This window comes from Tribolium castaneum, chromosome 10, assembly GCF_031307605.1.
Source record: "Tribolium castaneum strain GA2 chromosome 10, icTriCast1.1, whole genome shotgun sequence".
In the NCBI taxonomy this organism is placed as follows: Eukaryota; Metazoa; Arthropoda; class Insecta; order Coleoptera; family Tenebrionidae; genus Tribolium; species Tribolium castaneum.
Genome location: NC_087403.1, coordinates 3,552,887 through 3,665,858, shown reverse-complemented (window position 1 = coordinate 3,665,858; position 112,972 = coordinate 3,552,887). Strand labels below are relative to the sequence as shown.

The window sequence follows — 112,972 nt, the reverse complement described above, 5'->3', positions numbered from 1 at the left end:
TTAGACTATTCTACATAAGTTGCAAATAAATAGTTCTACATTTTCAAATAGTTTTGCTGTAATCGACGTTTGAAAGATGTGTGTAAATATTTCATCATTATTTTGACATTCATCAATAACTGATAGACAAGTATTATTGTTGGAGTTTTTTTAATAATGTGTTTTTCTAAAAAAAATCATAGTTTTTGCGAACATTCCAAACAAATGCAAAATTTAAAAAAATAACTTCTTTACGGAAATTGGTTTCCCAAATTATTTTACATAAGTTTACATCAAACAATAATAATAATAATAATAATAATAATAATAATAATAATAATAATAATAATAATAATAATAATAATAATAATAATAATAATAATAATAATAATAAATAATAGCGTAATAATTTTTTTAATGTGTGTGCCTAAATATTTCAACATGTTTTTGACATACGGACAATAACTATTAAACTGAAACTATTAAAAGTAACTCTATTATGTTTATTATTATTAAAAAGCTCTTTTAATAACCTATTTTTCTCAAAGAAATTCATTGTTCTCCAATTATTAATTTTCTATTTATTTACGTGTTAAATCGGTCAGGTAATTCGGTATGTCTAATTTTTTCCGAAAAATTTCTCGCATAAGACAGTTTCTGCTGCAACAGTTGTCCAAATAACGTAATAATAGTTAAAAAAAAATACATAGTTGGATGTAAAAATGTTTATTTGTATATTGTATTTCCTTTCATTTGTTCATAAAAAAACTAAATTGTTAAGAATTGACTTGTTTCCACCAAAGTATGTTAATTACTAGTTTACAAAAAAATCTAAATATCTGAAAAAATACAAATTAATTTAATAATCGCCATTTGCTAAGTAAAATTATCTAAATGCAAAGTGATATTCAAATAAATTAAAAAAAAATAAACGACGTTTAAATTAAAAACAAAATTATAACTATTACGAATTTGGCGATTTCCTCGACGGTAGTCAATTTTTCGGATCATTTTACATAAGTTTACGTCAAAATAGTTTTACTTTTGCTAATAGTTTTTCCGTAATCGACTTTTGAAAAGTGAGTGTGAGAATATTTTAATAAATTTTTGGTATTCATTGGGTAATAGTAATAAAAACTTTTGAACTATTAGACGTAACTCTATCAGGCTTATTACTGATAAATAGTCTTTTTTTCAAAAAAGATCCATGTTTTCCAATTAATAGTTTGCTAAAATAAAAATAAAATTCATAACTTAAAAACTATTGAAAATTTAGCACTTTCTTCGACGCCATTCGATTTCTTAGACTATTCTACATAAGTCTGCAAATAAATAGTTCTACATTTTCAAATAGTTTTGCTGTAATCGACGTTTGAAAGATGTGTGTAAATATTTCATCATTATTTTGACATTCATCAATAACTGATAGACAAGTATTATTGTTGGAGTTTTTTTAATAATGTGTTTTTCTAAAAAAAATCATAGTTTTTGCGAACATTGCAAACAAATGCAAAATTTAAAAAAATAACTTCTTTACGGAAATTGGTTTCCCAAATTATTTTACATAAGTTTACATCAAACAATAATAATAATAATAATAATAATAATAATAATAATAATAATAATAATAATAATAAATAATAGCGTAATAATTTTTTTAATGTGAGTGCCTAAATATTTCAACATGTTTTTGACATACGGACAATAACTATTAAACTGGAACTATTAAAAGTAACTCTATTATGTTTATTATTATTAAAAAGCTCTTTTAATAACCTATTTTTCTCAAGGAAATTCATTGTTCTCCAATTATTAATTTTCTATTTATTTACGTGTTAAATCGGTCAGGTAATTCGGCATGTCTAATTTTTTCCGAAAAATTTCTCGCATAAGACAGTTTCTGCTGCAACAGTTGTCCAAATAACGTAATAATAGTTAAAAAAATACATAGTTGGATGTAAAAATGTTTATTTGTATATTGTATTTCTTTTCATTTGTTCATAAAAAAACTAAATTGTTAAGAATTGACTTGTTTCCACCAAAGTATGTTAATTACTAGTTTACAAAAAAATCTAAATATCCGAAAAAATACAAATTAATTTAATAATCGCCATTTGCTAAGTAAAATTATCTAAATGCAAAGTGATATTCAAATAAATTAAAAAAAAATGAACGACGTTTAAATTAAAAACAAAATTATAACTATTACGAATTTGGCGATTTCCTCGACGGTAGTCAATTTTTCGGATCATTTTACATAAGTTTACGTCAAAATAGTTTTACTTTTTCTAATAGTTTTTCCGTAATCGACTTTTAAAAAGTGAGTGTGAGAATATTTTAATATATTTTTGGTATTCATTGGGTAATAGTAATAAAAACTTTTGAACTATTAGACGTAACTCTATCAGGCTTATTACTGATAAATAGTCTTTTTTTCAAAAAAGATCCATGTTTTCCAATTAATAGTTTGCTAAAATAAAAATAAAATTCATAACTTAAAATTTAGCACTTTCTTCGACGCCATTCGATTTCTTAGACTATTCTACATAAGTCTGCAAATAAATAGTTCTACATTTTCAAATAGTTTTGCTGTAATCGACGTTTGAAAGATGTGTGTAAATATTTCATCATTATTTTGACATTCATCAATAACTGATAGACAAGTATTATTGTTGGAGTTTTTTAATAATGTGTTTTTCTAAAAAAAAATCATAGTTTTTGCGAACATTGCAAACAAATGCAAAATTTAAAAAAATAACTTCTTTACGGAAATTGGTTTCCCAAATTAGTTTACATAAGTTTACATCAAACAATAATAACAATAATAATAATAATAATAATAATAATAATAATAATAATAATAATAATATAAATAATAATAATAATAATAATAATAATAATAATAATAATAATAATAATAATAATAATAATAATAATAATAATAATAATAATAATAATAATAATAAATAATAGCGTAATAATTTTTTTAATGTGTGTGCCTAAATATTTCAACATGTTTTTGACATACGGACAATAACTATTAAACTGAAACTATTAAAAGTAACTCTATTATGTTTATTATTATTAAAAAGCTCTTTTAATAACCTATTTTTCTCAAAGAAATTCATTGTTCTCCAATTATTAATTTTCTATTTATTTACGTGTTAAATCGGTCAGGTAATTCGGTATGTCTAATTTTTTCCGAAAAATTTCTCGCATAAGACAGTTTCTGCTGCAACAGTTGTCCAAATAACGTAATAATAGTTAAAAAAAAATACATAGTTGGATGTAAAAATGTTTATTTGTATATTGTATTTCCTTTCATTTGTTCATAAAAAAACTAAATTGTTAAGAATTGACTTGTTTCCACCAAAGTATGTTAATTACTAGTTTACAAAAAAATCTAAATATCTGAAAAAATACAAATTAATTTAATAATCGCCATTTGCTAAGTAAAATTATCTAAATGCAAAGTGATATTCAAATAAATTAAAAAAAAATAAACGACGTTTAAATTAAAAACAAAATTATAACTATTACGAATTTGGCGATTTCCTCGACGGTAGTCAATTTTTCGGATCATTTTACATAAGTTTACGTCAAAATAGTTTTACTTTTGCTAATAGTTTTTCCGTAATCGACTTTTGAAAAGTGAGTGTGAGAATATTTTAATAAATTTTTGGTATTCATTGGGTAATAGTAATAAAAACTTTTGAACTATTAGACGTAACTCTATCAGGCTTATTACTGATAAATAGTCTTTTTTTCAAAAAAGATCCATGTTTTCCAATTAATAGTTTGCTAAAATAAAAATAAAATTCATAACTTAAAAACTATTGAAAATTTAGCACTTTCTTCGACGCCATTCGATTTCTTAGACTATTCTACATAAGTCTGCAAATAAATAGTTCTACATTTTCAAATAGTTTTGCTGTAATCGACGTTTGAAAGATGTGTGTAAATATTTCATCATTATTTTGACATTCATCAATAACTGATAGACAAGTATTATTGTTGGAGTTTTTTTAATAATGTGTTTTTCTAAAAAAAATCATAGTTTTTGCGAACATTGCAAACAAATGCAAAATTTAAAAAAATAACTTCTTTACGGAAATTGGTTTCCCAAATTATTTTACATAAGTTTACATCAAACAATAATAATAATAATAATAATAATAATAATAATAATAATAATAATAATAATAAATAATAGCGTAATAATTTTTTTAATGTGAGTGCCTAAATATTTCAACATGTTTTTGACATACGGACAATAACTATTAAACTGGAACTATTAAAAGTAACTCTATTATGTTTATTATTATTAAAAAGCTCTTTTAATAACCTATTTTTCTCAAGGAAATTCATTGTTCTCCAATTATTAATTTTCTATTTATTTACGTGTTAAATCGGTCAGGTAATTCGGCATGTCTAATTTTTTCCGAAAAATTTCTCGCATAAGACAGTTTCTGCTGCAACAGTTGTCCAAATAACGTAATAATAGTTAAAAATAATACATAGTTGGATGTAAAAATGTTTATTTGTATATTGTATTTCCTTTCATTTGTTCATAAAAAACTAAATTGTTAAGAATTGACTTGTTGTTTCCACCAAAGTATGTTAATTACTAGTTTACAAAAAAATCTAAATATCTGAAAAAATACAAATTAATTTAATAATCGCCATTTGCTAAGTAAAATTATCTAAATGCAAAGTGATATTCAAATAAATTAAAAAAAAATGAACGACGTTTAAATTAAAAACAAAATTATAACTATTACGAATTTGGCGATTTCCTCGACGGTAGTCAATTTTTCGGATCATTTTACATAAGTTTACGTCAAAATAGTTTTACTTTTTCTAATAGTTTTTCCGTAATCGACTTTTAAAAAGTGAATGTGAGAATATTTTAATATATTTTTGGTATTCATTGGGTAATAGTAATAAAAACTTTTGAACTATTAGACGTAACTCTATCAGGCTTATTACTGATAAATAGTCTTTTTTTCAAAAAAGATCCATGTTTTCCAATTAATAGTTTGCTAAAATAAAAATAAAATTCATAACTTAAAATTTTAGCACTTTCTTCGACGCCATTCGATTTCTTAGACTATTCTACATAAGTCTGCAAATAAATAGTTCTACATTTTCAAATAGTTTTGCTGTAATCGACGTTTGAAAGATGTGTGTAAATATTTCATCATTATTTTGACATTCATCAATAACTGATAGACAAGTATTATTGTTGGAGTTTTTTAATAATGTGTTTTTCTAAAAAAAAATCATAGTTTTTGCGAACATTGCAAACAAATGCAAAATTTAAAAAAATAACTTCTTTACGGAAATTGGTTTCCCAAATTAGTTTACATAAGTTTACATCAAACAATAATAACAATAATAATAATAATAATAATAATAATAATAATAATAATAATAATAATATAATAATAATAATAATAATAATAATAATAATAATAATAATAATAATAATAATAATAATAATAATAATAATAATAATAATAATAATAATAATAATAATAATAATAAATAATAGCGTAATAATTTTTTAATGTGTGTGCCTAAATATTTCAACATGTTTTTGACATACGGACAATAACTATTAAACTGAAACTATTAAAAGTAACTCTATTATGTTTATTATTATTAAAAAGCTCTTTTAATAACCTATTTTTCTCAAGGAAATTTATTGTTCTCCAATTATTAATTTTCTATTTATTTACGTGTTAAATCGGTCAGGTAATTCGGCATGTCTAATTTTTTTCGAAAAAATTTCTCGCATAAGACAGTTTCTGCTGCAACAGTTGTCCAAATAACGTAATAATAGTTAAAAAAATACATAGTTGGATGTAAAAATGTTTATTTGTATATTGTATTTCCTTTCATTTGTTCATAAAAAAAACTAAATTGTTAAGAATTGACTTGTTGTTTCCACCAAAGTACGTTAATTACTAGTTTACAAAAAAATCTAAATATCTGAAAAAATGCAAATTAATTTAATAATCGCCATTTGCTAAGTAAAATTATCTAAATGCAAAGTGATATTCAAATAAATTAAAAAAATTGAACGACGTTTAAATTAAAAACAAAACTATAACTATTACGAATTTGGCGATTTCCTCGACGGTAGTCAATTTTTCGGATCATTTTACATAAGTTTACGTCAAAATAGTTTTACTTTTGCTAATAGTTTTTCCGTAATCAACTTTTGAAAAGTGAGTGTGAGAATATTTTAATATATTTTTGGTATTCATTGGGTAATAGTAATAAAAACTTTTGAACTATTAGACGTAACTCTATCAGGCTTATTACTGATAAATAGTCTTTTTTTCAAAAAAGATCCATGTTTTCCAATTAATAGTTTGCTAAAATAAAAATAAAATTCATAACTTAAAAACTATTGAAAATTTAGCACTTTCTTCGACGCCATTCGATTTCTTAGACTATTCTACATAAGTCTGCAAATAAATTGTTCTACATTTTCAAATGTTTTGCTGTAATCGACGTTTGAAAGATGTGTGTAAATATTTCATCATTATTTTGACATTCATCAATAACTGATAGACAAGTATTATTGTTGGAGTTTTTTTAATAATGTGTTTTTCTAAAAAAAATCATAGTTTTTGCGAACATTGCAAACAAATGCAAAATTTAAAAAAATAACTTCTTTACGGAAATTGGTTTCCCAAATTATTTTACATAAGTTTACATCAAACAATAATAATAATAATAATAATAATAATAATAATAATAATAATAATAATAAATAATAAATAATAGCGTAATAATTTTTTTAATGTGAGTGCCTAAATATTTCAACATGTTTTTGACATACGGACAATAACTATTAAACTGGAACTATTAAAAGTAACTCTATTATGTTTATTATTATTAAAAAGCTCTTTTAATAACCTATTTTTCTCAAGGAAATTCATTGTTCTACAATTATTAATTTTCTATTTATTTACGTGTTAAATCGGTCAGGTAATTCGGCATGTCTAATTTTTTCCGAAAAATTTCTCGCATAAGACAGTTTCTGCTGCAACAGTTGTCCAAATAACGTAATAATAGTTAAAAATAATACATAGTTGGATGTAAAAATGTTTATTTGTATATTGTATTTCCTTTCATTTGTTCATAAAAAACTAAATTGTTAAGAATTGACTTGTTGTTTCCACCAAAGTATGTTAATTACTAGTTTACAAAAAAATCTAAATATCTGAAAAAATACAAATTAATTTAATAATCGCCATTTGCTAAGTAAAATTATCTAAATGCAAAGTGATATTCAAATAAATTAAAAAAAAATGAACGACGTTTAAATTAAAAACAAAATTATAACTATTACGAATTTGGCGATTTCCTCGACGGTAGTCAATTTTTCGGATCATTTTACATAAGTTTACGTCAAAATAGTTTTACTTTTTCTAATAGTTTTTCCGTAATCGACTTTTAAAAAGTGAATGTGAGAATATTTTAATATATTTTTGGTATTCATTGGGTAATAGTAATAAAAACTTTTGAACTATTAGACGTAACTCTATCAGGCTTATTACTGATAAATAGTCTTTTTTTCAAAAAAGATCCATGTTTTCCAATTAATAGTTTGCTAAAATAAAAATAAAATTCATAACTTAAAATTTAGCACTTTCTTCGACGCCATTCGATTTCTTAGACTATTCTACATAAGTCTGCAAATAAATAGTTCTACATTTTCAAATAGTTTTGCTGTAATCGACGTTTGAAAGATGTGTGTAAATATTTCATCATTATTTTGACATTCATCAATAACTGATAGACAAGTATTATTGTTGGAGTTTTTTAATAATGTGTTTTTCTAAAAAAAAATCATAGTTTTTGCGAACATTGCAAACAAATGCAAAATTTAAAAAAATAACTTCTTTACGGAAATTGGTTTCCCAAATTAGTTTACATAAGTTTACATCAAACAATAATAACAATAATAATAATAATAATAATAATAATAATAATAATAATAATAATAATATATAATAATAATAATAATAATAATAATAATAATAATAATAATAATAATAATAATAATAATAATAATAATAATAATAATAATAATAATAATAATAATAATAATAAATAATAGCGTAATAATTTTTTTAATGTGTGTGCCTAAATATTTCAACATGTTTTTGACATACGGACAATAACTATTAAACTGAAACTATTAAAAGTAACTCTATTATGTTTATTATTATTAAAAAGCTCTTTTAATAACCTATTTTTCTCAAGGAAATTTATTGTTCTCCAATTATTAATTTTCTATTTATTTACGTGTTAAATCGGTCAGGTAATTCGGCATGTCTAATTTTTTTCGAAAAATTTCTCGCATAAGACAGTTTCTGCTGCAACAGTTGTCCAAATAACGTAATAATAGTTAAAAAAATACATAGTTGGATGTAAAAATGTTTATTTGTATATTGTATTTCCTTTCATTTGTTCATAAAAAAACTAAATTGTTAAGAATTGACTTGTTGTTTCCACCAAAGTACGTTAATTACTAGTTTACAAAAAAATCTAAATATCTGAAAAAATGCAAATTAATTTAATAATCGCCATTTGCTAAGTAAAATTATCTAAATGCAAAGTGATATTCAAATAAATTAAAAAAATTGAACGACGTTTAAATTAAAAACAAAACTATAACTATTACGAATTTGGCGATTTCCTCGACGGTAGTCAATTTTTCGGATCATTTTACATAAGTTTACGTCAAAATAGTTTTACTTTTGCTAATAGTTTTTCCGTAATCAACTTTTGAAAAGTGAGTGTGAGAATATTTTAATATATTTTTGGTATTCATTGGGTAATAGTAATAAAAACTTTTGAACTATTAGACGTAACTCTATCAGGCTTATTACTGATAAATAGTCTTTTTTTCAAAAAAGATCCATGTTTTCCAATTAATAGTTTGCTAAAATAAAAATAAAATTCATAACTTAAAAACTATTGAAAATTTAGCACTTTCTTCGACGCCATTCGATTTCTTAGACTATTCTACATAAGTCTGCAAATAAATTGTTCTACATTTTCAAATGTTTTGCTGTAATCGACGTTTGAAAGATGTGTGTAAATATTTCATCATTATTTTGACATTCATCAATAACTGATAGACAAGTATTATTGTTGGAGTTTTTTTAATAATGTGTTTTTCTAAAAAAAATCATAGTTTTTGCGAACATTGCAAACAAATGCAAAATTTAAAAAAATAACTTCTTTACGGAAATTGGTTTCCCAAATTATTTTACATAAGTTGACATCAAACAATAATAATAATAATAATAATAATAATAATAATAATAATAAATAATAGCGTAATAATTTTTTAATGTGAGTGCCTAAATATTTCAACATGTTTTTGACATACGGACAATAACTATTAAACTGAAACTATTAAAAGTAACTCTATTATGTTTATTATTATTAAAAAGCTCTTTTAATAACCTATTTTTCTCAAAGAAATTCATTGTTCTCCAATTATTAATTTTCTATTTATTTACGTGTTAAATCGGTCAGGTAATTCGGCATGTCTAATTTTTTCCGAAAAATTTCTCGCATAAGACAGTTTCTGCTGCAACAGTTGTCCAAATAACGTAATAATAGTTAAAAATAATACATAGTTGGATGTAAAAATGTTTATTTGTATATTGTATTTCCTTTCATTTGTTCATAAAAAACTAAATTGTTAAGAATTGACTTGTTGTTTCCACCAAAGTATGTTAATTACTAGTTTACAAAAAAATCTAAATATCTGAAAAAATACAAATTAATTTAATAATCGCCATTTGCTAAGTAAAATTATCTAAATGCAAAGTGATATTCAAATAAATTAAAAAAAAATGAACGACGTTTAAATTAAAAACAAAATTATAACTACTACGAATTTGGCGATTTCCTCGACGGTAGTCAATTTTTCGGATCATTTTACATAAGTTTACGTCAAAATAGTTTTACTTTTGCTAATAGTTTTTCCGTAATCGACTTTTGAAAAGTGAGTGTGAGAATATTTTAATATATTTTTGGTATTCATTGGGTAATAGTAATAAAAACTTTTGAACTATTAGACGTAACTCTATCAGGCTTATTACTGATAAATAGTCTTTTTTTCAAAAAAGATCCATGTTTTCCAATTAATAGTTTGCTAAAATAAAAATAAAATTCATAACTTAAAAACTATTGAAAATTTAGCACTTTCTTCGAGGCCATTCGATTTCTTAGACTATTCTACATAAGTCTGCAAATAAATAGTTCTACATTTTCAAATAGTTTTGCTGTAATCGACGTTTGAAAGATGTGTGTAAATATTTCATCATTATTTTGACATTCATCAATAACTGATAGACAAGTATTATTGTTGGAGTTTATTTAATAATGTGTTTTTTAAAAAAAAATCATAGTTTTTGCGAACATTGCAAACAAATGCAAAATTTAAAAAAATAACTTCTTTACGGAAATTGGTTTCCCAAATTATTTTACATAAGTTTACATCAAACAATAATAATAATAATAATAATAATAATAATAATAATAATAATAATAATAATAATAATAATAATAATAATAATAATAATAATAATAATAATAATAATAATAATAATAATAATAATAATAATAATAATAATAATAATAATAATAATAATAATAATAATAATAATAATAATAATAATAATAATAATAATAATAATAATAATAATAATAATAATAATAATAATAATAATAATAATAATAATAATAATAATAATAATAATAATAATAATAATAATAATAATAATAATAATAATAATAATAATAATAATAATAATAATAAATAATAGCGTAATAATTTTTTTAATGTGAGTGCCTAAATATTTCAACATGTTTTTGACATACGGACAATAACTATTAAACTGAAACTATTAAAAGTAACTCTATTATGTTTATTATTATTAAAAAGCTCTTTTAATAACCTATTTTTCTCAAGGAAATTCATTGTTCTCCAATTATTAATTTTCAAGGAAATTGCAAACAAATGCAAAACAAAAAATATATAACTCAAAAATTATTAAGAATTTGGCAATTTTCTTTACCCCAGTCGATTTTCCAAATTATTTTGCATAGGTTTTTATAAAAATAGTTTAACTTTTTCAAATAGTTTCGCCGTAATCGACGTTTGAAAAGTGGGTGTGTGAATATTTCAACATGCTTTTTGTAATTTGCCGCAAGTGCTATATCATAATAGTAATTATTTGACGAAATAAATTCAAAACCGTGTTTTTTCCAATTTCACAAATTTCAGAAAACGTTCACGCAAGATTACCTTTATTATTATCCATTTTAAATCAATTTAATAATTTTTTAAGTTTTAATTTCTTTAATTTTGTGTTAAAATGTTTGCGTGTAGATAAAATGGCGAGCTTAAGCCGGTGTGAATATCGATGTTGTGTTGAAAACGTCGTCGGGGGTGATATTTCAGGCAAATTGCGATCAATGTCTACTTATCCGCAGTATCAGAAGCAATAAATTGATGTGCGGACTTTTATTTTATGAAAATACAGATATGTGGACACATTTCGTGGAGCCATATATTAGAGGCGTTTTTTGAGTTATAATAGGCGCGTCAGCTGGTCTTCCACCACAAGGGACAGCTCCTAGAAAGAAGGGAAAATCGCAGAAGGGACGGTGCGAATGTACTCCATCATAACCGCGTCCAATTTATTAAACAATTCGGCAGTTGGGCAAAAATGGAGACATAGTATCACCCTCGTGGCGGATCCGCGCCCTTAAACCACACTATCACGTTCGAAAATTGTAAAATATAAAACGGCGATTTTGCTAAGATATGCGGCCGGGGATCGTCGCGTGGGGCGAACGCGTGCCGGTCGCGTGTGGATAATGCCAAATCGCAGTGTAATGCGAATCTAATGACTAGTGCATGTAAAGCACATGTGTTGACACGTATCGCACAATTGGCCGCACTGCTAAACGCAAACACTCAAACCCTCCCACTAGCCTTCCTGCCTGCTTCCTGCTACTGCACGTTGGGCCGCGATAAAGCGGAAACTAAGAATAGGAAACATGTTGTCAACATGCTGTTACGATTACCCTTTAGCTACTGCTTTGTCTTTATTAACTCTTGCTTTCCCATCTCCGATCTCACTATACAACGAACAGGCACCGCTGCAACACACCGCAATCAAACCTTCCGCCGAATTTAAATTTATTCCAATTATCAGCACATCCCGAGACATTTCTTATGCGCCACTACCACCCAACCAGAACAACTGTCAATAAACTATTTTTTAAACTATTTCAAAAAAAATTTTTTTGATCTACAAATCAATAGTAATAATATTAAATAAAAAAATTGTCAAAAAACGACGATTTCAATTTTTCTTGTTTCAAAAATTAAAATTTAAAAGATTTCAGAAAAATCTGCAGTATTCCATTGTGTACGCCCAATTTTTTTCTATAAAATATAAAAATATATTTTTAATTTTTGAGGTCACATTAACGAAACTAAATAATAACCTTGGTTTATAATGTGCACGTAAATAGGTACAAGTGTAGTAGTCAATAATAGGTATCACTGATTCCGCGGATTGTATTGTATTTTGTTGTACTTTATTAACGACTGCATTCACACTGTGAGAACTTTCTTTTGAAGCTCAAAAACGTAAAACTGGGTCCCCACACTTAGATTTTAAAATTAAGAAATTTTGAAAATCTTACGTTTTACAGAACACCAATAAAGAAGCCGCAAAGACTAGGAACATACCAAAAACAAGCCAAAAAATTAATTTCGTTAAAATTTTTTAAAGAAATCGCTTCTATGAAGGCTCCAGCTTTTGCTCCATCAATAAATCGAGAAAAAAAATGAAAGTTCAAATTTTTTTTATACAAGTTAGGAACGCAAACTTAATGGCCTTTGTTACAAAAACAGTCTTATTCATTGCTTGGACCAAAGTCATCGGCAACTGAATACCTACCACGGAAATTCAATAGTCTGATGAAAGAGGCAAAATGTTTAATTAGCTGTCGCTCTATTCGTAATTTATACCTTTTTTGTGTAATTTTTCTCCTTTTTGTTATCTGTTTAACTTGATATGTTTATGTTTATATTTATTATTTTTAATTATATTATAGTATCGTAAATTAGTATTCCATACGTGACGTGTTTAATTTCTGTGTATTCAGATAAGATGAACGAATAAATTATTATTATCATTATTATTATTATTATTATTATTATTATTATTATTATTATTATTATTATTATTATTTTTCTGCGACCCTAACAGTAACTTTTTCCACCTCAATTTCAGAAAAGAAGCGAGTTGCCTTTCAAAAAAGCAAAAATTTAGCTTTATTTATGGAAATAAATATAAACTTTTTATTCGTTTCTTTTTTACTTTATTCTTTTTTTTTTATAACTTGATTTTAAGTTTTTGGATTTATTAGTAAAATATACCCTCCCAAACTACATTTTTCGTAGCTATTAACACTTCGCTAAATCATTTTGTGCACCTTTCTCTAGATTTTTCGACTAATAAAGCCAAAGATGCTTCATTGGCTTCTTCAATATGTCTTCCGAAATGTCGTTGTCAGGAATTATAAAAGTACAAAACTCTCCTCAGGAAGTGTTTAATGCTTGAAATGAAGTCCCAAAATTTTATTTATTTGCGTTTACAATGATTTATCACAGGAAATAGAAAAAACATGATTCTAGATTTTCTATTTGCAGACATGATTTTACAAATTTCAAAAGAATGATAAAGTAGTTGTGTGTTCTTGGCATAATTATTTAGTAGTATTTTTTTAAACTACAATTTACTACGAGGTATATCATATTAAATAGGTGAATTGAAACTGAACAGCAGGTGGCTATTATAGTGTAATGTAATTAATAAAAAAAATTGTGAAAAATAAAACAGTATCAATAAAATTTACTGGAAAGTAATAACAATGTAACGATGTAACAAGGCTTTACGAGCCATTTTCTTTAAATGCAAAGCAAATACAGAAAAAGGTAAGTATGAAAAGTACCGCAAGCAAAAATCACAAAACATACATAAACAGTGTTTGGATAACTACAGGTATACAAAACAACAAAGGCGCTTAGAAAGCAAAATTTAGAATACTTTTAGGTAAATACGGGTACATAGGTAGTACTCGTAATATTTTTTTGTTTTTTCTGTTGTGGCTTACTTACCTGTTTTTAACATCTTAGCACTTTTGAAATGAAATAAATATTTTTGGGTATTTTAAAGTTTTATTGTGGCATAATTTAGATTTGGTTTTGTGGTAAAGAAGATAAAAATATTGGCGAATGCAGGTGTGGCGGTGGCGTGTGATGAGTTCGGCTTAATTGAATATCTGAAAGTGTTTTGAGAAATTCGTCCGGATTTGAATGGGGTTTGTTAAAATCGTGACTGCTATTTAAGATAGCTGTAGCTGGGTCTCGATTTCGTTTTCAATCCCATCACTGGCGTAATTTTAGTAACAAGGCAAGTAATCCATCGCCTCCATCGGGCTCATCTGAATGATATAATCCGGAGTGGTGTAGAGTTTTTCCGCATTGAATCCCCGAACCCTCGGTCTAGACAAGGACGGTGCGGAAATATGGAAATGGTGGAAATCTTGAAACGACAAGCACATGTGTCGACACTATTAAATTAAATTTCTTTTCCTCTGCGAAAAGAATGGTTCAAATTTCTCAAATTCGAATTATCTACTTTACATTCATTTTAAATTTAGAGTGCGCGTAGAAAACTTTGAACGTTTTTAATATTTAATTTTGTTTGATTTACGATTGTAGTCGTGTTCTGATCCGGATGTGCGGAACATGACGCTTGCTTGCCTCTTTCCGACTTAGGGACCAGACAAACGGTCATGTGGCGGCAAGCGCTAAGTCGATGCTAATGCGAAAACGATTCTTCAAAGCTTGCCATGAATTCGCTTCAACAAAATTACTTTTTCATTTTATCTAGCGGTTGCGCCGATATACTGGCCGTGTGTTACGACTCACAAATTCCAGAACTGACATCCTAACATCATTCCCGAACTCGACAACTCCAGCCACACTCCTCACATCAAAATCCAACTACAGGCTTCCACAAGCTACAATACATCCACTCAGGTGTTCCCCAAGCAACAGGGTATGCCATATTTCCAGCACTTCGACAAGAAAATCGACTGTAACTCTATAACTTAACCCATGTACGAATTGTTGGAATTTCTTCAGACGAGGTCCGCGAATAATTGTCTGATGAATGAAACGGGCCATAAATCGGGCCGTAAAAGCTGCTAAGGTGTTCAGCAGTTTCATTAGTGACAATGAGCACATTTGGAAGCGGTAAAGGAGCAGTCTTCGTAATAATAATGAGAGGTGGCAATAAATTACAGTTATAATATAGTTATTAAATTTCGTAAAATCTCATTCACATTGTTAAAGTGTCCTTACCTGCTACAGCTTTGGCGGCATATGTTAAAGTATGTAGTACGACGGAAAACCCGCAGCAACCGTCCTAAATACAATTTAATGATGATTTAACTCGCTTGAACAAAAGCCATACTCAAACTTCACCACCACCAAATCGAAAAATCACAATCGTATCAAAAGTTATAAAATCATTCTCCCCATTCATTGCAATAATGACGCGCTACCTGTCCCATTGTTGTCCAGCTTCTATAGCAACTTTCACATCATTAGAAGACAGCCTTCGGCATTCAAATTTAGCCGACCAGAATTAATGCAAACATAATCAATTTAAATCAACGCCAATTATGCTTAGAATTTAGTGTTTTTAATTTAATTTTTTGAAATGCTAGATTAGACTCCTGCAGCCATCTGCAGGGCAATAGCCACATTTGTGCCATCGGCTGCCACCTATTGAGTAGTAGCTGCATTTCCGTTCATACATAGAGAACTTTGTATATAAAAGAGTGAGGGATGAATGAATCAAAACAACAAATTAGTAAAGTAAAAATGTATTTTGATAAAAGTAAAAAGTGGCATAATTAATTACATCTCAGCACAATAAAGCAATTTTCTTTCATTATATAAAAACGACGGGATCCTTCAATTGTACCATTGTTTCTCTCACTTTTTTCAAATTTTCTAGTAAAACATTTGCAGTGAAGGGTACCATAGTGACTTTGTGACTGTCTCCATTAATGACCAATTCCAAGGAAACACAATTTGTTGTGTTATCGACTTCCGCTGTGATATTATCCAACTGATTAACTGCAAAGATGATTAATACGAAGTAGTTTATAGTTTCGTTTTTTACCTCTAAGTGATTGTTTTTTGAAGTGACTTGTTAATTCTTCAGAGTGCTCATCGACGACGCGTTTAACTGAAGTGCTGTGTTCTCTAGGAAGCCCTAATTGTTGCAGCTCACTATGTAGAGCACTGCTATTGCAGTTGAAACGTACAGCTGATGTTATAATAAATGATAAACAAGCTACGCAAGCTTTCAAATCAATGTCTACGTCTAGAACAAAACAACTAGCATAAGATTCAATCAATCACCGTATCTCTACCTAATTTTGAATCAGAAAAAAGTTGCTCGGCTTTATTTATCTAAAACAAATATAATTGATAAAAGGCCTTACTCTAACGCGGTTGTTTACATCAACTGGTGGCTTTATAATCCCTTGAACCACAATTTGAGCTAAAAGTTTTAATTTAATTGATGATAATCGGGAAAGGGTGTATATTTCGGCCAAAAGCCAATCGGGACAATCAGCTTCGCCACAAAAGCGAAATTTCTGAAAAATATTCAATTAAATGAGCTTATCCTAGCGTTTTAATTACCATTTTTGTAAATAAACTAAATTTTGAGTAAAATCATAACCTAAACATAAGAACTGTCAAAAATGGGAGTGTTACAGGAAAAGTCATGTCGGTGAAGAATGAACATCAACATGAACATTACAGTCGACCAGACAATCGGAGCTAGCACCATTTACCAACCATTATCGTTTTCTACAACTAAGTTCACACCAGGAAAATTACCAAAATAATTGTAAATTATTATAAAAATTTTGATAATTTTCCTGGCGTAAACTTGGCTGTAGAAAACGAGAATGGTGGAGAAATAATGCTAGCTCCCTACACAGCGATTGTCTGGTCGACTGTAATGTTCATGGTGCCAGCACCATTTTTGGTGCTATCTTCACCGATATGGAAACGTCAACTACAGGCCATTAAATAACTACTATAACCGCATAATGTAAAAAATAGTTTTAGTGCAGCTGTATATGTTACGTTTTTTAAAAATATTTTTTGTCTAAAAGTTTTGAAATGTTACGCAACCACCATTACGCGCTTGCATTCCTCGTAGACTATGTCTTTACATAACTTGAGTCCGGAAAAGTCCGGACTCGTTATGGACTGGAAGGTAGTTGCATTTTTTTGTGTTTGACAATGAAGTAATAAATGAAAAACCATTTGTGGGAAACAGGTGTTTATTTCATTGAACATTACAGTTTGAATCACCAAGATATGTAGTAACGGCGTTTTAAAATACAATTATTAAGTGTGGGAGTAATTGACACGTTTGGCCGTCATTTGGAGATTAGCGTTTTTGTAGTTAAAATTTCTTGAGTGTGGACTATTTATTAATTATTACAAACGCACAATTACATAAGTTGTATTATTTGTTTTCGTTAGCACTCAAGTGAGTTTTGGAAATTTATTACGTAACGATGTAAAATTGCAACAATTTGGTCAGGGATAACAACGTTGGTACTGATACACTTCTGTTGGAAACATGCATCGTAGAATATATCACATAATAGCTTAGCGTTCATTATAATAATTATAAAGCGCGGGTTAATATACAGGGCATTTTAAAAAAATATTTGGTCTCTTATGCAACATTATTGGCGCTTTTTCAGTAAAAAATAGCTATCTAGCAAAAGAAAAAGTTCGGTCGTGTGGTTTTAGAGCATACCCTGTAGATGCGTAAAAGTATTATTTGTTGCACCAATAATATTCCACACAAACATTTATATTTAATTATAAAAATTAATTCAAATTCAAACATTCAACAACTTTTACGTAGAATTTCAAGTATATAAACGTTTTAATCACGGTGTCTAAGGCCAACACAATTTTTTATAAACCTTATATTACGCCTTAATTATACTGAAGCGAAAAAATAACTTGGAGAGTTCCAGCTATCCTAGTCTACCAATCACAAATCGTGTAATTTTAAGAATCATGCAATAGGAAGACGAAATCAAAATTTAAACAAAAAACCTGGAATTTATTATTATTCTCGAAATACTAATACGTGTAGTAAATTGGTCAAAAAGCTATATATCAAGAAATCTCCCTATCTAACGCGGCTAAGCTTTTGGTACGGATAATAACCTCAAACGAGCGATTTTATCAATCCAACGATCATCAAAATCAGCGACACTGGCAGAATTGAGCATTTTCCCTGCGAATTAAGCTTCAATCGCTGCCGATACTCCTCCAGCAGCTTCACAGCTTTGTCACCTGGTGGATTCAAACACTCGAATTCGCAACATCGCTCGCCCACACGAAACTCCTTGCAAAACTGAAACCAAAAAACTTATTATTATTTTTTATTCCAAAACCAAAGAAATTTTAAAGCTAAAAATTGCAAAAGAAAAAAGAAAAAACAGAAAAATTAAAATTATGTAAAGCTAAGTGACCGAAAAAGTAATAATTAAAAAACTATTAAAATGAAAAGTAAGAACATTAATGAGATAATATAGCAAAACCACAAAAAACTGGAAAATTGAGGAAATTATTAATATGACATAGTATGGCGAAATTAAAAAACCAAAAAGCTGGAATACTGGAAGCTTAAGAAACAAAAATTCTTTAGATGTAAAATAAGTATTAAATTAAACTAAATACACGTGCTAATAGAAAATTGAAGAAATTGAAATTGAAGAAATGAGGATGTTAAAAATTCATTTAGATACAACAAATTTAGGACTTTAGGAAAAATAAAAGTGTGTCAAATATTTCCATTTTCAACAAAATTTTGAGTTTCAAGAAAAGCGTGTTTCACTTATGAGTTGCACTCCATATAAAAAATCCAGATGGAAAATTTTAGCGCGCCACTTAAAAATTTATTATTCTCGGGAGAAAAGCCAAGGAATTTCTTAACAAAACGTTTATAAGTGCCAGAAAGCTGTTGATTTAAGGCCTGACCTTACCCATAATTAAGAAAGAAGCAAAACATAAATTCGGAGAGTGTATTTTGCAATATCATTTCAGATTATTGAAAAATATCTAGAGCACAGAAATCCGACAGTTTTTTGTTCAGTTTCGTAATTGAGACTGAGGTTCGGGTCTGGCTCGAATTTTTAAATCTATTAAGTATTGATTAATAACATTTTCGTAAAGACTTGACAGGAGATTGATTGGAAGGAGCTTGTGGAAACTTCAGTGTTACCGGAATTTTTCAGAAGCACTTTTGTTATTTTATCAGCTTTGTAGGAAATTACTAAAATACTGAAAACAATTTTTAAATTAGGCACGAAATACGCCAGAAACTCCAATTTAAAATTACGATTTTTTTAAATGCGCCAGAAAGTCAAAGATTAAATTTACGAGTAATAAATAGATAAATATGGTATAAATGGTATATTTCTTTTAAAAATTACCCCGATAGGGGATGTGACCAACTAGTGCTTTTAAGGACATTTAATATCAATTCTCTAGAAGTTAGGAGAATTATCTCAAGTATTGCTCTTGTTAATAAGATAATTTTTCTGGTTCCTAGAATTAACTCACGGCACCCCCTGACTTTTTACAGTTGCAGTTGTAATACGAATGTTCTATTAAAATCACCTTTATATGTAATGTGTAGTAATTTTAACAAAATTAGCAGTAGTTGTGATATTTATTTTCATTCATTTAATTACATTAAAAATCATATAATTAGTTACTTTAGTGGCTAGGTAAAATTTAATTTTAGTTCTTGTTTCTTAATTTATTATTATAGTATTATTATTAGTTTGTTTTAGTTTATTTAAATTATTAGTTTTTGCTTGCAGCACGATCATTAAGTTTAAGTTTATTTTCTGTAATTGGGTGTTTCACCTGTTGAAAATAAAATAAATATTATTATTATTATTATTATTATTATTATTATAAAAGTATTATCTACTCCACTCACGAAAAAACTAAGGAGCCTCAAAAGATATACAAACAAACTTCGTCTTTCTTGTTCGAGAGGCACAGACTTAACTAATATTTTCATGTTTAATATCACAGTTTTTGGAATGGCTTTGTTTACAAGAAAGTTAATTATTTGATTGCGGATGCCAAATTTTACGAGCTTTAAAGCTTAGGACAAATTGGTGCAGGATAAAAACTGCGCTGAAACAATGCTTTCAATTAAGCTTTAGTAATAACATAAATGAGGAAGCAACGTCGCAAAAGCCCGTGCGTGTGTATCATGGTTTTCGATCTCCCACGGGACGTTGTCAACCTTCCGAAGTCAAGGCTAGTTAATTGCGTCTGTTCATCCTGCGGGAGGATTGAGAGGAATGAACTTATTAGAGCAAAAAGCGCGTTTTGTTGCGAAAGTGATTGTCGGCCGTGGTCGTAACAAGCCGAAGTAGTGAGTCTTCAAGTGTCCATTTGGCGTGTCTTGGGCCGTTTCTTGGGAATTCCCGAAAAGGAAAGTGTCGGTGGCAAGCCGTGTTTATTGGTATTGATTGGCGCGTAATGCAGTCGAGCTGTATGAAATTATACACCGAGTAAACAGTCGGTACTCACGTAAGGCGGGTCGCAATAAATCGCTTTACACCACATGGGCTCCGAGTGATAACAAACGCACATTGTGCACACAGCCGGGCCAGGGACGTAGAGCAAGCCATGAGCTATCGTCTGGCCTTGGAAATCGGTGCAGTCCTCCTCTATTGCCCCTGAAAGCAGAAAATCAATTTTTGGCAAAAAGGCGAAAAATTTGTTGTCGAGTTGATATAATTAGATTAATTTACGTGATAGCTGCTTCAAAGGGACGCAAGTCCTTTGTGAATTTAGTCAGCACCGCTTTCGTCAAAAATTTATCGATTTATTATCGGAATGAAGTCACCTGGAGCGTCTTTTAATAGAAAGAGGCATAAAGTGGCTTGCCAACTTGCAAACGCGACTTTGGCACGGCATTTCTACGATAAAACAGAAGTATTACCTGCTTTAATAACAAGAGGATTAGACGGTTTACTTGCAGATATTTGGCCGATATCTGGAAAATAAAAACTCACTTCAATCCGAGGACAAATCCCATTTGGTGCTCTGTGCTGAAATGTGTTCGTGTCATTGTGATAATTCAATCAGTTGACAAGTGCACTGCATTCATTAAAATCGCGTTTCATAAATAAAAATCAATAACTCGGCTAGAAATTAGACAGGACGACAGTTTATATTCACGTATCACGGAAAAATTTCGATAAATAAGATAATACGAGCTTTTCCACATAAAACTTACACTAAAACGACCCTAAACCCTGAATGAAATATTTTATGGATTATTTTATATTCATGCTGAGAACTGTACTCATTCTACAATTGTAAAATATGAAAAACGGTCTTTCTTGTTGCAACCCTCTTGCAATAATAAATTATCTACTTGAATTTCTACATGCGACTAAAACAATGAGGAGCCTCCTCCTCGAGCCTCCTCTAGAGCTCTTATCAAGCAACAGCCCGACTTGTTAATATTCCAAAATAGAACAAGAATATTTATCAACTTGTAACACCTCTAACTACGCCCGACACTATTTTTCAGCAAGCAGAACCGGCGCATCCACCATTTTTCTTCAGATAAATTATGTAGTATTTCTGAAACGCGCGATGTTATTAAATCATTCCAAAAATTTTCATTGCCTGTCCACATACTACTCTGGCTAATTTTGACAACATTTAATCGAACTGAAGCTCTTGCATAACGATTCCATAAGCCGGTGAATCAATTAAAAGGATCGCCATAGCGACAAGTGGCTCGAAATGCAACTAAGTTAACCTTTCACAGGTTGGCAACTATTTTCGGAGTCGGTGAATAATAAATCACGCCTATTAGATTAACCGGGCGTTTCGCATGCTTACACTTAGGTGAGGATTAAAGGTTTTGGAGGTTCATATACGCAGTGACCATAATTTACGTGGCGTTGTTATTTGACAAGTGATTAATATTTCGCGGTCTCATTGTAGATTTAATTGTAAAATATAGCTGACAGAAAGCGACATTTAAGCTGTTGTGTTAGCGTAACGTGAGCGATGACTGTTTAATGAAAAAGTGCCAAGCTCCATGCTGACAATAAACAATAAAATATGAATTGCGGGAAATTATTTTAGTGTTTTTGCAAACTGAACCTTTCTGCTCTAAAATCGTGTCATTGGCGGATTCAGCTTGAATGCCAGTCGGCTGCTGTGGCGGTGGGGACTCATCTACAATAATAATTAATGCGTAAAAATTGCAAGAAGTCGGTCAGTGAGATAAAACTGTTATTTCATCGGCGATCGACTCATGGAAATGGGGCGTTGTAAGAAACGCTTTTCTTTTTGGCTTGTTCGCTATTTGCCTAAGCCGAGGATTTCCCCCCGTTATTTTTAAACAACGAAATAATCGCACGTCCTGTACTCCCTTAATCGGAGTGTTTGGCATTTTGCTTGCACAATCCCGTCAAATAATTAAACCTACAATGTTACCATTTGAAAAATGTCAGTGGCGTCAGGTGCCATAAATCACTCCAATTGGGCAAAATGTAGTAACTCTTCACTAAAAATTTTCAATATAGGGCGCGCGATCTTTAATATCAATCATAAATTAAGAGGTGCCGGCAGATCTCTCTCCTTAGCCTCATAATTTTGTGCATTTATGTAAGAAAAGAAAGTCGCGCTTATCGGATTAATCCACATTTCGGCGAATCTGACCAATTTTAACGACTGGACCAATTAAGATTATTAGGCAGCTCGTCAATATTGGACCTAAAAATAGATCGACGTTCATTTCCACCTGTCGTTCGCGCAGTTTTATGGAAGTTTCGAAGTGTTTTCCTTGCTAATTAATGATCTCCGATGTGAAAATTCTTAAATGCAAACGCGTTATTGCAGACGTCATAGTTTATCGATTCAGTAGTCGCAACTGTATAGCAAAGCATAGTACCTGCAATGCGGACTCATGCTCGATTTTCGCTCTTCAAGAAGCTACAATAAGGACTAGAATTGCGTAGCAACGTCGAGACTAGTTTTTATATTTATATTTCATGCAATTTGAACGGCTAGGGTTCGATTTTTGTGGTAAATTACCGATCAACATTTTTAATGTTTGACGGGAAGAGGGGCGATTTTATTTAAACTTTTATTTTTATTGTTTCACACTTTATCACCTGGCTTTTTACGGCTCGGCGGGGAACAGTTTCGAACAAAATTTCGCATAAATTTCCGCTTAACTATTCATAAACCGAAAATAATTAAATTCAACCCATATGTGCTTTAGGTTTATTTTAAAAGCTTTATTATGCATTCGGAATTCAAATCACGATTGCTCATCGTTATTCATATTCGAGCATTTTCACGGTGGGATTCCAGATCAGAGCCTGATAAAGTAACTGTCTTTGGCTGAATATTTCAGTCTTAACCAAATCCCGTATTTATGCGGATACATAAAACTTACTCAAACAAAAATTGCAGATTTAATATTTGAACAACGAACCGGGATAACTAAATTTTGCAGGCCGGAACGGCGACAAATTAGGAGCTAAATATTTCACCAAAACTGCACTGGAAAAGCGAATTTACGCGGACACACATGCCGTAGATAAGAAATCGCCAAATTAGCTTTACCGGTAACATCGGAGTCGCGACGTTAAATAATAAACCCGATAAAGACTATTTGGATGTCGTGACTCCAAATCGGACCTTTTACGGCTGTTTATTTCTGTTGTTGACGAAGCGACTATTAATTTGTTTCTGTTCTAAAGCTGCGACTGTCTTTCTCAAACAAAGAGGCACCTTGTGCAAATTTACTTAATACGTAATTGAATCGTTTAAATAAATATTTTGTCCAGTCTCCTCGAAAATAAAGGAGGAGCAAATGATTTTGTACAACTCTCGGATCATTGTTCTGGATCCTAACAGCGTGTCGATTATCCCAGCAAGGTCCTAACGACTTCCTTTTTAGGACCGGGATTAGAATTCGGCAAAAACCGTTCCATTTCCCGATTAATTACCAGCAGAAAAAGTCCATTTTCGCGATCAGCCAAGCTTTTGATTTTGTGAAAATCTGGTCGTAAAGCGTGGGTGTCTGGCGATATTTTCGTGACTTCCTGTCGGCAAATCGGCGTTTCGTAAAATTGGCAAAAAGTTGGCGCTAGGTGATATCGATTTCGTCGAGTTGCGGCTGAAATTGTCAATATGTGGGTAGACAATTTCGCCGTCACTGGTTTCCCATAAATCAGTCATTATGAAAATTGAGCTATGCTGAGCCGCTCTTAATATAAATACTTCATTAAAGGAAGCTTTGTCGTGGGTTTGCCTAACAAATTGCATTCTTGAACAAGAAATCGCACGCCGGCCTTGACCCGTTTTAAATGTTTTATTGTGTAAATGGGAGAGTTGCCAAAAGCTCGCTCCGATAATTCGGCTAAGATTCGAGCTTGACCGGCCTGCATCGATTATCCCCAACAAACCGTTTTCACCTTTATTAAAATTGATCCGAACTAGTTATGACAAATGACGTTAGGTCAAGGTTCAACTTTCAATATTCGTTTAATAAGCTAATGTCGGTTTCATAACCGCGCAAAATGTTGGCGGAATGATAAATTCGAGCTTGCCTCAAATTTTATTACAAGAAATCGGCGAAAAGCTTCTTCCAAATTGCACTCGCAACGAGGGATTTACGGCTCCAACTAACACGCAGAAATAAATAGCGCTTAATTTATTTAGTTTTTACAACACAATTGCTCGTCCATTCCATCTATCGATACAGTTATTTCCGTTAATTGGGGGTTTAAACTTTGAGTGGTGGTTGGGGCTAATAATAATTTTTGTTAACGCACCCTCGTCATTCCTTGTCACGCAATCAGCCTTATCCGCAAGTATTTACTTGTTGTGGTGGGTTTACCGTAAATCGATAACAAAAATTTGTCGAGCTTTGTCAAAAAAAAGTTTATTCATGTGGGAAAATTCCGCGCGGTCGTGAATGGGAAATTCTCTTTTATTCGTTTGGAGAGGCGTAATTAGGGCCTCACGAAAAACGCGAATTCAATTTCGGAAAAGTTTGAAAGTTATCGATGCGCAGGTCGCAGTGTTATTGTTAAAAAATGTGCAGTGGGTGTGCACTTACCGGTGAAACCGTTGAAAGTAAGGATAAGTATGAAAATTCCGAAAAAATGCGACATAACGAACCATGGATGTTAGTAAAACACCGATTGATTCATAAAACTGCGATATCGTGCCTCATGTAGCGTTGTTTTAGCAATGACAGTTTGAACAGAACTGTGCGGCACGCGATTCTATCCCGGAAAGTGGTGAACTGTTTGAATTTTTTGCTAGACAGAGAGGGAAGAGCTGCGGATAGTAGGGATAACGCTACTAAGGCACGACGCCAGAAAACTCATATTTTTGATTTATTACATTAGATCAAATTCGGAACGGTTGTCGCTGATTCGAAGCCATCACCCGGCGCATCCACCACAATTTCAACAACTTTCTTTTACTACTTTGAGAGATTTTTAAAGCCGCGGTTTTGTTTATTAGTTTGACACGGCGTTGTCGCGGTTACACGACCCTTTCGCTGCTAACACTCTACTTAATTGGGCAATTTGCTTGTTAAGTGCAATGTCAATCGCTAAATTCGTCAGTCTAGGGCGTAACGAAAGTCTATTGGTTTTTACATTATCAGAGGCAACTGTCTTACATAAGCCGCAGAGCAGCAGGAAGCACCCTCTAGTGGCCGGAAACAACGTCCACCAGTAAACAGCAGACATTTACTTTAAATTACAGAGAGAGTACTCGAAAAAGTGCCAAACAGGTTTAGGAAACTTCTTCAAACCGGTTTTTTTAAAACCAAACCGGTTTCTTTAAATGCACTACTTACGAAGTTCTTGCTGTCTAAGTTTTAAACACCGAAAAAATTAATCAATTAATTGTCGGCAATACAAAAGAATAAGTAGTTATTTTGAAAAATATTTTTGAGTGAGTAGTTGCGAGCCTTGGAGTGAAGGCTGCGAGTTTGCTCGAATTGTGTGAATGTGGCGCTCTTTCTCGTAGCCTTCGAGATGTGAGATAAAGGAGTCGTCCGGATCTGTATAAATTAATTGCAACATTGCGGGTGAATTGTGGCTAATCGGCAATTAGTGTCGAAATATTGTGTGAACTGTATCAAAATACCAGATCAGGCGTTGATTTGTGCAAGATTGTCGATTTGATTGCTTATGAGGATGGTAAATGACCGCCAATTTGGGTCAGATTCCTTCAGTTACATAAAAGTTACAAGTATTTTGGGTGTATCTGCAGATTTTATATAATACGTTTCCAAATAAAATCGAAGCAGGTTCTTCCTCATACATTTTCTAGTAAAATATTTCTTATATTTTATACGTAAGTCTCGAATTTATCTGGGATGTACCTTGTAAACCCGCTCCATGAATGAATGTCTTCTCTAAAACCCTTTCTCTTTCCGCACTAGCTATATATACCGATCTTCACATTTCAAACTTTAGTTTCATCGCAAACCTCAGTTCTTCTTTTTGAAAATGTTTAAAATATTTTCAATAGGTAATTGATTTTAGTTAGTGCATTTGAGTGATTTGTTTGTGGGTGCATCCATTTGGACGTATTTCCTAAATTGCGACAAAGTTTTTGGGTAGAAAACATCTAGGGCATCACAAAAACTTTATGTGATTTTGTGCTTATTTGATATTCAAACCAGCGATCAAATTTCATTATTAACTGCTGACATTCACCTTGATAGAGTAATTTCTTCCTAGCCCAGGTTTATGTAACTCTTACCGAATTGTTCGATCACGACTGGTTTGGATTTTCAACAGCATTATAGCTCATGTTTTGTTTAGATCCCGACATTACAAAAAACCGAAATATTTTATTAAATAGATCAATATCAAAATTGCGAGTTATGTTTTAAACAATTGTCGCATTATTGCAAATTTGTAATCAAATATCGAAAATTAAACATACTAATTTCATTAACCAGTTTACGTTTCGGATTTAATCAAAATAATTGTTACACAAAATTTTTGCTTATATTGCACTCTTTTTCCGTTTCCGATGATCCATAAATTAGAGTAAAATATTTCCAGATGCATCACATCAAAATTTTGTTTTTGGTTTTATGTAACACATTTTGCCCACTGGAAAATATTCAGGAAGGCAAAATCGCAGTGCTAAAGCTGTCAGTCGAGAATGTAGTTCGGAATTTGATGAAATTGTGTAAAAGCGTCACAATTTTGGTTTCTCTCGTGATGACACGGTTTCCGATTTTTTTTAATTAAAAAAATGAGATCAAATTGTTTATTTGTTTTCTATAAACGTGATGACTTTCGTTTTTAAAATTAGGACCTGGGGAGCATTTGAAAGTTAAACCAATTTTTTGTCATCTCAAACGAAAGTTTGTGTGTCAGACCTCGACAGTGAATAATTAAAATCATATTACATCCTCAAGCATTTGAAATAATAACAGTTTTGTTTTAATGGCAGTCAATTAAAGTAATCAGGTCAGCGAAAATAAGAGTTTCGACAAAATTTCGGTGCAAACATATTGCACTGTCAACAACCTGATTAGCATAAATTCGCCCAAACGAGAGTTTAATGTCATCAATTTGTAACCGGTTTGGTGTTATAAATAAGCCGATCATCGCGTTTCGTTTGACGAATGAAACTTTTACTAGAAATTGGGCCACAGTCTCTTCAATGAACTTCTCGCCAGTTGCATAATTCTCTTGAACTTCTAGTTCTTTTGGCGATTGCCGCCAACTGTCAACTGTTGAGAGACGAGGAGCGACCGACGAGATACGTCCTCCCGTACTCCGGCTTGTCCGGAGGCGAAGAACCGGAAGCAGCGGAAGAAAAAAACTATTACAAACCGAACAGACGGTCTGAACGAATTCCGGCCACGTCGTACCAGTACGACGACGCCGAGGAAGAGTACTACAGACCCCAGCCCCAGTCGCGCCAAAAGGCCGAAAGCGACTCCTATTCCAGCCGATACCAACCGTCGCACAAAGACTACGAAGAAATTTTGAAAAATAATCACTTAGTGAGGCTGAGGGTCGCCGCTAAGAAGCAATCACAGCCTTCGCAATCGCAGCCGCAACAGCCTGTCGAGCAGTACTTGAAAGAAGTTAATCCGACGACCAAAACTGCCTATCAGAGACCTTTGAACTATTTGCGGTTCAATAGCCAGAGCGCTTTGAAGCAACAAGAACAAAGTGAAGAAACCCCTTTGAAGCAACAGTCGTACCGATATCTTTTGCAACCTGAACCGCAACAACAGTAAGTGGAACGGCGTAATTGGCGTCTGTTTCTAAGTTATTTATACTGTCCAGATGACAGGTAATGACGCGATTTAAAATTTTTGCCATATCGAGATTTATGGCTCGCTTTTTTGCAATTTGCAAATCAATTTCACTTGACTTTCGTATTTTATAACAACTTACCAAATGCATCGTCGCTAATTAGTGTTATTTTCAACTGAAAGTTGCATTGCGAGGTAATCGTCATGCTATTGAACTTGACATAACGATTTATTTTCACGGTGTGTATTTACCGCTGACCTTTTCGATATTACATAAGTCGTTATATATCATGCCCTTCAAACACAACTATTATGTAATTATTGAAGACTGTCGTGATTCGTTCCATGATTCGTTTTATCTATTTTAGGAAATCGTACCAACAATATCAATACGAAAGTCAACAAGATTCTATTAAGCCAGTTCAGCAGAAAACACCCCATTTTAACTTGGTCGCTTATCAAAACGCCCTAATCGCCCAACAAAAATTGCTAGCAGCGGCTGAAAACAGCCAAGAAGAAAACCAGTCCAAATCCTCACTTTACGTGCCGCAAAACGTGAAAAAAGCCAAAAAACAAAAAACAACCCCTTCGCGTCAGTCGAGCCAACAGTACGATTACTACCCTCAAGTCCCCCCTCAAAGACCCAACTACACCCCCGAAAGCCCCCGATACCCACAATCACTGCCCTCGCGAAATGCTTACCAAAAGAGTGAAGCTAATTACCAAGTCGAAGACCCTCTCTTGTACCCCGAACCCAAAGAGCTGGAGTACCAAACTCAAGCACCTGCCAGGTCTTCGAAACAGAGAACTACCAGACTTCCGAGGAGAAAACCAAAGTACCAAACTGAGGAACCGGAGGAGTACCAGCCCGCGTCCGACGATCAGGGATTCGACTACCAACCAAGCTCGCTGAAGTACCAAGACGAACCCACGTACAGACGCCCCTTGCCCAGGCCCTCGAAACCAGCAAAGTACGAGGAACCATCGGAGGCGAAAGACGATTACTTGTACCAGCCTTTGCCCAAGTACCAGCAAAACACACCGAGGAGACCGCAGTACTCCCCGGAAGCCGGCAGATACCTCAGCCGGCAGCAGTACCGAGACGAAAGCAAACAACTCCCACAATACCAAGCCGCAGATTTGGCGTACCAGCCCACCGCCGAAGTCGCAGTTAGACAAGTTGGACGCGGACCGTCTGTTTCTTACAGGCAAGAATTACAAAATTCCAGTGTTAGATATTATAGGAATTTGGGGAGCCCCGCAAGTTACGTTGAATAGAGTATTAATTTCCTAGTTTTAGGGTAGTTTGTAGGTGTGGAATAACTATCAACCTGTTATTGTACTTCTGATATATTTTTAAATAAACTTGTTAAAGCTAAGTCGATGGGTGGTTAATCCGGAGCATGTTGCACACACACTTAACTCGTCTCGACACAATTAACAAACTCCGTGACCCGGCACTTGTACTGCAACCAGTTAATTCAAACTCATTTTAGGCAAACATACCCACAATATCAGTATGACAGACGGCAACAAATCGCCACACCGCTGCCAAAAACTCGCTACTTCAACTCACTCGAGTACCAAAACGAAGAAGACTCTTCTGATTACATCACACAAAAAATGCGACCATCCACACAATACAAATACACTCGACAATCTAACACTCTTAAACTAGCTCCTGTACGAAGCTACGAAGTCGAGGAGGCCTCGGAAGAGACCGTCATCGTGCCGCAGTACCAGAAAGAACAAGGCAAATACCGGCCGGAAAACGTCATCAAGAAGAAAGGCCTCCACTACCCGAGAAGAAAGAAACCGACTTATCTCAACGGGCAAATGTTCCGCGAAGAAGTCAAAAAACCGCGCTACTACCAGCTGGAGGACCTGGTCACGCAACCCTCCTCCAAAACCACGCTTCGCTACAGCCCTAACCAACCCTTCTTAATCGTGGTGTATGACGATTAAGTTTTTATTGCCTAGTGTCTTAGAATTATCCCCATGCTCAAGTATTACCGGGGAGTAGTATTATTGTGATGTTTATTCACCTTTTAATATATTTTTATTACGTAAAAAGTGTTTCATTTATTTTGCAATCGGTGGGATGTGCAATAAGAGACAGTGATCTAGGAAACTAGTAGTTTATTCGTTGGTAACATGAGTAGGGTAACATGAAAATGCACTTGAAAATATATAACGCTAAGAAATTTAAAACAGGCTAACTATGCTGATATACGTCTTGTATAATATAGGGTATATACTAAATTATATAATATATGCTTATAAAACTTGTGAAATTGCAGAAAACTCTAACAGTTTAACAATTTGGACCTCTGAATATATAATGCTTAAGGTGCACCATACACTATCACACCAGTATTTTCACTGATTTATCAAATCTAAAGCTTTACTTTCACACTCATATTTCTTATCCAGTATTTACAGAGCTATATACAAACTGAACGAGTTGAAAGAAATGAAGGCTAAGATTTAAAAAAGTATGAAGTATGGTACAATCGGTGCGAAATGCCTGAATAAGAAATATGTTTATCAATAATAATATACTTTATGTCAATTGTGGAAGTACTCATTGTTTAAAAATGCACTAGTTGATGTATTGTTTAGAAACTATGTATAACAAGTTACACGGCCGAAGCCTTCCACGAGCACAGTTTAAACAAAATGTTGTTACATAATGATACGCTACGATAGAACCGTTACTGAGGACTGTTTCAGGCTTATCATATAATTAGATTAAAAAAAGTTAGAAATGGCGATTACTATTGTGTTAAGGGAATCCATGAATTGTGTATTCACAAAGTAAATGTGCTTATCGTTGGTTTATAGATTTTTAACAAAATACTATAATCATATAGCGTACTACATCTAAAACTTCAGTCAGTCAAGTCATTACATATTACTGGAATTAAAGCATTTAACGAAGCTTTCTAATGGAATTTATAATTAACTAATAGCCTAAATTTGGCTGAAGTTTGATGAAAAATGAATTAGCAAATTTGCGGATTTGCACTCTACCACATCTCCTAATTACGCCAATTTCGTGTGAATGTGGCAGAATGAGACTAAACTAATTTGATAGCTCTGAAGAATGAATAAAAATATAAATTGAAATCTGAAAATGTCAGACCAACACATTGCATAACTAGACCAATGGTTTCAGGAAGTGATGGTCTCTCGCGTCTAGATCAGACTTCAAAATAGATTTATTAAAAAACTACTTTATCATATCTCGTATAAAAGTCTGAAAATAGCGTTAGTATGGTACAAGAAAACTTAATGTCGTTCGTTGGCACATTAATGGTTGGTTAGAGTGTTTTGTAAATTTGGAGTTGGCTAACTATTGGCTGAGATATGATTATAGTATTTTATGATCGATGACATGAAATCGTTTGAGTAACTAACGCCTATTAGTATCAACGTGGTTGTATTATTACTAATACTGTATATAGATAAGGCTCTAACTTCTCAATATATATTTAGTATTGTTCATCATGGTTTTGTAAATTAGGTGAGTCCGCTCGAAATAGGCCAGAAATGAGTAAATCTGAATCCGAAACTAGTTCTAGCCATGATGTTCATTAAAATATATATACCGACTAAATACTGTGTTGCATAGTTAATCCCAATAAGGAAATCAACTCTGTGCGTTTGAAGAGGCAGCAGATTGCTTTCCAGCAGGAGCTAAAGCAGGACCGGGCCAAGGGCATCCAGGGGGCACGCTACGCGCCTGTTGAAGACCAGCCGCGGATTCAGGATGCAAAAAATTGCGTCTTTGCTCCATTTTCTCCGCCTACGAATGCCAATTAGCACCGTCTACAAGCACTGCAGCTAGTTATACAATACCTGAGCTTGGATTCTAGTAGCAATGAGATCAGGTAGCAAATCTAGCTGCTCCTGAAGTGCTACGATCTTATCTTCCATCGTCGTCAAGCGATCTTCCAAAGTGTCTTGCCTCGTGCTCATATCGGAAACTATCTCATACACGGTGTTTTGCGTCTAAAACCAACCCTTAACCCTCTCTCTCAAACCCGCAGACCTTACCTTCGCCATATCCGTTATGGTGTTGGCATTGTCCATTAATTTGCGTTGGTCCATTTTAACTTTACGTAACCTGAGAAGCAATGCTTAGCCGTCAAGGACTCACAAACGAACGGACACTTACGCGTAAATTGCGAGTAAAAATTTTCTTTGATGAGTCCGAACTCTGCCAGGGTTCACCCTTTTCACTAGCCTTGTGTGTTTGTAAATTAACCAAGTTTCTCGTAAAACGTTGGCGGCGGCGTTTTTTAGCTGAAATTAATCCCACAATTTTGCCGATTTTCCCGAAGGAAACTCTTACCCGTTTTGTTAGTTGGGTGTCCATCATAAAATTATGCACGTGCTTTTCCGCTCGAGTCAATTCCAGCTTCCTCGACACCACAGCCACGAGTAAGGCCGTGCAACCAGCCCCCTACAAGACAAAATCATCACCGAAAATGATGCAGCTGCCGCAAAACCCCCGGGAAACACACAGAGAGGAAACATTTGCAGCGACTTTTAGCAGTCAACAATTATTTACACATTTCTATTTAATTGAAACCGCAAATCGATACACGTGTCCGAATGTGTTTTCGAAAAACACTGAAATAAATCAAATAAATTAGTATCAACTTTTGTAGTTGAATCTAATCTCAATGTGGCGGTGTTTTAAATGTAGAATGAGTAATTTACAAACGTTTCTCGGTAAGTTGTCGCCGCTTATCTCGTCCACTATTTTTCGGGGTATTGATAGCCCGGTGCTCCTATTATCATGCAGACACTCAAATTTAGGGAAAACCGACTCGAAAAATTGGACTCGTGCCAAAGCAGTGAAAATTAATTTTATTTAATTTCTTTAGCTGCTTTTAACGGTGAACAAATTTTTCCTCCTTTTTGTTTCTTGTAACCTGTCGCGTTATTTCTTCTGTACTTTATTTAAATATTAGGTTGATACATTATATTCCTAAAACGCTGACATTTTGAATTCGTTGCAAAGGTTAATTTCGTTGAGATTCTAATCAGTCTTTTTACAGCGATTAGGGGAACGAGTCACTGGTTTTAATAAATCAGAATTTCTGTATTTTGCGCGCGCTGAAATTTTTATTTTTATGATGGCAACTTATTATGCAATTATATTCACGGGCGTTCTCCGTGGTAACATAAAGGTCAAGAGACAACAGTTGGAGAGCGTGAATCTTGTCAACGTTTGCGCAACTTTCAGTTTAAGAGTCAAAAATTGATGTGCATTGCGGGGAGTTCAGGGAAGAAAAATGCGCTTTATGGCAGGGTAAAAGGACGCGACAGTGTCCCCAAATTAGCGAAATTTTTATCAGCCTTACCATGATGCCTGTGCTGACCGCAATGCCCCTTCCACAGTACGTGTTAGGAACAATATCTCCGAAGCCAACGCTCAGGAAAGTGATCGCTATCAGCCACATAGCATTAAGCAGGTTTGCGTGTTCTTCATCGTGGAACCTGTAACGAATTATCCCTTTGAGGAGGCATAACTAAGGCCAATATGCGCGGGTAAATGACCCTTCACGATGCAATTGTGCATGAATTAGGGCGGCGGGTGATTCCCCGGCGAGGAATATCGGATTAGCGAAAAACTTTCTCAGGGTTAATCTCATTAAGGATACAAATGTCAACCCTTTAAAATGCTCTTTCTTCCATTAATTAATTTATTAGACAGCCGCCGGCTTTGTGCCGCTATCTATTGTGGCAGAGCATTTTGTTCTACAAGGCGCAACTCGGGCCGAAGGCGCAGCCACCAAAACATAGCACAGAAATGGGAAAAAACTAAGTATTACAAAAATGTGCCTCAGCTATACATCTCATTTTCGGAGGTAGCTAACGTCTAAAATCACTTAAAAATTAGGACGTATGGTCACCGTAGCTACAGGTCGTAGCAAAGCATTAAACAATTAAAAAAAAATAATAGAAATAAAAATGTTTTAATTAATTTTATTTTAAAATGACATAGCGGTTAAGTTTTACAGGGGCGTTCTGGGTTTCCGAAATAAACAAATAAATCAGGTACTTAATGGTCTTTATTAAAAACAGAAAAACGAAAGAAAATTGTTTTTCCATAGTTTTGGCCGCAGTTGCGCCTGTGTATAGGAACAGTTCGAAAGTCGGTGGGAATGTTGAGGAGCGAAGAATGCATGCGGTGGAATGATCGAAGGGATTGCAAATCTGCGATTATCTGTTAATCGGTGATGGGCAATCGGTGCGAGGGTCAAGAGTGAAGGGGTCGCCGAGGATGCGGTAACTGGTGGTAAAGCGTGAGCGTGAAGTTATGAATAATGCAGAAGATGTACCTTTCGCACTGGCGCAATGTCCAACTGGCGATAATCCACAAGGAAACCATAAAAACTAAGAGCACTGTCCCGGGGCAGATGGTCATGAGAGTTTTTAAGACAAACCGCGTATTAAAATTAATTCGATTAAGAGCTCCTATGCTGCGCGACGATGCGTCCGTGAACAACTTACTATGCAGTAACATCACTCTGCAGATTAAGTAAAGCCGAAGGAACATCGGTAAAGATAAGGGCACGTCGTACGGTACACACTTTGATCCGATCCCCCCGTCCTTGTGATTGGATAATTTAGTCGTCCACACGAACCGATAGTGTCCAGGAATCGGATGCACTGCACATATGACTAGTTCCATGGTGATTTGGCAGATCCTCTGCCAGGTCATCGCGATCCGCCAATCGTCCGCGCAGTTGTCTATCATAAAAAGCTGAAACAAAAGGCGAATTAACAGCGAAAATGCGGGCCCGGAGCAGACCCTTGCGGCACGCGCCGACGCCATGCCCGAGCCGTGCATTCTTTTTAATAAAAAGTCTATTACATTTTTATCCTCTGTGTTCGATGTGTGGCTTCTCGGCATATTTGCCACCCTCATGCATGTTCTCCGAACAGATTTACTCGCAGAGAGCTTTTTATTGAAAAGGCACTTTATATTCGACAAACTTAGAAAGGAGCTTAAATTTCCAACGTTATTGGAAATAACACATATCTTATAAACGCATGTGGCCCGCTGCCGAGTAACTTGTCACAAACACTCGAATTTACGGTCTATTTATTCCGATATGTTAATTGTTCCAGTATTTTTAGACCGTGCTTCAACGAAAGAAGAAGAGATAATAAATTTTCATTTTCATCTATTTACGCCACTTTTTTGCAAATTTACTTACGTCTTCCAGTCGGGAAATAAGAGATTTCAAAGTCAGAAAGTCTTATTGCGTCTCGCTTTGAAAGGTTCTTTACTATGAATTTATTGATTTTCATTTCAAGACAAAACTTTTACATTGAACGTTTTTACGCTTCAATTTGCCGAGATAATAATTTCGCTCCAAACTTAATTTGTGGTGTAGTGGTTGCTGAGTATCTTGTTAACTATGGGGCGAACTGATTCAAATAAGTTTGACCTAAACTAATAATTATTTAAATATGGAAATTTGATAACAAAACTTTGCGCTTCACCGGAGCTTGGACGCTCCTTTTTGTCCTCGGTGTTGATATCATTGTTATCAAAGTATTATGTAGTTAATTAGTAGTTGGCTTGAATTATGTAAGCTGATATATTATTACATTCCCTAACTTGAAATTTGTGTTATTGGTGAAAATACACAGAATTGCAATTTCGCTCAATCAATACTTGTTTATTCAGCGAGTGTGTTAAATAATAGCGAAATTGCATTTTAAATTCGCCCAAGTCGATTAACATCCACTGTGGAGTTACATCCACTAATTCGTTTACACGATTTTTTTAATTTTGCAATGCAAACGATTTAGAAAAATCACCCCGTTTAATAACTTTTAAACATAATTACGGACGTCGTGAAATAAATTACACGAGAGTTGTAGTCAATTTAAGGGCGACCCTTTTGGTTATTTTCCAGTTGTGTGAGTTTGGGAACTAGACGGCTTACCTGCACTTCTAAAGCATGATAGGCCACAATGAGGCCTAAAAGAATCACAGTCGAAACAGATATCAGAGTTTTGAGCGCAATTGAGTAAAAATCGTCCTGGAACATAAACAATCCATGATCGGTTACGCAAGAGTCCGTGCTTACTTTGCGATAAACGCCAGCACTTGAGAGTTCATTTTCTATAACCATAACAATAATCCCAAACATCCCCATAACAAGAGCGTAATCACTAATCCTTTTCCTCTTTTCAAAAAGCGCCTTGCGCCGGCCTAACCGATAGCCCACGTTGGGTTTGTGCTTGAGACTTCCAGACGAAGGCCCTTTGTAGACGCCGCTTCCTATAGTCCTGTCCTCCATGTACCGGGGGTAGTCCACGTGTCCCACGAGGGCGACTCCCGGCTCCTCCTGCTGCATCCTTCCGCCGGCAGAGTCCCTGCTCGAGTTCTTCACCGCTCCGGGGATGGAGAGAGTCGAGACGGGCTTTCGTAGCTGCAAGCGAGTTACAACAAGTCCAAAGATAGCCGCATAACGCGATTTTTCTCGGGGCGTTAACACCGGCCCCACAAATCCTAAGCTCAAAGCCGTAGAGACGGTGTTAACGACCCAATCCAAGCAACTTCCCAAAAACAAACAGACTATTTTAACACAAAGGCTTCACCGATAAGCAAAATTTGGCAGTGTGGGGCGGTGTCGCGACTCCCGGTCGTCTTCTCGGAGAGATACATTAAGTGACAAAGTATGGAGCCAGAGCTTCATTGGCAGATTTTTGAAGGGGTGCTTCTAATAGAGAGGTGCCATTAACTTTGTCATTTAGTGTACACTTAGAAAGCGTTGAAAGAGTGTCGGGAAAAAGTAGTGGTTGTTTATCTTGTAGTCCTACGAGATTTGTTTTGGAAACGTTGTGTTAAAATAGTTGCGATATCTAAAAGCAAATTGTTGTATAAGAAGAAACGTAAGGGATTTCTATGTTTGTACCGCGGGTAAAGCTCGTCACCTCGGTTAAAAAATTGATGCGTCCCTGGCGGTCGTGTGACCGACAATTTGCTGACATTCTACGGGAGGTGACGAGTGCCCGTAGAAATCCCCCTCTTGTTGGGGCACATGTACAGATGGAATGGAATTGTAAGTTGCATAAAGCTCATTTAACTGTTTACAGTAAGCGTTCTGTGTGTCTCTGCAGGAAGCTACGATATTATTATTTGAACGAGTTTGGGGCTCAAAATCTATTTACAAACGGTGCGTGCTTCTGTACGCAATTCCGCTCCCGGACGCAATTATCTGTAATTACGTCCCACCGAAAAAACAACTTGTAACACAATATTGTCTTTGAAGTACGAATTGTGTTACTTTCAAAGGGTGGAGATGAGTGTAAAGAAGCACGCGTGTGATGGGGAAAGCAGCTATCGTGAAAACGTGAGTCACTAACCTAATGACGTGTGTTTCAAGTGTTCAGTATCCTATTTCAGAGATATTGTCATTTGGGTTGGAAATTACCAACATGGCTAAATGCAAGAAAAAGGCTTATTACCCAGCAAATTTTTATCCAATATCGGAAATTCCAATTCCATTTCCAAACCAATCAAAAGTACTTCAAAGGTCTCATAAATCGAACGGAACGACGCCATTTTTTACATTACCGCTCGGAAAATGTCAGAAAAATCACTTCTCATTATTTGCATAATTAAAATTTCCACCCTCAACCCTCGACATATTTTTAATGAACTTGACAGCTAGTTGGAGTCCACTCATTTGCAACTGTACATCAAAATGTTTTCAAGCAATCCGCGTTCGCATCTACTCTAATAACTTAGCAAAGCTAAATAAATTCACAGAATTTTTGATAATGCAATTTGAAGATTACTTTCTCACAGATTTTCCTTTCAGTTGGCTGTCACTACCAAACATTATTTATTTAAAGTTGTGTGAAACGACTTTTCCTTGACATTTCATTCACACACACATGCATTATTAACGCAGAAATTTGATTTTTGTAAGCTAAAAGCTGGAAAGCTTTTAAGCCGAGGTGATCAAAGAGTTGTGCTTTTCCAAACCATTTTCTTGAGTGATATTCACAAAACATCCAATTCTTCTGGAATCCGGACTCAGTTAAAAAACTTAGTATTAAGTTTTGTTACGCGTGTTTTTTGCATTTTTGTATTGGATATACTTTTAGCAAAATTAAATAAACGGTTTTTAGTGCACTATTATTCCTTGTCGAGGATAATAATTCGGGTTTTCAACTTTTCTCACTTCTCAGCATATTTCAGCTTTCGGAGTCGTGCACAAATTGAACTATAAATCACAATTGCTTTTTGGGCAATTAATGTAATAATGTGCGTGTTTATCAGAATTCTTTCGAGTAAAATCTATTTAGTGATTGATTATGTTGTTCACAATAATTAGTTATTGCGGTGAGTGAGAGTGACCCTTGTCGGAGTTTTGAGTAATAGTTGAAAATTTGCTTAGGCAATTTTTTGAAATTAAAAAACTTCATTGGTAGTTCGGCCGGGAGTGGCTGCGTGCTTGCACGAAAATTTCCAACTAAACGAATTAATTTAATTTGATGCCTAGCAGGAACCGCAAGTCGCTGTAATAATACATGAAATTTTCATTAAGGACTGCTTGATGGTTTCAACTTAATCAAATTCAAAACGAGTGCACATTCGCTACTGATATCCTGCACAAAAGAAATTATACACATGTCAAAACAATCCAGAAAGTGAAACGAAAATATAAACAACGGCCGAGTTTCCCTGAAACGTCACGAGTGTTTTTTGTAATTAACATGAAAATGGATTAAATAAACGAATTTTCACTTTGAACTGATTCTCTCGGATCATATCTGAATGCCATTTCGAGAGATGAGTTTGTTGAACTTCACATAATAAATTTATCTTAGGGTTGGATCGACTTCTTTGTGTTTCGTCTACTTTTCTTTTTATGTTTCGTTTTATTTAGAAGCGAACCGGTTTTTCCGGTTTTGATTGAGCTGCTGCAGTATTATGTTTGTGTTCGAAATAAACCGGTTTTTCCGGTTTCTAACCACAACTTTAATTATTACAAGACAATACTTCATCTTGATTCTGATCCGATATTAATTTTGCTGTTAGCATCACAATAAATCTTTGTTTCGGGATCTTGATTAAAAAAACTTAAAGCAATTATGTTCTGGCATTAGGAAAATAATTGGTGCGAAAACGTGTGTTGTAGGAAGTGTGAAAAAGATAAGAGATAATCAATAAGGAACAAAGACGGATAGTTGAAAATCAGAACGTGTCTATCACACAGAATCGAGTTACATGCAAATCCGGTTCGAAAAAATAGTAAAAGAATCACGGAAATCTATAATAAAAAGTCACAATCACGGTGTTTGGACAGGATTGGTTTTCTGAAAGCTCGGATTTTCCATGTCCTAATAAAATTACAAATGTAATCTCGTTTACTAATCACAGTAATAAAGTTTTATTTCTTTGTAGTTATAAAAATTTATTACGTTGTAGTTAATTCTTCAACTGTCACAACAAAGTCACTAGCTGTTAAGCCTTTTTCTTCATCTCTTCTTATGACAATATCACCACAAATGGTCAAAAAATTTTGCATGCCTTCAATATGCTTGGTGCCACTACAGAAACTTTCAAGGTTTTGTTTTCAAAATTTGCAGACACATAAAAAAGCAAATTTGAGAAAACATGGAACCTTAAAGTGTAGCTCAAATCTAGATTTGTTCACTTAACCTCAAAGTGTATCACGTCTGGCAAAAATGTGTTTGTTTAGTTCGTTTTAGATTGAAAAGAACTGCAAATAGAATCGAATTTAAAAATCTTTTGTACATTTCAATCCTCATTTTGCTCGTCCAGAAAAACAAACAAAACGAAAATAATGCACTCTTGCTTTCTGTATTGATCCTCTTCGTGCATTTCGGTAACTCAAAAAAAGTCGCAAACTTTCTACCTAAACAACGGGTACAATCTTTTACTTTGAATTACACCGTGGAAAGTGCAATTGGTAATTGTCGGGGTAACAAATCATGCAAGTTGTAAACTTGTGAACTTCTCTAATTGCTTGGTTTACATGCAATTTTAAGGTCAAAAGATAGATAAAAGAGGAAACTTTGTGATAAGACTTGCAAAGAAAGTTATGAATAATTGGCGATGGGCTGATAACCACGTGGTCCACTTTATCAGGTGATAAAGGGACGGGTCGCCCAACTGTTCCTAAAACCTACAGTAAAATTAATTAGAGGAGGCATTACCAGATATTGTCCTTTTTCAAAAATTTTATTTTATTCTCAAAATGCCAAATCACGTGCGTCGAATCGACGGTGAAAAGTAAATTCCCGCATTTGCGGACCCCTTGCAATAACGCTGGATAATATTCCGACATTTAACGTCCCGTTTTAAAACCACCAAGGGAGGTAATAATCGCATATATAAAAATTCCCATTGATTCCCTACATAGACCCGCTTTCCGACTTCCCATCCGCTCGAATTGTAAAAATGTTATCTGGCATCGTTCGCTCTTTTGTCACTTTTCCGCCTTTTCCCGAGTAAAGAATTTGTTTAATCTTCGCCGCGCCGCTTATAAATTGTTTAATTCAAACATAAATTTCCGCATAACTACGTAAAATGGATGGAAGCGAATTCTATGCCGGCACAACGGTATTATGGATGTTTAACGCACTTCCATAAAACAAAGCACAAAATCGGCCGTTATGGGCGCTTTATGGACAACTAGTGGCACGTTAGCGGTCAAAGCCGGATCTTAAAAGCGCCCATTCGGCGAGAAAACAAATTCACGCATTTGCCGGATTTGCATTAATTAGTCTTTTAAATTCAAATTACAACGGTTGCGCGCACACGTGGTTTACTTTGCGCTTTTTTATCATTGGTCGTGCCAAGCTTTTGGCAAAAATATTGTTTTATTTTAATTCGATTGTGCTTGTTTGAAAATAATAATGAATGGTGAGTGAAGTTTGAAAGCGGCGAAGAGCGGGAGTTGATGGCCCGTGGCGCGAATATGATTTAAATGAGTGTTTACCTGCTCATTTGACACATTCCTGCGAAAAGTTCAAATTGCAGTGAGTGATATCAGTAGTTTTGCGAAACAAACACATCATTTATTAGAGTAAGGCCGCGATTGATCGCATGGGAGCGTCGAATCAGTTTGAGGTTAAGTGAAAAAAGCTTAACTTTCGAGCTTTAAAGTCAAAAGGACTCTAGTTGATGAGCCCACCGTTTTCACATAGGACACAGTATCGCTGGTTACTTCTGTAAGAGCGCGCTTGAGTCGAGTTCGGCGCGCTTGCGCCATGGTCTGAGAGGACGACAGCATCCCTGAACCCTGCGTAGGACCACATTATGGGATTGCACGTCTCATCTTACGAAATATCACTCTCACACCTCGTTCAAACACACAAACAAGCGACCAATCGCCAGATTAGTCGATCGATAACAGAAAAAATCTTTTGCTGCTCCTCTTCCTTTCCGAAGAGGAGGAACAAAACTGCGAGCCATCAAACCTAAACATACTAAAATAATCATAGATAGCCCCGATGGACAGCGGGCCATAAAGATAAACCCACCCGGTTTACATTCGCGGATTTTTGTCATTTAGGCGACGAATTATCGCAGATAAGCGTACGTCATTTCAGAGACACAATAAAAGCACATTTCATCTGACGCCTGAAAATTTTTCACAAACTTTCCTACAATCAAGGAGCGACTGATACTTTCAGACGGAAAGCGACGCTGCGCTGACTAAACTAACAGTCCCTTCTGTGTAACTTTAATTTAATTTTTTCACTGAAGTGTGCTCGACATGACCGAATTTTGTAACATATTGGGGTAAACCAGATCAGCTTTTTTACGAGACGATGTGTTGCCAAAAGCATGCTTTCGTATTCAGCGAATTAAGATTTTCTCGGAAACAATTCTTTGCACCGAGAGGGTCAGCCACTTTGTTGGCATTCCATTGTATCGATTACCCATTCCAATTCAAAGTTTTAACTTGGCGAAACTCTCAAATCCGAACTATGGACTTACTTTTTGACTAAACCAGATCGATAATGACGATAAAATACTGATGCTTGTTTCGATTATTGCACATTTGTCCTTTCGTTTTTACGCAAAATGTCGGAACTTGGGGTTTCTGGAACGTAACCAATGCAGTTGCTTTATTTACCCTTAAACCCGCGAAGTAAACTGAAATTGATTGGGATCAGTGCAGCATTAAGACGCCTTTATCCTTGAGTGAAGCAGAATTTTGTTCCGAGGGGTACGCAGATTGCAGCAATTCTGTTTGGTGTTATCCGCGTCAATTTCGAGTTTTTCAGTCCACACATTTCGCTAATGTGTTACAAGTATTGCTCTATCGGCAAACAATTCATTAGGGATGTTTTTCGAACAAAGTGGTCAAATCATTCATCAATGTCGAAAGTTGGTAATTAGAGTTAAGTAGATTTTTGTTAAAATTTATGAGCAATGAGGTGATTACAACAATTAAACCAGCGTCGCGTCTGATTTAGAGGCGAACTTTTTGTCGGTGTAAACAAAACCGAAGCATTTGGATTTCCGCCAGTGTGGAAGCACCACAGCAATAACTTTAATAAGATGTTTACAAAATCTGAAAGGGCGGGTCGCGAGCAAACAAAAATCCCGCTTTTTTAATCGATTCTGGTTCTGAAAGAGAAGAGTCGTCGTTGTAACATCAGCCCTCTCTCGTAGTCTTGCAACTTACACCCTCTTCAATTACCTAGTTGCTGGCAGCACTTGGAAAAATAAATTTCAAAGCCGGAGAAGCGTCCCCGGCTGGCCTGATTCTTCGAACGGTCCTTATTTTAATTTTTACACATAAATTCTCCCGCCTGACGGACAATAAAAGCACGCCTGCTTCGGCGGCGTCAAAACAAGATACTCGAAAAACTCAATTTTCCGGAGAACGAGACGCTCGGACGCGTCTCCCCACACACAAAATATTTCCGTCTAATAAGACAGGATATCGAATTTGTAATTAAATATTCGGATTTCAAAAGCATCCACAACTTCTTTGCGAGAATCTCATTCGATATTTTGATCAGCGTCTTCAAAAGGCTTAATTCCGCCGATTTAATTGAACTTGGATCATGTTTGCTCTCCAGTATAGGATTACTTGACTTGGGGAAATTTCCATCGAGAAATGAGTGCTAATTATGCGGGTTTGCGTTTCTTAATTATTTTCTAAGTCACAATTTAGAAACAGCATGATGGGAGCCCGGAACGTGACTGAGGGACTTGTTCACCTCAAGTGAAGTATCAAAATGTAACAATTTCATTTCGTACAAGCAAACACTAATTGCCTGACGAAATCAAATTATAATTTTTTCATACATTGTCGGAGGCATAAAACGGAAACTTTCGTGCAACAAAGAAAAAGTAATTAGTTCAGTTCGTGTACGGTTCAAATTTTAAAATTCCAAACTCGCTCGGAGGCATTCAAATTTCTGGATTCTTTTTGGCGCAGACATGTCACTACCACATCAACAACTTCCAAATTCATCGGCCGCTAGAGAGCACAGGCGAAAGTGTTTAAATAAATTACACTCGCCGAGGCACAGTTTTGAACGCGATTGCTGCAAAATTATCGCAGACAAATTACCTACTGTATCGCAGAAGTTTTATCTCAGGCGAACGCACAAACGGATTTAAGCCGCTGAAAAATGTTTGTGCTTTAACAATTACGGGGATAGTTGGGAATATTTCCCAAAAAAAGCAGTCGCAAATGTTTTTCTTGTTTGCGGAGTGCCGTTCCGGCAAGGATGGAGGAGCTGGGTGAGAAAGTGATGAGAATGGTGGCGGAGCCTTTATTTTGATCAGTTGTTGAAAGTTTCGCATGAGAGAGCGGCGTTCACGTGCGCCGAGCCGTGACTGTTACAAGAACGCAATCGATAGCGGCGATTGAAAATCGATGTTGTAATCGATTAATCCCTTTTTGCGTGAGAGAGGGCCGATGTTGCAATAAAGTCGAGGAGGGGTAAGGATTTTCACGCTTCATACCTGGCGGAAATTCCGCATCGCGCCGTTGATCCGGAGCGAGTCCGCCGCAATTCCCGCGATGCCGCCTTCGCCATGGTCCCGGAGCTGCCTCAGGGAGGTGGATGGGGCCGTGCCATGCACACAGCTCGAGCCACAACACGGCGCTGAGGCTTCAGGTTGTGAACTTTGCCGGATTATCCTGGAGCCAGGCAATGTCGTCACAACTGACGGTGGAGCTACTGGACATGAACTGCATGATACCTGCAAATCACCACCCAAGTGCTATCATTTTCGCTAGATTTCCACACCGAACACCAATTTCGTTATGTGGAATTGGTAAGAGACAGACACAGGAAAGAGAAGTGTGACAGCTACGAGTTCAGTACGGGCGGACAGTGCAAGGGTTAGTGAAGACGCTGAAACAGGACGTAAGAAAGCACGGGCCATTGGCAAACCTGGACAATACAAACGTCTACGCCAATAACCACAAATATAGCAGACGATTTTCAACAAAGAAAGCGTAATTCAACTCTTCAATCGGTCTTAATTGTTTCATCTTTGTCCAATCTCGCGTGGAGCGAATTCGAAATAACTCTGGGACGCTAAACACAAAAGTGTGTTATTTTGACCTAATGATAAATCAGATAAACGGACATGTTTATTAAAGCTGCATAACTCGCTGTTTGCAATTTATATTATTTTGAGATAATGGCAGTTAACAGCGATCTGTGATTTCAAAGCGCACTTGCCCCGTGCTTTGTAATGTAATTTTGAATCTGGCAATATTGAAACGATTCGTTATCGGTCGTGTTATTGTCCAGTTTTCCCTCTTTCTACATTCAGTTAGATTTATTCGTGTTATTTAAACGATTATTTACATAACAAACATGTATCCCGTTCTTTTACAAGTACGAGCTACTCGTAAAAGAACTACACATCGGTTTATTTACAAACATTTAATGTTATTTATTATTTTATTAATATTGTTTACAGTGCTCTCAAGTTATTTTTAAATTAAACATGCAAATGCGGTGAGAATGCGGTGAGTTGTGAAGCCAAAAATAACAATATCAATACACTAAGAATTATTTACAAGATCTTCTACATTTAAATAAAACGAGTCCAAGATAACAAAGATACAAAATCCCATCAATTCAGATCTAGCTCAGTTGCTCTACCTCGTAACATCCAATTTCCATACTTGTAACGTAAACTCACTAAGAATTCGTTACTCAAAACGGCCAATTTAAAGATAATAACATTCCATAGCGTTCTCAATTACAAAAGCTAATCCGCATAACACCACATGGAGATTAGCAAAGAGATAACGGTATTTGGAACTCTCATACGTATTGACAGATAAAATTCAAACTTACGTCGAAAATATCTTAAATAACGAGCTAAGTTTATGTTTGTGAAAGTTTGAACAGGGTGCCGGTAATAAACGATCGCAGTTTAAGAATAAATTTCTCGAGTTTTTTAGACCCACACGCAATAAATTTTAATCTGTATCTAAGCTCTCCTCATTCACGGCCTGTTTGCGGCATAAAATGTCTTAATTTTAAATGAAGCCAAATGAGAACGTACACAGTCGATTTCTCAAACCCTCGAACATATTACATTAATTCAATTTTTTCACAAAAATAGCGCCCTCATAGAGCACTCCTAGATCGGCGAATTTGATTACCGTGGCCGGTTTCAAATGTGCGTCATCAAAAGAAATTCTTTTTCTTTTATCCTATTTCATTTTATTTTATTTGCGAGATTACGTGTTGAGCTGCGGCGCGTCCACCAATTTTCCAAATAACATACCGAAATGATTCAAGATTTTTATTTCCATGTCTCGTTACTTGCTGAAAATTCCGTGCTACGAGAAATTAATTCGTAATTTTCATTTTATTAAAGTTTTTACTGGCAACTTCAGTGAGTTGGAGCGGTCTACCGGCGGCATCTCTTTCGTATTTCCGGGAGCGCTTGAATTATTGAAAATATTTAGTGAATGTTCCCGGCGCATCCACCATTTTTGCAACAACTATATTTTATTTGAATTTTAAAAGTCTGCAATATTTTTGTCGTAAAGGTGCATACATGTTTTAATTAATTTTTATTTTGGCCATAAAATGTATTTGAAACGGTTTAGTGCCCGGCGCCTCCACCATTTTTCGCCGTGGCGGAAAATATTCACATTATTTTTGCCGGCAGGTTTGAGGGCCTATGAATTATTTGGCATATTTTTAGTGGAATTGGCCGGCGCTGGCACGATTTTTGCAGTGAGTTTACGACAATGTGACTGTTATAATTTCAGTTGCTGGAAATTAGATGCTGTGCGAAATAAAACATAACAATAGAGTGTACAATAACGGTAAACACAAGTAGTCGGAAATTGGGAACATGGCCTTGTGAGCCAAACGAAATGGGGCGTGTGATTAGAAGTCAAAATGGAATACAGGGTGATGATAAAACATCGACTAATTTATACTAGGGGTAGTTAGGCACGGTTTGCCGTGTCGTGATTTGAGTTCATCGCCCAAGTTGTATAAAAATACGAAATGACAATAAAGTACAATGGCGCTTAGTCGGGCTACGAATGGTGGAAAATTATAGTTGCTGTAAAATTTATGGCACCAAATGACGTTGTTGAACATTTGACCTCTGGTGGATGAGGGTATAAATTGTGAAGGACTGCGAACGGCGAACCAAGGATTAGGCAATAATTCTTTTTGGTAATTATTGTCATTTTGATTTGTTTTTACTTACAGCCTTACCCTGGTATATTTCAGCTTTGGTGAGCGAGGCATTTGAATCGAAATGTGGCATAAAAGTCACTTTTTGCAGCGCGGTTATGAAGAAACATGTTCCGATAAGGACATTGTGCAAAACTAAACTTTAAGGTTTCTTCCATTCTACTTGTTCTAAATCTTTTGTATCGTTGTCACGCCTACGTAAATAATTTTACTTTAACAAGATTTAGTCGAATACAATATAACGTCACAAAACAAATTTTATCAACCCTTACGCTTATTTAAATAACGCCCACGTAAAATGCGAAGCGTCAAAACCGTATCAAGACGATATGAGATTATCACAAGCGACGCATTGGAGTATACGAGTAAATCTGTTGAGACATATTGATGAATGTGCGGATACCTTCGGAACCCATTTCGGGAAGTGTGTCGGTTTCAACTTTACGACGCTCTTCACAAAAATACCAAACCTGGCCTGCACATAAATAAACAACCCTGACAAATCTACCTCTATTTAACCCAATTAGCTCATGTCAGCGTGAGAACGATTATATTTGTAATTGGAGCTCCCCCATCGTTTAAAATCATCCAGCAAACGCGACAAAAATGCTTTGCATCAGTGTTGACGTTGAGCGCTCTCTGAGAGTAACAAAACTAGATCAGAAACGGTAAAATAACGCCAATCTTATTACTGACATAACTTCTTTATTGAGATCCGACGTACAATTCGCATTACGACTCTGTAAAAGAGTATGTGACAGATAAAGTTTTACGGTATCGAGTTGAGGATGGGGAGTAATTATTTTCTTAAACAGAATTACTGGAAGGCTTCTTTTCTGCGAATTAATTTATTTTTGTTTCCAGTTTTCATTAATTAGCGTTGTTGGGTAAATTTGCTTTCAACATTGTTTAATTCAGTTAAAATTAACGAAGTCGACTTATTCCATTAAGTTGAATTGTGCGAGTGAGTTTGCAACGATTGGTAAACATTTTGTGATCTGTGAATACAGATCGCTTTAATAACGGTTTAATGAAAGTTTGTGTAAAACTGTCCCCAGTATAGTATTTTGTTTTTGTTCTGAACCATAAATTAGTTCGTAAGCGAGAGTTGTCGCAAGTTCTAGCGCGAGTCTGATTATTTTATGAGTCAGTAACGGTGGTGATAATTTGTAAGGTGGAGAAGTGTTATTGACGAGGCTTAGCTACTGCTGGACCTGGACCAAACAGGGCCATTTCCTGGTCCGTCGATTCCTCAGCGCAATTGGTGTGAATTTTTCGAAGAAAGTAAGATTATAGCAAGAGCAAAATTCTCGAGTCAACTTAAAACAAGTTTAAATAAGATTAGGGAAAGTTTATCAGACTGGGTGGAATATGGAGGTCTCTGAATAATTAAGCGAGCTCCGAGTTTGTTCGTTTGTGGGCTCGGAATTTCCGTAATGAAACCTGGCTTGTGTTATCTAGTCTGCACATGCCGTTGGGATTCGTCCTCTTTTAAATAAATTGATTTGATGCGGTCGTCGGCATGCATGTGGCAACACATTTCTCAGTTTGATTAGAGGAGATTTAGCTGGAGACATCGAGGCTCCGGCATTAGTGCTCGGGTACTGGAATCTTCTCATACAGGGCATACAAAGCAACTAACAGAGAGCTGTCTTACCGGCGCATTGAGGCACGGACAAGTACAATGGTGAATGGACCGCACGCTCTCTCTTGACACGGAGCGCACGATTTTCAGGGTTGACGCCGGAGTCTGGGACGTTCTCCTCTCCAATAACCCCCGCGGCGACGACGTGTACGGCGCAAGCTGAAATGCATTTGATGAACTCCTGTTCCGCGTCGGGATGTTCGACGACAAGTTCTGCTTGCATCCTTTCACGTCCAGCCTGAAACAATCGACTTTCTGTAACGCTGCCTGACACCCAACCCAATTACCCTCGTCAATTAAACAAATCAATCTCCCCGCTCCTGTCACCGGACATATGGCTGTCCGGATCCCAAAACTGAACTCTCATTTTAAACTTATTCTACCAATAGAACAGTAAACATTATTAAAAACAGTCTTTCGACGCGTTTTTGTATCAAGAGAAAGGTTTACATACAGTACACCTGCCCCATACTTTACCCACGTTGGATTAGTTTGTAAAGGATTAAAAGCAGATAAAATTTGTTTAAGCCCCTAAACCCCAAGACCCGTCCAATAATTTTCACATATCTTAAAGCCAATTCGTGCGACCGAATTTTCGTTTTTAATCCGGCATTGTTGTAAAATTTTAAAGCCCAATTTACGATCGGGGAAATAGACAGCACGTGGCTTTAATTATTTTCTCTTGCGTCCGACAAAACGCTAAGAGCTTAATCTTTCTTTTAGTCTTTGGGAATGTTTCTGTTCCTTTTAATGCAGGAAAAAGTATGAGATGCTCTTCGACAGCTGACGCTGATGTAGTAATTAAATTCTTGCCGGGTGTTTTAAGAAATAATTAAAGAATTTTCGCGGAATCTGATGTAAATTTTCCTTGGAATTGCTAAGATACACAAGGAAAAAGATAACAGGATGTTAGAATTATATAAGCGTCTCCGATGAATTCTACAGGATGTGAAGGAGTCTCTCGAGAGGTTTTTATTAAAGTAAATGCACGGTTTGAAATTTTAAGCGAGGGCTAAATTAAATGACCCGCTTCCAAGTTTATCACAACTATTGACAAACTCCCGAATCGATGGAGTCGTAAACTACCGCCAGACATAGATATGGAATTAATATTAGTTAATGCATGCCATTGCCATTCATAACCGACTTCATCCGAGACATCTATAATGGACTAACTTCGCGGTGCACTTTGCGAAATTCAGTCGCTTTGCATTTGCGATTTCCAGTGAATAATTCACACGTCTATTGGAAACTTGTTAATGCATAATGACTGCTTTTTCCGATACCGACCATCAATAACTTTACGATACACATCCCATTTACTTTTCATTTAAAATTGCCGGGTGGTTAATCAAAAAAATAAATGGAAGGTCATCTAAACTTTTATTGCTTCAAGTCACAATATAATAAATCACAGTTTTTTCAAATTACGTTACATTGCTGCAAGTTGTTATTTCTTGGCTGAATGGGAGCAGCCATGTAAAATGGAATTTTGCCGAATATTTTAATAAATTTTCCTTTGCTTTGGTCTCTCAAAACATTATCTGTAATGTCTGAATGGCGGTTAAGTAAACACCCGTAAATCAACTTTTATTTGTAGTTATTGAATCAGAAATTGCGATATTTTTCGTATTGAGTATTTCGTGTCGTGGAATCTGCAATCAATTATTCACGCGATCCTGGAAGCGAGCAAGAATTGAATTCACGCGCAGTGTGTATTTGTTTGAAATTTTGGTCTATTTGTTCATTTTGTAGATGCAACTAATAAATTATGTAGTAGTTTCAGTGGAGCTTTGTAGATTTTTAGGTTTTGAGAAGGATAAGAGTCCTTGACGGTGCTTGTTAGGGCCTGGCACTCGAGAATTCACGGAATTCGTCTTTGAATGCGTTCACTTTTCATTATTTCGGATTTTTGAGATCGGGACTAAATGTGCAAAATGAGTGGGTAATTTAATTTTCATGAAAGTGGTCAGTAAGTCAAGAGAACCAGGCTACGGAGGGCCACGGGGATTAGGAGCCTTTTGATGCGAGTCTGCTATGTCCAGTCCTACTTTTCATCCTTTCAACATTCAGTAATAGGATTAGGGTCGATTATGTTTTTGTATGGAAATAACTTTTCCTCGTTCTATTGTTCGAAATGGATTTTTGTCGAGGAAAAATCAGCTTCCACAACAAGGAAATAAGGAATTTGAATAAGCGGAAGGCCTAGTTAGACGAGCGCGCTTAATCCTAATCGGCGGGCTCACCTGCAGTGAAGTTCAATGTCCGGCACCGAGCGAGTGCTGTTCTCCTCCAAGCAAAGAGATCCGTCTTCCTCGCTGTCAGAAAACACTGAAAGCTGAGGATGGTGCGACGACACCAAGAATGTCGTGCATTCTTGGCGCATCAGCACCGGTTTGGAGCAGTTTGCCGGAGAAGAAGTGCTCGTGAGAGACGGTTGCGCTACCAGCAGGCCAGCAGTCTCGTCTTGGCTACTCATCTTCTTACTGGAACTTCGGTTCTGGAAAAACACCTCATTATTACAAACAGCGAAAGCTCTTACGACAGTTCAATAACGCATAAGTTGCTAAAGCAGCCCTACAGCTGTCAGAATCCTGTGACTAATTGGAGTTTTTGCAGTCCTTTGAGCTTTCACTTCGGCATTCATGATTGTCGCACGACAGCTTACAAATTAAGCGCTTACCGAATCGACTTTTTAGATCGATATTAAGGTGTTTATCGGAGTTCCTAATAGCAATATTCACTTTTCCACACTTTCCAGCCTTGAGCTTTTACTGTACAATTAACCGGTTTATGGAGAGGTGGAGCAAAAAAATTACATCCTAAAAGCTCTTCAGGAAGTCGTAAAATTTCTGCTTTGATTACTACAAGCTTTAAAACCGGTTATTGTCCAAATGCACAAAACACATTTTCGTGACTAATAAAAACTTAAACTGGCACTTAGTTACAAATAGAAAAAAACATAAATCCGGGGCTAATAACTAAGTTTAATTGTACACGTGGCTTGTATAAGTAATGAATAATGAACGCCGGTTTTGAGAAAGTGTGCCGCGCCCACGCGGGGATTCTAACACTGTTAAGAGTTTTCCCCAATTTTCCTTACTGGCCTATCGAGATTTTCACGCATGATTGTCTTGACCGAAACGTCTATCTGTGGATCCGGACTATCACCCCTTAATTGACTTAACTACAATTCGAGGAATCTCTTTTATGTTTTTCTTTTAAAGCACCATCCCCTCGTCAAAAAACACTAAATTTTGCACCCGCAATTGTAGAAGTAGTTAATTGGCGTTCAGCCACTGGCAAAGGTCACGTACCAGTTTTGTGGCCGGATAAGTGTCAATTAGCAGTTGACAGAAAAGCAAATCGCGGTCTTTAAATCTCTACTTGGAAGCTTACTAAGGAAAAAAGGTTAAATGTGAGTGTATATTCTTAGCAATTTAGATTTCCCCTGAGTATAAAAGAAATAATTCAAACTTGTATTCAGTCTAGTTTAGCGTTATCAAGATTGCATTATAAGGTTTCAAAGAAAAAAATCTTTTCGAGGTAACTAATATATTCAGTTAGAAATGCTAGTTTTCCCGCATGCAACACAAATTAGGTGTCAGGTCTTGAAGGAGATATGACCGCGTTCCGGAGATTTTTGTGTGATTGAAGAACAGACGGAGAAAAGTCAATGCAAGTATTGATTTGCGTGAGGTAAATTTCAAAGTTTCATTAAATATTCAAAATACTTGCAAAACAGAGTGGTACGGGACTATTTTTACCCCATCGCTTCACTCAATTATTCAATATCACTTAAAGCAATATCCCACGATTATGATCAGTTTCAACGACAAGTTAATTAGAGGCGTCGCCTTGTATTTGAAAAATCTCGGGAGAAGGAGAGCGATTTATACAGAAAAATTTCATTAAGACAAGACAATGCTTTTATCAAATTGAATTCCAACTTAAGATTCGCGCTTTACTTTTATTAGATTAATTTCGATTTTTATTGGAAAAGCCACTCAAACTTCATCGCAACTTCGAAACTACACACGGCATAAAAATATTGCTTTGTTCATCGGTGTGACCCACTCTCCTATCGAAATAATTATATCTCAATCCAATTTCGGGGAACGAATATTGACTCGAATTGACGACTGCTTTCTAAGTGTTCCACTAAATCTTCGAGCGATTTCCTATGTTCCCTTAAATTTAAACAAGCGGACACGACGTTTTACTGCCAATCGATACAATTGGAAAGAAAATTTATTGTGACTAGATTAGAGACTCGCCTTATATTAAACTTGAGACCCTAAATCCAATTAGGTCACCTATTTGCGCGCAAATCCAATTTTTAGGGCTCTTTCATTTAATAAACAGCCCACAATCGATAGAGTAATAACAGCAAGATTACAAACTCCAAATTTGATATTCCGCGAAATCACACACCGTCTCAGCGCGACGAAAACTTCTCTTTGGCACAACTTTGCTCCTTATAGTAAATATTCCAGTACGTTAATTTTATGCAATGCTAATGCATTCGTAAAACACCTCGCAGAATATTAACAAGCTACTACATAGTTTGTTTTAATTGAATGCTTAATATTCGAAATGCAGCCGGAACGGAACAATTTAATAAAAAATATGGAGCTTCAGAGATTAAAGTACATGCAGTTTTTCAACCGTAAAGACAATATATTAGCCATCCTGAGCATTAAAAAAGTTAAGAAGCTTCATTCACTTCCAATTCTCTTTTATATTCCTGAGATTGACGACGCAGTGATTTTTGTTTCTGTATCAAAATCGGCTTAAAGTTCATCTGAAAATGCTAGTTGGTTTCCGATCAATGAAACCCTGGCTTCACCGTCAATGAGGCGTTTCGTGTTTTAATTAAATAACGCTGAAAAATTGCTTACTCATCTACACGAGTAAGTCAACCTTTCGCTAACAATCTGTACGAGACAGACGGCGACATAATTTTACGGTCGAGAGACTTGAATCAAGGGAATCGCCAAAGATAAACACAAAGGGTAGTCCATTGTTAGCCCTTTACAATGATAAGTCCGTTGAAGCCCTATTAAGGAAGCATTAGAAAATCTAGTAACCTCATATCGCTATTATACTCGCACTAGAGCGACAAAACTAAACACGAATAAAAACAATTCAACACGAAACACTTTCATTAAGAGAATGCCTCGGAAAATCCGCGCTAAAACGTGATGCTTCCCAGCGACTCCTTATCACCACATCTCGCAACTCCCTCGGTTTCGATAGTGATAAAGGGCTATTATAAAGCACATCGTTCCGAAATGTGCAGATGCGATCGTGAGGCGATAGGGGACAAATTGCCAGATTGAGTGGACTGGACCCACCACCTCACGAAAGCAAATAAACCCATGTTTATCTAATAATATTCAATTTTGTTTACGTATACTCGTCGGCTGATAGTTGGTGTTTGCTTATTACTACGCCATACACGGCCGTCTCGTGAAGCGTTTTACCCAAAATAAATAATTTTATTAAGCTGCGAGCTGTGGGAAAAGTTTAGAAAATAAAATTGATCGCAGCTGACTTTGTCATCCTGACGTACACACAGTGATTATCTATGAAATGTGTGTAATATTCAGATAAATGAGATAGCACTGAAAATCAATGATTGATTCGGTGGCTAGGTTTTGGTACCTAAGAATGATTTTACCAAGACTGCGTAAATAAATGTGGAAAGTGAAAGCCTCATGTATTTTTATGCCGGAGAAATGGCTATTATTAGCATTAAAATGTGTTTTGTGCAATTTCGTTCGGTGCTGTAAATAATCCAAGTTTCAGTAATCTCAGCTTTTAGTTGGAGCATGAAAACATTAAAACCTACATTCTGCCCCGATAAATCCGCGCATAAAAATCTGAAAACGTGTCGTTTGTATGGAAAATGTGCGACACCTTTTATTGTTGATTTATTTATGAGTTGGAGTGGGGAAGGAAACAATTGGGTTTTTTTGCAAATCTGCTACAATTCGAAAGTGCCAGCGGCAGCATAACTTAGTTCGAAAGGTGGGAAAACAAACAGATCGCGTTTTATGGGTGCCGTAGTTCCATAACTGCTTGGAAATTTCTTGTGGCATAGTTCCGTTTTTATGTGGACCAATGTTCGAAAACGTACAACAATGCAAATGCAAATGGAGGAAAATTTGAATATGCACCATGTAACGATCGCGACCCAGAAAACTGTACAGTTTATTAACTTAAAAACAGGCATCACGCAATAGATTGCTTCATTGTAGGGTAGGACGTGTGGCTATTATAAATTCATTAATTTTTCCCATAATGTCTTTCAAATGGAACAAACGAACAAAAGCCGCAAATATTTTGCTAAACATTCTATGACAGTGTAAACACATCGAAAAATTCACACTTGCCCGGAAAAGAACGCTAGTGCGCCTTGGTCCAATAAGACATTGTGTGCTATTTTGTCTTTTGAGTTTTTATTACAGAAGAGTATTTTCCTCTTTTTGCAACACAACAATGCGCAGTTCCATTATTTTTATGGAAGTGGAGTGTTGAAAAGTCAATCGAAACTTTCAGAGAAAGCGCGTGTTTTTGCTGCTCGCTTTATACCTATTTTTCCGATCAAGTGCATTCAGCGAATTCCACCGATGCGTAACCGACTTACTCTAGCCTCTCTAACAAAACAGCTTAATTTTTCCCATAAAAGTCAATCCAAAACGACCCCAACGAATTTCTTGATTGCAAGTTAAATTCAATTTCGGGAGAATTACATTGATAATGGCTAAAGTGAGTTGTATTTCATTTATCTATGGAAATTGATGGCACCGCGGCCTCAAAACGATAACTTTATTCAAACACTTGATCCACCTTTTGATTTTGGCACTTCGCCATTCGGCGAATGTATCGCATTCTCGGAATCACACAGATGTTGCCAACTTAACGATTCCGACACCCCGAATTAATTGCACGCCGAAATGACGGATATTTTCTACGATATACATCATTTTAGCGGTTCTACCCCTTAACTTTTTTCGAATCCGAGCAACCGAATGTCTTACTCTCGGGCTAAATGGCACGTGAAATAAATGAAATTTTTACGTCATTAAATCATCTTGCAATAAAAACTTTATGCCCGTTCTTTCTAATTTGTTTACCCCTTTATGACTTCTGCCACATAAACATTGTTCTGTTCAGCGGGAATTTATCGCTGGACGGAATCTCACAACTGTCATTTATTCCATTTATTTACAGGAGTAAAATCAGTAGGGCTGTATTTTAGTAATTATGATAATTGGGGCGTTGCTGGGCGAAGCCCCCCAATGCCGATTGATGTTGTTTAACAAAATTTTTAATCTGGGAATAAATTTGGAATTGACAGCAGGTGTGCGCTAATCCAGGTGGATGCGGAGCGGCCGTGCCATAATCGGAGGTATCATTCAAGCATTAGCATTCACCAAAATTCCGTTTATCACATAAAAAGTAATCAATATCGACGTCGGCCGGCTAAAATATTTATTATATTTACATTTCATTGACAACCTTGCTCCATTTTCACTGATTATTATCACGTATTTGAGGATGTTTAATAATTAAGGGTGAGCAACAATTAAAATTTCATGGTAGCACTGTGCATGTAATTAATTACTGTAGGGAAATGTGGCGATTTAATAATTTAGGCACCAGTAGTTGTCTATTGTCGTAAAAATAACCGTTTCCCTTTTCCCCAATTGGATAAAATTTTGAAGAAGATATCAAGCGCCTTATCAAAAATGGATTGCAATTGGGGCGCCATCACGCACAATTATGGCCTTTTCAGGACGCGGTCACAGGTGGTGCACAAAATTCAAGATTAAAAACGGCCGGAACGACAACTTTGAACAAAGGTCGCCAATAATGAGGGCAATTCTGTGACAAAAAGACAAAGCGGTGACTAATGGCACGCATCAAATATGCATATGTTTGGTATGATTTATGCCAAACTTACTGACATGAAATAAAACGTCAGTTGAATTCTTGATTGTAATGAGGGTTTGTTGTGTGAGAAATTATGCAGATGCGATTGGTTGTCAATCAATTCTCGACTTAGCTAAGTATCCTATCACTTCATAGTGTCAGCTCGAACGACAGAATAGTCAATACCGTACTTAAAAATTGGTGCAACATCGATAAATGCGGCCACATTTTTTAAGCTCCCACGTATGAATTATTAATAAGTCGTCCACGATTCCGTGTTATTAATACCAGTTTTTGCGATTAAAAATTCTTCTTGAAGGCTCAAGCTGTGTCTTTAAATAGGGTGTCACGTAATAATAGTGGGCAGTGTGACGTCGTTGACTATTGATGACGTGTATCCGTTTTATCCTCATGTATATTTTTGTGTCCGGTTTATTTTATTCAAACTGCCGTCGAAACACCGGGACATTTACGACTTTGACAGTTTTGCACTTTTTGAAACAAATAATTAAACCTGGTCTTGTGAAAGCTGTCTTGCAATCAACGGAGTAAAATTACATATGAGGCGTTTGCAAATATGTGCGAACGGATAGTCCGGCTATATTTATCAACGGTTAATAACCCTTCCAGGTTTAACTTGCACTTTCGGTAATGGACAGTTTCGGTGCGCTAGTTTATCAAATATAAGCCTCGCTCTATCAGTTGTATTGTTTCCGAGTTTAATTGCCACTTTCTTAGGTGCGGCTTAATTGAATTAAAAGTCCGGGAACTATACCAAGATCTTGCTCTGAATACGGACGCTTAGTAAAGATGAGCCTTAATTATACATACAGCTTGCTGGTCTGTGTCTGTGCCATTAACGGTTCAGAATTTCTCTATCAAACAAACGCCTTCAAAGCGTCAGAGGCTCTATCTAAACTGCCTCACCTCAATCACTGCCAAGTGGGAATCTTTATTTCCGAGATAATTGTGCTTTGCTTTCTTAATAATCGAGCGATATTTGCTGGGGACGGTGGAATTTTTCGGAAAATGTCTGTTGTGGGAGATAATGTCAATCACTTGTAACCGTCTGGCGCAGAGTAAGAAAACGGATGACCGTCCATAATGTTCTTTCTCGGTTTAAATCGGCCTCTTAGAGCCAGAGATGAATCATTTGGTGACACTACACCTGAACATGAACTTGAAACCAGGAAAGTTTTCGTAATCCCGTCGTAATTTTTCACTGAAAGAAAAGGCTTCAGCTTGGAGGAGAAATAATAATAAATAGTTGAGTCAGAGGGGTTGTAGCGTTTACACGAGATCATATATCTTGATTTATCAACGCCGAACGCGCCTCCTTAAGAGAGTGAATTTAATGCACACGATCAATCGATCGGAGCTAGCAACTGGATTAAAATATCGATTGAATAGTTGAATGATGAATTAACTTCAAAAGCGGCGAGCTTTTTACTCCCAAGAAAAATGCGACGCCATTTCTTCCATAAAACGGAAGTTATGATGTAGTGTCATTCACCAGCTGCCACCTCTGCCGCAATTTTTAAATAAATTCCAATCGCCGTAATTAGCAGAGACTAGGAAACTTTCCTAACTCGCAATATTTAACTGTAAGAATTGTTTAAAAATTCTCGATCAAAAAGGTGACAATGTCCAGCTAAATCTGTAAAAGATGAGTTTCCAACAAAGCGTCTATAAATAAAATTTGAATATGATTTTTTGTGCTTTCGTAATCCGTGCAAAGGTGAAATCTGGATGTAATTCTGCATATGAGGCCGGTCTCAAATCGTTAGTTGCTTGCCGCTTCGCCAATGATCGCAAAAATCGGTTTCGCTCCAAAACAACATTCCTCAAAGTGTCATCTTGTTACGCGAAACTGGCGACTTGCCCTCACTCTTGGGGTGAACAAACCAAAACTCTAACTTTATTACGAGGGATTGTTATTTATATGTTTGCTCCTCGGATCCGCCTCATACATTTTTAATTTTTTCACATTCAACATTTATGCGAATCATGGAGACGGGAGTAGCACGGGATCAACAGATTTATTGGGATTTTTATTTTTTACGTCAAACGCATTAGGTATCAAATATAAATATGGAAATGTGAAGTGCTTGACCCGGCCCCAAATAAATAAATAAAACGGTTTCGTAAAAATAACCCTCGTGACTGAAAAGCAGTTTTTCTCCAGAAATCAACCGGCGGCAGGGAATTGTTTATGAGTCTGTAAAATTTAGGAAACATTATTAACAGACATAAAAGCCTTCCGAGGGTGGAAAACCTCATGTGACAAGGCAGAAATTTGAATTTCAAACAATGCAAATAATTCTCAGATAACTATGTGTAGCCTATAGGGTTTCAGAAACTCCTGAATTGTAAGTTTACCGAGAATATTAAGAGCAAATTCAGTAGAACATGGAAATGTGACAGTTATACTGTGTAAAATTTTAATTTACGTGGTTTCCAACATCTTACTGATTTAGGGCGGCTTGTCTTAGAGCAAACAAATTCCTGCTCAAATGAAATAAGTTGAGGAGAATATTTCGAGTTCTAGTGGAATATGAAAGCGGTAAAAGCCTTGCATTTGACAGCAAACAAATCGTCTGATTTATGTAATTGGTAGCTTGCCCATTGAATGTCGAGCCATTTTGTTGATTTTAGCTCTGGTAAGTTAGAAGTTAGAGCGAGATAGTTTTGTCTTTGATGTTAAAACAAATAAGATAATTTAACACCTACTCCATCACAGCCTGGGGGTGTTCGTAAAATCAATATTTATTGCAAGTCTATGGAAAAATGTGGAATAATTAAGTGCGAAACGCGTCGGTGTCGACATAAAATCTGCAACTTTGTTGCTCAATAGATGATCGATCGGCGCTCAAAGCTCGATATTTTTACGGCTGGCACTAAGGGAATTGTTTAAATCGTTAATCGCTGATATAAGTGAGTGCAAAGTAATGGCGGTCGTTAAGAAATTGGCATAAGTTGGCAAACTCTTTTAAATTTTTATGTATTCCGGTATGAGCAATTGATGGCCAATAAACCGAGTCGAGTAGTTGTCAATTTATGAAAGTTGCATAAATATGTTTTCCAAAGCGCGCTCCTAAAAATCTCCTCAGACTGAAACGTATCTTATTGAGTTATTTGCAAAAATTGGAAAATTCCCCAAGCCTTCGGGGAACGGCCAGGTGCGTTTAGCAACAAAGTAACGATATGTATTCGGTTTACGGATGCGATTTGAATTTCAAACCGTTTTCCATTGCAACGATACTCCAAAGCGACCGATTGTAATGACCGGTGGGTTTACGGCTTTATTAAACATTCATGATGCATATTCACGTCAATCACCGCATTTTTCCGCAACTGAATCCGCGGAAAAATCGGCAACTTTTAAGAGCTTGCACGAACTTATGACAAATACGCCAAAGCTCAGGCTAGACAAATTGTGGACGCGGCCAGATTTACAGATCGGGGCCGCTTCACTTATTTTTATTGCCGAGCGGGCAATCAATTTAATAAACTCCCCAAACCTGGAGAAACAGCCCATTTCTTATGATTGAACCCCTCAATTAGCCGGAAGCCCCAGTCTTGAAATGTTCCCAGTAACCAATTGCCAAAACTCGGTTCTAGAAGTGACGTAACAGCGCTATTTATGAAAGCAAAGAGAAACTGAAATAATGACGATTCGACTTTACTACGTGCTATAAAATATTTACTTTTCTCATTAAACAACGCATCCATCACCGCAGAACGGTTAAAATTATTCTTACTATAAATACACGGCTCGCCGTTAAACCACCTTTAAGCAAATCTGTTCAGAACGATGTTAATCATAATTAAACGATCAGTTGTAGAGAAAGAGCTTCATTTATTATACACGATATTGTTACTCAGTCCGAGCTAATGAGTGGGCACATTTAGATAAATAAGCAGGATAAAGGCGAAAATAATCCAGTCATACATTTAACGCTCAAAACTGATGGATAATTTAGAGCCGGCATTGGAATTATTTTAAGAAGTAGCTCTACTTCAATAAATCGATTGTCAGTTCGGAAGCGAAATGTCAAAGTAGTACACATAGGTTTCATCTTCCTTAAATTACCATTGCATTTGACGTGTTTTCGTTATTTTGAAGCTGAAATTGTATTGAAAAAGGTCGGATTTCGGCGATCTGAAAACTAGAAAGCTTTGCCCTTGTCAGTCAAGCGTTAACGTTTTATGACATGTGTCTAGAGTCCGCCCCGATATTGCTATTAAACCCGTAATTTGTATGATAATTGCCAGAAGATTTGTGAATGGAAATTTTAAATTATGCAAGAGGAACTTCCAAGGGCGATAATTCGCGACGCTGTCCTAGCGTTTGATTAATTAACATATTTTCATAAATTTTCATTTCGAGTTTATTAAAAACAAATTTGCTTAAATCAGCATGCATTAAATCACTCATGATCGATTTCACGTCCATTCAAACGAACCACCCAACCCTTAATTAAGCAAAGATTCTACTTATTGAACGGCTTGTTTACCACTGATGGCCAACCCACATTCGCTCGCAAAACGCCGCCATAAACAAACAAATAATTCTTCCCGAAATTACGTAAGAGGAGTTTTCATAAACCGGTTTCTCTTATTAAGTAGTCCCGGAACCGGTTCCCGAACCGGTCCCTGGACCGGCATAAAACCGGTTCGGTCCTAATTTGGACTTCATAGTCCTGAAAGAAGCAGCCGCATGAGATAGCTTGTGTTTCCTTTGCATGCGTGACAATAAATATTAAATTAAGTTTGAGGAGTCCCGCTGCGATGTAACAGGAATACGATAGCTGTGTGTGTTAGAAAATGTGAAAACAGATGGCCGCAATCTCGGCACTTTATTCTATTAAATAGCGGATAGGAAACCAGGGACTAACAAAATATTGTTAAGATAAGAACGCGCGTGATATAACGGGGGCAGGTGGCCCATGTGAGAAATTTGTTAATCCTGAAATACTTCGCATTGAAAACGGCCGTTACCATATGATCCACCATTTTTCGAAACAATCAATAAAAAGTCCCTTGAATAGGTAGTGTGACGCTAAATATGTTTAGTAGAAGCTATCGCTACTCAAATAAATTTGTCACAGCGCTATTGTGCAGCTAACGCGCTATTATTCGGTATGGAATTATGTGAAAATTTGGTAAATAATGAATATTAAAACGTCAGGTGTGTAGGTTTATGAATGGCGGTTTACGGGAAATTTTAAATTTGATTATTAACGCTGTTTAATTTTGCGAAAATAACTTATCCTCCAGGATTTATCTCAATTGACAGGCCACCAGGCTGTCCCTTGTTATTAATAGGTGACTATATTGTTAAGTAAATCATGTCCCAAGCTTACCGACGCTTTGTGCGGCATAATAACAACGCATAATGGGTTATTGTCGGAAAAGTAATGGAATGACGTTAATACGAAAATAATTACTCGAAGGCATTGTACTTTTGTAATAAGTTCAAATTTAATCGGCCGACATATATGCAAATCCTAGACCAGGTTGACTCGAGGCTGTGCACCTCGCAACATGCCAATTTATATAAAGCTCACAAGGATCGTAATCAGGAAGCTGCTGCCTTCGTGCTTTCTAGTATCATATTCGCCGTTTACAATATTTAAATTCCAGGCGACGTATTTGCATATAAAAGATTTTTCATGGAATATGGAATGCTACAGAATGACACGTTCTAAAGGAATCGTTAAAAGTTACGATTTTGATTTATTACCCGCCCTCGTATTAAGATAAATGGCCATGCACTACAAGTCTGATTACATTTACAACGCAAATGGATCAAGACATTTTTGTGGACTTTCTGCCATTGTGGCTACCTTTTTAATAACCCATTTGACAGCCGCACGCAACACCCATGTTCGATGACATCTTGAAACGAACGCCTGGTAACTGGCGTCATGCAAGTTACAGTTTTTCAAACTCACTTAAAACGATAGTTCTCATTAACGTTTGACGAGCACAAAATTTGTTTAATCGATTGCCTGAAAAAATCAATACAAATAGCGAAAATTAATTCCCAAAGGGGCGAATCTGAATAAATCACCGGTGCTTAGTAATAAAACATGACAGAATGGCGGTCCTTGCAAACTTTGACAATATGTTAAGTGAGGTGACAAGGAATTTCGGGATTGAAATTTTCGTTTACGACTATGGGCTGCTTCCAGACTTACAATAAAGTAGAATTTATAGAAAATCGACCATGTGTACCTATGCCCATAAACCGCGGTTTAAGGACAGAAACAAAACAGGCATGTATCAGAGCTTTCGGTGGAATAATGTATTCCGTTTGCGTTCGTACACGCAGTATTTCGTTACGGGATCTTAATTTGTAAATTAGTGGGCAGTGTTAATACGTGCTCTGATATAATCAAATTTTTCGGCCGTATAATTAACCCGTTTCCTATTTGTCAGTAAATTAATAAGAAAAATAATCTGATCAATTTGGAAGACTTAGGCTGCGAACATGCAACCCTCGAAAACTTCAACAATCAATTTATCACGTCGGCCATCTCTGGAAAGCTGAATAAATATAATTTCGGAGTAAATTAGCTCGGAATAAAACTACATAAACAGCGTTAGATAAGCCGCTCCTTGGGCTAATAAAGACAGTTCATGAACGTATATTAGGGATTTTGATAGTGGCTTAATTATTTCGCTCCGAACTAGACAAACTAACGACACAACGTTCAAAAGTGTGCTCACTGAATACGACCATTAAAAGTTTTTGCATCAATAAACTTCGTACTGTACAAATTGTGCCACTTAAAATTTTAGCGGGAGTAAAATGAAACGAAACCCTTTCGGAAAAAATTAATTCTCATAAATGACTCAACTCCAGTTCAACACGAAATTTGTGCTAAATAATAGAACGCTCCATTTTTCTCCCGCCATGCTCATTCATTTATTCAACATATATTCACAACATAATGTTATTTAAACTTGCAAGATAGTAGGGAAGACACTCAGATTTATTCAGCGTGGGGCAAAATCGTTTCATACTTGAGATAATATTGTTCCACTCATTTAATGCCACCCCAATTTCCGCCAGCTTTACTCATGCCAACAAATTAAGTATATGCTTGCTACATAAATGGCTCGATAGGAACTTGAACAAGAATTCATTCATTTCGGTCGTCCCACGAAGCTGAACAATTTCGTCACACTTAAAAAATTGTTTTCTTTGTCTTTTATTGACTTGTAATAACACTTTCCCTTGACACTTTAGTTTTCGTATATTTCAGGGCCAGCTGGTGTCCCATTTTGGTACATGTTGGTCTTCTATTATTAGTTAATTAAGGATCGATTATCTGTTTCTGATGTCTCTGGTAAAGTTGGAGTGGTGTTCGTATAAATAATTAAGAAAGTGCCGACCTTTTTTGATGAGTATATTAAATAGTAAAAGCGCGTCCAGACTTATTGTTTTCTGGTAAAAAACGGCAGGAAAGTGCGGATATTTTTAACTACAATCGATTGAAGTAAAATTCCGTGACATGTGGAAGAGCAAACATATGTAAATAATCGGCTCCCCAGGATGATGCTAAGGATAACATTTAATGGCACACTCAGTCTCATGTCAACGGAAAACATAGCCTTGGGTAAATTTGTAAAACGCCGTTACAAAATCGATTGTTCGTAGCGATTTTCTTTGGGATAAGAAAAGCTGCGACTGTGTTTTCGTTTCAATAAAACAATTAAATTAAACAAGCAGTCAGCAAACGCCTGATTGGGCTGTCAATCCTGACACAGCGCTAAATCATGTTTGACAAAGTTCGGTTATCAAATTTAAATTTTAGCAATACAGCTTGTGTACTTTGGTAATTGGAACGCTACTCCCAATACAACAAAAATCGACGCTTGAATCAAAACTGAGACTCTTTATTAAAACGTTAACTTCGAAATTGAAAGTTTCGACGCAAATTTCAAACGAAACCGTTAAACGCTACCAAGTGTCAGACATATTAATCATACTTCATCAAAGATTCAACCGCTTTAAACGTCAGCTGTTTAGTCTATCAAAACCAACGCACTATTAACAAATTAATCTCAATCTATAAGTTTTCTTAACGTAATTACCTTAAGTGTTTTCAACGCAATACCTCTGCAATTGTAGCTACGCAAACTATCTGGCAGATTTCGGCAAAAACTAGGTCGGCTCCAGCAATCAAGACGAATGATATTATGGAGTCGATAAGTTCCCTAGAAAACAAGCCATTGTGCGAATGCTAATTTAAAACAAAACCGAAGGATTTTTGGTCGCGTTTGTACGCATGAAATCAATGTTTCACGAGCAGTGTGAGTGAAATGTAAGTTGCGGTGGCAAGGGTTTATGTTTATGTGGCATATGAAGATTAAAACGGAGTGTGCGAGGTGTAAGTCATGTAAATTTCAAGAACAACTCCATCTTGTTAAGAATACAGCGTGGTAACTCGGTTAGGCCGGAATTAGGCTTGAGCGAGAATTTTTCAGCACTTACATTAACAATATTTAAATCTTTGTCACATCTGAGTTTCACTACTCGCCGTACTGAAACAATAATCATTTGCTGTTTAATTGGTGATGCGGCACTTCATTTGGCTAAAAATACCCCCGAGTGTAAACAAAAACTATTTTTGATTTCGGCATAAATCACTACATAACAATTTTACAGCTAGTTAAAAAAATCCAAAGTTGAGCTTGGCGCATCTCAATTAGTTGACGAGTTTCCGCGACATAAAATGTCTACAACAATGTCATAGACAAGTCGTAAAGTGGACACGCGGACGTGACATTATTCCAGAAAATGCGTCCATATATTTGATAGATGCACAAAAATACACACTCGGCGCCTGAGTACAACAAAGCTATCATCAGACGCTCTAATCCAAATAAACAAAATTTCCGTGTTAATACTTCACCAGTAAAATTCTACAAGTCAGTTTTATTAACTTTATTCAATGTCGGAATTATTTAACGTTTGTTTCTATCAATAAAGAAGTGAGTGTTTGTGCCAAAACTCCTTGATATTCCTATTGCGATGTCAAAAATCCACCGTCTTGTGCGGCTCAAGTTCACTCCCGGACGTCATAACTAACATAATTTTGGGATTTTATGACCTTTAGTCCAGTCCGCCTTTCCAAATTGTTATAGTAACCCAAGAAATACAACTGTTTAGTTGAACTTGACTTACGAGCGCTCCCGACTATTCAAAATCCAACAAACAGTCTGTCATGCCGATATTAATAACTCGAGATGGGAATATTTTCCTAGACGAAGTTCGAAATCAATTTGTTTAGATGACTATAAATCCGTGCACCGATCGATTTTCCTTCCCCTTGTAATGTTATAGATGGTGTTGTTTTTCCCCGGAATGTACCTTTTGGCATGAATATAATAGATGTGTGAGGGTGTGTTCGCAACAAATCCGGAGGTTGGCCCAGCGCAAATAAATGACCGATAAGCCGCCTAACGACCAACTAAAAATCCGCGCCGATGGGCGCGCTTTCGCGTGAGGCAAAACAACCAAAAATTAAAATTATACACTAGTGCCTATCGGAACTGTGAATTAAAATGATTTGTGTTCGGCTTTTCTCATCGTTTACTTTAATAAAAGTTCGCACGCGAAACTCAAATAAGAATAATCCTCCCCTGTTTTCTTTTATGCGGCAATTAGGCCATAATAGGTGCAGACGTTCATGGGCCATTGTGACTAAACCTAGTCTAAAAGTAAAAAAGTTGCCAGGAAGCGACTCATTGATCAGCTGAAAAATGCCGTCCTTCGGACCTCGACGTTAGTCCGAACGTCTCCAGCCCTGTCAGGACCCATGGATCGTTTACAAAAACAAATAGCTTCTATCAAAAAAGCGATTAGTGGTTTTATTGATCCGGAGCCAATTATGGCGAGTATCAGGTGGTAATAAACGGCTATAACCGACTTCCTTGCTCTGAAACGTAAAAACTCGACATTTAATCATAATTAGTTCTAGTTCCGGAATCCAAGTTTGCAGCAAATTAAATTAACTCAAAAGTGAATTATTTTAAAATTAAACTCCTGCTGTCTCGAATATTAAATTAAATACTGCAGGTGTAACTCAATAAAAACATTTATTTATTTATTTTGTGCTTTCAAATTTGTTCAACCAGTTGATTAAATAAATGACCGGTTTTGCGCTAGTTTCTGGACCCTCGAGGACTGGCTTAGAGGGAACAGCATGTAGTCTTATTTTATAGCCAGTAGCATTTGACTTGCAATTATTATCGATTAGTTAATTGCGAAACAAAACAGCGTCTGTAGATTATTGCTTGTTTATGCAGCATGGCCAGGTTACCATTTGGGGCTTGGGCATTTTTTGCCCCAAAGCTTTGTTTGTATATAAATGACATTTCTTGTCACACAAAGCTGTAAACATTATTGTCGGTCGTAAAGTGCGGCTACCGAGATACATATCTACAATAGATACAATAACGGGACTAATAGCAACAGTGTTGTTCCTCCAATTTTGATTATTTTTTCCTCACGAAAGGTGGTATAGTTCCGCCTTGTTTCCTGCTACGAGTTGGACTAAATTTAACGTAATTAATTTATTTCCTATCAACACACGGAGAACTTTGTTTAATTTCGTTTGGTCTAAATTATGCATGTCTCGCGCTCCTTGTGTGAGTTTCAGAAATTGTTTTTCGGATCTGATAAAAAAGCAATTCGAAGCTGTAACGCTTCAAAAATTATGAGGATGCGTATATGCAATCTCAAAGGAAATTCGGCTCTAGAAAATTTTCTGCACATGGTTTTGCGTTCCTCATTACTATTTAAATAAAATCCTTGATCTGGGAGCAAACAAAGTTTAGATAAGCCTAGATTAAATTGGAGATGTGCCCGAATTGCGCCCTTTCATTTTTTGTTGATGCAATTTCCCGTTAACGATTTTTCTTTTATGTAATTGAAGCTTGGCGTAAACGTGTTTATCTCCATCGCAACACAAAACCAATATTTAAAATTTTCGTAATTAAATGAATGCTCCTCCATCGGGAGCAATTAAACTTATTTTAATTAATGGGAGATGTGAAAAGCGGAATTAGGGTGCATGTGTTGCCAGTGACATGTGTTGATTCATTAATTGTCGTGTTGGTTCCAGATGAAAACTGGAAAAACCCTTCCGAACTAATTTAATTGCGGATTAAATCCGAATCGACAAACGCGACAAAGAAAAACGGGATTAACTCCGACACATTACCAGCCAATCCAGCTTTCACACAACATATATCAACAAAGATGATAATGTACTGCACTGTATCAGCCCGACACTAATTGTTTTTCGATTGTGTCAGCGAAAACAAATATAAAACTTTACCAATTTAACCAAGTTTCTAAATCTAATAACGAACTTGCCAATAGTAATTTTCTCCCACTTGAAGACCGGATGAAACACGATTTTGAAACCAGTGCACGAAGACTTCCCGATCGCGCACGCAAATGAAAAATTCTCCCAAAACACTGGATGAAACAGTCGCCACGGACACTCGAAACGAATGAAAAGAGTTCTCAAAGAGGTGTAAAAATAAGTCTGGAAGTAATAAAGGAGGAACACGGGAAATTCGCACACCCTGCGTGGAGAAAAAAGACAGAACAATCGCGAATAAAGGTGTGTTATTGTGAACAATGAAGGTCGAAAATGACTCCTCCTTTTCAGTGGGAAAAACACAAACACGCTCCCCGGGTTCGGATGTATTTGTAATCGGACTTTTTACGGGAAGGGCCATTGAAGCCAATGACTTACTTCTCTTAAAAGGATTCGAATTTCGCGTTCCTGCTAGTGATAACCCAGGTATGCAAATTGGCAAAAGTTTAGAGCAGAAAGGGTATTTCGAAATAGTGCAGCTCGGTTGGAGGAATATCGGTGGGCAATTAACTTGAAACGACAATCAAGCAAATTGAAAATTTTTGCTTGGCAAATAATTGGGGCGAAGCACAACTCGAAATTGTCACAAACGCCATACTGAAGAGAAGCACGCGATTTATTTTTATGACTTGATAAAATCAAGCATCATTTTAACCAACTAACTAAAACAAAGTTTTAATTTTTCCACTGCCACTGACTATTTCTAAGAAATTGGGTGCTGTTAAATAATCGAGTATATTTGCGCTGTGGGGTGAAGTTGTTTGATTTGTTATTAGTAGCGCGTAAGGGTGCGTTTTTGTCGCTCAGACATGCACAAAAAGCGGTCGCATTAGGGTGGTAAGTGAATATTTAATAGAGTGTCAGACGTGATTTTTTAATCATGTTAGCTGTGTTCAGTGAAGTCGCAGGGTTTTCCGTCTTCTAGCCTGCAATTATGGGTCTGAAATATTTAACGATGTTTGAGTCAGCTGATCGTTACCAACAAAAGCCATAGAAACGCGCTTGCGCTTGATAAATACCAGAAGTACCTTCATGTTCCCTACATGAATTGGTTATTCATTCATTTCCCGAAGAGTGAGGGCCAATGGAGTTCCTTTACATAATTAAAGTCGCTCATAATTGCCCGAGTACAAGTCCGGTTTTGGGTTTTGCAAGAGCGTAATAGTTTTCCTTTTGAATTTCTTCCATTGAACAGACAACGTGACCAGATTAAGAACACAATTCGCAAGAGGATAAAGGCCGGGATATAATCTTTTCCCTCTAGATATTAAACTAATTACGTTTTCCCCAAATCAATTTGGGAGAAAATTACAAATAAGCGCCTCTGATAAATCAAAAATTGGTGGTGCATCACGACTTGGTGAGAATTATGCAGCTGAAAGGCCATGAAACCGATTTTCAATCAGCTTAACCACAAAATCAAACACTTGACTCGAGTGAGGATTTCAATCACTGGAGAGAATATTAAAATCAGTTCAAGCAAACGTTCGAGAACTCAATAGATTAGGTATTTCTGCACACTTGCTCCTCTAGACGTGTCCTTTCCCAGTTCCTCGAAAATCCTAATGAACTGAAACCATCATTCTATATTTAGCCGCGCTTTTCGCCTATTAAATCCTTGCAGTTCGGGCAAAATTTTGACAGGACGGAATACTGATATTGAGTTGGTTCAGCGCAAGAATAGATAATTGGGCCGCGTCTCTCGCCAGTGCATACTGCTGAAATACGAGGACTCATTTTCCAAGCTTAAGCTTAAATTTCGGCCGATGATTGTGCAAAATTCGGACGCTTTAAGAAGATTAGTGCATGCACGACAACGATGAATGAAAAATGAGGCAATCTTGAATGGATAAGATGAATGGGGGTACAAATTAGGAGGATATTTCATATTTTAAGCAAGTGTCGCTTGAAGCTTTTAAGTGCCAACTGACGATGTTCTGTATTAGGGAAATTATAGTACGTCTGTTCTGCTTATTGATTTTGATTGTATTGATTGTGACACTTATTAAATCATATGTTCATATGTTTATTCCACTTTGTCTATAAAATTTTTATTTAGATCAAGGTTGGAAAAATGATCGATAGAGAAAATTCGAAACACACTTTAATGATGAACGCGACTGTTTGAAGCTCATCATTGTCTCCGCAAGCAATTGATTAGTAACGTGTTATGAAGCACGTTTTTTCTAATTATTTATAAGCCGCGCAACCAATAAACTATTTTTAAAAAGGAACTTAAGTTTTATGGTTATTTGAGTGGAGAGTATCAAGAATAAGTCGATTGGAGTCGGTTTCCATTATTTATAGTTTTATAGTGGCATTAATCCTAGTTATTAGAAGTCAATTAAGTGATTTGTCGTGTCTCCGGGACTCCGGGCGATCTCCGGTTGTTTGGGGGTCGGTACAGAGGTTATATGGAGCACGTGAGTTGGGAGGAGGGGATGCAAGAAGCCATCTGCATGGAGCCACATGACTCGTTATCAAGTGTGGCACGCAGGGCGAAATGACTAAAAACGATACCTTCAATCATCTTCCTGGGTCCAAAATCGATTTCCTGTGTAGGAACCGACCACTAAATAAATTGATCTATTAGGCACTACAAGCAATTTTAACATAACCGATATCTATGTTACTATCACCGGTTTTATGATATGTTATTCGTGGTTTCGTGTGGCCCGGCACACCACCTGACGTTCTTATTCGATTCTCGGATCATACTACACGCTGTTCGACGCCGGGTGCGCAACGTCTTTCCGCGTCGCGACGTTCAGTGGCGCGCGTGTTCGAGCTGTCGGTCTGCCCCACCCGAACCGCTACAACTCTTTTTTTAACTAACTTCCGACGAGAGGAGTTCGCTATGCACTACAACCCCCATTCGGACATTACTCCGCAACCACTACAACCATTTATCAAACTAGCGCCCACTCGCACCGGCGCATCCACCGCCTTATCCCCGCGATTTTTTTTTAAATTGTGTAAGCAAAATTTGTTCGAACCTACGGGTAATTAGCTGCTAGTACTGCAGTAAACTACAGTGTCTAAAGTAGATGCTACTTTTCTCTACCTTACTATCGGAAACAAAGACTACAGTTTATAGCACGTATGTCGATACTTACTCTTAGTAGAAGATACTTCTCCATAATAGCATCCACTTCGAACGACGAGTAAAGAAGGAATGAAGACGAACGAATTTCATGAGTTCCACCACTATCTTTTTGGCAACTTTATGAATCTATTTTGCTACTAGCTTATATTAGTGCTCCAATTTTAGGTATATTTATTTTTTTTAAATATTATAATTGATTAATGACTTTCAAAGAAGTTGTATTGCGGAAAAGCAACTAGGAAAACATCAGATGATAAAAATGCAAAATATTACTATTAAAACTTTTCTTAAGACTCGAAATAAATTTGTTTTTTTTTTAATGGAAATATTTGCCACCCTATTTATTTTTCCAAAATTCCTAAACTGAATTTTAAACATCTCACAGTTGTGTTTAATCTTCCTAATTTAAAATAACATATTTTTTCAATTTTTTATTAGTATCTAGCTTTGTGTAATAATAAATTTTAAACAACGTGTGTTTTCGTCAAAAAATCAAATTATTTCAAAAACTAAGCGGAATCGACCATTTTATTCGCAGCTAAGGCGAAATCCCGTCTCCGTGAGAGAGACGGGCCCTTAAACCGGTTTCACTCACTGGTGTTTCATTTGTCCCAAGAATGCGTAATTGACCAATAAAAATCACCTCGCACTTGTTTATCTGGTGCACAAAAAATTGCAAGACGATTGAAGCGCTTGTCATTGGATATGGGTGGGAGATTGCACACCCAACTGTAAAACAAACCAATCATGAGGCGATTGAAACTGAGCAAAAAACTGTTGGTTGATTATATTGTAAATGTCGGCCAAACCAAGTGGAATTTCGCTGTTTTCTAAGAGAATTTCAAGTTTTTTATCACACTTGAGTTCAAAAATCCTGGATAAATTGTGGATCGATTTGTTCTTGATAAAGACGCAATTAGTTCGTGTTCAAACTCAAACATTTGGCAAGTTTTTGAGCAAAAACTCAATGGTTTCGCAATATTTTTTCACAAAACTCAAAAATTACGAGGTCAAAAATCTTTGAGAAGCAAAAACAAAAAAAAATTATTCAACTTTTAACAAACTTCTTATTTTTTTACGTTCTCAGGCTCCAGTCTTTCAATCTCATAGTTTCTTAGCGTTTTATTCACATAGTTTTTATATTTATTCTCAGTATTTCAGCTTTTTGTTTATTGATTTTCCGTATTTCACATACATTTCCTAAATTTTTCAGTTTTTCGTTGTTTCACTGTCTTTTAGGTTCAACAGGTAATTAACTTCTTTATAGCTTTTTTTCTATAATAGATAATAATTTAAAGTTTCGACAAAACGTAGATCGTGTTTAATTACCAGACTTAAGGTTTAAATAAGGTTTTTAGCTTCCAAAGAATCCGGTCTCTAATATTTGGTGGTCAAAAGCTTGAGAAAAATATCCACTGGCCTCGCGTTTAAGAATCCTCTATATTTTTCCCACTTTTCACTGAAGTTATGTTTACTAAAGTCTGCTTTGTTTCCGCTGGTTCAAAAACTTGTTCAAAATAATAAAAACATATGACAAGCCGAAGCTATTTCGCGATGAAACTTCATCGCCTCTGGAGCAAAAATCGATTCTCTTTATACCATTTATTCAAGTTTGCCGCTGTGGTTTATTTTGATCGCGAACTTTTTCGTAAATAAGTCACAAACCGGACCTCCGAGACAGTCTTTTCACCCTAAACCGCCAAAACTTCATTTTTAATAACCAATTTCTCCACCGCATTCTTCCCAAACGTAAATATTTTTGCAATGCGAAATTGAATGGGAGGCGGATAAATTGGTGCAAATTTATTAGCGAACATACATTAGAGCGAGTAATTGGACTTTGATATTTAGAAGAGAGCAAATTTCCCGGTGAATTATTGCTTTTTCTGTGCGAACGAAATTCGTTGTCTATTAATGATGTGCGGGTTTAGCGCGACTGTAATGGAAATTGCAAGCGGAAGCATATGTGGGTTTATTGATGCAGAAAAGTCTCAAATATGGCAAAAACGCAAACAGTGGAACTGCACACTTTGCGCTTTAATGTGGGTTTCGAATACTGTGCACAGTGCAATTATTATCTAGTGAACAAACTGCTCCTCCTTGCTGCCAATAAGCGCAATGATAATTTTCCAACTATCAATCAAGTGAATACGGAAATAAATTCAGCGTCTGTCACTTGATCCACCTTTAATAGACGCAGTCTAATAATGAGACGATTCACGACATCGTAAAAGGTTATTACATTCAAGACGATCTCTGATCACGATGGGGGTTTTGTTGTTATTTAGAACAATGTCTGTTAATTAATCGATTCGCTGAAAGGAATTTAAAGTGATTTTCCGATCTATGGACCACATAAGTGATTCAGAGTTGGAATAGTTCCAATTAAAACTTAAAATAAGAGGGCTTTATCATGGACAGCACACCCAGTATTATTAAAAGAGTCACGTTGGACTAACTCGATTAAGTTTGCGGCGAGAGAATAGCTATGAAACATATCCAAAAGCAGATAAAGTCTTTTGGACAAAAGGACCGGCCGGAGCTGGCAAGATGTTAAATTGGAGCGCCGGGTCTTGTTTATTTACATAATTACGTTAAAACAAATTTTCGGTATATTTTTACGTCGAATATAAATTTCCCCGAGTGTCACTCAGGGGGGGATTTTGGGGGGAATTAATATTTAAAACCCACTGGTTTCGATATCAAGACAGCTGCATTACATGAATCTTTGCTGCTATCGATTAGCCTCGCGTGTTGCTATAGAAATTTGTGTAAAAATCGGCTGTGTTTTCACCTCATCGAATTTAAATTTGATTAGCGGTGGGGGAGTCGACCACCTTTCCTGCTCGCCGTTTTCCTGCTTCACACGAGACAAGAGATCTAATTTGGATCTTGCTATATTGAGTCATTAACTAGTTTGTTCGGTTTGAGAAACTTCCAATACCGAATTTAGTGTAAGATCGTGACAAAATTCATACAGCAAATCAACGGGAGACGACACTTGCCCCATTTTGTAAATTTCCCCGGAGATGGCGTGTTGCATGTTTCTGTGTAGTATAGTGTTTACATATAATTGTCTCTTTATATTCGTCTCTTCTAAAATTACTACGACTGCAATTCGTTAATTTGTCACAAAAATGTAATCCCGAAAATATCCAACAACGCTACATTTCATTGTGCAGTTTGAACTAGTTAATTAATTATCACAAAAATAAACCCGATGTGTATTAATTTAGTAAGCACGCTCGAACAAAAGTATTGATGAATGAGCCGGGCTAATTGTTGTATAATTAGATTCATGTTTTATGTGTTGAATGTCACATCGACTGAATAAAAAGTGCCCGAATGTACAATTGTCTCATTTAATTCAACAATTTTTAGTTTCGCAGCGTGACAGCTAATTAGCTCCAAATATCAGAGATTACAAACATCACGCGCTTGCCGTATTGATTTTTATCACAATTTAAATCATACTTATTTTTACCAGTTATTATTTAGCGTTTATTGTTGCGCGCTTGTAGGCAACCCCGAATACGCCTTGGGAGCTTTCGCCCGACATTCGTGACGCAAATCATGCAACTTAACTTATTTACCGTGTTTTTTATTTAACCAGTCGATATGTATTTGAGACTGGTAAAATGTCAATAAAATAAAACACTATCAACGCTGGGAGTGGGAAGCCCCCATCTAATCAAGTTTTTATTAGGATGTAGCTGACCTCAGCGAACTTTCCGATCAAACAAGGGGAATTACATCCAAAACGTTGTTATAAAAATGATTGTTTCCCGACTTGGCCAGTCTCAAAATGTTCCGACTGGTGTTACTCCTAGCAGCTTGGCCGCACTTGGCCCACAGTGAGTTTGCGGAAAAGTTGGGGCAAAATTTTCAATAATTTTAGGTGCGTGTCCCACGGTTATCTCGCGGTCGGAATGGGGCGCAAGAGCGCCCAAATCGTCCCAGCCTTTGGCCCAAAAACCAGCCCCGTTTGTGGTGGTCCACCACTCGGACGGCTCGAATTGTCTAAGTCTCCAGGCGTGCAAAAGCCGCGTCAAAGGCATTCAAAACTATCACATAGACCACAATGGGTGGCAAGACATCGGTTACAACTTCTTGGTAATTCAGGCGAAGCTTTGCCATGGGTTGGTGATTGTTTTTTCAGATTGGGGGTGATGGCAATGTCTATGAGGGGCGCGGTTGGGGTATTTGGGGGGCGCACGTGCCGAGGTACAACTCGAAAAGTATCGGGATTTGTGTTATTGGAAATTTTCAAAGTGAATTAAGTGTTTTGCATAATTCGGTTGCTTTGACTAATGGGTTTTAGGCACAGCACCGACGCAAACACAGTTGGATGCTTTGAAACAGTTAATTTCTTGTGCCCAAGAAGGGAATTATGTACAGTCTGATTACCGGCTGATTGGGCATCGGCAAGGGAGCAGGACCAGTTGTCCTGGTAACCAACTGTTCAATGAAATTGGTGGATGGACGCATTTTGACGCCACCGCGCGCCCCTAGCGTTTTAAAAATAACTTGTTAATAGATCTGATATTGCATATTATTTATATTTGTATATTAAAATTTACACTAAACTTTTTCTTGTCTTTTTTTCTAAAATTTCCAATACGTGACGCTCCTGAAAATGCGGCAATGAGAACTTTTAGTTGGTTTTAAACTGAAATAAATCTTTTGAAAGAAGTCTTTTCAGGTATTTTTCCGGCACAGCCCTTGCCATCTTTGTTGTTCCATACTTACCTTACAAAATGTCTTCGTTACCTGTTTCTTACCTATTTTTTTTTTTGGTTTTATTTATTTTATTGACGGTATTAAATTACCTAATGATTCCAAAATGAATAGAAAAATTCAAAGTAATTGGTTCTTACTTTATTTTAATGGACCAATAATACCCAAAAATATAGCGCGTTTTCGAGCTTCTAGTATATATTCAGCAAAATAAGGTGACCGTTATAGAGGAATTTCGTCGAAAATAAACCGAAACATTTCAAAAATAAAGAATTTTTGCATTTTCGTGTACAGTTTTCTCAAAACGCCCAATCGAATCGAGTTACCGGTTGAAAATTTGTATTTATTTTCAGTTTTCGATGTTTGTATTTTTATTTAACGTAACAGTGTACGTTACAAACGTAATTTCTTTTAATTTTCTTTTGTTATTTCAATTTTTCATCTTTTACGGTTGTATTCATTTCAGCGTAATATGTTTGACTACACAATTGTCTGTGTTTTTGAATTTTATAAGCTGAATGATCGAGGTTGCACTGTCGTTGATGTTGGATGAAAGCGGGATGTAAAAAAACGAGAGATTGAAGTTTAACAGCAGTTTATCAAATAAACACAAATTGACATTTTATATAATATTTATAAAAAACATAAAAAGTCTGATATTTAACAAAATCTTAAAGGAGAAACTGTTTATACACAGTTTTACAAACCCTATCTCAAATTGACTAACAAACATACAAAAGTGTATAAAATAATTATAAAAACAATTTAAATAGTATTCTGTAAAATACAAAAAAATAATAATAATAGTTAGAATAATAATAAAAAACTAGTTTGTTGCTAGTCAAGTAGCCAACGGTCAACAAACCGGGCAAAACTGAAAGATCCATTTGGGCAACAATAAGGATCTGAAACAATTGACTATCCCTAATCGAGGCAACAGCCCGATGTATTGCACTAATGGTAACTACAATCAAACTGGAAACACAGTACTTGTTGCCAGTTTCATTTCAGACTGGTCGCAGTTGTGACTGTCCATATCCACATATAAAATAGTAAATAATAACTCAAAAAATTTGCTTGAAAACAGTTATAAAAAGTAAAAAATGTATACAACTTTAAAAATTTTCCAATAAATACACAGCTTACATAGTAAAAATATGAAAATGATACAATCAGTTTCGAAACAATCTGACTGCACACACTTCTAAATCTCAAAAACGGATAAAAAGTTATGTAATCGTTAGATCAAAATGACAACTGTCTACAGAATATGATACGGTCTTGTCCGTTTCAACTATCATCTACTCCCCACAGGGCAGGCGAGCAAATATACAAACAGTAGAAAAAGGAGTGTAAATCTTTACAAATCATATCAATACATATTTGTACCATATTGTAGATGGTTCGCACGGGCCGGGTGGCTGCACCCTGACTAGACGTTTAGGGGTACGGCCTGCAATCTCATCGCCCCGCGCCTATTTACACAATTACCTAGGAAACGTTATATATTCATTAATTACGGTTAAAGATAAAACTCTACGGCGCCGAGGTCAGCTGGGCTACCCCAAGCGCAATTATTGCACACATCAAACTTTTGCTAATCACCATTTATAACAGTTTAGTATAAAAATTCAAATTTAAAAAATACAAAGTCTTAGAATAGCTGATACTATATATAATATATACTATACATATCCGTGCAATTCATTTAATACATAAAGACGTTTATGGTATCACACATTAAAATAAAGGATGGTAGGAGTGCGGACATAAAGCAGCAGGTTTGCGGGGCAGCGGGAAAGCCAGGTGGGTTAGTGTTATTAAAGGGGCTTAATAGCGGGACACGGGCAAAGGCGGGCCGGTCAGGTACTTGGGGGCTAAGTGGTAAGTGGTCGCCGCAAGCGAAGATCCTCTGCCCAGCAGCGGCTTGCAGATTAGACTAGTATTTACAATACCCTGAAAGTTTCTGACTATACCGCACTAAACATCATATGCAGAAGTACCTCTTGGTTCCTTCCCCGATTTTTCTCTACTATTTATTTTATTTTTTGCTTTTTTTGATTACCTACAAGAACTAGACATAGAACCAAAAGGAGGCTTCTCGTCTCGAAATACAGCGATACACATCGTAGTCGGACAATGGCTGAACGCAGACGCATCGGCTGGTGCTGGTGCAGTGGAATCCGCTACCACCAGGCGCCTCAGACAGAAGATAACTGGTTACATGTATACTTTAAATATGTATAATTGCTACTAGATAATTATGCCTATGCGATGGACAGCCGTGCCGCCGGTGGTAATAAGCTAAAAGTGGCGGCCGCTGACTAAGCGCTCCTGCGTTAACACCAGCGGAAAGGAACAGCTCTTGGTCGATCCGCACCCTCCTTTACCAAGGGCTTATGAAACTCTCGTCCAGGCCTCGAGTGAATTGTCGCCCAGCAGTGTTCGCAATAGTACTACAACAGCAAACAATACGATTCAATCACAACCTACACAACGCAATCCCACAACGACCCTCATACCTGCAAACAAGTCACGTTAGCACAGAAGAAAGGTGCAAATTTGCCACCACAACGCTGTCCTTGACATTCATCACACATCTGATCGTCGAGGACGTAAGGTTTCACTTCCACCCTTTTGTCAATATCACCGTGTTGCAGTTGGACAAAACGTGCACTAATTGCAGCGATATAACTCTGCTGATTACTAAACGCTACTCGTCCTGCACCTTTTGGATACTTGAGCTCTGGGTCAGTGTCAATGCCAGCATAACACACCCCACCATAGAGACGATCCATTATCATAGCTAATTCCACTAGAAATCAATCAATTCGCACGTTGCTCGTTACCACAGTATTATCACTCCGAATTACCAGCTTTCAGGGGACGTGGAACCCCGCCGACGAAGACGGTCTTCCGAGGGTCCAACGGCATAGAAGCATCTAAAACGAAATCCGCATCCGACAACCTCCATGGTCTAATCTGTACAGGCTTGTCTTTGATTGTTGGCGACGATACACAAAGATACAGTTTATCTTCATCCGTAATGCACGCATCTATTAGACTTTGTACAGAATTTTCATCCTGAAACAGAGCCAAATTGCCGTCCGATTCGAACTGGGATTGCAATAACGCACCTGGAATAATAGGAATGCATATCCTTTCGGGGGGAAATACGATTTGCTTTCGGCCTTGTGGGGCCAGTCGACGACGAGGGGTCCGAATCGTCGGAAACTAGCCGTGATTTCGTCTTCATCTATGTCCGGTGGCAGGCCCCCGACGAATACTTTACGCGAAAATCTCTCCCCGCCTTCCGAGCCCTGCGAGTGCGGCGAAGACCTCGATGGGGAACTCAGAGGCTGGGCACCACCTAACGTACTATCCACTAAGTGCGGCTCTTCGAGCAGTACAGGCCCGGGCTGGTCATCTAAAACTTGGAAGTAAGACGATTTCCCTAGAAAAAAATCGTCCATTATTCATCGGAAAGGTCGAGCCGAGAGACGCAAACGCTTTACTTTGAAACATTTATTTGAGAAAAGGGTCAGCTCATGCAGGAAAACACGGCATTTATTTGGTCTATGTACCAAATAGTTAGAGCTTGATAAAGATCGGTAAACGACGAGTGGTAGCTTGTGAAATTGACGGCAAGTTTGTCAATAGTGGAGAGGCGCATGCGTGTTTTACGCAGAAACTACCCCAATTTTAGGAGGGCACGTGGATGAGTGCATCGACCCTGGTTCAGCACGTGCTCAGCTTGGTGGGGGTGTGCTGTCTCACCCGGTTCTCATCATCCCTTTGCGGGGATGGGAACTTACACTCTGTTTTCGGGATATTTGGCTGGATTTCCATCTCAATTAGACCACTTCGCTCCGACTATTTATTAACTACAACCACATCAAGCTCGAGCTAATTTCGGCCAATGGAAACTGTCAACTAATCGTCCTTGCAAAAAACAATCATACCCCGCGGGGCCTTGGTAACAGTGAGGGTAAACCGTTTTAAATTTGCTCCAAACAAATATTAAGTAAACAATGAAGTAATTTATGAGAATGTTTTAATTTAATGTTACGTAAACGTAAATAAACATGTCGTAAAGTTAAACTGTTTTCCAGTACTGTTGTTGTTTGTATGCTGCCATGTTTAAAACTGTATCTTTTGTAATGCAATCGCAAAACATACCTACATCCAAACCGACTTTGAAAATTCGGGCGCTCATTTTCGGGTTAGCGAAACGACAAATCAAAAACTTACCATGTAACTGTGTCAGTGACTGGAAAGCATTGGTATTGCAGTTGATAAACCCTAAAACAATTACACGATATTAGCTACAATAAAATCCAAAAGGCCAAGTCGATTTTTACGCAAATGTCAAAGACGCGTCTTTGTGGCCTTAACGCGCACAAAAGAACGACGGGCAGCACTTAATAATCCGTTTAAACTTGCTCCATTTATGACGCAAATTTACGTCTTTATCGTAATATATTACGGGTATATTACGAAATTTTAAAAGCTACTCTCATTTTAGAGGGTAGCCGCCCTCGTTAAAAATAATTTACATCTTACTTAACAAAGGACTACGGAAACGTTTAGCTCGGGGCCTGCCACTAATCGATGGTGCCTGATATTTTTTACCATTTTTTTGATTAGTGTCGCGACGAAAAATGCCCTGTTTCGGGCGCAGTGCACGGTAATGGGTGTATGATTACTGCAGATAGTAACATAATTAACTTGTCCATTAATCGAGACCATATGCCATATTGGTTACAGTCCTATTATAACTCATCAAGCAAATTTAGCATCTATAATTAGTAAATCACGTTTGCTCGAATCCAGTGCGAACCGAATGAAGCGAGTGGTATTCCACAAGGCAGCAAATCGGGGCCTCGGCTTTACCTTTGAGTTCTTGTTTGAATTGAATTGAATTGTATGTAAAACAATAGTTTATGGTCCGCATGTGTAAATCAATGATGTTACAATTCAGAAAGATAACCTTTTGGCTTGAACTCCATGTCATTAAAATGTTTAGTGAAACTGCGGGATTTTGTAGTTTTCATTAACATACTAGCCTGCATTTCAATATGAAAGTAATTATAAAACCAGTCGGAGTCGAAATGTCATAATTTGGAGCTGAGTTGGCCTAGTGATTAAATCTGCAAGTTCGGGTGTAGAGTGAACTTTATCGATAAGAGAATTGAGACACAAGTTACCCAACGGTTTATTGGAACACAGTTTGGCATTTTTGGGTTTTTCGTAACGCGTGATTTATGCACCGCAGGAGTATGGAAGTTGTTTTTACCAATTATTCCGGAATTTTAATAATACGGTGCTACCTTTGATCCACATAACGCACGCAAGGTCAATAACATAATCTATTTTTGTAGACAAGTGTTATTGCGTATAAATTATCGACAACTTTCACCGTAGAGCTTTATATCGCACCTTCTGAAATTACATAATGCAATTATGCCCGGTTTCGAGCAATTAGGGCGCTGGCGGCTGGTGCGTATGCAGGAAAAGCTCAAGATCCGAGTGTGCCAAAAACAGTGTACACTAGATCCAATAATTTTGCAAAAATTTGCTTTGTTTGGTTGGAATTTTATTTTAGCAATTACGAAATGGACTCGCCCACGTTTTATCACTTTCAGTAACCCATTTACAACGATTATGTTTTGCGTACAGTTGGGCGCAAAAATAGTGTCGCATCCGCACGTGGTGCTCGGGTCGAGTCGTTTAACTAGATTTGTTTACTGAGAGATAAACCGAGTTTTATTTGCATTTCCCAGTCTACAGGTGGATTGTTTATCTGAGATTACGTCAGTGTATTTACCCGATTGTCACATTTACGGAAAATTTGATCGCGTTTACGAGTTTGACTTGTGTCAAAGTTAATAGGTGCCATATTTTTCGCTGTAAACTTTGGGACAAATTTATGGGTTGCAAGCGTTACGAAAGAGGCTAACCTTAAAGATAAAATTTCAAGTGTTTTATATGGGTAATTTGAATACAGACATAATGAAACGAGTGGCTGTCACAGAGAAAGTTATTCTAAAATCCGCGCACGCCACATTTTTGTGCAACATGAGCCTTCAATTAATTTAGCTTTTAAAATTATCTTTAAACAATAGATTAGGTAACAATTAAGAAATTCATTATAACGGAAAAAAGTTAATTAAGGAAGTGGACTCGACTCGAAATTCCGATAAGTGAGGAGTCCGTGCAAACGCAGCTGGGGTTAGATCAATAGCGCACGCCACACAACTAAGGGCCGTACTCTCATACATTATCCACATGCATGCAGCATTTATCCGAAATTTCCAAAAGTAGGGTGAGAATCCGGGACAACGGGTCGAATTAAAATAAAGGGTGTTTGACTCCGGCGAGTACAACTACCCCGCTATCGATTTAAACCATTTAAGAACACGCATGCCCTGCTTCTGTCAAAGCCATAGCACAGATTGAAGCTGTAAATTTTATGGGCCTTCGACGCCCCTCGTGCCTTAAATCCGCCGCTGTATTATTGTCAAACATTAAACCGCTAATTAAATTCGCCCGATCCATTCTCACACATTTCAATTATTTTTTCCATTAGCGACCCCGGCCGGGCCTGGGGTGCCCCCGATTCACTATTTCGTCTCAGCTTCCCTCTTATCTCGGCGAAAATTTCAATCGGACTTGACATCGAGGTCAACAAAAGCAAACTTCCCTTGTTTGCGAATTAATGTTAATATTTTCCATTGAGTTTGTAGATTTGCTATCGGTAGTTCACATAATTAGTTATCACAGCGAGTTGCATCACGGCCAGTGGCACCCAAACTGTGCCATTTAGCAACGCACACAGTTTGTGCAACTTCATTTCATATTTACATGCATTTTAAATACAAATGTTGCGTCGATTATAAAGCGCATTTGTCACACTACAAGTGCTTTTCAAGGACTCTCCGTATAAGTGCTCATCGGCTACTTAATGTGTATGAAATTACGTAAATAACAACGTAAATGTCACCACATTTTGACATGCGCCCGCTTCCTGTGAAAATTCACGGGGGTGCAGTGAAATTTGATCGAAATCAATTTAATAACGAGGAAACGGAAACGGAAATCGTTAAAATAAAATTATTTTCATTAAATCTATCGTAATAAGTTGATAATGGCCGAGGATTTCTCAAGAGGAACCGCTCTTCCGCAGTCTTATCAAGATGTGGAATTTACCAAATTTGCGACTTTGGTTGCGATAAACGAATTGTTGAACTTTAGCCGTTACTTGAGGGTATCGGGAACATGACGCTCGTTAAAAATTGAACCGTCATAAACAAGACGCCCCTCGCATTATCTGCCTGACACATGCTTACACCCCCTACAGCTGCGACAGCAGTTGATAAGTCTCTAAGCCCCGCTGATTGTGGATGTCATCGCACGCCACTGCTTCATTTTTATAGATTTGACGTAATCGAGTTGTTTAAGCATAAATTACCACTTTCAAAAAGCAAAAAATCCGGATTACCACAAGTCTGAATTGATGCAAATTTCACTCCAATTTCTAAATCAGCGATTTGGAAAAATGAACTGTTATAGTGATGATCGTTTATTATGAAATTTGTCAACTGGAATTAATCGCCGTTGCTGACTTATATTTAGAAAGGTGTGAATAATCCATAGTGAGTCCACCCCTGCGGAGCCGAGAGAGAAAGGGATAAGTTGTTTTTAAATTAATAAAGCGTAATCTATGAGTTGTTATTACACGAGATGCCCCTCGTGAGGCAGCTAGGGGAGAAATACGAGCTGACTAGCTGCAATTTACATCAATAATAAATCTGACCTAAAAATTACATTCGAACAGCGCTAGACCACAAGGCTACAATCCGCAAAACACACGTAATTAGCACGTTTCAATGTTAAAACCTTAAAGAATGATTAGAGAAACTTGCAAAATGAGGAAGCTCGCGGTACTGTGGGAGGAAATAGTAATTAGCTTTCGGTACTTTGCGGTGGCAGCCTTCACCTTGCCAACGGTGCAAAAACTACTACCCAACTTGCCCATTCCATTACGTAAGTCCACTGTTGCGACCCTCCTAAAATCGCCGCGACATTGCAGGATCACATTACGGCTTATAAGTCGATTCATTGTTTCTCCAACTTCCTATTGTTTGCGCAATTAAGACTGACTAGCGTTTTCGAGTATCGCGATTTAGGCCTGACCTATACAGTGCTCGAGGCCGCCGACTGTCATCGTCATCAGTCATCATCGGCGGCGACTTCCTGGTGCGCCTCCAGGAAGGCACATGCCCAATTGGGCCCGACCGGTGGATGTCACGTAAGTGCATCTTAAATGAGGCTTTATCGTGAGCCGTAACTTAAGCGGAACCGGCCATTGCCCTTCGCGGGAAGCGCGTAGCGGAAACGCTTACTTTACAACAATTTGCCTACTCTATGGAATGACGTACGAATTAAAAGAGTTGCCACCGAGACCGCAGCCATTCAGGGGCTCATTCAATGCGATCGATCGAGCCACGAGGCAAAAATCCGGCAAATTATCGCACCTAATGCTAGCAGCGATACAATAACGTAACTTTAGAACAGGTAGTGCAGGAATTTGATATCGTAACAGACACAAGTACAACTATCACATTTGCCGTATCTCGAACGTTTAAAAAGCCATAAATAACGCCAAACTACCTGTTTTATCTACAATATGACACATGGGCCACCTGGACGTCCAGACCTGGCCCCATCGAATTGCTATAATCTTGGCAAACGTCGCGAAAGCCCAAATAACACAAATCAGTAAACACACGTCCGGTGTTTGTTTACTGTGACCCATTTCATTTTCAATGTCAATGGGAGTTGAAATTTATCGAAATTGGTGGCCATAATCATTTCATCCCGCGTCATACAATTTACATTAACAATTGTACTTTTCTGTAAATAACTGGTTTATGTAACACGCATTTTGAATCATCCTGGTAAATCTAATGATACTTTCATTGGAATTATTAGTTTCTAGTGGCATTATCAAGGTTATATGTTCAACAATTGTAAGATATTTACACAATTTTTGTCCTCGTTGTTTAATTCGTAAAATTGTAAACAAATCAAGCGACAAATAACTCGCTTCAGCGGTACCAAAACATTTCAAGTGGGCTAAAGTCAGGTGACTTGGCGCTCGTGTCACGCAATAAACACATAATTTGGAGTTTTAAGTAAACTGTTCAACAATGTAAACAATCTGAGTCAGTTTTCTAAAGTAAGTAGTCCGCAACCTCATCAATACCCTTCCATGCAATAATTATTAAACGCTGAACTTTAACACTGAGAGATCGAAAAACTCTTCAAAGGTTAATCCTTCCGTTCAGTGAAGTTTTATCTGATCAAAGGGTTGGGCAAATTTATCTAAGTAAAATTTCCAAAGTAAATAAGAATTTTCGAAGCAGTGTAGATAAGTGTACCAACATTGTCGCAACGTGCTAATATGTAACGTTGTCGTGATATTTTGTTATATCAGAGCAAGTAATTAGCGTCACTAATATTTACATAAATAATCAGAGTACACACCAAAACACGTTATCACAAATGCGTTAAAACCAAATTTCGTACGAATATATAATCTATCGATCTAGCACTGAAGACCCTTCGGTCCAAGTGGCGAAGACGCGCTTTGCGGGTTTAGGGTAATGCCAACCTTTAGAAATGGAGTTGAACTGTAATCCCCATGTAGGTGTAGGGGCCGAGGTGTCCACAGGTGAAGTTCCGTAAGCCCTGAACATAGCACACTAGGGAACAAGAGAGCGCGTGTAAGGAACATGCGCCACAACAACACCGCGAATTGAACTGACACGCGACGAACGAATGCGATAGAGGAAATTATAAAGCTGTACCACAGCCCAGACTAAATTTCAGCCAAGTCTGCGCATGTGGGGATCCCATACTGCACCAAACAGCTGGGGAATCTGCATCAAAGCTACTGTTATTTCAGGTTTCAGCTTTCAGGAGAGGCCAAACCGACTGACTTAAGATCGATTCGTGCCCCTTTTTCGGCGACAGATGGCGCATTTTAATTCCACGCCATTAATCAGGTGACCAGAGGCGGTGGCAGCGTCTTCACGATTAATTAGAATTGATTTTAAACCAGAGAAACCCTAGTCCGCCTTAATGCAGTTAAAAAGCCTGCAGTGGAGAATTGGCGAAGAGGAAGCAACCTTGAGGAGTGATGAATGAGAAGAGGGGCCCATACCTGGCTACACGGGAAGGATTAACCATAACTGAGGCCTTGGCTACTTATAGTACTCCACCACCCACATGCAGACATCAAAAGATTTACTCACCCAACACGAGCAATTAGTCGGAGCAGATATAGGGCCCTTACATACACCGAAATGACTCCTGGAAAACATACAATAACTCATAAGGAGCTATCCCAGATGAAACATGCAAGAAATAGTAATGGACACATTGAAAGGAGACACTTATTGACGGAAAACTCGAATCCCTCGGAACAGGCAAGAAGAAGCGATCGGAGACTTACCTGAGACGAAATTTTTGCAACCCAACGCCAGATTTTCAAATATCATTATCATGACCCAGTTGAGCAACGTCCTGATCAATTTTAACAATTGTATCCATGAATACACAAAATTACGACAAGAAACGCCTAATTGACGTAATTACAAAATGGGGCGCATTATCCACTTCAATTTCATGATTACATAAATTATTTTCCGTTGTGACGACGATCTCAAAAACATCGCTACCAAAAATGCGTCAAAATTAGCCGACGATGACAGCTAGAAACCACCAGTTCAATTAATTCGATTAATTTCATCACTAAATTACAATGCGGTTACACGAAGTGGCGTAAAAATGAAAAAACTTAAGTCATGCTTCCGATGTCACAATAATGAGTCCCGTTAAGAATCTTTTTCTAAAATGCGAGTTAATTACGCGTCAAAAATAAAATGCAGATTGGTTATAAATTTATTTATAAATGTGTAAATTACTTGACAGTTAATCTGTCAGCGGAGCGACCGTAGGAAAATTGGAATTGACTTATCTTATTTCACCGGCGGCGTTTTTCTACAAATTGGATGAAAATCAAAGACGATGAAAATACCCAAAGCTGCAAAACGCCGCTTTATACACACAATTTATAAATATGTATGCAGACACGAATCTACAAAATAACGCCACAATACGGCCCGGCTCACTCTTTTTTCACATTCCTGGATTAGCGACGTTATTATTCTCGATCAGTTTGGGCACGTGGATCGAGTCACGACACGTCCAAAACCAAACTAGTTTGATCGAAGAAGACTCAGATTATTTCAACAACAATCGAAAAACTTCAAAAAGGCGAAGAAAAACCGAAAATTGGGTTAAAAATATTGATCTCATTCGAAACATCTAGTCCCCACCGCGCGCACCGATTTCGCTAATTTTTCATAAATTTTGTGTTAATTAGCTAGTTACTCAAATTATACTAATTAATGGCCTAATTTTTAGTAATGAAAATAATTAATATCGGGCAGATAGCAGTACTTCTGCAATTATCGATTAATGAATTTCTAATTTCATGTCAGCGCCGTATTATCTCCCCTTGTTATTTGTAGAGGAAAACAAGAAAATAAGTCTCTTTGGAGACCTATTCACTTTATGTAAATGAAAATGAAATTAAACGGAACATGGATTAAAGTGTATAGAAATTTAAGCAGATTTCTAAGTCGGCGCAATTCCGGACTTTGCTTACTTAAAATCGCAAAGACAATCAGAGGATTACTTAGAGATGACACATAATTGAGTCTTGTTTTTCTTGATGAAAATGCCTAGAATCTGATTTTATTGACCGTCGCGACGCAACTTACTTATTATTAATTTCATTAAAAAAGTCCCCGCAGTCGTAAAAGTTACGATTACATTTGCCGTTAGCTCATATGACGCTTTTATGGAGTTATATTTACTAAACTAACATCAGACAATGGATTTTATCTTACACTTTACCTACATTGCTCTCCATTTGACCTATTCCAATTAATATTTTCCACGCAGTTATTCCAAATCGATCGGACTCGTCATTAATATTTATTGCATACTTGTCAGAAAAATTCGTATTAGCAGCGTTCTGTTTTCCGTTTGTTTGCCACGTGCTACTACAGTTGCGACTGATATAGTAAACAGAGGCTGCAATAAGAAAGGGCTGATTGGCAACGGAATTTCCTTAATTCGCTCGCATTACAGGAAATAGCTCGGTAAAAATAGTGTCGTATAAATATCGCATTGCACGGCTTTACCCAACTAATTTATAATTCAGAAACAATGTATATATTTAATGCTGTGCGGACTGGAACACTTTCGAAATTAGAATGCAAGTTGCCGTGCATTAATTACTTGCATTTAGTAAAATTATTTGAACACACGTGGATTATAAAAGTGCTAACTACCTTGACTCCTAATTAGTATTTTAGAAACAGTTGCAACTGCAAACTGCGTCAAATTGTCTCGAAACGTAACTGTCGCGCCCGCTCCAAGGGACACAGACCGGTGGGAACCAAACGAATAAAACATTTCATAATTACACTCCTCGAATTCGTCAATGTGTAATTAAATAGGAAGTAATTATTAGTTAGAATCATGACCCTGTACATTTCGAGTAGTTGTCCGCTCATTCAGAAAAACCGAATGCATGAAATTCTGCCAGTCCAGCAAGACAAAAACTGACACAAATAAACGCTTTAAATTTTATTCAATTTGAAAATGCTCAATAACTTTCTCTTCCGTAAAGCCGTAGGAAAAAGTTTAACCACAAAAAATCGCCAATATTTAATTTGTCACACACCGATGACAGTCTGAAATAAATCCCCTCAAAGTCGACATTAATTAACAAAAAACACGATTTTCATTTGCAGTAAATTAGTTATTTTTGCGTAATGTTATTTGAAACGGCTAAATCGTGTCAGGGGCACTTCTGATAAAAAGAACAAATCGATACAAAATAATCATTTTGTAATTACAATCACAATAACATTAAATATGCTGTTCAGAACTCTTTCGTGGTGTTGCCAATGGTGCCACCCACCACTCCAAATTACATAATTCTTTTCTAATTGTATTCTGAACAGGCACTAGTTAGGACAATACGGACAAAAAATTAATGGTAATTAGCCAGTTATATGTGCTCGACACAATACATAAAACTTAATGACATAATTAGCAGCGTTATTATTATTATTACACCTCGGTTGTACCAAAATAATCATCTCAAAGAGCTACAAGACAAGCGCAATGAAAACGGGATTAGTTGACAGTTTGTCAAGTCGGCACAATTAAAATTTTATGTTCCTATGCAAATTCTTTTATATTTAGATTTAGAACGAGCTCGGAGACGTCGGACGTTTCGATGAACTTCAAAATTGCATTAAGATTACCGATAATCAATTTCGAGCCGCTTTATTGAATGAAACAAATCACGGAAAGATAATTTTTTGTCATTTCGTAGTGCCGTGGTTGACTGCCTTTTCAGGACCATAGTAGCGTCGGCATTCAACTGCAGTAGCCACTGATGGAAATATTGATTTATTATACAGTACCTTACGCGGTTTACTGCCGTTTCGAACCAAAATAACTCGCTGTATAGCGGCACGACAATTTTCTGACGTGCTGGTTTTACATACAACCCCGTGCAATACTAATTATAAGTACCCTCGGTGAAACTTCATGCAAAAAGACCCCTACTATAAAGGAAGCTCAAAGTTTTACAAGTTTCTTTGATCTAAAAAATACTGATGAGCTCGCCTACGGCTTACAAACAACCACGAAATAATAAGAAATTTTTCGGTCTAGTACCTTCCTGGACACCTATGTGTCTCAAAAGTACAAGCTCAAACGCGCCGATCAAGCTTTTAATATCCATTACACGAAAAAATAAACCACGAATCGGAAGATAATCCAATTGTGCATTTAGCCATAGTGTCAGCTTCACCTTGAATGCCTCGATAAGTCCTTACGCAAATAATTAACTTCATTAAGAGTTAAAAAATAATTGTTTTATTGACTTTTGCATTTATCTAGTCTGGAAGAATTGATTGTTTGTTTTCGACGCTTTGGGTGTGTAATAATACGAACTGACACTTTTTCTACGTAACATTCTTTACCTTTGATATCCGTTGAGTCTTGAGGTGGTCTCATTATATCATTCAAATAATGTTCTAGGCCTCTCATATTTTCTAAAGGACTACTTCCATTCGCGTTCACTACACCACACCGGTCCTATAAAAAATAGATAACTCAATTAATCCCCAAAACGAATTCAAAACCACCACAAAATTGCACAAGGAAGCTAAGCCATGCTGGACACAAAATTATCCTTACCTTTTTTTGGGCGTCGCGGTTGAGGATTGCTTTAGACAGGATTTTTTGTTCCCGTTGAATCACTTGAATTAAACGTACCGAATTGATCTTATTTATTTCGAGAATTGAAATTCCTTTTTATAGCTTTCTTAAAGAGAATCGTTCGCAGCGGTAATAAACTAATAACTACGCCTGTGTCATGTGGGTTGCCTATGCGAAGAACTGGGTCATTTCATTACATTCTCACTAAAATCAATACGCAATAATCCTGTAGTGATCCAAAATATCTTTCATTTTTTTTCAGGCGACATAAACAATACTTTTAGCCGAAAAACATCGATATTTAACTCGTAATGCTAATTTCTAATTTGCAGTTTTTGCCGGATCAAAGTAAAAGTAAGAGTGTTGAAATATATTATTTGTTCAGATGCAAATTCATTAAATGCGGCTTGTGACTTTGTCAAAATTAACTAAGAGTATTTTACTGGATTAATAAGCGAGTAATACTACAAAGCGTCAAGGGGGAACTTCCCTGCAACTACACACAAACATTCAAAAATAAACAAGTGGAGGTATTATTTATTAACAAGGCTGAAGTAATTTGCATGGGTTTAATGTGTTGCCTATCGCTCCAAATTAGCAACATTTATTTTTTGCCAAAATTTTGATAAGAGTTATTTGAAAGCTCGCCAAATTTTTAAAAATACTTCGACCCGATCGGAAGATTTTGGGTGTTTATATAGTTTAACGTTGATTTTGGGTTTCCTATAGTGCTATAGTGAGAATATAGAATACAGCATAGGTCTCCGCTTATTTATATATAGCTCATCCTCTATGAACTCATGGCCATTTCTATTTTCAGCTCATTGCTTACCTCACCTGAATGTCTAGCTACCCTAACACGTCATTCTTTTGCTAAAAATTTTGACGATTCGACTTATTTTTAGTGGGTGTCGGTTTAGGTGCTTGGTGTAAATTTATCAATGTTGTTGCGGTTCAGTTAAATAGGTTCAAATCGAATGCCTAACTTTTGGAGCTAAGGAATGCTCTGGTTTTTTCTTAGTACCAAAATTGTATCTCTAGAGTGCCGAAAAAAACAATACAACGGCATATCGCCATTTTCGTTCTAAAATTATCAAGATGCTGGAAGTTATTTCGGTACATCCTAAATATACTGAGTGTGTCATTTCACTTTGAATCGTAGGTCGAGCTTAACTTTTTTATTATCATTGAAAGTAATACTCATATAAATTTGTATAACAGATAAGTTTATGGTGTAGATAAGGCTAGATTCGAAACAATACCGTCTTATCTTGTGGTTGTATTACAGGCCACAAAGGTATAGATAGTACGGCCTGTAAAAATCTTCCGTCTAAAGGGTGTTTCAAAGACGAATGAGTTTGGTTGTATGTTTTATTGTCTCAGGTTCAAAATGTGTACATACTCTACGTACAGCTTTTGAAATGCATGCTCCATTGAGTGTTTGATTGAAAACAAAATTATAAATATCTTGGTTTTGAACGTGTTAAAAGTTGGACCATGCAATGCAAGTACAATGTCCTAACAACGAATAAAAACAACAAAAAGAGTAAAAAATAAATAAAAACAAACATGAAGTAATGATTAATGGTTTATTATTGAGATCATATTATCACAGACAAAAGTGACTAGACTAGATATTTGGTAGTGGGTGACACAGCAAGCAGCAGCAGCAGCAGACGAGAGCACAAAACAGCTAGCGTGTGGCATGTGGCAATCACAAGAGTCACAGTGCAGTGCTCAAAAGTGCCACACATTACCTGATAGGGAAGCAGATCTCTGGCCTCATCCATGTTGGTGATTTCGAAGGTGGGAGCGGGCTGGGGAAAGGGCCCTTTGCCCGGATAGGAGGTGCTGCGTCTGAATTTGACTGGAGATATGACTTGTTGGTGGTTGAAGGTGGGACTGGGCTTCCGGCCGGCGACCCCCATCTGCTGGAGCGGCGTGAGGTTGGGCACGCTGCGGCCGCGGTTCCAGGCCGAGGAGCCCCCCGACCAGCTCGTCTGGCCCGGGCTGGCCCACGAGCCGTAGCCCTTGTAGAGCGGGTGGCCGGACTGGCGGCCCATGTGCGGGAAGTTGTGGCTGGCCGTGATGGCCCGCCGGCCCTGGCTCTGGTTGTTGCCGAACAGCTGCTGCTGGTTCGGGGACGGGAAGTTCTGGAAGCCGAGGCCGTTGACGCTCATGGGGGCGTACGAGTCCTCGACGGCCGCCGACCACAGCGCCGGGGCGCCCCCCTCGGCGGGGTGGAAGAGCGGCAGCGAGGCCGCGGCCTTCGTGGACGCCGCCTCCAGCTTCTCGAGCTCGGCGTCCTCCTTGCCCTTCTCGGGGGCCTCCTCGCCGCTGCCGGCCTTGTCCTCATCCTGCATCGGCCGGCTCGCGGCCTGGAGGACGGAGGAGTCGCTGCCGCTCGTCGACGTCGACGTAGGTGTGGTGTAGAAGATCGTGCTGCTCTTCGACGTGTTCACGGGGATCTCCACAGCACTCAAACCGATGTTCGCGTTGCCACTCAAACTGAACTCCCCCATTAGTGCACGTCACTCTGTCTAGGGCCGGTTATCCTCGTTATGTCATACACGTACACCCGCAGAACACTCCACCAGTGAACCACCAGCCCACTTTTCTGTCAGTGTCACTAGTTTGCGCGGAAGGACCTCCCGACTTCGCACGAATTCCGCTCGGCCGAGGCCGAAGTGACCGCCTGCCAAAGATTACATCGAATTGACTTGCGCTCTGCCGTGCTCTGTACTCAACAAACTATAGCTGACGTCGACAAGGACTGTGCCAGCGCGCGCATCAGATCGAACAGCTGATGACGACATATGAACCATTATGGCTTGCATCATGACGCGCACCATCCACTATCACCCTGCCATCACCCCACAAGGGTTCACCACACCAACCCTTCTCTCTCGAAATTCGAATCACACTCCCTACTTACCTAACACTCCGAATTTTAAAACACCAACTAAACAAAATTTTATATAACCGCTAAGTACACAACCACCTACGACCAAACACCATGCTGACTCGGCCCTTCAGGAACTAATTTCACGACCCTGCTTCCAAAGGGAACACTGTTAATTATATTTGAACACGAAAATTGCCTACATTAAAAAAACACCACTCATTAATCTTAAGGACAAATATTTTCTAAATCTATATTCGGGGCATAAAATCTATTTGTACAGCAATTTAAAAGGTGTTCATTTTCACCAAATACTCGAATTTGCACGAAAATATCCAAAATTCGCCGCTCATGAATAATTATCTTTCCCAGAAATAGTGATAAAGCGAAACATTTTTCTACTAAACTAAATTGTTTTTAAAATCAAGCAATTTAGCAACATATTTCATACCTAATAATGTCACCTCTAACAGATTTATTTTCAAAAATACTCTGTAACTGTAACAATTAGAAAATCAATCCAGAAGAAAAATAATCAGCACGAAATATCACTCAACCAGTAACAAAATGTTACTCAGATGGTTTAATAACTCGCGTTCTAATCGTTTTTTAAACTTAATTTTCGTGGATAATCAGGGGTTCGGACAAAAATAACGGAAATAAGCGCTAAAATAAGCTTTAATTATTCTAATTAATACCGAAAGATCGCATCAAGTTTTTTGACATAATTTTTTTCTGACCGCAGGCATTTTACGTTTTCTAAGATGCCAACTTCTTATTGTTTTAAGAAATATAGGAATCTCCTCCAGAAACGCAAATAATTCTGCGATTTAAATTGTAATCACGACGGTTTGTAAACTTTTATCTGACCTACACTACGAACCGTTTTTTTTTGTATTTTGTGTAAAATGTATGAAAATTCTGTACCTATACGTAAGTGAATATGACCCTGACCCGAGGCAAATAATAAAAATGAATTATACTTTAAGTAGTGATTGTTAAATGCAGGTAATGATTGAAGTATTTAGCTTTTTAATGGGATTATTGTGCAATCAATTTTCATTATGTTTGCTGCAAATTAATCCCGGTAATTTTTAAAGGAGGTGGCACAATTCTGCTAAAATAATAGCAGAATAGAAATTGTAATTGAACTTAAACACACACGTGTAGACGACAGTTGTTTTGTGCATTATCCGCGACACAAACATTTGTCCAGTGATGATTATTTTAATATCATTTGATGAGTTCGTATAGATTTCAAAGCGATACATGCGAGTCAATATTGCTTCTAGAGTAATTCAGTAAACTGTTTAAAATGGATTAGTGGCCAAATATGTAGATTGGGTGTACAAAGCGAGATTAAATTGAGTATTAAACGATAGAGGATGCGTACCATCCGCTCACTTTCTTCAGAATTTCCGATTCGTGCCGCTTTCTTTTCTAAAAATACTGATGCGCATAATTTGGTATTTACATTTCAATTAGAGACAAATACGTATTATTTTATTGATGTATAATTAATGGCCTGTGGTTGTGGTTTCTAGAAAATCGTCGATACTTGTTCCGCGCTACATTTTCAAATACCGTTTCTTGTGACGTGTCTAAAGTGCCGCGCTTTGACCAACGGAAGAAACATGTGCGTAGCTTTAGCCACCAGTCGTGTTAAAAAAACAGTGGAGTAACGAAACGAGGAAATTCTTCGTTAGCGTTTGCAAGTTTTCCGACAAAAGTGAAGAAAATCACGCACGATATGTGAAGTACCAGTTTATTTACGCGAATTGGCAATAATAATGGCCCCGACTGTGGGAGGACGCACTTAACCTGCAATAAATATTTATGTTGGGCTATAAATGAAGTGGAAACAATTTATCTCAGTGTGTTCCCCATCCCAACGACGAAAATAATGCTGCTTGAGGGCGCAAGGCACCGATCGCTGGGCCCCCGGAAATATTAAAAAGCAATTCATGTGAGAACTGGCCAAGATGAGTCACAATAACAGTGACCAAACACCTCTTTCCCAGCCACTGAAGGTAGAGACGGACAATAACAGTGTGCACGCCGAAACTGCGAATTACTACGAGGAGGATAAGGACAATTTCAATCAGGGCAATGATAACGAAGACAGCGACTCGCTGGGACCCCTGCCCCCGAAGTGGGAGAAGGCCTACACTGAAAGTGGAGAAGTTTACTTCATTGAGTAAGTTACACCCTTGTTTACAGCACCGGGAGCCAATCCACTCTGACCCACTTAATTAGAAAATTGTGCCATTAGTAAAAGTCACCAAAACAAACGTTAACGAACAAAATATCGCACAGTATTAATTTATTCATATCCTGGGGCTTGCGAGTGCATGAGTGACAAGTTTGGCGAACTTAATTACGATTGTTAAGGTGTACACATTAAAAATTAAAATGATGTGAACTGGTCCGTTAGCCATTCATTTGTTGTTTGTCTTAGCCACTCCACGGGCACGTCGCATTGGCTGGACCCCCGCTTGTCGAAGTTCCAGAAGAAGTCGCTCGAAGACTGTCTGGACGACGAACTGCCCTACGGCTGGGAGAAGATCAGCGACCCGAACTACGGCACCTACTTCATAGACCACGTAAATCGGCGAACTCAGTACGAAAACCCTGTGATACAAGCGAAAAGAGCCGCATCTCAAGCCTCCGCTCGTGCGAGTCGGACGTCGTTCACGAAGGATCCGGCGGAGCTGTGCGGGCAGCGGTTCCGCACGTCCCTTGTCAAGTCTTCTAGAGGTTTAGGCTTCACGATTGTCGGCGGCGATGACGGCGTTGACGAGTTTTTACAGATTAAATCTGTGGTTCCTAAAGGACCGGCTTGGCTGGATGGGAAACTTCAAACGGGAGACGTCATTGTCTACGTTAATGATACTTGCGTTTTGGGGTACACTCACATTCAGATTGTTCGGTTGTTTCAATCGATTAATGTCGGTTCGACTGTCTCGCTTGAAGTTTGCCGAGGGTACCCTCTTCCGTTCGACCCTAATGACCCCAATACTGAAGTTGTGACTACGATCGCTGTGGACTCGCATTTACAGCAAGTCGCGGCTGATAAGAGGCTTCTAGACACGAATTATAATTTCTTAGACGGGGACGATATGTCGCGGGAGGAAGACAACACACTTGAGCCGTCAGACGACATCGATGATTTAATCAAAGGAATCGGAAACTGTACTTTGGGGAAAGTTGAAGTTAGGGTGCGCATAGTTAAGGGCAATCTCGGATTTGGGTTCACAATAGCCGACAGTGCTTGTGGTCAAAGAGTCAAGCAGATACTTGACAGACAGCGGTGCAAGAACCTGATGGAAGGCGATATTTTATTAGAGATAAACGACATTTCTTTGATCAACATGTCGCACGACGAAGTCGTGCAAGTCCTGAAGAACTGTCCTTACAACAGCGAAGCTACAATTTGTGTTCAGAGAGGATGCACAAACAAAACACCAAATATTAGAAATAAGTTACGTAAATTAGACAATAGGTTCAGCGGTAAAGATATCAACAATGCCTACCGCAGCAAAACACCAACTGCTGATATCTACAGCACTCAACCGCGGGAAGTTTTACCAAGTCGTCCAAAGACACCGCTCGTTGACACGCGGAGCCTTTCGAAAACACCAGTCAAAGACCTCAACTCGAACTCAAACAATGAACTCTACGACAACTTCACTGCCGACCGTTCCAGACTAAGACTATCACTCATCGATAACCCCGAGGAAGAAGACGACTTAGACATATCAGAAAACGGGCCAACCAAACCCTCCTACGAATACCCCCCGCCTGTGGTCGACCCCAAATACACCTGGGGCATGCTGATGATGCACCAGTACGACTGCACGTGCTACAACTGTACAAACCCGCGCCCAGCGGTCGAAAACTGCGACAGCTTCGACCACAGCAACCTGAAGAAAAACGTCGGGATGGACTACTGGCAGTACATGCCGCGAAACGCCGAATACGTCACCACAACGGTGGTGTTGCACCGGCAGGAAACCGGCTTCGGCTTCCGGATCGTTGGCGGAATCGAGGACAAGTCCCAAGTGGCGGTTGGACACATAGTCGCAGGAGGGGCCGCAGACATGGACGGCCGCATTCGGTCAGGGGACGAAATCGTCAGTGTTGACGGTTACTCAGTGTTGAAAGCTTCGCACCGCCAAGTCGTTCGGCTGATGAACGCGGCGGCGGCGCGAGGTCAGGTCACCTTGGTCGTCCGGAGACGCGTCTACCCGCCACAGCCCGTCATGGCCCCCTATCCCATGAACTGGCCCCACGAAAACCCGCCACCGCCCCCAGCTTCGCACTTGTCGGTCATGCCGCCCCCACACGCTGAGGGCAACTACGACGTCACGGTGCAGCGGAACGAAAACGAAGGCTTCGGGTTTGTCATCATCTCGTCAGCCAACAAGCAAGGCTCCACCATCGGTGAGTCGAAATGACGTCGGAAAGCTCAATTCATTTGTTTTTTTTGCTATGAAACTTTCGTAACAATCATAAACGAATTTGCAAATATACATATTTAACATTTGTTCAATTGTTTCAAGCCAATATAATTTTTTTAATTTGCATTTACTTACGTATTTTTGTTTTTAATGTTTGTTGTAATGTTCATTTATATTTATTGTGAAAAAATATAGAAAAAAATCGGTATATTTAACAGCTAGCGCTGATTTCTGTGTAATGATTGGTTTTAAATTGAGTTGAGTTTTGTGGAGGGGTTAAAGCATTGCCTATTTGTCATCTGATTTGTTGTTTCAGGGCGGCTGATCGAGGACAGCCCGGCGGAGAAGTGCGGCCGCCTGCGAGTTGGCGACCACATAGTTGCAGTCAACCACATTGCGATTATGCACATGAGTCACGGTGATATTGTTAATCTGATAAAAGAGTCGGGCTTGTCCGTTACTCTCACGATTACTCCCAGTTTCGATCTTTGATATGTTAATGGTAAATCGAGTTTTTTCGCGAAATCAAAAAAGTTTTTCAGTAAAGTGTTCTGGATTTAAAATGTTATCGAATCGAATATTTATAAGAAATTTATCGTTGCCTTATACCAAATTGTATTAAGATTTGTGATATTGGTTTGATCGCACTGCCTTGACGAAACTAGAAATTCAAATGTTTCGTTTGTCTGACGCGACTGATTTTTGTTTTATTTTAATTTATTTTTAATCAAAACCAATGTGATGGTTGTCGGCTCTAAATCAATTGATGCATTTTGCTCAAAAACAGTTTATTGTTAACGTATTTTTAAAATTAATAGCTCATTAGAAGTAATGTAGGGTATGTAAAATCACTGAATCTCAGCATGTAATAATCGTCAATATTTTTGTTACCTTTAAAACTTGTACTTGCTACATTATTTATTGTATATTTTTTATTCTTTGTTTTATAATACTTTAATTTTATGTTACCTCCCTATATTATACCTAGATTAAGTTATTATAAAATATTGCAATATAATCTAACCAAATACTATAAATAGGCGTGTTTGGCGGTAGAAAGTCTCAATTTGGTTATTTTCGAATCTTAGTGGGCTTGTCCACAGGTGATCTCGTGGCTCCGTAAAGCCAACTACTCTATAATCAAAAACTCTGTAGCTCAGTAGGCCATAAACTGTATTACTAATTTTATCTCACTTGGTAGAATCTTAACACGCGGAGTTTTTCTCCCATCAATTATGGCATAAAAACTTCGCGTCGCACGGTATAATTATATGATTATGTGATACACAGTTATTTTATATTTAGCAATATTATGAATTTACGTATTGTGCCTTTAATTATAACTTGCCGTTAATTTATCTTATGTATCTTGAGTCTGTGTAAAGTCGTTCCTTGGTGGCAAAACAGGTGTTATTAATAAAATTCATTCCGGCCAGAGCATTTGAAATTTATTACTAGACTGATTATGTGTAAAAAGTTGTATAGTACTCACAAATATATTCGTTACGATTTTTCCCTTCTCTTTATTTCCGGTGAATGAAACAACGAAGTACGAAGCAGTTAATGAATTTTATGTAAAAAAATATATGCGGTACAAATAATTTACAAAAAACAAACATATATACAGTAAGTTTTAATTTGATAAAAGTAATTTCATTTCAAATATCCTCTTCATGAGTAGGAATCTGAAATAATGAACGAAAGTCAAAACCAAGTATAAAAGTAACAAACGAAAGATATAACATTTAGTACTCTCTAAAATTATTAACGTAGTTGTAATAGTAATCTTCTTGAATATTGGTAATAGTTTGCTGATATGGAGGGCTATAACTACAACTGGTTAACTTGCCTGAAGATTCAGCTTTAGCACTATTATAAATAGCTTCGAGTTGCGGCTGTACATATCCAAGCAGCGGTCTGTCGGCGGGTTCCGCGGCCCAACACTGTTCCATGAGATTCCAGCACGCTTGGTTGAAGTGTGCTAAACATTCAGGCCGAATCCCTTAAAAAAATCAGTCAAAACTGCCACTCAAAACCACCCTTGTTATACCTTTCCGCACACTGTTCCACAGCTGTTCCTTATTTTGAAACTGATCAAAATGATTCGGCAACTTCACTTGCCCTGCACATATGTACCAAAACAATATTCCAAAAGCATAAACGTCAACGCTGGAATCATAACGGCCGGACAATAATTCAGGGGCCATGTGCACGGGAGTCCCAACGACACTTCCCGACATCATGGCTTCAGGGATACAGAAACCGAAATCAGTCAACTTCGCGCGATCTTCACCATCAAGCTACATGGAGCATTATTACGTGGAACAGGAAATACCGTAACTTACCAGGACATTTTTCAACTTGATGTCTCGATGGACGAGACCTTGGGAGTGCAAATAGCGGATTCCTTCAACAACATCAATCGCAATCCGCAGACGTACCACCCAAGAGAGGCCGTTACGAAGGCCACAGTGCAAGTCCCGAGTCATCCTCTCCATGATCAGGAGGACAGCAGGGGAGCTCCCGCCCCCATACGTGTAATCAATCACAGAGCCCCGCAGTTTCACAATTCGGGGATGCTCCGATATGGTTCTAAAAACGAACCTCAATTTATTCTTGTTCCGTTCTAATTTCAAACACATAGTCAAAATTACATTAAGAAGAAAAATCCATTAAGAATTTAAATCAAAAATTGATAACTAAAAAACTATTAGGAATTTGGCAGTTTTCTCGACGCCAATCGATTCCCCGGATCATTTTGCATAAGTGAGGATGAAAATAATTCCACTTTTTCGAACAGTTTGGCCGTAATTGAGGAAATAAAAAAAATAATGGTAAAGAAAAGGCAAATACATAAAAATGAAAAATTTTTAATTTCACTCTAGCAAAGTTTTATGGACTTTTATATGTCTTAACAACCTACTAGGGTTGGTAAAAGTCTAAAAAAGTCCATTTGTGCGATTTTTGTCGCGATTTTGGTCGTTTCCGGGTACTCGTAACATTTATCGAGCAATAGCTGCGGAACTATTAGAGATAACCATATGAAGTATATTATCGTTGTAAAGCTCTTTTAATAATCTATTTTTTTCAAAAAAAATCATTGTTCTCCGACTAATAGTTTTCGAGAAAATTGTAAATAAAAGCAAAAATTGGTCAAATTTTAAAAAATTCATAACTAAAAAACTATTGGGAATTTGGCAGTTTTCTTGAGGCCAATCGATTCCCCGGATCATTTTGCATGGGTATGGATGAAAATAGCTCCACTTTTTTGAATAGTTTAACCGTAATTGAGAAAATAAAAAAAAATTAATGGTCAAAAGGGCAAATGCCTTTATAAAAATGAAAAAATTTTTTTTATTTCACTCTAGCAAAGTTTTATGGACTTTTATATGTCTTAACAACCCACTAGGGTTGGTAAAAGTCTAAAAAAAGTCCATTTGTGCGATTTTTTGATGTTTGATTTTGTAAATTTTTGTCGCGATTTTGGTCGATTTCGGGTACTCGGAATATTTACCGAGCAATAGCTCCGGAACTATTAGAGATAACCCTATGAAGTATATTATCGTTGGAAAGCTCTTTTAATAATCTATTTTAAAAAAAAATCATTGTTCTCCGACTAATAGTTTTCGAGAAAATTGTAAATAAAAGCAAAAATTGGTCAAATTTTAAAAAATTCATAACTAAAAAACTATTGGGAATTTGGCAGTTTTCTCGACGCCAATCGATTCCCCGGATCATTTTGCATGGGTATGGATGAAAATAGCTCCACTTTTTCGAATAGTTTAACCGCAATTGAGAAAATAAAAAAAATTAATGGTCAAAAGAGCCTTCATAAAAATGAAAAAAATTTTTTTTTATTTCACTCTAGCAAAGTTTTATGGACTTTTATATGTCTTAACAACCCACTAGGGTTGGTAAAAGTCTAAAAAAAGTCCATTTGTGCGATTTTTTGATGTATAATTTTCTCAATTTTTGTCGCGATTTTGGTCGATTCCGGGTACTCAGAACATTTATCGAGCAATAGCTCCGGAAGTATTAGAGGTAACCCTATGAAGTATATTATCGTTGGAAAGCTCTTTTAATAATCTATTTTTTTTTTTAAATCATTGTTTTCCGACTAATAGTTTTCGAGAAAATTGTAAATAAAAGCAAAAATTGGTCAAATTTTAAAAAATTCATAACTAAAAGACTATTGGGAATTTGGCAGTTTTCTCGACGCCAATCGATTCCCCGGATCATTTTGCATGGGTATGGATGAAAATAGCTCCACTTTTTCGAATAGTTTAACCGCAATTGAGAAAATACAAAAAATTAATGGTCAAAAGGGCAAATGCCTTCTTAAAAATGAAAAAAAAATTTTTTTATTTCACTCTAGCAAAGTTTTATGGACTTTTATATGTCTTAACAACCCACTAGGGTTTTGGTAAAAGTCTAAAAAAAGTCCATTTGTGCGATTTTTTAATGTATAATTTTCTCAATTTTTGTCGCGATTTTGGTCGATTCCGGGTACTCAGAACATTTATCGAGCAATAGCTCCGGAAGTATTAGAGGTATCCCTATGAAGTATATTATCGTTGGAAAACTCTTTTAATAATCTATTTTTTTCAAAAAAGATCATTGTTCTCCGATTAATAGTTTTCGAGAAAATTGTAAATAAAAGCAAAAATTGGTCAAATTTTAAAAAATTCATAACTAAAAAACTATTGGGAATTTGGCAGTTTTCTCGACGCCAATCGATTCCCCGGATCATTTTGCATGGGTATGGATGAAAATAGCTCCACTTTTTCGAATAGTTTAACCGCAATTGAGAAAATAAAAAAATTAATGGTCAAAAGGGCAAATGCCTTCATAAAAATGAATTTTTTTTTTATTTCACTCTATCAAAGTTTTATGGACTTTTATATGTCTTAACAACCCACTAGGGTTGGTAAAAGTCTAAAAAAAGTCCATTTGTGCGATTTTTTGATGTATAATTTTTTCAATTTTTGTCGCGATTTTGGTCGATTCCGGGTACTCAGAACATTTATCGAGCAATAGCTCCGGAAGTATTAAAGGTAACCCTATGAAGTATATTATCGTTGGAAAGCTCTTATAATAATCTATTTTTTTCAAAAAAGATCATTGTTCTCCGACTAATAGTTTTCGAGAAAATTGTAAATAAAAGCAAAAATTGGTCAAATTTTAAAAAATTCATAACTAAAAAACTATTGGGAATTTGGCAGTTTTCTCGACGCCAATCGATTCCCCGGATCATTTTGCATGGGTATGGATGAAAATAGCTCCACTTTTTCGAATAGTTTAACCGTAATTGAGAAAATAAAAATAATTAATGGTCAAAAGGGCAAATGCCTTCTTAAAAATGAAAAAAAAATTTTTTTATTTCACTCTAGCAAAGTTTTATGGACTTTTATATGTCTTAACAACCCACTAGGGTTTTGGTAAAAGTCTAAAAAAAGTCCATTTGTGCGATTTTTTAATGTATAATTTTCTCAATTTTTGTCGCGATTTTGGTCGATTCCGGGTACTCAGAACATTTATCGAGCAATAGCTCCGGAAGTATTAGAGGTATCCCTATGAAGTATATTATCGTTGGAAAACTCTTTTAATAATCTATTTTTTTCAAAAAAGATCATTGTTCTCCGATTAATAGTTTTCGAGAAAATTGTAAATAAAAGCAAAAATTGGTCAAATTTTAAAAAATTCATAACTAAAAAACTATTGGGAATTTGGCAGTTTTCTCGACGCCAATCGATTCCCCGGATCATTTTGCATGGGTATGGATGAAAATAGCTCCACTTTTTCGAATAGTTTAACCGCAATTGAGAAAATAAAAAAATTAATGGTCAAAAGGGCAAATGCCTTCATAAAAATGAATTTTTTTTTTATTTCACTCTATCAAAGTTTTATGGACTTTTATATGTCTTAACAACCCACTAGGGTTGGTAAAAGTCTAAAAAAAGTCCATTTGTGCGATTTTTTGATGTATAATTTTTTCAATTTTTGTCGCGATTTTGGTCGATTCCGGGTACTCAGAACATTTATCGAGCAATAGCTCCGGAAGTATTAAAGGTAACCCTATGAAGTATATTATCGTTGGAAAGCTCTTATAATAATCTATTTTTTTCAAAAAAGATCATTGTTCTCCGACTAATAGTTTTCGAGAAAATTGTAAATAAAAGCAAAAATTGGTCAAATTTTAAAAAATTCATAACTAAAAAACTATTGGGAATTTGGCAGTTTTCTCGACGCCAATCGATTCCCCGGATCATTTTGCATGGGTATGGATGAAAATAGCTCCACTTTTTCGAATAGTTTAACCGTAATTGAGAAAATAAAAATAATTAATGGTCAAAAGGGCAAATGCCTTCATAAAAATAAAAAAAATTTTTTTTTTATTTCACTCTAGCAAAGTTTTATGGACTTTTATATGTCTTAACAACCCACTAGGGTTAATAAAAGTCTAAAAAAAGTCCATTTGTGCAATTTTTTGATGTTTGATTTTTTCAATTTTTGTCGCGATTTTGGTCGATTCCGGGTACTCAGAACATTTATCGAGCAATAGCTCCGGAAGTATTAGAGGTAACCCTATGAAGTATATTATCGTTGGAAAGCTCTTTTCATTATCTATTTTTTTCAAAAAAGATCATTGTTCTCCGACTAATAGTTTTCGAGAAAACTGTAAATAAAAGCAAAAATTGGTCAAATTTAAAAAAATTAATAACTAAAAAGCTATTTGGAATTTGGCAGTTTTCTCGACGCCAATCGATTCCCCGGATCATTTTGCATGGATGAGGACGAAAATAGGTTTCTTGTTTCAAGAAGTAGGTAACTTACAATTACAATTGCGTAATTAATTCCACTATAGCTGAAGTAATTATTTTTTCCTACCTAGTGTAGTAAAACTCCATTGCGAGGTCATTCCAGTGCCTATCATCTGGCGGAACAACCGATTTAAAAGCACAAGGGTCAATGCCGGCCCACGGTTCGCACGAAGAAACGACCCCATACTGACCCCTTCCTATCTCCCTGATCTGTTTAGGCATACCCCAAACTACCAAATCGCACAGAGAGGTGCTTTCTAACGCCAAACGCGCAAACCTCGGTGCGTGTCTTTTACGAATCAGAATTCTCTGTTCCTCAGTCTGTTCTAACTGACCCGAAAGCTGATTCTCGAGCGAACGCATGGCGCTCTGAAACGCCTCGTGCGACAACTTCACGTGCTCCTGGAACTGAAACAATTGGTTTAATTCATTAAAATTGTTACTTTCGCCTTCATTAATAAACTAGTTCATTAAATAACTATTTAAGGTAGACTTACTTGCGTGGAGATCGTCTTGGCCAGCTTGGAGGCGCTCAAAGAGTCGATAATGTTGGTCACAACCTGCAGTTGCCACTGGACGTTGCACTGGACTTGTGACGACGACCACGGCAGGATAAAATTCGATAAGAGCGTTCGTAGCCGATCCATGAACGTGTGAACAACGGAAAACGACGTCGACGATTTCAAATCAATGTTATAGGCCGCGCTCAAGATCTGCTTCACGGCGTCCGACGCTGAGAGATTTCCTTCGAGATCATGGCAGTTTTTCTCCAAACTTTCCAAACACCGCTGCAAAGTCCCCGTGAAGCTCTCCTGCAAACAACCGACCGACTGGACAATTTGCGTCGCGACGGAGTTCCGGAGCCTCCGCAACACCAACTGCTGGATTTCCAGAGTCGCCATTTTCGTCGACTGGTGGTCATCGTCTGGAAAACGGGGTCAGGGGCGGAATAAAGATTGGTTTTGTTACTTTTGTTGTATCCTTCCAAGACGTCGCTGACGTTCGTCTTCATTTCCTGCAACGTTCGCTGGATTATTCCGGTGATTTCCTCCTGCTGCTCCCCGGCTATTTTCATCAGCTTCTTGTAAAGTTTCAGCTCGATATCTTGGGCATATAATATACGTTTGGGAGTTATCTGGATTTCGCGGGCCATGTCGAAGGCGGACAGAATAAAACGCCGCAAACACTGACTATGAATCTACATTCAAATTAAATTAAACTGCGCAAAACTTGAAGAAATTAATACCTCACTAAGTAAGGCAGCCATTTTTAAGAGACTCGACTTTAAAACCTCGTGAATGAATACTATTAGTTCCTCATTCATTTGCGTATCGTGGATCAGAGTATTGTACAATGAACAGTCCAGACAGTACGATTTCCGTTTCATCAGTTCTTCAGTCTTTAAGTTGTCTGAGTCATTCAAATAGCCTGCAAGCAAAGTTAGTGCTCTGCAAAAAATTGTTTTTTCCCACCTAATCGTACGAGCTGGTCGCGCAAATTCTGCATTTTACTCAAAGTCTTCTGTCCTCCATTGCACTCCAACAGGTGCTGTTCGGACTCTGTTAGAGATTCCGTGCTTTGCGAAGGTCCAATGTTGGAAACGCTCACAAACAAAAACGGCAGATTGTAGAGCTCTTTGAACTTACGAATTTCTTGAATATTCTGCAATTTCTCAATTTAGGGTGCGAGTGGCAAAAATGTGTACACACAGAATCACTGAGAATATCCTCGGACACAGCATATATTATCACAGGCAGAACACTTTTCATGTGTTTGTTTAGAATTTCATGGACTTGGTCCGGCTGACAGTCGGGTGGGACCATAATATTGGCGTTATCTTTGAGTAACGTGTGGCAGATTTCAACCTCTAGGGACGCACATAGGTCGTCACCAATCCGCTGCAGGTCTTCCTCGGGTATTGTGACCCAGGGCTTTTCATGCGCTTTTAGCTTCTCCACAATTTCGTACTCATCACCCCAAGTTAAACGAATGTTTTTTGAGTGTCCATATTTAAAAGTTATCTAGCAAATTTCCCAAATAACAGCACAAGTAAAAAAGCACTTACATAACGCCACTGGTTGCTAAAGAGCGGCAAAATGATCTGATCCAACAAATTGTTGACAAATAAGGCTTTGGCGTGACAGTTTTGCCCGAAAACCATGAGAGTGGGTACCGTATCAAGTTTGTTATGCAGCTTATCAATTACATCTTGATTTAGCAAATCCTCCTTGATTTCTTCTACAATGTTAGCAAGACAATACAAAAACTAATTCTACGTTGAATAACTTACTTCCTAATTGCAAATTACTACTAATATCATCTAGAGCACAGCATGTATCCCTCAAAATCCGTCTTAAACTTTGACAATTTTTCGAATATTTTCTGAATTCCTTTGGTATGGCTATCAACATTTTTGCGCACTTAAATCATTGATATTTGAATTAATAAAATACTGATCTGTTAATCTGTCATGCCTAATATTAAAATCGGATTTTTACAATTAAACCATACATAAACTTGTCAAAACAAAATGTCAAATGACATATGGGTGACTACCGGTGCTCTCGTCGAACGTTCAGGGAAACGAACGTCTCGTTTATCTTGCTCGTATAATGGGCTGCATAGTACACAAAACAAATACAACCTAATTCAAATGTTCCTTCAAATCAAAAAGAACAAATGATTATATTTTTGAAATAATTTATTGTAAAAAATTGTTAGATTAAATTATTTAAAAAATATATATTAAAATAAAAACACACAATTTCTGTAAATTTATATCGTTTCCTTGTAAAAAAAACTAAAAAATTCACGGAAAAAATAGTTTATTATCTAAACCTACACTGTACTATACTACATTGCAGAAGAATTATAAAACAATTATGTTACACTGTTACGTTTACGTACTTTTTTCTTTTTTTCTCAAAACAAAAAGTACGTTTACAATTTGGTTCCATTACGTACTTTTACATTTTTGCTGCATTATTTTCTTATTTCATTCAGTTTTATGCTCCGCTTTACGTTTATACGTCTATGTGTTCTCTCAATCTCTTATTTTGCTTACGTGTTGTTTCACTTACCTTTCCTACACTTTTTTTCATAGAAAAATTCTTACACCTGATCCGGGGTTCGAACCCCCGACCTCCAACGTTGTAAGTGGCGCTTATACCACTGGGCCACGAGGCCCCAGGTGCTGACCGTCTTTTGCAGATATTTTAACACAAACTTTTTAAATAAATCAACATTACTAACTATATAATTGCAATAATTCACATAAAATGTAAATACATTTAGTTCAAAAGTCGGCGAATTAGCTCGAAAAAGCATTTATTTTGTTTCACTTTTTTTAATTTAATTCTCTAATTTTTCATCAGATTTCATCAAAACATACCGGGCGTATAAGTCAACTAAAGTTTGAAATTATATTTCACCTTTACGATCATATCTTTTTCTCTCAAAACAAAAAGTACGTTTACAATTTGGTGCCTTTACGTATTTTTACATTTTTGCCACATTATTTTCTTATTTCATTCAGTTTTATGCTCCGCTTTACGTTTATACGTCTATGTGTTCTCTCAATCCCTTATTTTGCTTACGTGTTGTTTCACTTACCTTTTCAACACTTTTTTTCATAGAAAAATTCTTACACCTGATCCGGGGTTCGAACCCCCGACCTCCACCGTCGTAAGTGGCGCTTATACCACTGCGCCACGAGGCCCTAGGTACTGTCCGCCTTTTGCAGATATTTTAACACAAACTTTTTAAATAAATTAACATTACTAACTATATAATTGCAATAATTCACATAAAATGCAAATACATTTAGTTCAAAAGTCGGCGAATTAGCTCGAGAAAGCATTTATTTTGTTTCACATTTTTCAATTTAATTCTCTAATTTTTCATCAGATTCCATTAAAACATACCGGGCGTATAAGTCAACTAAAGTTTGAAATTATATTTCATCATTACGATCATCTCTTTTTCTCTCAAAACAAAAAGTACGTTTACAATTTGGTGCCTTTACGTACTTTTACATTTTTGCTACATTATTTTCTTATTTCTCTCAGTTTTATGCTCCGCTTTACGTTTATACGTCTATGTGTTGTCTCAATCTCTTATTTTGCTTACGTGTTGTTTCACTTACCTTTTCTACACTTTTTTTCATAGAAAAATTCTTACACCTGATCCGGGGTTCGAACCCCCGACCTCCACCGTCGTAAGTGGCGCTTATACCACTAGGCCACGAGGCCCTAGGTACTGTCCGTCTTTTGCAGATATTTTAACACAAACTTTTTAAATAAATCAACATTACAAACTAAATAACTGCAATAATTCACATAAAATGCAAATACATTTAGTTTAAAAGTCGGCGAATTAGCTCGAGAAAGCATTTATTTTGTTTCATTTTTTTTAATTTAATTCTCTAATTTTTCATTAGATTCCATCAAAACATACCGGCCGTATAAGTCAACTAAAGTTTGAAATTATATTTCATCTTTACAATCATATCTTTTTTTCTCAAAACAAAAAGTACGTTTACAATTTGGTGCCTTTACGTACTTTTACATTTTTGCCACATTATTTTCTTATTTCTTTCAGTTTTATGCTCCGCTTTACCTTTATAAGTCTATGTGTTCTCTCAATCTTTTATTTTGCTTACGTGTTGTTTCACTTACCTTTTCTACACTTTTTTTCATAGAAAAATTCTTACACCTGATCCGGGGTTCGAACCCCCGACCTCCACCGTCGTAAGTGGCGCTTATACCACTAGGCCACGAGGCCCTAGGTACTGTCCGTCTTTTGCAGATATTTTAACACAAACTTTTTAAATAAATCAACATTACAAACTAAATAACTGCAATAATTCACATAAAATGCAAATACATTTAGTTTAAAAGTCGGCGAATTAGCTCGAGAAAGCATTTATTTTGTTTCATTTTTTTTAATTTAATTCTCTAATTTTTCATTAGATTCCATCAAAACATACCGGCCGTATAAGTCAACTAAAGTTTGAAATTATATTTCATCTTTACAATCATATCTTTTTTTCTCAAAACAAAAAGTACGTTTACAATTTGGTGCCTTTACGTACTTTTACATTTTTGCCACATTATTTTCTTATTTCTTTCAGTTTTATGCTCCGCTTTACGTTTATAAGTCTATGTGTTCTCTCAATCTTTTATTTTGCTTACGTGTTGTTTCACTTACCTTTTCTACACTTTTTTTCATAGAAAAATTCTTACACCTGATCCGGGGTTCGAACCCCCGACCTCCACCGTCGTAAGTGGCGCTTATACCACTAGGCCACGAGGCCCTAGGTACTGTCCGTCTTTTGCAGATATTTTAACACAAACTTTTTAAATAAATTAACATTACTAACTATATAATTGCAATAATTCACATAAAATGCAAATACATTTAGTTCAAAAGTCGGCGAATTAGCTCGAGAAAGCATTTATTTTGTTTCACATTTTTCAATTTAATTCTCTAATTTTTCATCAGATTCCATTAAAACATACCGGGCGTATAAGTCAACTAAAGTTTGAAATTATATTTCATCATTACGATCATCTCTTTTTCTCTCAAAACAAAAAGTACGTTTACAATTTGGTGCCTTTACGTACTTTTACATTTTTGCTACATTATTTTCTTATTTCTCTCAGTTTTATGCTCCGCTTTACGTTTATACGTCTATGTGTTGTCTCAATCTCTTATTTTGCTTACGTGTTGTTTCACTTACCTTTTCTACACTTTTTTTCATAGAAAAATTCTTACACCTGATCCGGGGTTCGAACCCCCGACCTCCACCGTCGTAAGTGGCGCTTATACCACTAGGCCACGAGGCCCTAGGTACTGTCCGTCTTTTGCAGATATTTTAACACAAACTTTTTAAATAAATCAACATTACAAACTAAATAACTGCAATAATTCACATAAAATGCAAATACATTTAGTTTAAAAGTCGGCGAATTAGCTCGAGAAAGCATTTATTTTGTTTCATTTTTTTTAATTTAATTCTCTAATTTTTCATTAGATTCCATCAAAACATACCGGCCGTATAAGTCAACTAAAGTTTGAAATTATATTTCATCTTTACAATCATATCTTTTTTTCTCAAAACAAAAAGTACGTTTACAATTTGGTGCCTTTACGTACTTTTACATTTTTGCCACATTATTTTCTTATTTCTTTCAGTTTTATGCTCCGCTTTACCTTTATAAGTCTATGTGTTCTCTCAATCTTTTATTTTGCTTACGTGTTGTTTCACTTACCTTTTCTACACTTTTTTTCATAGAAAAATTCTTACACCTGATCCGGGGTTCGAACCCCCGACCTCCACCGTCGTAAGTGGCGCTTATACCACTAGGCCACGAGGCCCTAGGTACTGTCCGTCTTTTGCAGATATTTTAACACAAACTTTTTAAATAAATTAACATTACTAACTATATAATTGCAATAATTCACATAAAATGCAAATACATTTAGTTCAAAAGTCGGCGAATTAGCTCGAGAAAGCATTTATTTTGTTTCACATTTTTCAATTTAATTCTCTAATTTTTCATCAGATTCCATTAAAACATACCGGGCGTATAAGTCAACTAAAGTTTGAAATTATATTTCATCATTACGATCATCTCTTTTTCTCTCAAAACAAAAAGTACGTTTACAATTTGGTGCCTTTACGTACTTTTACATTTTTGCTACATTATTTTCTTATTTCTCTCAGTTTTATGCTCCGCTTTACGTTTATACGTCTATGTGTTGTCTCAATCTCTTATTTTGCTTACGTGTTGTTTCACTTACCTTTTCTACACTTTTTTTCATAGAAAAATTCTTACACCTGATCCGGGGTTCGAACCCCCGACCTCCACCGTCGTAAGTGGCGCTTATACCACTAGGCCACGAGGCCCTAGGTACTGTCCGTCTTTTGCAGATATTTTAACACAAACTTTTTAAATAAATCAACATTACAAACTAAATAACTGCAATAATTCACATAAAATGCAAATACATTTAGTTTAAAAGTCGGCGAATTAGCTCGAGAAAGCATTTATTTTGTTTCATTTTTTTTAATTTAATTCTCTAATTTTTCATTAGATTCCATCAAAACATACCGGCCGTATAAGTCAACTAAAGTTTGAAATTATATTTCATCTTTACAATCATATCTTTTTTTCTCAAAACAAAAAGTACGTTTACAATTTGGTGCCTTTACGTACTTTTACATTTTTGCCACATTATTTTCTTATTTCTTTCAGTTTTATGCTCCGCTTTACCTTTATAAGTCTATGTGTTCTCTCAATCTTTTATTTTGCTTACGTGTTGTTTCACTTACCTTTTCTACACTTTTTTTCATAGAAAAATTCTTACACCTGATCCGGGGTTCGAACCCCCGACCTCCACCGTCGTAAGTGGCGCTTATACCACTAGGCCACGAGGCCCTAGGTACTGTCCGTCTTTTGCAGATATTTTAACACAAACTTTTTAAATAAATCAACATTACAAACTAAATAACTGCAATAATTCACATAAAATGCAAATACATTTAGTTTAAAAGTCGGCGAATTAGCTCGAGAAAGCATTTATTTTGTTTCATTTTTTTTAATTTAATTCTCTAATTTTTCATTAGATTCCATCAAAACATACCGGCCGTATAAGTCAACTAAAGTTTGAAATTATATTTCATCTTTACAATCATATCTTTTTTTCTCAAAACAAAAAGTACGTTTACAATTTGGTGCCTTTACGTACTTTTACATTTTTGCCACATTATTTTCTTATTTCTTTCAGTTTTATGCTCCGCTTTACGTTTATAAGTCTATGTGTTCTCTCAATCTTTTATTTTGCTTACGTGTTGTTTCACTTACCTTTTCTACACTTTTTTTCATAGAAAAATTCTTACACCTGATCCGGGGTTCGAACCTCCGACCTCCACCGTCGTAAGTGGCGCTTATACCACTAGGCCACCAAGGCCCTAGGTACTGACCGTCTTTTGCAGATATTTTAACACAAACTTTTTAAATAAATCAACATTACTAACTATATAATTGCAATAATTCACATAAAATGCAAATACATTTAGTTCAAAAGTCGGCGAATTAGCTCGAGAAAGCATTTATTTTGTTACACTTTTTTCAATTTAATTCTCTAACCGGATTTATGAGGGCCAAGATTTTTATTATCAATGTTTTTCGGGACTTTACTAAATAATCTTAGTTAACTAAAAATTTTTAGACATGAATTAAATATTAAAAATTGGAAATAATTTTATTTGATGCATTTATCTTTTTCCAACGCATGTTTATTTTGTG

The 112,972-nt window shown here is 36.5% G+C and overlaps 8 protein-coding genes across 17 annotated transcripts; 3 read left to right on the top strand and 5 right to left on the bottom strand.

Moving 5' to 3' along the window:
* Window positions 1-15,980: 15,980 nt before the first annotated feature.
* LOC103313031 (uncharacterized protein) lies at window positions 15,981-16,966 on the bottom strand. Its single transcript, XM_008195190.3, has 5 exons — window positions 16,826-16,966; window positions 16,642-16,779; window positions 16,552-16,591; window positions 16,299-16,502; window positions 15,981-16,252 (listed from the first exon to the last, which is right to left on the bottom strand). Exons 1-5 carry the CDS (start codon window positions 16,826-16,828, stop codon window positions 16,065-16,067), a joined length of 573 nt encoding a protein of 190 aa, XP_008193412.1. The 5' UTR covers window positions 16,829-16,966; the 3' UTR covers window positions 15,981-16,064.
* Window positions 16,967-17,460: 494 nt separating this feature from the next.
* On the bottom strand, window positions 17,461-25,588 carry LOC658122 (hypothetical protein). 3 transcript variants are annotated; one of them, XM_015980291.2, is made up of 5 exons: window positions 25,350-25,588; window positions 22,376-22,450; window positions 21,195-21,248; window positions 20,780-20,928; window positions 17,461-18,578 (listed from the first exon to the last, which is right to left on the bottom strand). In XM_015980291.2, exons 1-5 carry the CDS (start codon window positions 25,402-25,404, stop codon window positions 18,390-18,392), a joined length of 522 nt encoding a protein of 173 aa, XP_015835777.1. In that variant the 5' UTR covers window positions 25,405-25,588; the 3' UTR covers window positions 17,461-18,389. The 3 variants fall into 3 exon arrangements, with proteins under 3 accessions (XP_015835777.1, XP_015835783.1, XP_008193410.1); XM_015980297.2 differs by lacking the exon at window positions 21,195-21,248; XM_008195188.3 differs by lacking the exon at window positions 22,376-22,450 and having other exon boundaries at window positions 25,350-25,577.
* Window positions 25,589-26,658: 1,070 nt separating this feature from the next.
* LOC658041 (adhesive plaque matrix protein) lies at window positions 26,659-30,611 on the top strand. Its single transcript, XM_008195186.3, has 4 exons — window positions 26,659-26,782; window positions 27,976-28,516; window positions 28,907-29,746; window positions 30,035-30,611. Exons 1-4 carry the CDS (start codon window positions 26,761-26,763, stop codon window positions 30,501-30,503), a joined length of 1,872 nt encoding a protein of 623 aa, XP_008193408.1. The 5' UTR covers window positions 26,659-26,760; the 3' UTR covers window positions 30,504-30,611.
* Window positions 30,612-30,660: 49 nt separating this feature from the next.
* SK (small conductance calcium-activated potassium channel) lies at window positions 30,661-71,047 on the bottom strand. 6 transcript variants are annotated; one of them, XM_015980274.2, is made up of 14 exons: window positions 70,779-71,047; window positions 51,159-51,412; window positions 48,925-49,150; window positions 44,545-44,784; window positions 41,747-41,854; window positions 36,659-37,003; window positions 36,515-36,610; window positions 34,895-35,319; window positions 33,914-34,049; window positions 32,896-33,006; window positions 32,719-32,846; window positions 32,598-32,667; window positions 32,400-32,552; window positions 30,661-32,346 (listed from the first exon to the last, which is right to left on the bottom strand). In XM_015980274.2, the coding sequence occupies exons 2-14, from the start codon at window positions 51,389-51,391 to the stop codon at window positions 32,191-32,193; spliced, it is 2,427 nt and encodes an 808-aa protein (XP_015835760.1). In that variant the 5' UTR covers window positions 51,392-51,412; window positions 70,779-71,047; the 3' UTR covers window positions 30,661-32,190. The 6 variants fall into 6 exon arrangements, with proteins under 6 accessions (XP_015835760.1, XP_015835762.1, XP_015835764.1 ...); XM_015980276.2 differs by lacking the exon at window positions 41,747-41,854 and having other exon boundaries at window positions 70,779-71,045; XM_015980278.2 differs by lacking the exon at window positions 44,545-44,784 and having other exon boundaries at window positions 70,779-71,044.
* Window positions 71,048-75,060: 4,013 nt separating this feature from the next.
* Window positions 75,061-75,954, top strand: LOC657880 (peptidoglycan-recognition protein SC2). Its single transcript, XM_008195185.3, has 4 exons — window positions 75,061-75,218; window positions 75,263-75,477; window positions 75,524-75,635; window positions 75,686-75,954. The coding sequence occupies exons 1-4, from the start codon at window positions 75,170-75,172 to the stop codon at window positions 75,874-75,876; spliced, it is 567 nt and encodes a 188-aa protein (XP_008193407.1). The 5' UTR covers window positions 75,061-75,169; the 3' UTR covers window positions 75,877-75,954.
* A 725-nt stretch (window positions 75,955-76,679) lies between these two features.
* Window positions 76,680-93,144, bottom strand: orb2. 2 transcript variants are annotated; one of them, XM_015980560.2, is made up of 7 exons: window positions 92,235-93,144; window positions 90,240-90,354; window positions 80,353-80,403; window positions 79,239-79,555; window positions 78,975-79,185; window positions 78,624-78,916; window positions 76,680-78,557 (listed from the first exon to the last, which is right to left on the bottom strand). In XM_015980560.2, the coding sequence occupies exons 1-7, from the start codon at window positions 92,997-92,999 to the stop codon at window positions 78,441-78,443; spliced, it is 1,869 nt and encodes a 622-aa protein (XP_015836046.2). In that variant the 5' UTR covers window positions 93,000-93,144; the 3' UTR covers window positions 76,680-78,440. The 2 variants fall into 2 exon arrangements, with proteins under 2 accessions (XP_015836046.2, XP_015836054.2); XM_015980568.2 differs by lacking the exon at window positions 80,353-80,403.
* Window positions 93,145-93,339: 195 nt separating this feature from the next.
* Magi (magi) lies at window positions 93,340-99,351 on the top strand. The gene is made up of 3 exons (XM_008195184.3): window positions 93,340-95,576; window positions 95,838-97,822; window positions 98,156-99,351. The coding sequence occupies exons 1-3, from the start codon at window positions 95,362-95,364 to the stop codon at window positions 98,329-98,331; spliced, it is 2,376 nt and encodes a 791-aa protein (XP_008193406.1). The 5' UTR covers window positions 93,340-95,361; the 3' UTR covers window positions 98,332-99,351.
* Window positions 99,352-99,389: 38 nt separating this feature from the next.
* LOC657492 (dual serine/threonine and tyrosine protein kinase) lies at window positions 99,390-107,213 on the bottom strand. Of its 2 annotated transcripts, XM_064359516.1 has the most exons (12): window positions 106,951-107,212; window positions 106,726-106,898; window positions 106,370-106,681; window positions 106,133-106,322; window positions 105,907-106,088; window positions 105,630-105,858; window positions 105,158-105,585; window positions 104,728-105,068; window positions 100,185-100,431; window positions 99,890-100,139; window positions 99,689-99,841; window positions 99,390-99,524 (listed from the first exon to the last, which is right to left on the bottom strand). In XM_064359516.1, exons 1-12 carry the CDS (start codon window positions 107,069-107,071, stop codon window positions 99,511-99,513), a joined length of 2,640 nt encoding a protein of 879 aa, XP_064215586.1. In that variant the 5' UTR covers window positions 107,072-107,212; the 3' UTR covers window positions 99,390-99,510. The 2 variants fall into 2 exon arrangements, with proteins under 2 accessions (XP_064215586.1, XP_064215585.1); XM_064359515.1 differs by having other exon boundaries at window positions 99,460-99,841; window positions 106,951-107,213.
* Between the last annotated feature and the right edge of the window lie 5,759 nt (window positions 107,214-112,972).

Bases quoted from the DNA above. Each gene is read 5' to 3' on its own strand.
- LOC657492 (XM_064359515.1), bottom strand. From the start codon at position 107,071: ATGTTGATAGCCATACCAAAGGAATTCAGAAAATATTCGAAAAATTGT. The intron at 106,899-106,950 runs GTAAGTTATTCA...CTAACATTGTAG, and splicing joins TAGTAATTTGCAATTAGGAA to AAGAAATCAAGGAGGATTTG. The intron at 106,682-106,725 runs GTAAGTGCTTTT...GAAATTTGCTAG, and splicing joins TTAGCAACCAGTGGCGTTAT to ATAACTTTTAAATATGGACA.
- LOC658041 (XM_008195186.3), top strand. From the start codon at position 26,761: ATGTTTAAAATATTTTCAATAG. The intron at 26,783-27,975 runs GTAATTGATTTT...TTGAACTTCTAG, and splicing joins GTTTAAAATATTTTCAATAG to TTCTTTTGGCGATTGCCGCC. The intron at 28,517-28,906 runs GTAAGTGGAACG...TATCTATTTTAG, and splicing joins CAACCTGAACCGCAACAACA to GAAATCGTACCAACAATATC.
- LOC657880 (XM_008195185.3), top strand. From the start codon at position 75,170: ATGTTCCGACTGGTGTTACTCCTAGCAGCTTGGCCGCACTTGGCCCAC. The intron at 75,219-75,262 runs GTGAGTTTGCGG...CAATAATTTTAG, and splicing joins TTGGCCGCACTTGGCCCACA to GTGCGTGTCCCACGGTTATC. The intron at 75,478-75,523 runs GTAATTCAGGCG...TTGTTTTTTCAG, and splicing joins ACATCGGTTACAACTTCTTG to ATTGGGGGTGATGGCAATGT.
- SK (XM_015980274.2), bottom strand. From the start codon at position 51,391: ATGAGTAGCCAAGACGAGACTGCTGGCCTGCTGGTAGCGCAACCGTCT. The intron at 32,668-32,718 runs GTAAGTGTCCGT...ATTGCTTCTCAG, and splicing joins TTTTTACTCGCAATTTACGC to GTTACGTAAAGTTAAAATGG. The intron at 32,347-32,399 runs GTATTGTATAAC...TGGCATTCGTAG, and splicing joins CTACTAGAATCCAAGCTCAG to GCGGAGAAAATGGAGCAAAG.
- orb2 (XM_015980560.2), bottom strand. From the start codon at position 92,999: ATGGGGGAGTTCAGTTTGAGTGGCAACGCGAACATCGGTTTGAGTGCT. The intron at 90,355-92,234 runs GTAATGTGTGGC...TATTTTTTATAG, and splicing joins GAGATCTGCTTCCCTATCAG to GACCGGTGTGGTGTAGTGAA. The intron at 79,556-80,352 runs GTAAGTTTTTGA...ATTTTTTTCTAG, and splicing joins GTCACTGACACAGTTACATG to GGAAATCGTCTTACTTCCAA.
- LOC658122 (XM_015980291.2), bottom strand. From the start codon at position 25,404: ATGTCGCATTTTTTCGGAATTTTCATACTTATCCTTACTTTCAACGGT. The intron at 22,451-25,349 runs GTAAGTGCACAC...TTATTATTGTAG, and splicing joins TACTTTCAACGGTTTCACCG to ATGAGTCCCCACCGCCACAG. The intron at 21,249-22,375 runs GTTCAGTTTGCA...TTTATTTTCCAG, and splicing joins CACGATTTTAGAGCAGAAAG to ATATCGGCCAAATATCTGCA.
- Magi (XM_008195184.3), top strand. From the start codon at position 95,362: ATGAGTCACAATAACAGTGACCAAACACCTCTTTCCCAGCCACTGAAG. The intron at 95,577-95,837 runs GTAAGTTACACC...TGTTTGTCTTAG, and splicing joins GGAGAAGTTTACTTCATTGA to CCACTCCACGGGCACGTCGC. The intron at 97,823-98,155 runs GTGAGTCGAAAT...TTGTTGTTTCAG, and splicing joins CAAGCAAGGCTCCACCATCG to GGCGGCTGATCGAGGACAGC.
- LOC103313031 (XM_008195190.3), bottom strand. The intron at 16,592-16,641 runs GTAAACAACCGC...TATTTGTTTTAG, and splicing joins TTATAAAGCCACCAGTTGAT to ATAAATAAAGCCGAGCAACT. The intron at 16,253-16,298 runs GTAAAAAACGAA...TCATCTTTGCAG, and splicing joins CAAAAAACAATCACTTAGAG to TTAATCAGTTGGATAATATC.